At 45.0% G+C, this 140870-nt stretch overlaps 13 protein-coding genes across 20 annotated transcripts in view; 8 read left to right on the forward strand and 5 right to left on the reverse strand.

Moving 5' to 3' along the window:
• The window catches only part of LOC311010985 (PDZ and LIM domain protein 3-like), a 7469-nt gene extending 1203 nt beyond the window's left edge, over positions 1–6266 (forward strand). The window contains exons 2-7 of the mRNA XM_084005664.1: positions 2235–2386; positions 3283–3367; positions 3452–3639; positions 4747–4874; positions 5641–5752; positions 5930–6266. Of these exons, the coding sequence (XP_083861790.1) occupies positions 2235–2386; positions 3283–3367; positions 3452–3639; positions 4747–4874; positions 5641–5752; positions 5930–6119 (855 nt within the window). The 3' untranslated portion in view covers positions 6120–6266. The remainder of the gene's footprint in view (positions 1–2234; positions 2387–3282; positions 3368–3451; positions 3640–4746; positions 4875–5640; positions 5753–5929) is intronic.
• Positions 6267–11616: 5350 nt separating this feature from the next.
• On the reverse strand, positions 11617–14230 carry npy2r (neuropeptide Y receptor Y2; the record flags this gene model as incomplete). Its single annotated transcript, XM_084006592.1, has 2 exons — positions 14118–14230; positions 11617–12740 (listed from the first exon to the last, which is right to left on the reverse strand). The coding sequence occupies exon 2, from the start codon at positions 12724–12726 to the stop codon at positions 11617–11619; it is 1110 nt and encodes a 369-aa protein (XP_083862718.1). The 5' UTR covers positions 12727–12740; positions 14118–14230.
• A 6268-nt stretch (positions 14231–20498) lies between these two features.
• LOC311010409 (lecithin retinol acyltransferase) lies at positions 20499–21904 on the reverse strand (the record flags this gene model as incomplete). The annotated part of the gene is made up of 2 exons (XM_084004891.1): positions 20499–20654; positions 21419–21904. 2 exons carry the CDS (start codon positions 21902–21904, stop codon positions 20499–20501), a joined length of 642 nt encoding a protein of 213 aa, XP_083861017.1.
• A 658-nt stretch (positions 21905–22562) lies between these two features.
• lrata (lecithin retinol acyltransferase a) lies at positions 22563–25317 on the reverse strand (the record flags this gene model as incomplete). Its single annotated transcript, XM_084005148.1, has 2 exons — positions 22563–22845; positions 24775–25317. The coding sequence occupies 2 exons, from the start codon at positions 25315–25317 to the stop codon at positions 22693–22695; spliced, it is 696 nt and encodes a 231-aa protein (XP_083861274.1). The 3' UTR covers positions 22563–22692.
• Positions 25318–31451: 6134 nt separating this feature from the next.
• fgg (fibrinogen gamma chain) lies at positions 31452–35173 on the forward strand. The gene is made up of 9 exons (XM_084005292.1): positions 31452–31566; positions 31652–31699; positions 31787–31973; positions 32145–32229; positions 32885–33015; positions 33268–33401; positions 33630–33814; positions 33952–34229; positions 34658–35173. The coding sequence occupies exons 1-9, from the start codon at positions 31504–31506 to the stop codon at positions 34840–34842; spliced, it is 1296 nt and encodes a 431-aa protein (XP_083861418.1). The 5' UTR covers positions 31452–31503; the 3' UTR covers positions 34843–35173.
• Positions 35174–36475: 1302 nt separating this feature from the next.
• Positions 36476–41387, forward strand: plrg1 (pleiotropic regulator 1). The gene is made up of 15 exons (XM_084005907.1): positions 36476–36619; positions 36809–36915; positions 37465–37595; positions 37682–37735; positions 37845–37938; positions 38047–38137; positions 38236–38334; positions 38427–38519; positions 38895–39044; positions 39146–39247; positions 39857–39959; positions 40316–40424; positions 40651–40790; positions 40913–41106; positions 41192–41387. The coding sequence occupies exons 1-15, from the start codon at positions 36611–36613 to the stop codon at positions 41249–41251; spliced, it is 1536 nt and encodes a 511-aa protein (XP_083862033.1). The 5' UTR covers positions 36476–36610; the 3' UTR covers positions 41252–41387.
• On the reverse strand, positions 41251–43058 carry LOC311011144 (uncharacterized protein). 2 transcript variants are annotated; one of them, XM_084005909.1, is made up of 5 exons: positions 42734–43058; positions 42466–42666; positions 42191–42396; positions 41805–41903; positions 41251–41603 (listed from the first exon to the last, which is right to left on the reverse strand). In XM_084005909.1, exons 1-5 carry the CDS (start codon positions 42868–42870, stop codon positions 41395–41397), a joined length of 852 nt encoding a protein of 283 aa, XP_083862035.1. In that variant the 5' UTR covers positions 42871–43058; the 3' UTR covers positions 41251–41394. The 2 variants fall into 2 exon arrangements, with proteins under 2 accessions (XP_083862035.1, XP_083862034.1); XM_084005908.1 differs by having other exon boundaries at positions 41766–41903; positions 42734–43057.
• Positions 43059–43891: 833 nt separating this feature from the next.
• On the forward strand, positions 43892–72462 carry dchs2 (dachsous cadherin-related 2). The gene is made up of 20 exons (XM_084003317.1): positions 43892–46055; positions 50840–51031; positions 51117–51348; positions 52242–52478; positions 53823–54851; positions 55094–55281; positions 55944–56043; positions 56131–56300; positions 56985–57831; positions 57949–58188; positions 60334–60468; positions 61931–62140; positions 62606–63466; positions 63536–63649; positions 64145–64356; positions 65255–65406; positions 66203–66333; positions 66445–66731; positions 67419–67560; positions 68799–72462. The coding sequence occupies exons 1-20, from the start codon at positions 44328–44330 to the stop codon at positions 71399–71401; spliced, it is 9810 nt and encodes a 3269-aa protein (XP_083859443.1). The 5' UTR covers positions 43892–44327; the 3' UTR covers positions 71402–72462.
• A 14499-nt stretch (positions 72463–86961) lies between these two features.
• On the forward strand, positions 86962–89658 carry sfrp2 (secreted frizzled-related protein 2). The gene is made up of 3 exons (XM_084006479.1): positions 86962–87521; positions 87630–87710; positions 87900–89658. Exons 1-3 carry the CDS (start codon positions 87017–87019, stop codon positions 88202–88204), a joined length of 891 nt encoding a protein of 296 aa, XP_083862605.1. The 5' UTR covers positions 86962–87016; the 3' UTR covers positions 88205–89658.
• A 2971-nt stretch (positions 89659–92629) lies between these two features.
• On the forward strand, positions 92630–96382 carry tnip2 (TNFAIP3 interacting protein 2). The gene is made up of 6 exons (XM_084005239.1): positions 92630–93486; positions 94124–94426; positions 94535–94621; positions 94769–95032; positions 95120–95236; positions 95313–96382. The coding sequence occupies exons 1-6, from the start codon at positions 93166–93168 to the stop codon at positions 95598–95600; spliced, it is 1380 nt and encodes a 459-aa protein (XP_083861365.1). The 5' UTR covers positions 92630–93165; the 3' UTR covers positions 95601–96382.
• Positions 96383–100986: 4604 nt separating this feature from the next.
• Positions 100987–116582, reverse strand: fam193a (family with sequence similarity 193 member A). Of its 3 annotated transcripts, none has more exons than XM_084006692.1 (23): positions 116187–116582; positions 114615–114683; positions 112966–113208; positions 110512–110687; positions 110245–110412; positions 109550–109790; positions 109302–109426; positions 109073–109220; positions 108915–108989; positions 108723–108797; positions 108530–108642; positions 107281–107523; positions 106998–107115; positions 106668–106814; positions 106130–106408; positions 105565–105787; positions 105125–105481; positions 104340–104622; positions 104014–104200; positions 103564–103803; positions 102497–103412; positions 102058–102139; positions 100987–101790 (listed from the first exon to the last, which is right to left on the reverse strand). In XM_084006692.1, the coding sequence occupies exons 1-23, from the start codon at positions 116406–116408 to the stop codon at positions 101697–101699; spliced, it is 4824 nt and encodes a 1607-aa protein (XP_083862818.1). In that variant the 5' UTR covers positions 116409–116582; the 3' UTR covers positions 100987–101696. The 3 variants fall into 3 exon arrangements, with proteins under 3 accessions (XP_083862818.1, XP_083862819.1, XP_083862817.1); XM_084006693.1 differs by having other exon boundaries at positions 105173–105481; positions 106998–107151; XM_084006691.1 differs by having other exon boundaries at positions 106998–107151.
• A 364-nt stretch (positions 116583–116946) lies between these two features.
• On the forward strand, positions 116947–129564 carry arfip1 (ADP-ribosylation factor interacting protein 1 (arfaptin 1)). 5 transcript variants are annotated; one of them, XM_084005053.1, is made up of 10 exons: positions 116947–117188; positions 118325–118698; positions 122316–122417; positions 123143–123248; positions 123775–123876; positions 125102–125214; positions 125450–125671; positions 126499–126656; positions 127148–127322; positions 127423–129564. In XM_084005053.1, the coding sequence occupies exons 2-10, from the start codon at positions 118327–118329 to the stop codon at positions 127576–127578; spliced, it is 1506 nt and encodes a 501-aa protein (XP_083861179.1). In that variant the 5' UTR covers positions 116947–117188; positions 118325–118326; the 3' UTR covers positions 127579–129564. The 5 variants fall into 5 exon arrangements, with proteins under 5 accessions (XP_083861179.1, XP_083861181.1, XP_083861183.1 ...); XM_084005054.1 differs by having other exon boundaries at positions 116963–117034; XM_084005055.1 differs by lacking the exon at positions 123775–123876 and having other exon boundaries at positions 116948–117188.
• A 1241-nt stretch (positions 129565–130805) lies between these two features.
• fhdc1 (FH2 domain containing 1) overlaps positions 130806–140870 on the forward strand; it is a 14910-nt gene continuing 4845 nt past the window's right edge. The window contains 5 exon segments of the mRNA XM_084006593.1: positions 130806–130934; positions 139298–139711; positions 139714–139766; positions 139768–139802; positions 139804–140077. Of these exon segments, the coding sequence (XP_083862719.1) occupies positions 139588–139711; positions 139714–139766; positions 139768–139802; positions 139804–140077 (486 nt within the window). The 5' untranslated portion in view covers positions 130806–130934; positions 139298–139587.

The raw sequence follows: 140870 nt of genomic DNA on the forward strand, positions 1-140870 counted from the left end.
AAGCTCTGATATAAAACGTCCCGTCTCTGAACTCTCCGGCTTCGCTTCACTGCCATGTTTGGTCAGGAACATCCTCCTGTGAGCGCCGGTGTTCCCAGCTGGTGGAGGAAAGTAAACACAGCGATAATCATCTCTTTTCTTCAGCAGACAGCGGCCTTAAAGGGCCACGCCGCACAGTTTACACCTCAAGGTCAGTTTACGTGATCTGAATGGCATGAGAAGCCTGTGGAAACAGTTGTATGGCGTCTCCTGTTGCTCTGAGGGAATAACCCCGGTGATGTCATCGGGGTTATTTCAGCTGACTGTGATTTTATTTATTTATTTATTCATTTATTTATTTTTATGAGTGCAAAATAACATTGTGAATCGATAAAGGACAATGTTTCAAGACATACAAACATAGGATACAAAGACAAGTATACTATTACTCTCAAGCTAAGCTAACAAAACGTTATTACAACAATAACAAAATAATAATAATCATGATAATAAATGTAACAATGGTAATAAGGGATAATTAGGTGTGTGTGCATATATGATCGATGTCAACAAAAATATAAATGCAGGCCGAAAAGAGAGATAAATAAATAAAGGATTGTTCGTTACAACGTGATTGGTTGATGCCTTTATTTACAGGACAAAAGGTCAGAAAGATTGACCTCCGGGTCAAGGCAGGCATTTACCAGGCTGGTAGGGACTTTGCAACTGAGTTGCATTATGGGAAAAGTAGTCTGACTGGATGTAGACTGTAAATATGAAGCCAGTGTTGTGTTTTGTGTCAGTCCCATCTCCTTTTTGCTCCGTTTTAGTCTCCTCCCACTCCCTCCAGTCAGGTGATCATTCACTCAGAGTGATCCCTGCTTACTTTATTGTCTCATGATCCGCTGCTGACATATTGACGAGTGCAGCTTTGAGTAAAAACAGTGAAAGGGAGAGAAACGGCGAAGACAAAGAGCAAAAGGAAAGTTGGCAAACAGACGGACGGGATGAAGGAGAAAAGATGTGTGCACTTTAAACAAAGACAAACGTCTGACATGAAGGCGGAGCTGCGTTACAGAAGCCAATAAAGCAGCAGCGTCGTGCAGGTTAACAGACATCAGGCAGTAAAACCGTCGGGCGACAGCACTCCAACAAAACGCTGGCTGTAAATCACCGCTCCCCTCTTTGGCCACGTTCATCCACCGTTATTTATAGGCAGATGACCTCATTCACGTTGCAATGCAGCATCCTGGTGTCGGCGGCGTCCCGTAATGCAATAGGGCTCATCATAGGTCACGGTTAGTGGAAGTGCAGTTGGGGGTTTGAGGTATTTCCTCGGTGACCCTCTCTGGGAGTTCGTGCTCGTCTTGGTGGCTCGCCGGCCGACGGAATATTCCATCTGGATGCTGTCGCTCGGTGTTTACTGGATCTCCATGACAAGGGCCGGTTTACATGCAGGCATACCGAGCGGGGCGCCGACCCAGGGAGCAGATTCTAAATCTTCTTAGTGGAGTCTGTGTTTTGTATCGAAGGTCAGGTGAGACTCGTGAACAAGGGGGCCGAGCGGTGGAGTCGTGTGTGAGGAGATGAGGTGCCGGTGATGGAGAGCAGACGGAAGCTTTTTCACGAGGCCGCTGCCTCACCTGTGAACCTTCACCTTTATGTAGAGACAGAACACAGGGAGTCACAATCACTATAAGAGCACAATAATCATTCACTGTAGAATGTCTTGAATTCCTTTCACCTGGGTAATTGGGACACATAATGCAATCAATGCACCTCAAAGGTGATTATGATGCATTTAAATAGGAATAAACAGAGGATTGTGTCTGAAAACTAAATATTCCACCTCTCCGGGCGACAGTGTGTTTTGTTCTTCCAGATTATGCACTGAGATGGCACTTACATTCAGTTTACGTGCAATTTAAGAGCAAAGACTAGTGAAGATGGATGTGATGGACACCGACACATATATCCTGCGTTGTTCCCTCGGCAACCACTAAATAATACGGTACAGAGGTTCTTTAAAAAGCTGCACAGTCACAGTTGTGTTTGGAGTAACCCGGCAACATGTCTGCCCGATGGAAACACCAGAACGTTTGTTGCTAGAAGGCTCCAACCACTTAGATGTGAGGATAGAAACATGGAGGGATGTCATGACTCGTGAATGTTCATGTTTTTAGGTCACAGCCTCATGCACGTTTTGATCAAACTAATATTATCCTGTCAAAAGAGCTGTGATGTAATCCCTCCAGATCACGCCGGGCAGCAAGGCGGCCGTGGCCAACCTGTGTGCCGGTGATGTCATCCTGGCCATCGAGGGCGTCCCGGCCGGAGACATGCTGCACTGCGAGGCCCAGAACAAGATCAAAGAGTCCATCCATCAGCTGAGTCTCACTGTGGAAAGGTCATACAGCGACACACACACACACACACACACACACACACACAGACACAGTAGAGGCAGCACCTGCACACTGTCATGGAAACGTCAGCTCTGCAGTTATTACTCATATCCCTCCGTTTGTGTATCGGACAGCTGTTGGTTGATTCTAAAATTAAGTTCTTGTCGTGTTGGGTTACATGTTGTACTCCACCGTGTCCAGCAGGCTCATGTGGCCATGATTACATACTGATGTCATACAGCAGTGGTTCCCGGTCAAAAGACCAGACCCACAATGCATCAGGCTTTATGATAAAATGTGGAACATGCAAACCGTTTTGCACCTAAACTAGCTTCTATATACTGAACTGTCGTCTCGTCGTGTGATCAATTAGAGACTTGATATTGGACAACATCCAACATACATATTACCCAGCAAGCATCATTGTATATCCACATATGACAAACATGCCAAAGAATTATAATTATTCATTTAAGTAAAAAATGTATTTCTTTTTTGCAGTTAAGGTCATATTTTGTTATAAATGTTTAGAGCTTCTGACTATTTCAACCAAAAATGAAACCACAATGGAGATGGGTTTGCTCTTTTTGAGAGAATATATATATCATTGGTAATTCCCTTAATTTAACGCCCCTGGTGGTTTCTATGGGCTATCATTGTAATGATGTTAACAAAAAATCAGGCTATTCAGTGATCCCGGCAGATGTGGTCTTCACCAGGCTCAAAATGAAAGCTTCTTTGTCTGAGACCTTCAAAAAGACCAATCTGGAGTCCTGCAGCATGAGAGCAGAAGTTCAAACCTCAGTTAGGATGTTTTATAGGTTGGGATTACGTCCAGTCAGTTCATCAGCATCACCATCCTGTGGCGGTGACCTCGTGACCTGGTTTCACCTTCCAGGAATGAAGCCAGGCTGTGGTCGCCCCGTGTGGTGGAGGGAGGGAACGCCCACCCGTACAAGATGAACCTGGAAGCCGAGCAGCAGGTTTGGACTTCACGTTTATTAAACGTGGCGGTTTGCTTCACGACGGTCTCCATAACAACGTTTCTTCCTTCTTCTCCCCTGCAGGAATACAAGCCCATCGGTTCTGCTCACAACCGGAAAGCCCAGCCCTTCATTGCAGCGGCGAACCTCGACGACACGCATCAGGTGGTCAGCGCCGCCTACAACACGCCCATCGGCCTCTACTCCTCGGGCAACATCCAGGACGCCATGGAGGGCCAGATCCGGGGCCTGGTCGTTCCCAAGCCCGAGAGGTGATGGGTCTTACTGGCTGCAGCTTGAGCTTGGCAAAACCGAGTCCTAACACCTTGTTTCCAGCTTTTAGGACTCCTGCGCCGCTCCATAGAAGTACTACTTCTTTCAGCTTCGCTGTTACATCAGCAGCAACATGTGGATTTCATTACCTGATCTACGGCACCCTGAGAGTATATATCACTACGAGCCACAGCAACTAATCTGCACACCATCAAATACGCCATGGAGGAGATTTCAGTGTCTTCATAAGCAGCCGACTAACAGAATTATTATAGGATAGAACACGGTTATTACAATATGTAAAAGAGCATGCTGTAAACCTTTCATTGATCACCCTCCTCTTCCCCGTTGGTCCTCTCCGTGGTCCAGCTCATGAATGTTCCTCCTCATCCATCATTCAGCATCCAACCCTCGTCGTCTCCTTTTAAGGTCGCCCCCATGTTGCTGCTTTCTAATCTGCAGCTGCTTCTTCTCACCTGATTGTTTTCCCACAACTATAAAAAAAAAAAAAGAATGCAGTTCACAATGCAAGGCATCGTTTTTGCCACGAGCACGAATCCCTGCTAGTCAAGTTGACTGGTGCTCCGGGGGGAGAAGTTTCAGTTGTTACTGTCATAAAACCTATAGAGTGAAATACTTTACCCAAGTACTTGAGTATTCCCCTTTTATGCAACTTCACACAGCCTTTTTATTCCTCTGTTTGTCTGACGGCTGAACAGTTAACCTAAAGAAACGATGAATTTAAAAACAGCTGCTAAATGCATCGTCAGCTGAAAACAGCTGTTTGTCAGAGCTTATGAAAAGTGGACTTTTTAAAGATACGTGGTTCTCAGAGGAGCTACAAATATGATATTACAGACTTTGATACATTGCTTGTTGATTAACCTGCCCAACAGTATATATATACATTAATGCTGCAGTAATATTTATTAAAACATCACACAGGCACCATTTATCTGTTAATACTTTGACTCAAGGTGATTACACCTGGTCCTATCAGTACTTTTACTTGAGTAAAGCCTCTGAATACTTCTTCCTGACGATCCTGACCAGGTCTTGTCCTCGTATATATGTGTATATGTATATATGTGTGTATCTGGACTCAGCCCCAGGACTCTGACCAGCATCGAGGACTCGGACGTGTACCAGATGTTGCAGCGGGACCAGGAGGAGCCCCAGCAGCCTCGGCAGTCCGGATCCTTCAAAGCCCTGCAGGACTTCATCGACAGTGATGGTGAGCTCCTCGTCTTCCTCTAGAAAGCTTCTCAGGTTCAGATGTTTGCAGCGGGACAAGAGAATATATATACACGACGTTTTTGGATCTGTCATATGAGAGATGTTTGATTTTCTTCTTTTTTTCTCTGATCTCTTCTTGCTGGCTGGAAGTGGGCGGGGCTTAGTTGGAAAAGGTGATGTCACAGACTAAACGATGCTAAAGAAATACTTAAAATATGAAGCAGAAGTTTTCAAAGTTAGTTGAAAACGATTTTGCAGTTTTCTCTTCATGAGATGCTGTTTTTGTATTTTTTGTTGTTTCACAATCTGATTGTTGTTGTTTTAAAGGATTAATTTTAATGATACATTACATTCTGGAGGGATAATATTGTAGTTCTCCATCACTTTTCTCCTTATATTTTACACTCTCACTTGCACATGTGGACAAGCGGAGGGATTGAACCAACAACCCTAAAAGCCACCGTGCTGTAACTCCTGCAGATAACATCAGTGTTTAAATCCTGCATGCAACACGTATGACGAACCGGTTTCCTAACGCACACAACATGCTAGACAATAGCGGCTCCACGATGTCGTGACAAAGCACTCCTCCATGTGTTTCCTCATGGTTGTAAAGATGCATCCTGATGGAGCTGAAATGTGCATCACTGCACGCATTCATTAGCCTTCAAGAGTCTACAAGTGTCTCGTTCCTCACGAGTGGTTTGTTTTCACTGATGTGTTTACGTAGAGGGTCTTATGTTGAGTGTCCCTCCCCCCCCCAGGCACTCGTCCCATCGTGACCCGGACAGTAAAAGCCCCCACCACCAAGCCCACTACGCCCACAGGAAACCTGCAGAAGCTGCCCGTCTGTGACAAGTGTGGGAATGGGATTGTGTGAGTAAAAATAGAAAATCATCTGTGATTCACATTCAAGTAGCAAATCTGATCGTTTTTAAAGTAAATGTATCAGATTATGTCTTTTTCTTTTGTCTTGTTGGTGCAGTGTTTGTGTTGTGTATGTGATAACTTCTTCACCACACACTCTGTTGTTCACTCTGTTCCACGCTGCAGCGGGACGGTGGTGAAGGCGCGGGACAAGTACCGCCACCCCGGCTGCTTCGTGTGCTCCGACTGCGACGTCAACCTCAAACAGAAGGGCTACTTCTTCGTGGAGGGCCAGCTGTACTGCGAGACTCACGCCCGGGCCCGGATGAGACCGCCGGAGGGTCACGACCTCATCACGACGTTCCCTTCTGCATAGATTCACACCTCAGACACTCACGCACGCATGCAGCACCTGTTTCATGTGTTTAATCTGCGTGTATCAGACGATGACATAGGGAACACACTGAGACTCATACATCTCACTTCTCACTATTTCATGTCTTTCCAATAAAGGCCTCTGCTCCACTCATAGTGTGTGTGAAGTCTGTGAAAAGAACCTCCAAACAGCATGCAGGAGACAGTAAACTAATATCTCTGCTTCTATGGATTACAATGAACATTAGTGCAGACATTCATGGTCCCCAGAGGACGTTTCCTGCTGAGGTTGAATTTCCCTCTTTAGTTACACGTGAAATGGAAGTTGGAGCGTTTCAGCTTCTCTACTAAAGAAACTGAATATAAGGAGGGTGAAAAATCAAACGGTCACATTTCATTGGAAGGCTAACAGGTGGCTGGCGAGAACGTGTGTTGTTGATTGATATCCGTTGGTAATAGCTTATATAAGCACACCAATTTTTTTTTTTATATAAGAGCATAAAAATATAAAGATATTGTTTTGCATACATGATGGAGATCTTAAAGGGTTAAAAAGACATTTTTCCAATTTCATCTCAACTTGTGTTTGAAATGAGCAGATGTTAGCATGTTAGCGCGCTAACTAAAGCGGTGAACACGGTATTGTATGTTGTAAATATCAGCATGTTGGAGAACACTGAAGCAGCACCTTGTTCTGATTCATTTCAGCTGAACATCACAACCAATCAGAGAGTCATTCAGATCACCTGGTGCACAGGATTCTGGCTCCGCCTCCTCATCAGGAATGGAAGGCAGCTTGGTGCATTTAGCCTCTTGGCCAATCAGAGTGTGGCGACTCCTTTCCTGTCGGGCTTAAGAGAGTTGGGGAACCGTTCACCCAGGACTTCCTGCTTCTCTTTGTTGGCTGGTTCAGACGTGAACAGCTTGTGTTCTGATTCAGCCAGGTTTGGCGTGTTCTGCTTGTCTTTGTTGGCTGGTTCAGACCTGAGCTCTAGTCTGCAGGTTGTTTTTTTTTAGTTCAGCCTGGTTCGGAGGTTTCTGAAGCCTAATTTGAGTAAAGTCCTCTCCACTCGGTTACTCACTTCAAGACAGATCTCTTTCATTCGCTGAAGAGTTGATGCCTCATGATAACCTCATCCTGCAGGTTTATTTAGCTATTTCCATTGAAACCCTATATAGACATGTACCTATCATAGAAGAGGTGTTTTATGAAGACAGGTTTTCATCATGAGACTTCCCAATCAGCCCAAATCTGGGGAATCACACATCACAACATGGTCCACCAGAAAATTCATAAGCAATACATTTCTCTTCTGCGTTTAACACGATGCACATTCCTTCAAGCTGCGTCTGAAATGCAACATGCCTGCCGTGAGAGACATCTGGGTACATCTGGTGTTCGTGGTTAGTCTGGTCTTCATCGTCCATCATGGCTGGCCAGCAGCCACAGTGATGGAGTTGACCAGTGCTGCTAGCAGACTGGTGTACTGGGACCTCTGGGAGTCCTGATGTAGTGAAATAAAGTCAGGGAACTCACTAGAAACAAGGAAACCACAAAAAAAGGAATACAATTCAAAACTCTCCGGTCACTGTTCTTTGGCATTGGCATCAATAGGCTCATATTAAAAATACAGTGTACTGAATATTGAGAGAAGTGTGGTGAGATCCTGTTTGGACAGCAGGGGGAGCTAAAGTATAAGTTTCTAGCTCTTTGAGCCTCGTAGACAGATGTAGTCAAACCAAGGCACCAGGCAGACTGTGTGTTTTATATTTGCACTCATATTATTTGGATTATTGAGTTATTGTTAAGTTACCAGAACCCAAACCGGAGTGAGGTCTTAAAGGGATAGTTAGGGATAAAAAACAGAAGACAGACTCAAGACACTGTCCATGTAGGAACTATTTTCTTTCTATAGACCGCTACATCACCGTGCATCTCGAGATGTTGATATCTAACCGATATGTTCTGCTTGTTTCACGATCGATACTCAAACACACTCAAGTTCAACAGAACACAGACTGGACCAACGGGACCAACGGGTGTCACAGTTTAGCTAGTGACCGTGTTAAGTGGTGACTTTAGGGCCGAATGCATCTGTGGCTGCTCGTAGGAACTCAAATGGTTGGTGCAGATAATGAACACACTGAGTATTTCACAAGGACACCTACATGTTGATGTTTTAACAGCTGCAGCGTTGGGCTGAGAGGTTTAAACCAAAGTGTGTGTGACGTCTGTGGCTGCAGCCGATTCAGTGTGGAACCTCGAAACGGGGAGTATTTCATGTTCTCACCACAGATAAGTGACTTATACGCTCATAATTACTCGATGGTATAATGTTACACTTTCAAATGCAATGACGTGTGTATCCAGCCACTTATCACACACACACACACACACCTGGAGAGTCGAGTTGTTTTGGTTGCAGATGTAATCCGTGGTGGTTTATGCTCCTGCAGCATTAACACACTGTTGCACTCCAACTTACTCCCACACTTACTTACGTCATCATCGTCAGCAAAGTGCAAAAAGCTCTTCAAAGAGAAGAATGTTGGGCATTTTTCCTTCATACGTGATGACATCACTGGTAATTGATAAATACTACCTTGAACAAAAGCAATGTTCATTAAGTAACTCCACTCCACTTTTAAGTATTTCATAATTAAAGATACACTTAATTGACTAAATCCAGGGCCTACACTGGCCACGGACAGAAAGCCATTCATCAAATATTAATACGTATGAACTGAAAGTCAAGAGACATGGGGCGAGTGACGTAAGTGCTTTCTCTTAAGAGAGCCAAAAAACGAGACCATCAGCAAACGAAGGGTTTTTATTGAATTAGCTCCGAAGCTATTGTTCATTTTACTTGATTAGCAATTAAGCTCCTCCTGTGGGCACACTTTGTGACAGCAGCTCAATAACATCGGTTAAGGGGAAAAGAAATATTGATTCCAGTGTATACATCATGAATGGCTTTCTAAAAATGGACAGGCGGCGCTAATACGTCAGCCCCCTCGGCTCCTCACGTATGCACAAAGTAAATCAGCGAGGACCTGGTCAACAGGAAGGCTCTTCAGAACCTGAGCACCGGTGTAATCACTGGAGAGGCAAGCAGTGCTAATTAGGATGCTGGCTGCAAACAAAGGGGGGAGGGAGGAACTCCTCGTTTTCTAATAAGAGAAACCATCCCAGTTTCCTGCTGAACCCTTAATGCAAACATGTGAGTCCCTCTGCGACTGTAGACCTCATACCAGAGACCCCAATAGACCCCCACAGGCCCCAATAGACGCCAACAGACCCCTAGAGACCCATATCGACCCCCAGAGACCCCAACAGACCCCCAGGCTGACTAAAGTCTAAAGCAATTCACGTGTTACTTTCTTTATTTTACGTATGCCACACGTTGCTTGACTGCTGAAAATATATTATAACGATGTTCGGAGGCTAATAAAATGGGACGTTATGGCCATGTCAATTAAGTGAGCATTTAACATAGTTATTATAATAAAAATATTAATATTATTTTGTAAATCTATACATGACTCAGACCTCTCAGTTCTTTTGATGAGGTAATACAGTGTGTAGAACCTGCTGCACCTCGGTTTGATCTGAGGGTCGTTGATTTCTCCTCAGATAAATGCAGTAAATGCTTCCTACATTCAGCCTTTGATATAGCAGCAAACACCTATTTGCTATGTCTGAGTAATGTGTCCCTATCAGAGAATGAAGTGACGTTCCCTGTGTGGGTTTACTCCGACGTGATAGAGTGCCTCCATATGGACCATGCTGTTATAGAAGTAGGGTGAAAATAACGTAAGCTGTTGTGGAAATGTAGCGTCCAACCTCCTGTTCCCCCTCAGGTAAACTCCGTTAGCTCTGGCAGCACTTTTGCCGCTGTAAGCATTGTTAGCTGCTAACTGCCGGATCAGCTGTCGCTATGTTGAGAACTGTTGACTGCTGATTGAAATGCTATAAAGTTTCTTCAGCATTGTTTACATGAATAACCTATAGTTATTTTTTAATTCCCCATGTATGAATTGTTTTAAAAAAAAGCAACAACAACACAAGTATGAAAAACATAAGACAGCCTTCTTATTGTTATGTGTACATTTCAGAAAATCAACCACAGATGATTCTCATCTAATGAAAAGGTCTTTAAATGATGCCTCTGGTGGCAACAATATCACATTTATATAATCAGGTCGGCTGAGCTATGAAGCCAAAAGCACAGCATGACTAGAGATGCACACTACACTCCATGATTGTGAAACTTGATATGGTTCCTTTAACAAACTGACTGTGGAGAGACTGATGCACCTGCAAGGAAGCAGGAAAGTTTTTCTTTTTGGAAAGTTCACCAGACTTAAGATGCTTCAAGGTTCCAATCAACCTGGAAAAACTTTGACTGAATGATGTTTCGAGGACTAACTCAGTAATTATTATGACGGAAATGTTGTTAACGTGTCAGACAATGCTACCGTATGTGACGTGTATGTGGATGACTTGTGCAGACGCAGGTTTCCTTTCCTTGTCTTTTTGTTCCAGTGTTTGTGTCTGGCAGCTTAGTGGCCCTCTTCCAGGTGATTTTTGGTTGCTAGAGATGCACTTCATGAAATGCCCCGGGTAACAGATGTGTTGTGAGTGTCTCATGTTCTGATCAAGGACTGACTGCATTCCTGCCTCCTATGTATGGAAACAGCACTATATGCTGACGATGGTGCGATAACGCTGGTTGCTGATGGTGTGTGAGTCTATAGGGGCGTTCAAACCTTAATTAGCTGTATGTCGGGCAGTGAATAGGGATCTTCATGAATACACAGAATGGGGAAGAACATATGGATGTGTAATTACTTGGTAGGAGTTGTAGTTAATTTGTTTTTTTTGTATGTAGCACATTTATTTAATCTGTGACGTTGTTGGTCTTATCTTCACTGCTGTGGTTCATAATTAAACTAAGACTAATTGCAGCTTGAAATAAGCAAAGCAAAATAATGTAGTTGCAAACACAACATGTGTAATGTTGGATGTCAGTTACATCAAAAATCTCAAAACACCTGTTTCGTTTAATTGCACAGCACAGATATCTGTGTTTTAGTATTCAAATGAAATCAAAATGCTTGCATGGGGGTTATGTATTCATTATGATTCTGATCATTATGTTGAGTGCAACAAAAAGTCCGTAAAAGCACTTAATGGTGCTCGCTAAGCTCGTTGCTGTGAGCGCTGGGTAATAACGGAAGGCGACTCAGAGTTCATCAACACTTTTATTATCGGCACCAAAGAAATCACCTGGTCCCGAAGTTGAAGATTCAGATCATTGAAAACACCAGAAGGAACAATGTGAAGAATAATCATCATAAAGACAAATTGCGTAATCAAAGAGGAATCGTAGCGGCGAGGATGGATTTGGGATGGGCACTTTCTTTGGAGTTTTATCGTTATCATCCCTCAAATTTCCACAAATGATTATCGGGGGGATTTTCTTTGAATGACAAACTTAGACATTTGTTGAATCCATACAAACCCTGACGCCGTTGTTCTTCGACGTCCCTTTGCCTTCGGAGCGCCGCGACGTCGACCCGCGGCCCTGGCCACACTTGAACACGGACAGGAAGGCCGCCCGGTAGTTGCTGTTCATCCACCCGTACAGGATGGGGTTGGTGAACGTCGAGCACATCGCCACGATGTGGAACGCCGTGAACAGCAGCTTGAAGTCCTTCATGTCCAGCACGCTGCTGTCGATGTCCACCGCCAGCTGGAAGGCGTGGATGGGCAACCAGCTGACGGCGAACACCACCACCACGGTCAGCAGCATCTTGGTGGTCTTCCTCTTGCGGCGATGGTGGGCGCTGCCACCCCCGCGGGCCATGCGGTTCTTCAGCTTGCTCCAGATGCGGATGTAGGCCACGCAGTTGATGGCCAGAGGGAAGCCGTACTGGATGAGCATCTCCGAGACGCTGTAGATGCTCCCGTTCATGCTGCTCTCCGGCCACTTCTCCATGCACACCTGGATGGACTCCTCCGGTGAGAGGTCGAAGGTCGCGTACTCCCGGAAGATGGCGAGCGGGCTGGCCAGCAGGGCGCTGACGGCCCACGTGACCACGATGACGGCGGCGCACACCTCCTTGGACATCTTGGTCTCCATGTGGTGGACGATGCTCCGGTGGCGGTCCAGCGCGATGACGCTCAGCGTGATGGTGGACACGTGCACCGCCATGCTCTGGGCGCAGGGCAGCGTGAAGCACAGCACCTGGCCGAACTTCCACTCGCCGTACAGCGTGTAGATGAGCGTGAAGGGCAGGCACAGCGTGTTCACCAGCAGGTCGGCCACCGCCAGGTTCACGATGAAGAAGTTGGTGACGGTGCGGAGGGTTTTGAACTTGAACACCACGAAGATGACCAGGGAGTTCCCGGCCACGCCCAACAGGATGATGGTGCTGTACGCCAGGATGAGCGTCACCTGGACGCCGAACAGCCTCGTGCTGTCGGCCAGATCCATGAAGTTGTCGTGATTGGTCGAGTCGTGCGTCGAGCAGCAGTTGGAGGACTGAAGCTCACGTTGGGAGTGTTCCACTCGAGTCATGTTGAGTTGAGCTGCTGTATCCATGGCGACCAGTCACTCTGTGGGAAAATACCAACGGTACTTTTAGCAATGACCAAGACAAAATACATTATTATATAGAATAATATTATTTTTTTTATTAATTTACAGGTAACAAGTGTTTTCATTGTATCTCCAAAAACAATAAAAAAATATACAACAATGCTAATTTTCTTTTGAAACACCTGAAAAGCATTTAAAAAGGTATTAGGATTAGGAATGAATGTCCTTCGGGATCAATAAAGTATCTATCTATCTATCATTATAGGAACAGCTCGGGTTAGATGTGGACATAGGAGATACCCGGTATTTACCAGGGATTTGCCTGAATTCTGTACTTTATTTCTCCTGAAAATTACAATAAAAATGCTTAATGACATGTGAAACATCATGTCTGTAACCTGAATGTTGGGTTCTGTGCACGGTGCTATACTAAATTAACATATTATTATTATTATCAGGGCAGTTTATATACAGTAAATTGGTAGACAAATACACATAGCCCTGAGAAACACTTAATAAAAGTACAATTATTGGACACGCCCACCGTGGCCACGTGACCACGCCCACCCTCTGAACTCCACTGTCCTGGATTTCTCATCTGATCACCCTGATGCTGAAGATGGAGCAGCCAGACCGGAGGACCGGAGGACCAGAAGACCAGAGGACCAAAGGACCAGAGGACGGGAAGACCAGAGGACTGGAGGACCAGAGGACCGGAGGACCAGAGGACCAGAGGACCTCTAACAGGAGCCCAAACAAGCACATTTCAACATAATCTAAGAAGACTATTCTCAGTTTAAGATTAAGAATCATCTGCTCCTATAAAAATGAGTTTAACACCTTCAGGTGACTGATCCTGGACCAGATTCACAGACGGAACCAGACCCACTGGAGGCAACCATGGTGGTTTGAGTACATCTCAAACTAAAAAGCCATGACATAATACTCCGTCAATCACTCTAAACACCTCTGTCACTGTCAAAAAGCACAATTCCTGTTTTGTTTTTATGTGGATCTCCCCTTTTGCAACGATCACATACAGTATGTTACTTTAATGGTAAATGCTGCAGCGGTATTTGTTAATATAATAGTGTCACTTAATCTGTGACTATAAAGAGAGAAAATTAAATGAGTACCTGAGCCAATTAACCACACAAGCTGTAGGACTGCAGTCTGGTATCCATTCCACTGAAGAAAAAGTTAAAACCTGGTATGAGTACCAAACATCAGTGTTCCTCACCTCCACCTGATCCGGATCAGAAGCAGTGTTCCTCACCTCCATCTGACCCGGGTCAGAAGGAGATGAGTCCGGATCAGAAGCAGCGTGTTGCTCACCTCCATCTGATCCGGATCAGAAGGAGGTGAGTCCGGATCAGAAGCAGCGTGTTGCTCACCTCCATCTGCAGTGTGAGCGTCTCAGATTCCTCTCGTTGGCTCCGTCCGCGCTGAAGTTCAGCAGCAGCGTTGCCCTCCTGCTCCTTCTCCTTCCCCCGGTGCGTCCGGACAATCCAGAGACATCCAAAGCAGTCAAACGCCGGCGGATCAATCTTCCCTGGAAGGACAAAGTGCGCTCGAGCCCAGCAGAGCGCGCGACGTTGGCTGCCAGTGCGCGCTGCAGCCGGTTTGGCGTCGAGGGCGCATGCCTGTACTGTACCTGCGAGGCTGGAGGGAGCGGCGGCGAGGCGGGCTGAGCAGCACAGAGGAAACGCGTCGCTCCTCACCGACGACCTCCAGCAACAGAGGCGACGTCTCTGAGGTGCGCGTCGGTGCTGGAACGGCACGGAACGGCACGTTTCCGCCTGTCGGTGACAGACACACACGGTGTGAATATCATTAACCCAAGACATGCAAATCTAACAAGGGTTAGTAATCTAAATTACTAAAGGAAAATATATAAACAGACGGATGTTTCTGGTGTGTGCAGGGAATTTGTTTTCATGCATTAATATTCTACTAACAATAGGTTAAAACATAAATGAATATGGCTGCTGCTATTTCTTCTATTTTGCAGAAACTTTATAGACAATCAGAAAATGAAACAAACTGTAAATAAATTGGACCTTTTTCTGAGCTCATTTACAAAACCCTCGGTTCTATCTTCCCCTAATTATTTAATGTGTAACATACATTACAGGTGATGTAATAAACATAAGTATGTTGGATGTTTTGGATAAAGAAGAAGAATCAGAGCAGAACTCTGCAGGTGTTGATTAACCCCATCATAAACATAACACCCACGCAAGTATCAATCAATAGAAACATGATCATTACAGAGTGTGGGGTGACTTTAGGAAAAAAAATCAACACTTTGTTTGATGATCAGGTTCCTGATTATTATAATTAAAGCTCTGACCTGATGGATCCACTAACGAGCCACTCAAAGAGCTGAAGAGGCCTTATACCAAAAGTTAGGCTATATTGAAATATTAAAATAACAATAATAAGCTTGTTGTTTGTCTTAACAAACAAACTAGGACTGAGCGATACATCACTTGAATCATATATGTTTGTTTGTTTAACTCTACATGGGCCGAGTGGATGGAGAAGTTGCTCTGAGCGACCACGTCGCCGTCTCACAGGAGCTAAACCTTTGTTACCGACATGTTTCAGCGATGATGACAACAGCTGAGCTTTCTTTGCATGGTCGTCGGAGACCTCTCCTCCTGGTCCAAACATTTCAGCGTGGCCTTCCACGGAGCTTACCCCTTTTCAAACTGTTAGCCGCTGCCTGGGAATAGGGTAATAATTTGATTTCCACTGTTACAAACCAAGACACCATGTGGCCTTTGGAAATTGAGTTACTGTCAAGCAGCCTCCTTGGCGAAAGCCTCCTTAGCCGTAGAGCCACTTCACAGATGGTGGAGTGATGAGAAGCAGGAAACGCTGCAGGGCGTTACGAGGCGGAGCAGACAGGAAACCAGCTCCGTACCTTCATGTGGACGTCAGGAAAACGTTTTACTGACTGTTTTCAACACAATATAGGAAAAAAAATGTTGTTTTCCTTCAATTCCAGGCAGTTATTGTTCATCATGATGGACTTTCAGGCTTAACTGTGATGGAACCCCAAAGAAAGTGTAGTCTGCTTATAGATGATCATTAAGAAATTAATGGAGGTCCGGAAAAACTTACTACACTGACACATTATCACATTTGAACACGTTGAACATGTGAGGCTAACTCACAAATCCACTTATTTGGTGTGGAGTCGTGTTTCTGGCCATCTGATGAACTTTAATATTCACTTTCCTCCAGATCAGTTTGGGTCGATTCCTCTGATAAATATCTAAATGCTCCACTCCACCTCTCCAGCTAACCTGGCTGTTTGTTTGCTGCTGATTCATTGTTAAATGGAAATGAGGTTAATAAGCATGTTAAAGGGCCAGTATGTAGGATTCCAGGGGAGGAACACAGTATTCATAACTATATTGTGTGTAATCAGCTGAAACTAAGAATCTGACTTCCATTGCAGTGTTGTGATTGGTTGACTCTGTCCCTTTAAGAGCCAATCAAAACAGTAAAAGTAAAGCAATGAGCTGAAAGATGTTAAAAAGTTCATCAGTTCATCGCAACAAGCGACACTTTTCATATATAGTCATTTTGAGGTCACATACTAAGATCTCTCTTATCTTTTCTGCATTTTTATTGAATTATTTAGCATTTCATTATTAAAACTCTTTGATTGATGACAATTTCATGGCATTAATTAACTGCTATCCATGTGCGAAGCAAATTAAAATAATGTAATGCTTGTACAATGTGTGCATCACACAAGGACACGAATGTAAATGACTTTATGTTTCCTCATTGTTTTATGTTTTATGTATTTTTTGTTGCCTTGCTAGAACATGAGGAGGCAGTTGTCCCAATTCAAACCCGTTAAATGATTAGTTTTGGACTATGAGGGAGGGAGAGGAGGGACGGCATGCAACACACAATATATGCATATATACGCGTGGTCATTAAACGTGCTTTCCATTTCAGGTGCAAGGAAAGATTAAAGCTTTGTTCTTAATGCTGTGCAGGTTTCACTTCAGCCTCTTTAGGTGTGTGTGTGTGTGTGTGTGTGTGTGTGTGTGTGTGTGTGTGTGTGTGTGTGTGTGTGTGTGTGTGTGTGTGTGTGTGTGTGTGTGTGTGTGTGTGTTACTTCAATCTAGATCTGTATCTCCAGACACACCGCCGAGCCGTTTATGAATCTAAATGAGATGATCATGATGCAACCTTGGGCGCCGCTGCAGGGAATGTGTATTCAAATAACAATAAAGCTTTGGCCTTCCTGTGCACACAAGCTCCTAGTGTGTGTGTGTGTGTGTGTGTGTGTGTGTGTGTGTGTGTGTGTGTGTGTGTGTGTGTGTGTGTGTGTGTGTGTGTGTGTGTGTGAGAGATCAATTTAGACTAATACACTGTTTCCTCACAGTGTTTCTGTCTGTTGGCTGACGACAGTATTCATACTTACATTTACATGTCGGTGTTAGATTCGCAGTGAGGCATCAGACCAGTTCAACCTGGAACAATGGGCGCGTGTCACATGTTCTTTTAATAGATTACAATTACGAACAGAAATCAGAGAATGATTTTCCATTTTTCTGTTCATCTCTGCTGCAAAGTGTTGCTGGTCTTGTGTGAGACTCCACTTTGAGTCTCAGAGCTCTGAGCTGGAGAGGAACGGGAGCCCCGTCTTCAGTCTAATTATAATGAATGCAGCTAAACTGCAGTTCCCTATAGTTACCACAATATGCTAAGGGACAGTTATACACACACACACACACACACACACACACATGCATGCAATTGTCTTACGTTTTCATGCAAATCAAGAGAGGAACAATCATCATAAGTAGCGGAAGCCTTCAGGAATCGTAGCCTTTTATACCATAAAAGTCCAAAGCAACAGATGTCAGTGTTTTAGATAGTATTTTAGATTAGCATACTAGTTTAGAGACGGTATTATGTGATCAACTGTAATCAAATCATATTTAAAGCTGCATCTGATCTGTGATAACTGCCGGGAAGGTTGTGATTATGTCGACGCAGGCTTTCGGTGACGTAGGAACCCTTTCACTGTTGGAATGTCTGGACTGTGATCTCTCTCTAGGGATATCACAAACTAGTTCTCTGGGGGTTCAAAACAGTCTGAAAATAAATAAACAGAGACATACTGTGTCCCACGACACAAAAACACAAAGAATAGTAAATATCAAGCAATATGAACACCGGAGGACGATTAAACAATATAAAAGTGATGCTCGGATATTTTGCACCAAAATGATTCATACGTCGAGGTAAATTTACAACAGTTGCAAAACGTTTTTAATAAATATAAAAGGTGTAAAAGGTTTGAATAGATTAGTCAGACTGAGGACTAACGACTGGGATCCATGAGATCAGCGTTTGAGCCACTGAAAGCTGCTTTATTGAGTTTCTCTTTTAATGTGAAATTTGTACTCCCTCAGTTACGCAGTTTATATATCAAGGGCTTTTATTGTGAAAGGAAAAGTCTGACTGCATCCTAGAGACAGATTGTTGATGCTTCGCCTCACTCTATCCATCCAGAAACAGAAAACCTGATTCCTAAAGCAGGTATCTGTACAAAGAGCACTCCTGTGGGATTAAAGATATGAAAATCAGATTTACTTCATGAATCCCTGCTGAAAGCCGAGAGGCATCAATCTTTGAGGTGATGACACTGAGTTACCCTCCACTCTCCGCGGGGGGCCGTGCACCTGCAGTCGTCTAATAGAACAAGGAGGCTTAAGCTCATTACACCGGCCTCACCGATCAATACATCGTGCTTCTCTGCAGGATTAGCGGCCGAGTGGAACAGCGAGGCAATTATCCTTCATTGGCACCGGTCTCGACCTGTAACGCTCTCAGGTTTAAGGCAAGGAACGGACTTTATTGTCACTATACGAGTACATACAGCGAAGGCAACCTTATTTGTAATAGCACGTTTCATACACAAGGCAGTCTCAAAGTGCTTCACATCATTAAATGTCATACAATAAAGTGAAAAAATATAGAAGAATTAAAAGAAAATAAAGGCAAAATTAAAGAAGAGAAGCATTTAGACAGTTTGACCCTCGTGACCTTTTACATGTTAATGTCCTGGACAACCAACAGGCTTATATGTATGGATGTGTATATATATTATATTGATCAGTGGAATATCGTGGGATTATGAGCAGATTTCTTAAATAGCTCAATAGCACGTCTTGTGGTCAAAAAGCCCTCGGGTGAACCTTTAATTTGACTGATTAACACTCAGTTCTATTTATTCTAACAGCCTATTAGAGGCTCATGGATCCAGGGGTTATAGTTACCTCTGGGTATGATGTACTGCGTAAAGGGTTAACCAAACTATTGGCTGTGTTTTTAAGTGTTGGCCCCATATCCATTAGTCCAGAATCCATTAGTCCACACTAACAGTAAAGGTGAGATCCGCCGTGGAGACAGGTAGTCTGACGGTTTCTAAAAGCTGCCGTTCCTCCCCCGTGGAGCAATAGTTCCCAAACGTCCACCTGAATGGACCTCCACTCCCTCCTCCATCAGCTCCATCACCGTCGTTGGGATTCCAGTCATGTGCTGCCCGGGCTGATGCACATGGCCTCCTGGTTTCCCTCCGACGTCCTGCTTTTCCTCTTTGGTCGCTCACATCACTTAAACATTCAGAAACATGGTTACCTTTTCAGTTCAGCTGTGTTTTCTTGAGATAATGAATAGTTCCTATATCGTTCTTTGCTCATCACAAAGTGTCCTCTGGGTCTTTTAACCTGTTTTTGCTTCAGACAGAAGCAGGATTCATAAATAACAGCACGTATGATAAAATAATGAATCACCACAGAAACCCGTTTTTCCTGCTTGCTTTGAATTCTTATGGGAAATGCTAAAAGAAGGATGCAGACTGGTTCCCAGTGGAACCGTGCTATTCTCGTTGTCATCACACGTCGACCATCTGCAGTCTGAGCAAAGCATTTAACTCTAATATGAACATTTATGGCTATTTAGTTCCCCATCAGCCTGCATTCAGCAGTACGTTCCCATGGACGTGTGTGTGTCGCACGCTTGTTTAAATCTGGGGAATTCTAATAACAATAAACTTCATTTATAGAGCAAAACAGTCACAAAGTGGCTTTAGGGTGAAACGAGGATAAAACATTTCAGGGCATCGAGGCAAATCTGATAATGAATATAATACAAAATAAAATGGAATCAAATGAACTTTGATGGCAGCGGCGGAGATGATGAAATGGAATTATGATTGGTCCAATAGAGGCAACAGCAAAGCAGGTAGAAAGGCCGGTTTGATGGACTGGCAAATATATATCATATATATTATATAGAACATATCAAAGTTATACCGTATTCCATTAAGAAGGAAGTTATTGCACTTTGTCCAAAGCAACCTTTTAGGTCCATACAGCCTAATATAACACGGGAAAACAAAATGATTCATCCTGTTTCCAGGTCTCTCTGTTGAGCTTCATCTCAGTCTGTGTTCAATCAAAGTCCATTTATAACGTATGAGTTTCTACTGTTAACTGAGATTAATGTTGCACACCAGAGCCAGGGGAACACTGATGAAGAGTAACTTCCCACATTATACATCCAACAAAAACATGATTGCAACAGCAAGCCAACCATGAAGGCAAAGCCAAATAAAACATCTGTCAATAAAGGAAACACGGTTGTTTCCCAACGCCTTGTTAGTCGCGCAGCTAAAACTTAATGTCAGCTTCCACCGGTGTGTTGAATGAGTCTTTCTCTCCGTGGCGAGGCCTTCAGGCTGCCATCCAGATAGTGAAGGAGATGAGCAGGGTGGCTAAGCCCGCCATGGGGGTCAAACAGCCGGCGGCCAACATGGCTGCCGCCCCACACACTGCCGTCAAACAGGCGCTCGTCCTGCTGCACACGATCTTCCGGACTGTTGTGCAGAACTGCAAGAAAAGAGGGAATCAGACCAGGAAATCACGGGGAGAAAGGTCTTCATCACTTCAAGCAACACTAGATGGCGCTACTCTGCTGATTTCCCCTCCACTTGGACTGAAGCAGCTCTGCTGTGGACAAATATCCACCATGTGACCAAATGTCAGTCTGGATATCAGCTTTAAGATATGTGGATTAGCATCACTTCACACACTAGTGTTGCACTAAACCCATGGAAATGCAAGACGTGCAATGGACCTGAACCCTTTTGGCTTTTGCATGTGACATTTTCATTGTTTGCTGTTCAACCATGACATAGATTATAATACATCGACACTATAAATATAAACTAATTCAATAGATGAAAAGTAATTGAATTGATCTTTTATTTAAGTATAATTTTGGTATTTAAGTCTGTTCTTACTAACTCATCTTTATGTCAATTAAAATAATGATTGATTGCTGTATTCCACACTGACTCTTTTCTAATGCGATCATGATGTAAGTCATCGGGAAATAATGTTTATTTTAATGTTCAGCAGAAGCTAATATAAGATACAGGCAAATAAAATGTCATCAATATTCCAAATGTACTGTATTTCATGTGTAATATTCCCTTTTTATATCCTTCCGGTGTTTAGCTCAGCAAGGAAAGTTTGTCAAGGGAAAGAAAAAAGGGGATTTGTAAAAATGAATTGTACCAACTTAGTTAATGAAAGCATTTAACGTTGTAATGCATCTTTACACAGGATGAGGAATGTTTTCTACCTCCTACCTGGTACGTCTGGTAGCTGATGGCCATGCCGTATCTGCAGTACATCACATAGTGTTCACAGTTGTACCACAGTAAGCTGTAGCTGACCGAGCCCAGGAGCTTCTCGGCCCTCCTGGCCACCTCGTCCCCCTCCAGCGGGGGCTGGCTGCACACCCGGTCCATGGGGTTGATCAGGATCTCCGAGCCGTACGCAAAGTCCACCACGGAGTCCACTCTGACGCTGGCGACCTTGGCGATGACCCCCAGCAGGAGGCGGTTGTTGGTCACCATCGTGGCGATGGCGGATTTATTCCTCGAGAGCACGGGGAGGATGTCCGGGATGAGGTGAGCCACGCGGTTGTCGCCCAGGTAGATGCCGAAATGTGTGAAGAGCGTCCTGGGGACCTCCAGCAGGTCGCCGCGCTTGTACAGGGAAAGGTCGTGCTCCGAGTCCTCCTCCTTCTGGGAGGCCACGTAGAAAAAGTTCAGCAGCTGGTACAGAAACATGATGGCAGTGTGACGCTGGTCGCTGCACACCCATTTTTATTTGAGTCGAGGCTGGGAGGAGCCGGGAGAATTAGATATTAGCCAACGCTTCGGGAAGATTTTGACAGAAATAAAGGAGCTTTCTCTAATCACTCGGCTGGATTCTGAAACGCCGGCCTCGTTGTATTAAGGTCGTTAAGAAGGTCGCCTTGGCAACAAGTTAAATCCTCATTCTCCAAAAGGTCACTCCTTCTTGAGCCATCGTAGCCAAATAAACAGCCTTTGTTTTCTGCAGACTGACATTGTTCTGCTGCACTTTCCATCTGTTTCATCGTTATTCAGCACTTTTCTTGGGCTTTAAATCCATGATAAAATGTAACGGTTACAGCTGCAGCCGATTTGACACTGCTGTAATGTGATTGATTGACATGTTGCCATTATTACTCTGTTTCAGAATCAATAAGACAATATTTCATGAAATATCACATATATTAGGGCTAATTTATGGCTCTGCCTTCACCTGCATGTGGTTGGAGAGTAAAGAGTCACATGAAGTAAAAAATAAATTGTTTATTAAACATTTCATATTTACAACATTATATTAGGTACACTACTATAAAATACACACTTTTATCAGAGAACAAATATAAGTCACATAGATGTATCAAAACATAAACATTAAACATGGCCTGCAGGATCGCATGAAAGCATGTAAAGCATGACATCACATGACACCATCCTGAGGAGGTTCAGGGGTCAGCCCTCGCCAAAGTAAAAGTACGGGTGCAGGTTCCTGGTGCTGAACTCTTTTAACCAGCCATCCACAGAGTAAAGGGGATGAGGATTGTGGGTAACGTAGTTGACGGCGCCATGCCGAAACAGACGATGGAGATCATTCCGAGGAGACTCGTGACGACGACGCTGCGTTGGTCTCTGATGATGGATTTCAAGCACTCGCAGAACTACGAAGCAAATACACACAGTACGATTAGAATCATGGACCATATATTTTCAAAATAAAAGTCAGTTTGCAACGGTTAACCTGGAGGAAGAGGTCGCCTCCCATTTATCTGTGATTGTTAAACTCTTGGCAAACCAACTTGGCAAAGTAGGAATACCACTTGGTGCAAGGGGCCTTAAAATCTGGGGCCCGGCACTGGATTGGTTGGTTTCCAGTAATCTGATTTGCAGATTTGTTTAGGAATGTGCACCACTTAAAGTCAACGTATGAACTCAGTCGTGCCCTTCATTATCAGCGTGCAGGGCTTCATGGCAAGAGGTGTAAATGAAGACATCTTGCTCTTGTACCAGGAAAAAAAACGACATTAATGGAGGAAGAGATCAGATGACTCTGTTGCACTCCGATCAAGTGACAAAGTCTAAAAGGTGAGAAATGGGACTTTCAACCAGGAGACCGGTGTCCTTGTCCCAAGGTGTTGTCCAGTTATTTTGGTATTACGTTTTTTTTATATTACGCGATTAATTTATCACTTTTATTACTTTGATCATAGCACTGTTGTTCTTAAGGTATGTTTGCTGAACAGCTACTACTTTACTCAGATGAGGACCTAACACTTGTTTCTATTTTTTAGCTCTTACTTTATCGGCAATGATATGTTGTGGTTTCTTTTGACAAATGTACTTATTGTAAGTCGCTTTGGACAAAAGCGTCTGATAAATGACCTAAATGTAAATGTAAATCTCATAAGTAAATTGATCGAGGGCATTGATTGATTGAGACTAGATGTGTCAGGATCTGGGGGGGCTCACCTCAGCGGGAAACCCCGACCTACGCTTGTGGACTCGAGGGGTCCTCAGTTAAAATCTCCTTTTAAAACCTTGTTTTCTTAAGTTTACGCGGTGCATGTTCCTCAATGAAGCTGCTCTAACGAAGTACTGGTTGATTTCAGGTCTTTGTGAGCACCGAATGGGAACCTGGAGATGATGGGGTACATGCAGTGGCGGTTCTACACGGGGGCCTACAGGGGCCAGTGCCCCTGTAAAAATGTCCCAGGCCCCCCCTGTGGCCCCCCCAGAGCTGACTGAATAAGCTGACTGAATGATAAAATGAAAATGAAATAAATTGATCAAGTTATTACGATTTTATGCGCTAGCGCCAAAAGCGGAACTAATGTGACTCAGCGCTCTACACGGAATAATTAGAGCGACGCACCCAAACACTGCCTTGCCGGATGCGAGATGAGAGTGAGAACGGCAGCCACAAGTTTTGAAGAGAGGAGCTAATGTCTTGTTGCAAGAGGCGAAGGTAAGCAAAACGATTTCATCTCGTAAAGTGATTTATTGCACGTAACCGTGTTACTGTTGTTCCTCACTACGATAAGAAAATCAAGTTTGTAAATGTCTGATCTCGCTATGTTTAAATATCTAAGCAAACTCATCGAAGCAGAAGCAAATATCCGAATGTCAGTATCCTAGCTAGTTCTACGCAATGTTGTGACGTTAACCACGTAACTTTATCAGTCTTGGCTGTTGCATTTCGATAAATAATACATTTATTGAGTAAAGTAATCAACAGTATCTGCCCGTGTTAAGTAGGGCGGGATGGTTACTTGTGAAATGATATGTATGCCTCTACGTTGTTTTTCTTCTAGTAGTCATCATATCATTTGTTTCCATTTTTTAATGTGCCCCTCTGATCAAACATTGGCCCCACCTTGGCCCCCCCAGTAAAATTTGTCTAGAACCGCCACTGGGTACATGAAGGCTGCATGGGGGGGCTTTAGGGAGGTCAATGTGACCCGTGGACCTCCTATCAACCCACAACAAATCAAACACTCCACGTTGCCAATATGGGATAGTATGAATGCACTAATGTGTATCCTTAAATAGACATCCCGTTCCCATGCCCAACAACAGGACGTCCCGTTTACCTGCTCCGTCTGGCTGCTGACCGCAGATCCGTATCTGCAGAGCGTCACGAAGTGTTCGCAGTTGTACCACAGCAGACTGTACGGGACCGCGCCGACCAGCCGCTCGGCTCTCTGCGCGACCTCCTCGTTGGGGAGCGCCTGTCTCCTCATCCTCTTGTCCGCGCGGTTGATCAGGACGCTGCAGCCGTACGCGAAGTCCTCCAGCGTGTCCACGCGCACCGTCGCGCGCCTGTACACGCAGCCGAGCACGAGCCTCTTGTTGGTGATGACGGAGCCGATGAGCTCCCTGTCGCTCGTGAGCGCCGGCAGGATGTCGGGGATGAGGTGCGCGACCTTGTTGTCGCCTAAGTAGATGCCGTAGTGGGTGAAGATGGTTCTGGGGACCTCCAGCAGGTCCCCGCGGCGGGGGGGAGGCGGCGGCGGCGGCCCGCGGGGCTGCGCGTGCGGCTCCCGGTCCTCGCCGTCCGACCAGCCGGACTCCAGACGTTTGAAGATGGAGAGAAGAGAGAGTTTGGCCACCAGGAACGTCAGCAGCTGCAGCATCGTGGGAGTTGGAGTCTGGAAATGTCGTCTCGTGTTCGAGTGGAAATGAGCTTTTATCCTCCAGGCACGAGAAGGAGGGGAAGCCCACGAGGACACCATTGGCCACGAGCGACCTTGTGCACGTGCGACCTCCTCAGAAACTTGTTTTTCTTCCCTGCTGCATTTTCCTCCTGAGCCACATTCATTAGCCGGAGGGAATGAACAGGAGATTATTTAGTGGAATTAAATAAGCATGTAAGGAATTAGATTATTATAGTATAACAAGATACACTCCTTCATGTAGTTAAACACAGAGAGTTAGAGTTTGAACAGAGATACAACATTCAAATACTGATGTGGTTTTTAAAAGACAATGAAGTGAAAGAAAAGGGACCTGAGTCATGAATGGTCCGGGTGTGAAAGTGAGGTAAGTGAGGGTTTTGTAGAATATATCATTAAAATAAGCAAGCTTAATGCTGCTTGGCTGCTCCGTTTTGTTTAAAGAAACCTCAAGATGCTGCAACAATAACCCCAATATCACCGTCAATCCACTTTAAAGCTGCACTACTCAATATTTTTATATTAAAAAAACAACAAATACCCATGCAGCATGCACATATACATCAAAGATTTTATGTTTTTATCGTTTTGGCTTTCTGGCCCGGCAACTTTACTGATCTGGTTCACTCTCACGGCTCTCATCAGCACCGTTTCTAGACGCAGAAGCTGCTGTTTTTTAGACAACAGATCCAAGTCATCGACCACAGAATGACAAACAGAGAGAGTTAGCAGCTGTAGATGGACATTCTGGAGCATTTAGCAGCTAAAGAGTCACATTTAGCTCAGAGGTTGTGGTGGAGACCAAAACTAGAGCAACAAAATAGAGTGAATACTGGTTTTTACATGTAAAGTACTCCATTACATGTAAAAGTCCCACACTGTATGTTACTAGTATGTAGTTTCTCTGCGGATGAGAACAAAGTCAAATACCGTAAAGTTCAACACATAACCGTATTTAAACACTAATTTAAATACTGTTATGTGCTCGTTGCCATTTGAATCTATATTTTTTGTGTTTTCCCAGCTTTTACCTTTTTTGGTGATATTGGTTTGACTTTCGCTATGTGGATAACTAATTAGACTAAGCCGATTACCATCCAGACAATGACCCGGAGGACTTTGTTGACTCACAGTGGCTGGTCTGTTCGGTCCCATCATCAACCCAGGATCAGTGTTGGGAAATCAGGCCGTGCTGATGTTCTGCACCTTCTCAGAAGAACCATACGATGAGAACAGTCCTTTGACAAGCTTACGCTAATCTCCCTCATCACTTGACCCAGAAAATACCATGAGAAACATTTTTTTATCTTGTGTCCTTGAATCTGACTTAAAAACAACAGGGAAACCAGTTTGACCCACAAAGTTGAGGAAGTGTGTGTGTTTATTGCTATTTCTATGTTTTATTCACTGTACATTTTAATCTCTTGTCTGTAAAGCACTTTGTAACCTCGTTAAAAAAGGTGCTATACAAATAAAAGTTAATATTATTATTATTAGTTAACTATTAGCAAATTTACTACTCAAAGAAAAGTTCTTTCCTGGAAAAATGACATAAATTCTAAGATAAATACTCAGCTAAAAGTAGAAGTCATGCATTTATAATGTGACTAAAGTAAAGTGTTACCAGCTAATTATACTAAACTATCAAGATATAACTAGTATAAGATAACTAGTCAATAAATAGAAAAGCCCATATGAGATTGGTATATTATAAATGCAGTAACTACAGCTGTCATGCAAATAGTTGAGTATAAAGTATTCAAGTAAAGTACCTTCAAATTTTACTCAAGTACAGTACTGTTTCACTCCCGTCTGAAAATCAATGTGATCATTCGGTGCAGTGGCTGAATTCAGACAGTCAAAAAGTGAACTTCTGCTTTAGAATAATGACATTAACGATGGAAATCAAACATGCAGTTCAAATCTTTCTTTAGCCTAATATAGCTTATCAGGCTAATTTGGAAATGTTCACTATTTCTCACTCTGTAGATTATAAACCAAACCTGGTGATGAATGGCACAGTGAGCCAACAGAGACTAATATACCGCTCACTTGACAGATGTGTCCCTCTTTTATTGCAGCACAGCTGCAGGACCAGTTGAACCCGCTGCAAACCCGAGCAGAGGACAATAAATCTATATAAATCTATACGGCATCGCAAACATTAAGACTAACGTGTCCAGGTCCACTGAGTCGCACAATCATCGAAAAAAAAGACTAATTCACGATGCTAGTGTATGTTTGCATGTTTTTCCATCGGATCTGCGTTCAGCTGAGGCGACTTAACCGTCTGTGACCAGAGGCTGAACCCGGAGGTGGCGTTACAACCAACCTTTGCCCTCCTGTCCGGGGGGAGATTTACACAAATGGCTCCGGACTTATAGTTGTGACCAATGGGGGGGCCGTAACAAGGCTCTTTAAATTTTAATTCCTGGTCAGACCACCTGTGAACTATGCTGACTTTGTTTTGTTTTGGCCTCAAAACTGAAGTTGATTACTGACGGACATATTCGCCACGTTTTTCTGTTAAGAAATGGGACGATTCATTACCGTAATTACCATAATAGACAAATCACCTTGCTTTTCTGCCGTTTCCCATCCTGATACGAGGCACGCCTGGTGTCAGGGTCCCGATGCATCAACAACAGCAACAACTTAGCATCCTGGACACAGTGTTCAGAGAGAGAGAGAGAGAGAGAGAGTGCCCGTGTCTTCATGGCACTCGGAGAAAGAAAGAAACACTTTCCATCTGGTGTTTTCTTCTCAAAGAGGCCAGTTCAGCAAAAGTTCAGCACTGTTTAGGTTCATGGTCCTGGCAGTTCATTCTCGGGTCAGCGAGGCTTTTATATTCGTCTTGGGTCTGTTTTTCCTCCTCCTCATAAAAAAACCAGGTCACGTAGAGGTAGTCAAGGTACAATTTATCATCTAATGTCAACATGGGGCCCTAGATGAGGCCTTAATCAGCTTTATCTTTGCCACATGTGTCCCCACTTCTTGTTTGGATTTGAATGCACCCTGAAGAATCTCCCCAGGCTGACTACCTACTATCAACAACTACATGCATGTGTGGTTGTAGTTGAACCGTTTAGCCTACTGTACAACATACTGGAGAGATAAGAACGTCCTTGAACAGTATAGAACTGCAATCATTCCCCAAAAAGGTAAACATTGCACTTGATATCACCCTCACTTTCACCCAGCAGCGCTGAAGAATGGATTATGAAGTGATTGATCCATATGTCACTAGGGACAAGGTGTATTTCCACTAAATTTGACTCAAAGAAGCACAGCAGCTTGAAAACCATGAGCTCTGTGGGCATTGATGGATATCTGAACGGGCCTATTGGGGGGTTTTCAGAGTAGAGGATGATGCTCAGGGAAATGCTGTGACCTTCTGCTTTGAACTCCATGTTCTTGGAATGCAGAAGTCAGAGTGTGTAGACCGTCAGCTGGGGGTGAAGAAGGTGGCGTGGTGGTAAGAAAGTCATCTAAGAGATGGGTGACGTACGGGAGTTGACTTATTTAAGGTTGCTTTGGATAAAGCTACTCTTGCACCCAAAGGTCAGACACCCAGTGAAGTCGCCTTCCAGAGGATGCCGATCACAACATCTTAAATCAATTCATGCCTGATTATGTCAAACAATGATGTGGAAATCAAATGCAAATTGCTCACCTAAGAAAAATTTGATGTGCAATGTGTTTGTGTGTTTTAAGATCAGACCTCCCTCGATTTCTGCAGGGAGAATTTGGACAGTAAATGTCAAGTTAACTATTTGGCTGTAAACTGTATTTCCCAACATTAAAGTCTAAGTCGTGTTTCAAAGGCCTGTCAATACGTATTGATCTAAAAGAAGAAAAAAAACTGACTTGGAGACTGTAAGACTGTAGACTGTAAACCATGAAAAATCGGTCTCGTGTAAGAAGTGTTTAGCTCCAGTTCAGTCAACAAAAGCTCAGCTGCACATTCTTAAAAACTAAGCCTGTGGAAAACGTGCTTCAGTGTTACTGAAAGCATGTCCTGCAAACTGCACAAAGCAAATACATCCTCCTCTGTATCTGAAGTCTGTAAAGAACAGTTCCATCAAGGTGTCATAGCGTTTGAACCACAAGCAAAAGGTGACACATCTACACGCAACTATCCAGTGAGGTTACATCTTGTCTTAAATACTGTGTACCAGTTATTACTTTGAAATCGTATCTCATTGCTAACAGTGACGTATTTTGCATGAACTGTCTGTTTTAACCGCATGTATACCTCCACGTGTTCTTCATCATAATAAAGTCTTCAGTCTGAAGGTGTGATTGTAAGGTTTGCATGTCTTTTTGGTTTACTGTGGTTCCCACTAGTGGATTCACCCAACAGTGCAGCCGAGTTTCCAAAACAACTGCATGTTAAAGTGTAGAAGTCAGAATGGTTTTCTCTTAACTTAACGACCATAACGTGTCAAAGCCAGAGTCACATAATATTTTTTTTGCAATTAGCAATTATTATGATGAATACTACGTATATACTTTATGGTGGTGGTGGGTTTTTTGGTTTGTTTGCTTTATATCAAGTAGGCTACTGTTGCTATGGTTATTCTGTGCCTTCTATATGACTTGGAATTGTGTATTTGTATAAAAGCCAATTTCCACCAGGAAAAGGGGAAACAAATTAAAATGAATCAAATTTATGAGCTATAAGTCAGAATTATTTATAATAGGTATACGGCCCTCAGCTCAACACTGCCGTTTAACGCATGCGCAGACATCGACACCGTTGGGTTGGCGATGGGGTTATTGTTGGGGTAAGGGTTGGGGCTGGGTTAGGGTTGGGGTTGGCATTAGGGTTGGGGTTGGCTTTGGGGTTAGCGATGGGGTTGGGGTTGGCGTTGGGGTTATTGTTGGCGTTGGGGTTAGGATTGGTGATGGGGTTAGGGTTGGGTTTTGGGTTCATTCCTTGTTTTATTTTGGCTGTATCTCCAGAACGGTAAGTCGCAGACACTCGGTTCAAAGACTGCCGTGTCCAGAAGGGTCGAATTAGGTCAGACGCCACCCACTCCCGAGTCTCTATGACCCTCCGTTCCCGATATGAGATGTGAAAATTGGGGTTAGGTTTTTTGTTTTGTTTTGGCTGTATATCTGCCAAAAGTCTCAAACCCCCCCCCCACATATCAAATGCTGCTGACGCCCCTGCCTTAAAATAACTACTTTGTTACGGTAAGGAAACCTTCGTCATTGTGGATAAAATAATAATTACTTGTTTGAGGGATCGATCATCGCACGATTAAAAGAAATCAGTGTTGACTGTTGGAAGCAGGATGCTTACAGAAGTCAAAGTCCAACATTTTGTACGTGGGAGGGCAGTTAAAAAAATTCAACGTTTTAAAAGTTAAACTTACACTTACAAGTTTTCCTAATTTTTGTTTATTTATTTTGGCAGCAAACTTGAATGGTGGTTTGTCTCTACATGTCGGCCCTGCGATAGACTGGCGTCCTGTCCAGGGTGTACCCTGCCTTCGCCCAATGACAGCTGGGATTGGCTCCAGCCCCCCCGCGACCCTGAATACAGGATAAGCGGTAGAAAATGGATGGATGGATGGATTTTGGCAGCAGTGGGCCTCCGTATTTAGTTCAGATGTCCTATGTGATATTTTGACATCTCCTACCTCATTCAAAAAAATCTTGTTTCACAAATGATGTGTCCACCCAGCATTTATTGGTACGTCTGACAAACACACTGATGTTAATGTTGTTGTTATAATTACGTTTTTGTCTTTTAGGAAGGACTCATACTCTGATTTGTCTTTTGGGTTTTTTGTATCATATGATAAACACAAATTGTAAATAATCAACTCAATTTGACTGACTGTCCAAGCCCAATCATCCCATCAAGAATTTGAGGGTAATCCTTGTCAACATGCTTTGTCATGATTTCACCACATATGTTCTCCTACAGATGTCGATCACCGAGCTTCGTCAAATCTGGGAAATGACCTTTGTTGGACGTTTGAGTCACAGTGTTGTCGACACACAGTGAGTGGGATGTTTGCATGTGAGCCCTTTATCAAACACTGACCTAAGGACCTTGTTCGGATAAATATCCCAGCAGAGTCGAGCAGCTCGTCATTCCCTGAAGAAGACCACGACTGGTGGCCCCAAAGCAACATGGCGACATCGTTTCTAGCAACAGCGGGAGGACTTCTGTTACTTTTCTCCGTCTCGTTGGCAGTAAGTCACCGCATTGTGATGTTTTTCACTGGCGGAGGTTTTCAAACATCTAAATCTTTACTGACCCGTGTGTGTGTGTGTGTAGCAAACCAGAGGGGACAACCTTGCATCATGCACCCAAAATGACGGCTTTGTAAGTAGTTACAACATCTTGAAGGTTTGACGCTGTGTGGATGCTGTATGTAGTATAACTACTACTATGAATGCTTCTGTACTTCAGGGAAAGTACTGTCCTACGACATGTGGAGTGGCTGACTACATGCTGAGGTATATGCCATTGGTGGACAACGATTTGGACACGATGGAAGTGGAACTTGAAACCATTGCCAATTTGACCAAAGAGTCTGAAGACAAGACCACCTTCATGAAGGATTCTGCTCTTTCCGCTCAGAAGAGCGCCCAGCCAGGTAAATCACTCACGCATCCAGTAACACAGAGTCTCCTTATCAATGTGACTAAATATTGTTTCTGTTGCAGTTATTTACCTATAGGTCCAAATTCCTCTCTGCAAACTGTCGTTAGCATATGTGAAGTATTATATATGTATAATGTTGACAATGACTTTTTTTAAATTTCAGACGCACAGTTCAAAAAAGCGTCAAGCATGATGGATGATATCGTTCGATTTGAAAAGACCATCGTCGCACAGGAACAGCAAATATTGTAAGTATATACTATATATTACAGGTTACCATTAGCACTGGAATTATACTGTTACACTTTTACTCAAGTATTGTACTACAGTATGAGTATTTCTATACTTAGTTTCTAGGTTTGTTCCAACCTATTTCATTTATTTTACATGTACTTCACAGCTGTAGTTAAAGGTTGATTTGTTTTCACCACAGCCAGTTTGTAAATCATGTTGCATTGTTGTGTAATGAACATGAAGTCCTACTGGGCCCGTTCATGGGGCCCCTGACATTCATCAAGAAAAAATGTCACTCAAAAAGACAAAATAAGAATAAAATTGTATGAATGTGCCCAGTGGACATCATTAATAATAGTCTAATATAATGTTTAATCTAGTTTTTATTAAAAACACTGTGTACTTTTACATGTGATACTTTACTTTGTCCCTGCCACCCACACATTTAGGTAAATACTCGCCCACAGAGTCACTGAACCCAGATCAGCCACCCACTCCTCTTTCCACACAGATATTCATTAAAAGAAACACTTATTATTAACACTCTTTTGTTCCTTTTTGGTTTCTACGTCATTTCCATATCTTCGTATTCTTTCCTTATCTATTTTATCTTCTCTGTTTTGTACTTCTTGCTGTTGAACTCTTACATTTACTTCCCCTCTTTTCCAGCGATCTCCAGAATTTAATTTCGTCCAACGAGAGGAGGATGTCAGACTTGAAACAACTCTCCATTCAGCTGCAGCAGAAATGCAGCGAGCCCTGCCAAGACTCTGTTCAGATCCAGCCGCTCACAGGAACAGGTACAACAAAAATCACCATTCATTGACCTCAGGCCGTTTCACAAGAGGTTTCTCAATCATGCCTCATCTGAACCACAGTTGTCCTTGTTCAGTATTTAGTTAGGGGCTAAAGTCTATACAATGCAAAGTCAACAGATTTCGTCTAGATGGAATTTGCTGAAGGGACATTTCTTTGTTCTTATTGTTTCTTTTATAATAACTTTAAGGTATGGTTGTGACATATATTTAGTAATAATTCCTTTTATTCATCAGACTGCCAGGATATTGCAAACAAAGGTGCCAGAACCAACGGCCTGTATTATGTGAAGCCAGCAACGGCCCCCCAGCAGTTCCTGGTCTACTGTGAGATCGACAGCTTCGGACGCGGCTTCACAGTCTTACAGAGGGTAGGCCTCACTTGATTAATATTCATATTAATATTAATATTATTGTATTGCCTCTTTCCTGACTGATGATTCCTATATCGATTATTTTCTCCAAGTTTTGAAGTGAATGCATCCAATCCTGAAAGCAGCTGATAAGGGAGTGTATGACAATGTTAGGGTGGGTTGTGTTGGATGGATGGATGAGTATGACGTCACGTGTCGTCGCCCCCCCCCCCCCCCCCCCCACAGAGACGCGACGGCAGCGTGGACTTCGGCAAGGACTGGATCCAGTACAAGGAGGGCTTCGGGTACCTGTCTCCGGACGACACCACGGAGTTCTGGCTCGGGAACGAGAAGATCCACCACCTGACGGCCACGGCCACCATGCCCATCGTGCTGCGGGTGGAGCTGGTTGACTGGGAGGGGAACACAAAGTACGCGCACGCACACGCACACAATAACACGGTTATGTAAGACTAGAGCAAAAGAACTCGCTGACAAGGCAAACATGACCCGGTGATGAGGATGAGAAAAAGGATGACTCAGCAGAAATGTAACCCTCCCTCTGCAGGCACGCGGACTACAACATGTTCAGGGTCGGACCGGAGGCCGACCAGTACCGGCTGACGTACGGCTACTACTACGGCGGCGACGCCGGTGATGCGTTCAATGGCTTCGACTTTGGCGACGATCCCAGCGACAAGTTCTACACGTCTCACAACGGCATGCAGTTCAGCACCTTAGACCGCGACAACGACAAGTACGACGGCAACTGTGCTCGGCAGGACGGCTCCGGCTGGTGGATGAACCGGTGCCACGCTGCGCACCTGAACGGCAAATACTACCAGGGTGAGACCACGTGGCCAAGACCAGCACCCGTTACCTGGAATGATCCTGTTATTGTTATTATTATTATTATTATTATTATTATTATTATTATTATTATTATTAATAATAATATTATTGCTGTTTTTATTATTATTTATTAAAATATTTTTATGTATTATTATTGTTATAATTATTGTTGTTATTGTTATTATTATTATCATTATTAATATTAGTAGTAGTAGTATTGTATTATTATTTATTATTTAAATATTTATTCTTGTTTTATTGTTTATTATCATTTATTATTATTGTTTTGTTATTTTATTATTTGTTATTGTTTTTTTATTATTATTATTAACAACTGACCCCCAAACAGAAAGTAAATTATCCAATGGGTCAAATTTGAAAGAATCCTTCTCCACTCTAACTGTGTTGTCTCCGTCATGCAGGTGGCCGGTACACAGAGAAGGACGCGGGTGAATCCGGCTTCGATAATGGCATTATTTGGGTCACATGGCACAACCGCTGGTACTCTCTGAAGGAGACCACCATGAAGATCATTCCCCTCAATCGCATCACAGCAAACACTGGACAGCAGGCTGGCGTGAAAGACTTTGCCGGACTTGGCGTTTAAAAAAAGTAGACTAACATGTGATCTGTCCCGGCAGCAGTTGAAGGGATTCAACGCCAAAAACGCCTTTAAATCAAATAACATTTTGTTTTGCATGCTTTGTTGATCTGACCCAGCGGGTCAATATGGCGAGCAGCTGTTTTGTAAAACAATGTCGAGGTGATACAAAAGCACCTGCTAAAAAAACACACACAAAAAAGACCAGGAACACTGAAATACAATATGAATCTACAAGCTGTTTCATTGTGTTGTCAGAGTGCAGAGTTACCAGAGATGTTCACCTGTATGAACAATACAACAGCCCTGAAATAAATACCATCTGACACCTAAAGAATGCATCCATTTCATTTGCATGAATGCTGTGTATACTCAATCATCACACCACTGAGACACAGTGTCAATAACATAGTATATAATATTAAATATCAGTTTTTACCTGAGATTCAGAGAACATGAGACACTTCACTGACTCTCTCAGCTCATATTTTTATAGATAACACACACATACACACTCACACGTATGAGAAAATATGCTTTATATCAACAATAACTGCTTATTAATGAATGGGTGATCTGGCTACACAGAGGACACGAAGCATGGCGGAAACTAAAACTCTCCATCTGTAGCCTTTTGTCTGTTGGGGAAGTAGAGGTCCCGACATCTCCATAAAATTAATAACTTAAATATATTGATCAAGGCAGTGATCATCAAAGTGCTCCTCATGGACATTCCAGTATACATTTAAAGTAGAAGTATGTAATTGAATTTAAACCGAAGTGCTCTGCAGAGACTCTGCATTAAACCCTCTTCCTGAAAGAAAGACTAAACTTATGCTGCTCCGCCTTAAGCATATTCATTCTTTAAGCACTGACAACAAATCCCCCATGCATTGAGGATGCATTAATATTGTCCTCACTATAACATCGAGGTCACTCTTAGCTCAGCCTGGTTATACACATTAAATAATTGCAGGGATCATAGTAAATATCATTTTGAGTATCACAGCAGGACACCAAAAACCACCTGGTGACCGAGTTATTGAGTTCTTATGAGGACATCACAGTCCCGGTGTATTTTAATCCACATTTGGGTAGTTTATCTACTACGCTTATCTACACGTTGTGTACAAGTAGAACTTGTTCCCATGCATCATCCCACTCACATTAATAAATAATGACATGTGGAGTTCAAATTCCATCTTGTTGGTGGTAGATTGTTGTGCCAAATAACAAATGCCTTTGTATGGCCTAATATAGGGGATAATTGTGCAAAAAGGCCAATATGCCCCCCCCAATTGAAAGATTGGATAACCATTAATCAGTGTACTCTTTTAGACAAACAAGGCTTGGCACACGTGTTTGAAAACCAAACTTTGGCCTGTGCTCACTGCTACGTTAAGTTACACTCACTGTACCACTGCCAAGCCTGGATTAATTGGTATTATAAGTGTGTGAAAATTCAAATTTTATTTTATTTAATAATGTCATTACATTTTCTTGTGCAAAAAAAGAGGGTGGGGGGGTATTTATTTGTTTTCTGTTGTTTTGCAGAATTGTTCTGCAATACACCCTCCGGCGGCTAGGGGGCGATGACGCCCTTCTAGCTGTAATGGTATTGTTTACTTCCGGGGCAGGCGCGGTCACCGGCTTTGTGGAGGTCTGGTCATGTTTTCAGGATTGTGATCCGTTTCTGAGTGCGACCAGAAGTATAACCGTTGAAGAAAAGTAGTTTGTTCGGCTGTGGTGTTGTTTCCGTGTTCACGTCGCAACAATGGCGGAGGTAAGCCGAGCCCTGACGTCTCTTCCTGGCCGTTTTATTTTGTCCCGCTTAGAAGTAATCGGGCCCGGCTAATTGCTGGATGGCGCTACGTTTAAGACACGATGCCTTGCCCGTGTGACTTGTATTCAAGGATAGAGAAAGGTTGCTGGTCTGTCCTGCTGTATTAAACGTGAGTATTTCCTTTTGCAGGACGTCCAGAAGCACTCGGTCCACACGCTGGTCTTCAGATCCCTCAAACGGACCCATGATATGTTCGTATCCGACCACGCCAAGTCCGTCGCGCTGGACGACGAAAGGTAATTTACGTGTTTCATAGCTTCATTTCCAAGTGACTCGTTCATGTAAATTATCTCCAGTAGTAATGCTATGTAAGTTCAACGTTGGTTTACGCTGTGAAATAGACTATGAGGTCAGTAATGCAAAAAAAAACGAATTAAATTGCGCAATTACAATGATATACGTCACCAATTTAGTCTTGACAATATTATTTGTATGTGGGATGTGTAATATTTTAAAAAGGAGTGTAACAGACCTTAAACAATTCCCTTCCCTGCTTCTATAATGTTTGTTTACGTGTCATTTAAGACCAAGTAATGTTGAGTTTGTATAGTGTGATGCTGTGTGGTAATATTGATGGATATTTTCGGATTTGTTTTCTATTTTATTCACTGGTTGAAACAAAACGGACGCATTTATTATAATATTTATCAGTAATGTGATATTAAAGGTTGTTGCTATACCAATATAGATAACTGTATCCGTATTATTCACTTAAATAACCCTTTAAAGCATATGTATTGTGATGCTGAAGTTGTGCATCATTTTTGGATCTCCTGTATTTGCAGCCACAAGATGAAGATGAGTGTGAAGCTGAAGGCCGATTACAGTGCAGTGTCACACATGCCTGTGCTGAAGGAGGAGAAAGGCCGAGTGCTTCCTGGCAGCATGCTCGGCCACCAGAGCTACGCACAGCCCAGTGAGGATGAACCGCACACCATCGGACCAGTGTTTAGAAACATTTCTCATTTATTAGGAGTCCTTATTGTTGTTGATGTGTTTCAGCGGACGACCCAGAATACCTGATCACCGGGACACACGCTTATCCCTCTGGACCCGGTGAGTACGGCGATTAACCAAACATACGTGTACATTAGCTGAGCCCACCCAATAAACTGCATCTCCATTATCCTCGTGTTTTATGCCAGTATGTTTTGTATTTTAATAGGAGTGACCTTGACTGCTGACACAAAGATGCACAGGAATCCAAGTGATGGAGGAGTCCACTCCTTGGCGCTGGCTCTGCCGCCATCACAAGCCAGGCAAGCCTGCTTCCCTCCACAGAATGTAACGTGTATTGGTTTAATTTGGTGTAAACACTGGAGGTGAAGTATATTTAACACAATATTCGCCGCGTTGTTGCATTTTAGGCAGGACGTGAGCCGTACTGCCGCCAGTGTCGGAGACATCCATCGACATGCAGGAGGAGCAGAGCGATCTCACCCTCCGTCGACGGCTGTGGTAGGTTGCAGTATGTTTTCACTTGATGTGGTATCTCATTGACACTTGCTGTAACACCCGGAGAGAAGTCCAAAGCTCATAATTAATTTCCTTTTTAGTCGCTCTTGGAAGGAGGTGGCACCAGAAACTCTACGCTGGCGAGGAAAGCACCAACCATGCCCAAACCCAAGTGGCATCCACCCTGGAAGCTGTTTCGGGTAACTAGAAAACCATTTGAGGCCAAAGCGAGTCCTGCCTCTCGGATGATCCCTCTGTGTTGTTTTTAACGGTAGTACGTTTCATCTGATAGGTCATCAGTGGTCACCTGGGCTGGGTGAGATCCATCGCCGTGGAGCCGGGGAATCAGTGGTTTGTCACGGGGTCTGCTGATCGAACCATAAAGGTGAGCAAAACTGGAAATTATAGTCATTTAAACGGTTTGCTTAATTATTTTGTGTATAAAATGTCCAAAACAACAACAAATGTTATCGGCAAGGTTCATTCTCTAATTGTCTAGACGTATTTTTGTTTTTTTTTAACCGTGGGAACGGCAGCTCTTTAAACTACATCGCATGGTCTTAATCAAGAATTTAATTTGCCCCAGTTTCATGAACACATCTCAGTTTGGTCACATGACGACAACTAAGTTCACTTAAACACATTGTCCAAGACTGACCAGATCATCTCTGTATTGATGTTAACAGCTACATGTAAGACATTTCTTCTCTGGCTACGTGACGTCTAGAAGTCTTTGAGCTCATGGTGTTTGTCCTGACAGATCTGGGACCTGGCCAGTGGGAAGCTGAAGCTCTCCTTAACCGGACACATCAGCACAGTGCGCGGCGTGGCGGTCAGCAATCGTAGCCCATACCTGTTCTCCTGTGGAGAAGACAAGCAGGTCAAGTGTTGGGATCTGGAGTACAACAAGGTATTTGCCTTTTGTAATGAGCAGGAAGGTTAATGTGCTGGAGGAGCCATAAAAAGACATTTGTGTTGTTATTGTCATGACATCATGGATCTGTGCATTAGGTCATCAGACACTACCACGGACACCTGAGCGCCGTGTATGACATCGACCTCCATCCAACCATCGACGTGCTGGTGACGTGCAGCAGAGACGCCACAGCGAGGGTAAGCTCTACTCCGTGTGCCCTCGTACCTTTATTCTTCCACTTTTACATTTAAAACTTTAGAGGAACTTTCCTCTAGAGCGTATGTACTATACACATTTTTTATAGAATAAATACGTTTTAATAAGTAATTCTGTTGTTTATTTTTTCACCTTTTAAGAAGAATACAGATAGTCTCACTCGCATTATTGCATGTTTATTTCGTGGATATAGAATTTTGGTATATATATATATATATATATATATATATATAAAATCTGACAATGATTGTTGACGTGTTTATGTTAAGCGGTCTAATTCTGAAGTGACGTAAAACATTTAACGTTGCGATGTTCAGTTTGTGTTTCATGATTAATTTGCTCTGTTACAATGAATCAAATGTGTCTGTCATGTCATACCTTACAGGACGTATTGAATATCGGAACAACAGTTAGAGAATGAACAACGTACTCATCGTAGTTCATTGTAGTTTTCTGTGGTGTGCATTCACGTTCAGATATCGTTAATCTTTCCCACGAAAAAAAAAAAAAAGAAAGTTGTTTAGAGATTATTATTGCCTCTGCATAATTAGTTCTTTGAACTAATTGGATTTCTTCTTCTGTCCGTGCAGGTGTGGGACATCAGGACAAAAGCTAACGTGCACACACTCACCGGCCACACCAACACTGTGGCCACGGTGAGATGTCAGGCTGCAGAGCCACAGATCATCACCGGTAAATATGTTTTCTGCTACGCAAGGCGGTCTGAAGTTTAATTTTATGTCTACGTATTGACCATTTGAGGTTGAGAGCAAGACAGCGATAAACTCAGTCAGTGGAGCGCCGGAGTGAAAGGAAGCTGTCTCTTGTACGTCGCATCAATTCGTTTTTTTCCCCGCTCAAAAGTAACATTCACAGCAACTGACATTAAACTATAGGCTTTCATTAAAAAGACCTGTTACAATAGAGACGACCTCTGGTGGCGCATGCTGGTCACTACAACACATCCACACCATCATAGAAAGCGGAGCGTCTGTATTCAGGCTGGATTGAAAATCATTCATTCCTGACGGCTGATGAACTTGTTGCAGGCAGCCACGATTCAACCATCAGACTGTGGGATTTGATCGCCGGAAAAACCAGAGCAACGCTGACGAACCACAAGAAGTCTGTCCGAACGCTGGCGCTGCACCCCAGACAGTAAGTCGCACACCTCGGACCCACGTCGCTTCATTAGTTGTAGTGGATTCTTCTAAACCCACCAAGCGACTCGAAAACTGTCTAGAACTGTGAAAACTTCCCCAACTAGCTGCAAGTAAAAAAGTTGAAACCCCTTTTAAGGGAACAGTAACATGTTTGAGCCTCTGGGTTCTGCCATTCCAAACCAAACAAAGGTTTACAGTAACGTACCTTTGTCTTTTCACAGATACACCTTTGCCTCTGGTTCTGCTGATAACCTCAAGCAGTGGATGTTCCCAGATGGCAACTTCATCCAGAACCTGTCGGGCCACAACGCCATCATCAACACTCTGGCTGTGAACTCTGATGGCGTGTTGGTGTCTGGAGGTATTCACAACTATCTCCGTGTTTCACTTCATAATCGTATTTATAGATCATCGTTTTGCGTGAACTCGGTGCTGACAGCGTCTCAGAATGTTAGTTTGACTACATGGTGCTTCTTTCTGTAGCCGACAACGGCACCATCCACATGTGGGACTGGAGGACGGGCTACAACTTCCAGCGGATCCACGCCGCCGTGCAGCCCGGGTCTCTGGACAGCGAGTCGGGCATCTTCGCCTGCATGTTCGACAACTCCGAGAGCAGGCTGATCACCGCCGAGGCCGACAAGACCATCAAAGTGTACAAAGAGGACGACACCGCTGTAAGTTGGAACATTATATTTAAAACTTTAGGTCGTAGTGTTCAATCAGCAGATGAGTTTGACGACTGTGTTTTCCCTCCTGCAGACGGAAGAAAGCCACCCCGTCAACTGGAAACCAGAAATCCTCAAGAGAAAAAGATTCTAATCGCCTTTTTTTTTTGTTCCTTGTCACAGTAACAATGTTTTTATTTTTGATTTCTACCAAACCTCCTGTTGTAGATACATCAAGTTATGCTTGCTACAGCCTTTTTTCTTCATAGCTTATAAAAGCGACCACATTGTCCCGTTTTATTCTAAAAACCACCTGCAGTCTTGGTTGTACGACGTTAGTCCGATAAAGTGTCCGTTCTGGACGGCAAGGAACCTCCCCGAGCGTTTGTTCCTGACCACGACGGCTCTCTGGTGGCTCTGGTCCGTCTGATCCACCAACATCAGCCATTCTTCAGACTCCCACGGCCCGGCCTCAGAGTGGATCTGGTTCCTGTCGGGGTCAAACCCTGCAGACGGACAGTACGGTGCGTTAAAATGCTGTTTGGATTAAAGAAACAAAACGGTGCCCTTTTTTTCTGTTTTGCAATGTGAAGTTTCTTTTTGCTCCGTTTAATAAAGCCTTTTTTAACAGACTTGCAGTTTGTTTTCTTCAGGTTAGTTGTACTGACCCAGGTATCGGTTGGTGACGGCGTTCCTGTAGTACTTACAGCCGTCGCCCTTGACCTCCACCCAGTAACGGCGATCTCCGGGTGCCTCGCTGAGTTCCACCGTGTTTCTGGTGTCGATCTGCTCGTCGGTGAAAAGGTCTCGAGGCACAGGAGAAGGAATCGTGAGTTTTAATAGAAGTCCGTGCAGTTTAATTTCAATGAGCAAGACTCGGGTTGCTTATTCAGATTGAAATGTTTCACCCGAGTACAAGAAATAGACTTTCATCAGACCCCAAGTCGCATCTAGTCACACAGTTAGGAAATGGAAGCAACATATTTAATGGACCAGTTAACCCACGTTATTGGATACATTATGAAATGACATTTTGGGCTGGCATGGATGTAAACTGCAGCGTGGCTGGTCGGTGGAGTTGTTTTATATCTACCCGAGTCGTAGATGTAGAGCTTTGACAGCGCGTGGCGAAACGCTCGGCCCGGTTTCTTCTTCAGGCGGGGTGTTGATGCTTCGGGCTGATCCACCACCTCCGTTGGAGGTTCTTCATCTGCCAGCAGGTGTCCAGCGTTGAGCATGATCTCCTCCTCCAGAGACCGGAGACACATCTCAAAGTGCTCCTCGTCCTTCTGGGCATTTCTGAAGAGAAAACCTTTTCATGTAAGATCAGTGTAGCCGCGTCATCCCATCTCTAACGGACCTTCTCACCTGAAGTCCACCCACAGCAGGCCTGCGGTGATCAGGCCCAGCCACTCGCTGGCCTCCCAGTTGTTGGCCAGCATGACCGGGACGATGGCCACCTCCCTGGTGTCGGCGTAGTTGAGCTCTTTCTTACAGCTGCGGGACGCCTGGTAGGCTGGAGTCATGAACGGGCAGATGACCACCGCCTCCTCCACGCCGGCCGCCATCCTGGAAACACACAGCTCTGTGCTTCAAGAGGAACCTTTAATTTCATGATGATTCCTCTGGTACTCACGAGTCGTTGATGTTGCCCGTCACCCCTCCTTCGATGTCCATCCACACTGGCATGCCGGCGTCCCTGAGGCGGCTGTATATGGTTTTCACCAGCGCCTGGTCGTCCCACTGGTAGGACAGCATGACGTGAGACGGCATCGTCCCTCTTGTTCCACCAGAATCTGTGAGAAAACCTGTGTGAAGCTCTGCGGTGGAGTTTGTGGAGTCGCTGAGCAAACAAACAAAGGGAGACTCGTCGCTATGCTGCCTGTTTACGCAGGTGTGCGTCTAAGGTTACCGCTGTTGCCTGGTTACAGTGCTCCCAAACACGGAGGGTGGGCTGCAGGACCAGGGAGGGCTGCACCCTCATTATCAGGGTGTTATATATATATTATAATTATATAAAATAATTATTAAATGTTGATTAATGATTAAGGAACCCTTTAAACAAAATAATATTATAGAATTTAACTTTTTTAAATTTGGTGTTTTGGGATTAACATACATTCATATTTGTAATTTTTGTATTTGAAAATATAGAAATGCACATTTTCAAAGTATCTAGTGATAGATCATCAATCATATACATATCAACAACATACATAAATCTATCAATCTCAATGGATAGAAATTCTCTTTATTCATGTATTTTATTTGTTTACATTTTATTTAGAATGCTTTACATAAAGAAAACCATGTCTATATTCTTTATCACATATTTCTTATACATTCATCTTATTTTAATGTTTTGTCTCTTATATGATTAGGATCTACAATGACTGCTTTTTAACAATCCTGTCTCTTGTTTTGTGTCTTTTTGAGCTTGCCTGTCACTTCTCCCACTACTAGCTGTCGGTTTTACTACTACTTTACTCAGACGAGCACCTAACACTTGTTCTATTTTTATGATACGTTGTGGTTTCTTTGTTTCCTTCTTTTGACAAATGTACTTATTGTAAGTCGCTTTGGACAAAAGCGTCTGCTAAATGACCTAAATGTAAATGTAAATGTTTCACCACTAGAGGGCAGCACCCTAATACGTCATGGTCTTTTTCCATAATCAAACTCATCAAACAGTTTATTTGTTTGAGTTTATTCCAACTCCTTCGCCAACAGCGTGGCGGGCTGCTCCATCCGGGTCCCTCCACTTCCCCGCAGCACCTTGTGACCTCCCAACAGGTCAAACCTTTCTGCACGCGGCACTGGAGGCATAATCTCTCGGCCTAATTTAAATCTTTAAGCAATCAGGGCCACAGATGGGGGCCGATCAGCGTGTGGGACGCGCCGCCCCGGGAGGCGTGTCAGCGCGCACAGCCGGTGCTCTGCGGACACTCGGCGCCACGACGCGCCACGACGCGGCCCCGGGGGATTTACGCACACGGGAATAAGGGACGTGTGGATGAAAACCACCAGAATAACCTGCTGGAATACCGGGATGGAGAATGACTGCTGGCTTGTCTTCCCGCGCTCGAATACGCACGGCGCGTTCACGTGTTTTTGTTTGGAGAAGTGCGTCGGAATGCGATTGAGGTGCGTGTGATTTGAAACGGGAATAATGTGAGTTAGAACTTCGACACACACGCACACACACACTAACACGGGACAGTTGAAACGCCATGTGTCGCAGAAACACCGCGTCGCTCTTTGGGGCGCTCGTGCTGTCGCTGCTTCACGCGCACGCGCTCGGACAGGTGTTCAACCTGACGCTCTCCGTCAAAGAGGGTCTGCCCGCCAGAACCATAGTCGGGGATCTGGGCGCCGGGCTGAGCAGGCCGAGCACCGGGTTCTTCATCTCGGAGAGCAGGGACTCGTACGTGTTCAGGGACCTGGAAATCGACGCGGACACGGGGATCATCTCCACGGCCGTGATCCTGGACCGGGAGAGCCGAGACCGGTACGAGTTCGTGGCGGCCACGCTGACGGGCGAGGTGATCAAGGTGAGACTGGAGGTGCAAGACGTGAACGACCACTCGCCAGTGTTTCCTTCCGAGGAGGTCCACCTGGAGATATCGGAGCTGAGCCCCCCTGGGACCCGGTTCCAGCTGGAGGGTGCTAAGGATGAGGATGTGGGCGAGTTTGGTACCCAGGGATACCGGATCACGGACAGCGAGATGGGCGAGCTGTTCCACCTGGAGTATCGAAGTGGATCCGAGGCCCACCCGAGCCTGGGTCTGATCCTCACCAACAGACTGGACAGAGAAACTCTGGACTCCTACTCCCTCGCCATCGAGGCCTTCGACGGTGGCGTCCCGGCCCGGACGGGGACCCTCCGGGTGAAGGTCCAGGTCCTGGATGAGAACGACAACCCGCCCGTGTTCGACCAGACCGAGTATCACTCCTCGCTGCCCGAGGACGCCCCGCCGATGTCCGCCGTGTGTCAGGTGCACGCCGCCGACCTGGACCTGGGTGCCAACGGCCGGGTCACCTATGAGATCAACCGGCGGCAGAGTGACCCCAATGAGGTTTTCTCCATCAACCAGACCAGCGGGGTGATCTACCTCAACAAGCCGCTGGACTACGAGACCCAGGCCTTCCACGAGCTGATCATCAGTGCCCGGGACGACGGTGCTCAGCCCGAACACAGCAGCACGTTTGTGGGCGTGAAGGTGCTGAACGTCAACGACAACAGCCCCGCCATCAGCGTGCTGTTCCTCAGCGAGACGGGGGACGCCGTGGTGTCGGAGGACGCCGCCGTCGGGGACTACGTTGCCCGGATCTCAGTGTCCGACCCGGACTTCAGAGAGGAGAGGCTTGCTGTCACGCTGGAGGAGGAGGACGGGAAGTTCACCCTGAAGCAGACGGATGACTTCCTGTACGCCCTGTGTGTCGACGCGGAGCTGGACCGGGAGGAGAAGGATCTGTACGAGCTGAAGGTGCGGGCGTCGGATTTTGGGAGCCCGCCTCTGAGCAGCGAGACTGTCCTCCTCCTCAGGGTGGCCGACACCAATGATTGCCGCCCGGTCTTCGAGAAGGAGGCGTACATAATCAGCATCTCCGAGGATGCCCCTCAGGGGAGTTCCCTCATCCAGGTGAGCGCCCGAGACGAAGACGAGGGCGTCAACTCAGAGGTCAGGTACTCCATCCTGGAGTCCAATGGGGGCGGCCTGCTCAGCGTGGACCCGGAGTCCGGCCTGGTCACCACGACCGCCGCCCTGGACAGAGAGACCCAGATGCAGCTCTGGTTCCTGGTGGTGGCGGCGGACAAAGGGGAGCCGCCCCTGTCGTCCACGGCAACGGTCACCGTGCTGGTGGAGGACGTCAACGACAACGAGCCGGTGTTCCTGCAGCAGCTGTACAACGTGACCATACCGGAGCACGCCGATGTCGGGAGCTGCTTCTTACAAGTATGTATGAATATATGCCACTTAAAGTGCAACAAAATCCTTTTTCTCCTCCTGTAACATTACGTTACATTACATTATGTTACATTAAGTTACGTTACATTAAGTTACGTTACATTACATTATGTTACATTACATTATGTTACGTTACATTATGTTACATTACATTATGTTACATTACGTTATGTTACGTTACATTACGTTATGTTACGTTACATTACGTTACATTATGTTACATTATGTTACATTACATTATGTTACATTACGTTACATTAAGTTACGTTACATTAAGTTACGTTACATTAAGTTATGTTACATTAAGTTACGTTACATTACATTATGTTATGTTACATTACGTTACATTATGTTACATTACGTTATGTTACGTTACATTACGTTATGTTATGTTACGTTACATTACATTATGTTATATTATGTTACATTATGTTAAGTTACATTACGTTACGTTACATTACATTATGTTACATGACGTTACATTACGTTTCATTACATTAGATTATGTTACGTTACATTACATTATGTTACGTTACATTATGTTACGTTACATTAAGTTACGTTACATTACATTATGTTACATTATGTTATGTTACGTTACGTTACATTACATTACATTATGTTACATTACATTATGTTACATAACGTTATGTTACATGACGTTACATTACGTTACATTACATTACATTACATTGTTATATTATGTTACATTATGTTAAGTTACATTACATTACGTTACATTACATTCATAAAGCAGCTGGTTTGGTTTGACAGAAAGATGAAGATTTGCAAACGAGGGCCGTTTAAGCGATCCAGTGTGATCATCATCCAACATCTTACGTCTCATAAGACAAAAGTGGCTTCAGTCTGTAAACACAAAGATATTAGTGTTCCTCCTCCTCCGACACAAACACACACACACACACACACACACACACACGGTTCAGCACTGTGACTTTAATGGCAGATGTGATGCCTGGTACCAAACTCCTGCCGCCTGGCACAAGCTGAAGCGTTACAAAAGAAGCCTTATGAAGTGATGTGTTGTCGTGATCGTTGGCATTTAATTTGATTAAAAATAAAACGGGGAAACACTTTTTTTTTTTTAAACATAGAGCCCTTTTTGTTGAAACTAAAAAAACAAAAACGTATAAAGGAAATACAAAGTCTCTCTCGCTAAAGACGCTTCATTCAAAACTCACAACTTTAACCCCAAATCTATATAATCATTCCACATGCCGAGTTCAAACGGAGCATAAAACACTTTTATCTGGAGTCTGATGTCTTCATTTGTAGCATGCTATAAATCTAAACTATGAACTCCAATGTAATGATTAAACACACACTCATAACAGTATCAGACACAATGAATTCACCTGGAGATGTCCTGAACATAGTTACTGTGTTTGACTGCTTTCTAAGTGACGTACCTGGTTACAGGTGTTTTCACAGGTGCATTCTGGGTGCAGGTGAGTGATAATTGAGTGTATTTCAATGGACATAAAGCAGAGAAGTGAAGGTGAAAATTAAAGCCACTGGGGCTGCTTTCATAATGAGGAGGTTGATTTTCTTTAATTCTTTAAACAAAGTGACACGTGATTCATTTCCAACGATGTGAACGAGGGCAAAGCTGCACATCCTCACATCTGAGGAGTTAAAACCAGAGAACGTCTGGATTTCCACCTCCTCTGGAACATTCCAACCTTTAAACAACATTGGTTGTAAAGACGGTTCATGTTCAGATCAGACCTTGACCCACGTCGGGAAAAGCTCCTGTGATCGGAGTTCATAAACGCCGCGACGACATCATCTTTATGGCCGGAGAGTCTCGGGCGCGGTGAGACATGAAAGGATCTCATCCTCTTGTTTTCCACCGACGCCCTTCGCCCTTTTGATTGTGGGGGATTTTTTTGTGTTTATGCTTTTATTATGTTTGACCTTCTCTGGCAGAACAAGACGAGTATCACGGTTCAGCCCTACATGATGCCGTTTATAACCGATATTTCACGCCGTGGCGACTGAACACGTCTCTTCCAGTTTAACGATGTTCGTGGAAAACTACAAACTGCATAGTCAACCACCAAATTCTCCTCTCCACTCTGGCTGAACTTGGCATAACCGACTCTGCTCTCACCTGGTTTACATCATACCTGACAAACCGCACCTTTCAGGTCACATGGAATGGCTCTATGTCCAAACCCTGCTCTCTGGACACGGGTGTCCCTCAAGGCTCAGTATTAGGACCGCTTCTGTTCTCACTATACACCAGATCACTAGGTTCTGTTATCACATCGCATGGATTCTCCTACCATTGCTACGCTGATGACACCCAGCTGTTCCTCTCTTTTCCCCCGTCCTCTGACGCTCACATTGCAACTCGCATCTCGGACTGTCTGGCTGACATCTCTGTCTGGACAACTGCACATCACCTCAAGCTTAACCTGAATAAAACCGAACTCCTATTCATCCCAGGGAAAGACTGCCCTCGCATGGACCTGTCGGTCACTGTTGAGGGCATCACAGTATTTCCTTCCTCAACTGCGAGGAACCTGGGTGTAATCCTCGATGACCAACTATCCTGCACCCCCAACATCACTGCTGTGGCCCGATCCTGCAGATTTGCCCTCTACAATATCCGCAGGATTCGGACCTTCCTCACAAAGGATGCAACGCAGCTCTTGGTCCAAGCACTGGTCATCTCCCGCCTTGACTACCGCAACTCTCTCCTGGCCGGACTCCCGGCCTATGCGATTAAACCATTGCAGCGTATCCAGAACGCTGCAGCACGCCTTATCTTCAATCTACCCAAATTCTCCCACGTGACCCCCCTCCTCCGTGACCTCCACTGGCTCCCTGTTGCAGCACGCATCCAATTCAAGACGATGACACTGGCCTTCAGGGCCATCAATGGAACGGCACCTGCCTACCTTCAAACACTGGTCAAACCTCATGCCCCGAAGCGAGCACTCCGCTCCTCTACTTCAGCTGGCCGGCTGGTACCACCATAGCTGAAATCAAACAAATGTCGCTCAGCAAAGTCCAGACTCTTCTCTGTTCTGGCGCCTCAGTGGTGGAACGAACTCCCGACCAATGTCAGGACAGCAGAGTCATTTGCCATCTTCCGAAAAGGCTCAAGACTCACCTGTTCAGACTTCACCTCGACTCTACATAGCATGACCCACTAACACAGCTCGAAAGTGGATCTTGAGTTAAGAATATTATCACAGAAATAATCACGGTCTTCACAAGGAATGGGAGGATAGAATCTCTCATCTGAAATACATCATGCACAGACGAAGCATATCCTCCATTATAATCTGAAATTAAGAGAATTAACTATGATCTCTGGCTCCATTTGAATCCTGTAATCTTAGTCACCTCCTTTATTCTGCTTCTTGTCAACCGCAGCTGGTTGCTAGGCGACGAGAGAGCGCAGGAAACTGTCTCGTTTCCGTCCCCCTGTCCACCAAAGGATGCAGCCACTGAATTGGGACACGTCTAGTAACTTGATCGTGATGAATTTCCATCATCGGGATAATCATAAATAAAATAAAAAGCTGTTTGGCTCGCTATCGGGGTAGACGAGTGAAAACATGGATTCATGGTCAAATGCGGTGGAAGATGTCTGTACTGCAGCTCTGATGTGTCTGTGTCCGTTGTTTGTGCGTAACTGTACGTTTCTTGGTTTTAGGTCGTTGTAACTGTACGTTTCTTGGTTTTAGGTCGTTGTAACTGTACGTTTTTTGGTTTTAGGTCGTTGTAACTGTACGTTTCTTGGTTTTAGGTCGTTGTAACTGTACGTTTCTTGGTTTTAGGTCGTTGTAACTGTACGTTTCTTGGTTTTAGGTCGTTGTAACTGTACATTTCTTGGTTGGTTTTAGGTCGTTGTAACTGTACGTTTCTTGGTTTTAGGTCGTTGTAACTGTACGTTTTTTGGTTTTAGGTCGTTGTAACTGTACGTTTCTTGGTTTTAGGTTGTAACTGTACGTTTCTTGGTTTTAGGTCGTTGTAACTGAACGTTTCTTGGTTTTAGGTCGTTGTAACTGTACGTTTCTTGGTTTTAGGTCGTTGTAACTGTACGTTTCTTGGTTTTAGGTCGTTGTAACTGTACGTTTCTTGGTTTTAGGTTGTAACTGTACGTTTCCTGGTTTTAGGTCGTTGTAACTGTACGTTTCTTGGTTTTAGGTCGTTGTAACTGTACGTTTCTTGGTTTTAGGTTATTGAAACTGTACGTTTCTTGGTTTTAGGTCATTGTAACTGTACGTTTCCTGGTTTTAGGTCGTTGTAACTGTGCGTTTCTTGTTTTTAGGTCGTTGTAACTGTACTCTTTCTTGGTTTTAGGTCATTGTAACTGTACGTTTCTTGGTTTTAGGTCGTTGAAGCTGTACGTTTCTTGGTTTTAGGTCATTGTAACTGTACGTTTCTTGGTTTTAGGTCATTGTAACTGTACGTTTCTTGGTTTTAGGTCGTTGAAGCTGTACGTTTCTTGGTTTTAGGTCGTTGTAACTGTACGTTTCCTGGTTTTAGGTCGCTGTAACTGTACGTTTCTTGGTTTTAGGTCGTTGTAACTGTACGTTTCTTGGTTTTAGGTTGTAACTGTACGTTTCCTGGTTTTAGGTTGTTGTAACTGTACGTTTCTTGGTTTTAGGTCGTTGTAACTGTACGTTTCCTGGTTTTAGGTCGTTGTAACTGTGCGTTTCTTGGTTTTAGGTCGTTGTAACTGTACGTTTCTTGGTTTTAGGTCATTGTAACTGTGCGTTTCTTGGTTTCAGGTCGTTGCCACGGATGCCGACGGCCCCGAGTTCGGCACCCTGCTCTACTCTCTCTCCGACGGCTTCGACGTGCAGGACGAACACCCTCTCTTCAGGATCCAGCCTCAGACCGGAGAGCTCTGCGTCTCTCAGGACATCGACCGAGACTCGGGCCCGACGGTCCACGACATCCTGATCAGAGCCGAGGATCCGGTGAGTCGCCGTCATTTGCTTTGACGTGCTGTTGTTTTACCTTGGATTACATTCTCTCCTTTCCACACCTTTCCCCGATTGTCAGGGAGGTCTGAGCGCTCAAACCTACGTGCACATCGAGGTGGAGGACCTGAACGACAACGCTCCGGTGTTTAACCCCGACCAGTACGCCACGAGCATCAGCAGCCACGCGCAGCCCGGCACCGAGATCCTCAGCGTCGTCGCCAGCGACCGGGACGCCGGCAGCTTCGGACAGGTCACCTACCACATCGTGCCCGGGGACACGGCCGGACTGTTCGCTCTGGACAAGCAGACAGGTAGGAAGCAGACAGCTGGGAAGCAGACAGGTGGGAAGCAGACGGGTGGGAAGCACGGCGCCTCGAGTGGCTGCATTGGTTTCTAGAAGAAGGTGGAATGTTGGGAAAACTCAACATTGCATGAAAGAAAAAACAAATCGCCTGCCTGGACATTACTTTGGGTTTTTTTTTTAATCTGATTTTGTTGATATATTTTTCCTAAAATATTTTTCTTAATTACATTTTTGTGAAATGTTGACATTTCACCAGCTGACAGTCCTCTCATAATAAAATCATATCAATACGATCACACAAAACTGTGTTTCTGGTGGAGAGTTTGGATGTTGGAGGTGGATAGTTTTTATATATTTGCATTTTTGTTTCTGAAATGTGTTTTTCGAGGGTATATAAATTGTATTTGATTATGACTTCTGGAGCCTCGGCGACTTGTCACGTAGACCAACTGGCTCACTCTTTAAGTAACTTGTGTGAGTGGCGTTCAGGGATCAGCAGCTGCTGACTTAATGTAAGTCTCCATGATACGATTGTTAGTGTCACCGCTCAGCGGGGGTGAAGCAGGAGGCCCAAAGCTGAATATCCCCATCTGGCCGAGTGTCAGGTGAGATTCTCACTCGGCCTCCATCTAACACTGAATACCACATTTTAAATAAGTCTAATGAGCAGACCATTTTAAATGAGTGTATTTAGTAGCACGTGGATGCGGTTCTCAAATGAAATGATTAAAGTCGTTTTTATTTATTTGTCTTAATGAAACTTGTATCAAGTTAAATAAAAGAAAGGAGAAAAATTACCATTCTGGTTATTTAAATGCATCTAAAACAAAGTGGAATGATTGCAAGGCCTGAGTGTTCATATAATATAATAAAATCTTAACTGTATCCGTGTCCCTGCAGGGTTGCTGCTCCTGACCTCCACTCTGACCCACCTGGGTGCCGCCAGTGTGAAGCTCTCCATCGCGGCGCAGGACGGGGAGGGTTTGACCTCGGCCCGGCCTGCAGAGGTCACCATCAGCGTTTTACGCAGCGCCCAGGCTCCAGCTGTGTTCCAGAGGTCACGCTACACCTTCACGGTGCCCGAGGACGCGCCGCCGGGGACGGCGGTGGGGACGGTGGAGGCCACGAACCCAGCAGGTGAGAGCACCTCCGGCCATGTTTCTGCTGGAGGTTGATATTTACACGGACTAAAGGGAAACATTAAATGATGAATCTGCTGCTGGTAAGGACAATTACTAAATAGTGTCGTATCTGCATGAATATTTACTTTTTTTATAAAATTAAAAAAAACATGATTTGTAATCAATTAAGAAACGCAGGTTTAATAAATGTGCGTTAATGTTTACACTGTAATTATTCTTTCTGATCCCTCTCACTTTGAATCAACTCATTAAACAAACGTATATCCATGGAGGTAACTGGTTTAGAGAGCTGCAGGTTCAGGGATGTGGTCTTGGAGCAGGATTTGTCTTCGTGACAAACACAATCCAGCGATTTATTGTCATTGCTCAAATCTCCTTCCAGACGTTGAAGTGGCGAGTTGAAGAGGAAGTTTTAATCTTTAATCCTCCTCGGCCACATGCACAGGTCACAGATGAGGAAAGGGTCAAAGACTTTATCGTATCATTTCTCTTCTGGGTTAAAGTTAGCCATAAATATGCACCTGGAGGGGGGGCGGAGGATTTATTGTTATTATAATAAATCAGAATAGTGTGAGAGTTCATGTGATGTGTTTGAAGGGGAAGGTCAGGTTTATACATTAGAGAGTGTTTGATTAGAGGTGATAACTCGTATTCTGCATGATATTTGATGTGACATAAAGTAGAGCCTCCTCTCTTCAGTAGCCGGTCTCTCCGAGTCCCCAGGATTATCCTCCTAGTCCGCTTTAGTCCCTTCAGCTGCTAAACCACTCCACTGGACCAGACAGGCATTTAAGGTTGTCTCATCAATTAACGGATTAACACCTCAATTTAAGGCGGAAACAACAGAATTGGGCCTGTTTGACGGGGGAGGGGCGCCTTAAACTCCCCAAGTTTGTTATTTACTGTTGAGGAGATTAACGAGATCCACTGTAATTACTGTGAGTGGGTGTGGGTGTGGGTGTGGGTGTCCCCATGCACTTAAAATGTTTCTCCACCATCTGCATGTAAAATATAGGTTATTATTATTCATATTGTGCACCTAGTTAACAATATATGCAAAATTAAATAAGTAAATATATATCTTTATATGAAAATCTCCCTGTAAAACACTAAAAACCACTAAAGGTAATTGAGAAAATTAAACATTTTACTTTACTGAACTATTTCACCTTTGCTCTGTATTGCTTTTACGAGTTTATTTTAATAATATTACATTATGTATGTATGGTATTTTTGCTGTTCTTGAAAATGTTTTTGTTCTCTTTTCTCCTCCCAGCTTATAAATGTTAATTATTATTGCTGTTGTTGTTATTATAATATAATTGTGTTGTCTTGACAGGCTTTGAGTCCGTGTCGTACCGGATCTCGTCCGGAGACCCTCTGGGTTTGTTCTCCGTTCACCCGAAGTCCGGACTCATCAGCAGCATCAAGCCTCTGGACCACGAGTCCCAGCCGTACACCCTGCTGGTCCTGCAGTCCTTCAGCGACGCCTCTCCGGTCTACAGCACCACGCAGGTCAACGTCACCGTCGCCGACATCAACGACAACGCCCCCGTCTTCCCCAAACTCCGGGATGCCATCACCGTGTCCCAGAACACGCTGGCGGGCACCGTGCTCTACATCGCCCACGCACACGACCGCGACAGCGGCGCCAACGGGAGGGTGCGCTACCACCTGAAGAGCACCAGAGACGGCACGTTCTCCGTGGACCGCAGCCTCGGGACGCTGGCGTTGAATCGGAGTCTGCAGGCGGACGGCCAGCAGAGATACAGCCTGGAGATCGTGGCTAAAGACGAAGGGGAGGTTGCCCTGAGCTCCACGCTGACCCTCGCCATCAACGTGGACCGCACCGCCGCCGAGGACGGCCTGGCCTTCGAGACGCTCGTCTACCAGGTGGAGATCGGCGAGGGCTACAGGAAGGACTCCAGGGTCATCCAGGTGAGGGCGCACCGGAGCCGGGGAGCTCACGCCAACTCCAACAAGGGCCTCGCCTACTCCTTGGAGGCGGAGGCCGGGTTCCCTCCCGCGCCGTTCCGGGTTCACCCGAAGACCGGATGGTTGTACCTGTCCCACAATCTGGACTACGAGACGGAGTCCGCGTTCCGGTTCCGGGTGCTGGCCACGGCCGGGGAGGCCCGGCTGGCCAACAGGACCGCCACGGCCACGGTGATGGTGCTGGTGCTGGACGTCAACGACAACGCCCCGGCGTTCGGCGCCGACGTCTACTACTTCACGGTGCCGGAGGGCGCGTCGCCCCGCGGCCTGGTGGGAGCGGTCGAGGCCGTGGATAAGGACTCTGGGAAAAACGCCCAGCTGTCCTACATCCTGCTCACAGATGGGAAGTTCTTCCGCATTAACTCAAAAACAGGTGAAAGGACTCGGTAACCATGACAACCACATCTGAAATGAGCTATCTGCTTATAGCGCTGTATAATTAGTTATAAGCACTCATTTACCATAACAGACAGAAGACAGTGTATTATAATTCCCACCATTATAACACCTTATAATCACTGTTATAATGCATCATATTGTGATTATAAGTTACTCTAACCGAGAGACCATATATGGTCACGCTCACCTTTGTGTCCCTCCTCGGCTCCCGTCCAGGTGAGATCATCAACTGGGTGGCGTTGGACCGGGAGCAGCACAGCCAGCACGGTCTGAAGGTGATGGTGACGGACCAGGGCCACCCTCGCCTCAACGCCACCGCCACGGTTCACATCCTGGTCACCGACGTCAACGACAACACGCCGCAGTTCACACACCTGCCTGCCAGCAAGGAGCTTAACGTGCAGGTGAACCGTCTGTCGCTCGGCAACAACAGGTGCCACCTGGGAGATGGCAGACTGTAGATTATAGCACCATGAAGAAATGGAAAACGAGGGAGGAAACACTAATAACACATAAATGACGACATTTGTAGAATAGTTTTACTCTACTGAATATTCTTCACCTTTTCTAAACATATTTGACACTTTTATTTCCTTTTTCTCACACAAACTTAACGCTAACTTCATGCTAATGTGTGAATCCTTGCATCAAAATAAGATTTAAAATAAGGTTGGTCTTCTTTATTTGTCCAGTTTGCTCAGTGTTGTGTGATGCAGACGGACAACATGAGTAACATAGTACAGGCTTCATGACTCTTGTGACTGCAGCCACAACATTCAGGAAAGTGTTGCTGCTGTCGGGTTTGTCCACAGCGGCATGATGGCGCCCCAAAAGTGAAGCCGAGACATCTCACTCCGTAATATGGGCTATCATATCAGAGAAGTGAAAAGTAGAGCCTGATTTTAAAAAAATACAGGATACGAAAAGACATTTTAAAAATGTATTTGTTCTCATTATGCAGTGTATTATTATTATTTAATTATTACAGTTAATATTGGCTGAATTGTGCTGCCCTACAGTGATCAAAGGTGGTTGATATGCTGTTGAGTTTCTTATCTAACTGCAGATTTGGGCCGGGCTGCCGGCGGGATCCTTGGTGACAAACATGTTCGCCAAAGATTTAGATGCGGGCGAGAACGGGACGGTCAGCTTCTCTCTGGTCACGGGTGAGTTCATGTGTTCATGTGTTCATGAGTTCACCACCACGACGGCGGTATCGATGACTTCCTCACAGTCTCGTCTTCTCCCATCAGCTGATCTGCAGGACGATTATTTCGGACACTTTGAGGTCGACGGCGAGAGCGGCGACGTCCGAACGACGGAGCTGTTCACGGAGAAGCAGGAGCCGTTCTACACGCTGAAGATACGGGCCCGGGACAGCGGCGCCCCCTCTCTGGAGGACACGGCACTGCTTCATGTCCAGGTCCACTCAGCCTCCAGTGCCTGACCGCTGCACACAATATGCAATAACACTGATTCATATTGTTGAATCCATCGTATTACAATAACCTATTCAAACCGAAGCCCTCAGTCTCTAGTTTGTGGTTGCAAAGGTTCATGAGGCTGTGGTTGTGTTAGAGGTCACTACAGGTCATTTTATGCAGTGATCACCATCACATCACGCATCAATACATTTACACAGGAGTCCTGGCTTCCCAGTCAGACCCCATTCATGTAATCCCATTGTTTAGTGTAGTTACATTCAATTAAAGACAAGTTTACTACTAGTTTTACATGATACCAGTACCTTCACTCCAAGCTGGTAACGTTACTATGATAACAGTGTAATAGATTGCACGGGGACTTTAACCCTGAGATCTGATGCGACTCCTCAAGAGAAAGAAGAGAGTTAGAGCACTCAATGAATCCTGCAAGAAACACAATCAGTCCATGAAGCTGAAATGAGAACATTTTATCCCAGATTATCCACCATGCGAACAGTTTAAATAGTCTCACGCCTCTGCATGAAATCTATAATATACGTGTTTAAATCATTCTTCTACTCTTCTAGAATGTGCATTTCTAAGTCACCTACCTTCAGCATCAGGGGAGACATTTCTATTTGTTTCTGATTCATTCATGTTTTGTTTTTTTTTAACCCATGCAGGTTCATGGACTCGAGGCTCTGCACGGCCGCTCCGACCACCAGGTCATGAGGCGTTTCACGGTGAAGGAGGACGCGGAGCCGGCGACGGTCATCGGCTCTGCCGGCGTTTCACACGGCGGCGAGCGGTTGCACTACTCCATCTCCGAGGGCGACGGCAGCGTCCACTTCGGCATCGACGGCTCCTCCGGCGACATCTACGTCAGCCAGCCACTGGACTACGAGTCCGCCACGCAGTACCTGCTCATGGTCCGGGTGGAGGCCGCGGGCCCCGCCCCCGGCGCCAACACGTCGCTGCTGGTCAGCGTGCTGGTGGAGGACGTCAACGACCACACGCCCTGGTTCCCCGACAAGCTGGTGACCTTCGGCCTGCGCGAGGACGCCGCCGTGGGGTCGCTGGCGTTCGCTTTCCACGCCAGGGACGCCGACGGGACCTTCCCCAACAGCGCCCTCCGCTACTCCCTGACCTCCGACCCCGAGCCCGGCCGGTCGCCGTCGCGCTTCCCCTTTCAAATCAACCCTCACACGGGGAGCCTGATCGTCACGGCGCCGTTGGACCGCGAGACCACAGCCAGCTTCGCCTTCACGGTGACGGCGGTGGACCAGGCGAGGCGGCGGGAGGAGCGCAGGACGGCGGCGGTGACGGCTCAGGTGTTCCTGCTGGACGTCAACGACAACCGGCCGGTGTTCGTGTCGGCGGACGCCGTCCAGGTGATGGAGGACGCGGAGGAGGGGAGTCTGCTGCATCACTTTGTGGCCATCGACGGGGACGCGGGCGAGAACGGGGTCGTCTCCTACGTCATCACGGCGGGGAACAAGAAGGGCTTCTTCACGCTGGAGGAGACGACGGGTACGAGTGTCACATGATATATATATATATATATTCTGCACCTTAAATATTTGTGACGCCCCCCAGACAGACTTAGAGACCGTCGTATTCAGCGTTCCCTCCTTGTCTCCGCTGCAGGCCTCCTGTTCCTCGCCGCCCCGCTGGACTACGAGACGCACCGCTTCCACCGGCTGACGGTCCGGGCGGCGGACCGCGGCCGGCCCTCGCTCTCCTCCACCCAGATCCTGGCGGTGGACGTCGGGGACGTGAACGACCAGACGCCCGTCTTCAGTCAGAGCGTCTACAACGCCAGCGTGGCGGAGAACAGAGACCCTGGAGAACCCGTGATCAGGGTCTCCGCCACCGATGGAGACTCAGGTGAGACTCAGCAGCACGTTCTGGTTTTAATGAAGTGAGATGACGTCATATAAAAGGGAGAATCTTCACTAGTCGCAGGCCTCGATTAAAGGATATGTTAAAAACTAGAAATTAAGTTGAGATTCTCTTCTCAAAAGATTGTTTTTGGGGGTTTTTTTGGATTGTTGTGGAAGCAATTTTTATTATTCATATGCTTCAAAAGGGCACCCACATCTTTAGGTCTGCTATCATAGTGATTTTACAAATATGAATACAGTATGTGTAGAGAACAAACTCTGGGTTCTCCTCCTCTTTGTTTTTTCTTGATGGTCATTGTTGTAACTGAGCATCTATAGAGGATGTTGCATGTTGTTGGTTTTGGGCCACAAGGATCCAGATTTTACAGAAAGTGTAGCCTTGAATGGATCGGTCCTTCTGCCAAGTGGAGCCTAGATGGCAGCACTCGCACGTCTCCTCGAGGCCGACGGCCTCAAACCACACACTCAGTATGCATGAAACCAAATGGTTTTTTTTGCATTTCTGTGGCATTCTGGTGGTTATGTTTAATATACTTAATTATCAAATGACAAAAAAGGGGAATTTCCCTCTCATAAGCAGCGGTATAACGGTTTGATTGTCTTTAAAGCGTCGGTAACGAGCTGGCAGAACGGCAGCGCTGCAGTGAACGGAGGTTGTCGTCTGCTTTGTTTCACTCCATTAGCAGTTTAATTGAAACCAACCGGCGCGTTCACCGTCCATCAGGTCTGCTTCATCCAGCCTCCAATCATCCTCACAAATAAACACACGGGTTAGCTTCTCATCTCCTCACGTTGACAGCAGACTCCTTTTTAAATACTGGAGTTTGGGTGGTGGGGGGGGGGGGATCTGGACAGGAGGGGTCTCCATGAGAATTGTCCAAGAACAGCAAGCACACAGCTCCTCTGGGAGATTTGAAAGGTCCTCTCATGATGATTTCCATAATCCAAGCCATCTGTGCCAATAGGCGCCGTGTTTTCATGTTTGTCTCCTCAAATCGCCTCGTCTGGCAGCTCAGTCTGCTCTCCCGGCAGTCTTATTTGATTATCATTTCTGCTGCAACACACACACACACACACACACGAGTGTGAGTGTGACAGTTAACCTTTGTTCTACTTTGTCGGGGTTCAGATGTTCGGAGGGTCTTTTTACTGGAATAGCCGTGCTGTCGTCTGAGTCAGACTCGTATCGAAGAACCCAAATCTGAGGAAATCAGCAAATATCATTCAGACGTTTCTGTTTGTGTGCACGAAGCAGCTGTTTGGCATCCAAATGAACACGCAACGCACATTTGGGACTGCTAAAAACACACGTTCTTATTAAACAGCATAATTATCAGTGGACTTTTTTTTTATCCTTCAGCATCACCTGCCATCCTGATTTTTTTTCTCTAAGCGCTGTCACTTTGGTGTTTTATCTCCAAACGCTGCTCCACTTATCGTTCCGGTGACTGTGATTTACTAAAGCCAGCGGTTGAGTTTCCAACATGGCCTCCGGTCTGAAGAAGAATCAGCCACGAACACGAGCTCGACTGATGAGGTTCCACCTCAGGACGACACCAACGCTTAGACTTAAAGAAAACGTCGCCATCACACGAAGCGCGATGAAGTCAGCACCTAGAAGTTAATGATAGAATTCTAATTTGTTTTGGTTGTTTTTAGAGTTGCTTTTTTTCATTTTAGAGAGATTTATCTATATTATATACACCGTTATGTTTTGTTTTTAGACACAATCCTCTGTTTATTCCTATTTAAATGCATCATCATAATCACCTTTTTGAGGTGCAATGATACATTATGTGTCCCGATCACCCAGGTGAGATTAATTCATTTGTTTGGAGCTATAAAAGACAAGACATTTAAATCATTCCAGCTTCATTAAATTACCCTATAAATATATATAAAAAGGCAGCTCAGACAGAACCTGGTATCCTCCATAAAAGGACATTTCCTTCTTAATGTTTTATAAATCTGTGCATCCATGGGAAGTACGATCAACATGCTGAGCACCGTGTGGTGCAGAACATTTCACTAACTAACCGTTATGGTAATACTGTGTGTCTCTATGTGTGTGTCTTTGTGTGTGTGTGTCTCTCTATGTGTGTCCGTCTGTCCGTCCGTCCGTCCACAGAGGAGAACTCCGTGGTGTGGTACAGCCTGCTGCCCGGCCCCGGCTACGAGCTCTTCAGCATTAACCCGTACACCGGTCTGATCACCACCACCTCCTACCTGGACCGGGAGCAGCAGCAGCACTTCACTCTGCGAGGTGAGACAGCGCCGGAGACACGTTCAGTTCCAGTAGTTCACCTTTGACCTTTCATGTCAAACACATGTGAGAGAACACCTGGCCTCACCTGGGTCAGAGGAAATGTCATGGGTTTGATTTTAAGCTCATTAAACTTCAGTTTGGTCTCTTTTTGGCGTTTTTACAAGTCGGGAAAGGGAGCGACAACCAATCACAATCAGGTGTTATTAAAATAAATAACCTCACAGCTGCACTGCAGGTCGGATGGATGGATGGAGATAGATAGATAGATAGATAGATAGATAGATAGATAGATAGATACTTTTAAAATGTGTATTTATATATTTTCAAACTGAATTATATCTACGACATAGCAAATAACAGAGAGTTCTATAGTTCTATAATATTCTGGGTTCCTAAATCAATACGTGGCTCCGTTCTCGCTACGAACGGGTTATAAAAACCATCTTACATCTAAAAAAGCTGCTGGAACGTCATAAAAGCTGGTTCTCTGGTTCTCATTGCCGACTTCTCTCGTGACGCGCTTCGCAGCCAGAGTCATAAAGAACCCGGTGTTTGCATGAAGGCGACGGGATTCAGCAGATGGATTTATGTTAAGGTGGACTTTTAAAGGGGCCGAGGTACAGTAGATCTAACTTCTGCCGACTCTGCCCTTTTTTTTTTTTGTGTGTTTTTTTGTGTTTGCTTTTCCGCTCTCTCGTGCACAAACGCGGCAATTACATTCAAGCGATTCGCCGTGTTTAGTGATAAACTGCTTTCAGATGTTTTATCATAACATTTGTACGGCCCCGGCAGTACGATGAACAATTAAATATAATAACAACAAAATATAATAACGGGAAGGCATGAGCGTCTTGAAGTCGTGCCAGAACCACGCTGGGGCTTATGGGGAAATCTGAAATATGTGCGGACAATTTTCTCTGGCGGCAGATGGATTTGGAAAAAAAGACATAAAAGCATGTTTTTCAGCGTGTACTTAAATACGCTGTATTTATGGATTTCTCTTCTCTTCTTAGGGTACTGCTATTAAGAAACATGCGTTTATACTTATGCTACTAGTAAAGTACTTTTCAGTGAGTATGTGGCCTCTTTGAGCTGTTTACCAATGTCTTCATGCCAGTGATGATTTGGTAACGTTATCCATGTTCCCCAGAGGATGAACCCTAATGACTTCGTTGTTTGCCTTATAATATTGCATGCTAGAATAATCGCTTAAAATACATATATATTTCATTTAATATATTTAATTCTGTTACCATAGCAACATATCATCATGCATGTTTAATTTTGCCGTATTCCGTTGGATAGTTTGTTCTCCCCGTGCCGTCTGGAAGGTTTTTCCCGTCTACCGTTTCCATCATTCCATATGAATGCAGCATCAGTCATCTTCCCTGATAGTTTTGAAGTCCAGGAATAATAATAATGATAATAATAATGACCTTGTTGTGGTTGGTGTGTGCAGTCCAGGCCCGCGACAGCAGCACGCGACCTCTCTCGGGGTCGGCCACGGTGCTGTGCTCCGTGCGGGACGACAACGACAACCCTCCGGAGTTCATGCAGTCGTCCTTCCAGATCAGCCTGCCGGAGAACCTTCCTCCTGGGCTCGTCCACACCGCTCAGGCCTCCGACCCGGACCACGGGGAGAACGGGACCATCCACTACTCCATCCTCGGTGAGGAGCTGTGTGTGTGTGTGTGTGTGTGTGTGTGTGTGTGTGTGTGTGTGTGTGTGTGTGTGTGTGTGTGTGTGTGTGTGTGTGTGTGTGTGTGTGTGTGTGTTTGTGTGTGAAGCTGCTCGGATCATGATTTAACAGTACAACGCTCACTAAGCTGAGAGCTGAGATCATCGATGTGACGAAGAAGTTTAGAAAGAAAACAATGTAGAGACCAAACAGGCTTTTAACAACCTGCAGGCAAATTATTAAATGATGACCACTCTGTCCGAGAACAACTTACTGGTTCAACGAGGGATTCTACAGTTCAGGTTTTATGTAGTTTCAACTGTTATCTGGTTTAAAACCTGCTGAAATGTTATGTAATGCATGGAAATGCCTGTTATTAATATGATCTTATATATCTTATTGTAAGTTGCTTTTAAATGTGAATGGAAATGTAATAAATGGGAGTTGTGTCTGTAGGTGAGGACTACAGAGGCCGCTTCACCATCAACAGCCACACGGGCGCCGTCAGCACCACGCAGGTGCTGGACCGCGAGGAGCGGCAGAACTACACGCTCACCATTCAGGCCCGGGACTACGGCCCCGCCCCCCTCAGCTCCTCCACCCAACTCCAGCTGGTGCTGCTGGACCAAAACGACAACGTGCCCTCCTTCACCCGCCAGAGCTACCACGCCTCCGTCAGCGAGGGCCTCCCCGCGGGCGCCGAGGTCCTGCGCGTCGCCGCCTTCGATCCCGACGAGGGCTCCAACGGGGACCTGACCTACTCCCTGACGGAGGACAGCAGCCAGGGCGCCTTCTCGGTGGACGCCTTCACGGGGGTCGTCCGCACCACGAGGCCCCTGGACCGCGAGAGCCGGGCCCAGTACACCCTCAGGGCCGTGGTCGCCGACGGCTGCAGCCAGGGCCCGCTGACCTCCGTGGCGTCGCTCACCGTGCAGGTGGAGGACGTGAACGACAACGCGCCGGTCTGCCAGCAGAATCCCGTCAACGCGTGGGTCTCCATGAGGACGCTGCCCAACCAGATAGTCGCCACGGTGACGGCGACGGACGGCGACCAGGGCGACAACGGGACGGTGCAGTTCACGCTGTCCGACGAGGAGAACCTGTTCGACATCAACGGCGAGTCGGGAGAGATTTCTCTGAGGAGACGCGTGAGAGCCGGGTTCTCCGGGAGGAAGCTGCAGGTGGTGGTTTCGGATAAGGGACGGCCGGCGTTGACCTCCACCTGCCTGGTGTTCATCCACCTGAAGGGAGAACATGACGGACTGCAGTTCTCAAACAAAGTGTACAACGCCACCGTCAAGGAGAACAGTAGAGCCGGTACGTTTAACACCTCTATTCCTTTTTTTTAAACCATTCAAACCCTCATCAACCTTTCTCTTCATCAAGGCACCTGGATTGCAAAGGTGGAGGCCAGCGATCCAACCAACAGCAGGCAAAGGATCACCTACACCATCTTCAGTGGCAACGAGAATCAGATCTTCTCCATCAACCGGCACACGGGTAAGAAAAGGAACAGTCCGCCAGTTATGATTTAGCAGATGGTGTTCTTGTTCTGTATTTGCAGCAACACAATGCACGCTTTCATCATTCCAGTTATGCTAATAGTGCAAATTCTCATTCACTCATCTATATTATTTTCCACAAAGGCATCCAGAACACTGACTTTTGGATTTTGTAATTGTTCACGTTTGACCCCTTTGAGGCTCTTGTTTTTCTCTCTTCAGAACGCCTCTCAGCTTATCTCCTTCATCTGGTTGTTTATATCCAAGTATTTCCTAAAGAATTATGATTGTTGCCTGCCTGATGTTTATCACATGTCAGCATGAAGTAGACACAGTTAGACTCAAATACACATTATTATGCTGACGTAGACACAAATATAAAAAAGTCCTTCTTTTAATTGATGAAAACGTATGTTTATTACTTAAATGTTTGGCCTGATCTGATGAAAAGAACACATTGAGCTTCACATCTAACTGTAACGTTGTCCACCAGGGGAGATCCGTGTGCAGAAGGATAACTCTCTGGACTTTGAGCTGAGCCCTCGGATCCAGCTGGTGGTTCTGGCTGACAGCGGGCTGCAGACGGCCCACTGCCGGGTCTCCATCAGCCTGCTGGACGTGAACGACAACGCGCCGCGGTTTGAACACGGCAGCTACAGAACAGCCGTGTGGGAGGGGCAAGTGCACAACACCTACATCATGCAGGTAGAGCCCGTAAACATTCCTCTTTCACCATGCAGGTGCATCTACTCATTGTCTCCACCAGGAGGACATGCGATCGGTCGGTGTGTGTGTGTGAGTGTGCAGCTCTGTGTCTGTCCGCGGATAATCTCACATTCGGCTTCAGCAAACTGCGTTGGATTTCGGGTGGCCAGTTATGGCTGCGTGCTGGAGGACTTCTCGTGGTTACAATGACGCACGCTTTCTCCAAACACCTTTTTATTGCCTGATTTATACAGCTGTTGACTGACAGCTGGATGCTTCTCCAGCCCCCCACAGTTGGGGGGGATGACATGTTGTGGTATGTTTGGCTAACAGCTAACCAAACTAGCAGTACACACACACACCGCTGCGTACCTCTTGGCCGCTACCCCGCGGCTGACTTTGATTGTTTTGGATGGAGTGTTTGGCAACGTGCTAACCGCTAACAGCTAACGGAACCAGCAGTAGACACACTGTTGTATGTCGGCGCGGCGCTGCAGGGAGACAGCTTGGTGAGTTTCATTCTGGTTTTGGCAAGACTGTGAAGAGTATGATACGACAAGTTCGAGCCCGTTTCCTGCATGCATTGCCGTTTCCTTACAGTCCGTTGATGCATATTCACCGGTTGATAGTTCACTGTTACTGTTTTGAATGGTGTGTTTGGTTAACGGCTAATGGGAAATACGATGACACAACTCAGCTTGGTGAGTTTTTTGTTTGGCTGATTGCCTGCATTAATAACCCTTTTTAAGTCAGAATAAGTGTTTTACGTTGCCTTACAGCCGGTGTCTAAACGGGGGTGGAGCCAATGGCGGGTCATTCACCTGGCGGAGAGATCGGCACTCTTTCTAGTTGCTGACGAGATCTTATTAATCACAATCACTTCACGTATTTCCTGCAGGTGTTTGCGTCCGATGCCGACAGCGGACTCAACGGGCAGATCGAGTACTCCATTGTGTCTGGGAACCCCAACGACGCCTTCGTCTTAGACTCCGTTCGTGGGATTCTTGCCACCAATGTCTTGCTGGACCGTGAGATCACCCCTTCATACAAGTACGCTGACCTCGTTAAGAAGTATTATGTCACGTTTCTAGAATGAATGGTAGTCGAGACAAACGTAGATCCGGTTCTACTCATGAAGTAGAGAGTTCTGTATCACCAGCCTCCGAGGTCTCTCATGAAGAGATTTATCTTTTATATGTTAACTATTTAAATGTCTCATCATTAAACTATTTAACATTTGTTTGCATTCTACTAACACACATCCCATCAGTCTTTGCACTCTCGTGGAAGCTGTAGTTATTTGTTTTTACAGTTAACACTTTAAGGGTGAAATCACTCAAATGTCATACATTGGCATTTTATTTTTAAGCAGATCACAAATGGAGTCAAGTCAACAAGTCAATCATTTGTGCTCCCAATTTGCAGAAACATAAGTTGTACAGGGCTCCTGCGAGCTCATGCATGGGTGAAACATGTCTGCTATAAATGACTGAGAGGAAATGATCTTGTGCTGCAAATTGCATCTTGTAAATTTCGGTGAACTCGGATCCTGATCCAGCAGTTTCCTTATGACAGTGCACCGCCTCTGTTTTTCTTCATAAGAAAGCCGTCTGACAGATTTACTGACAAAGCCAAAGTATTACTCTGTAATTGTTGCCTTTCAAATTAAAGTACTTCAAAGCGTGTTCAGTCAAACATCTGCCCGAGTGGAAGTTAATGATTTTTAGAATGTAGTATCTAGAAGTATATCTGCTCGATTCTATTATTGAGAGAACTATATTGCATGCGTTTACAGGCCAGCCAATACATCGATAAGCTATATGTAAATACTGCCTTTCCATTGCAGGCTGGTTCTGCAGGCAGCAGACAGGGGGAACCCTCCACTCAGCAGCTCCGCCACCATCAGGGTCCAAGTGGTGGACGTCAATGACAACAGTCCTGCCATCCCCCCCATGGAGCCTGTGGTTATAGCAGAGAGTAAGACCCCCCCCCCCCCCCCCCCCTGCTCTTAACGTTTCAGATAGAAACACTGTCTGTGTTCTTTGTCCTATTTGTGGGCTTATCTTGGCGTTTTCCGTTTCACTGTAGATCTGCCGTCGGGTTACATGGTCACCCAGGTGACGGCGAACGACGTGGACCTGAGCTCCACCATCACCTACAGCTTTTCTGACAACAGCAGCACCAACTTCCCCTTCGCCATTGACCGATACACCGGTGTGGTCACGCTGACGCGAGCCCTGGACTACGAGGAGGAGACGGCCTACACGTTGATGGTCTGGGCGTCTGATTCCCTCCACCAGACCACCGGGGAGGTCAAAGTTCAAGTGCTTGACGTCAATGACAACGCCCCGGTCTTCACTGAAGTCTCCTACCAGGTACGGATGATATATTTATCGTTACTGTAAAATGACAAAAGCAGCATCCGTAGACCAAGGCATGCATGATTCAGGATGCGGTGTTTATTAATGCTTGCTGCGTTGCCAGATTGTAAAAGTCCATGGCCTGATGTACGTAATCCTGCAGTATAACTTTATTGATGCCTGACTAACATGAACTGCAGACTCGAGGGCTTATTAGAACGTGGTTTAGTGTTTAACGAGGTAGAACAGTGATTTGTTTTTGACTCTCTAAGGTTGAAGAATGAACAGATTTTTCAAAGAACAGCCAACATTGTGGCAGAGCAGTTTGAGATATCCTGACTTTTCCTCTTTTAATGGGTCATTTGTCAGCCAGAAACGCTGGCAAACCGAACGTCATGTCTACCATCGGTGAAGTACCCCTTTAGAGCCATTAGGAGTGAAGTTGCACCTGTTAAAAAAAATCATCGATAAAGGGTCAGAGGTTTGAAAAGTTTTTAATCGTTCATTTATGTATTTTGTTCTAGGTAGTGTCCATTCAAAGGGTCTTGAGATGAAGAATTACCTAAAATATATACCAGCCAAACCTGGCAACCCAAAAGTTGTTCTTAAAAACGGTTCTTCCCCTTATTAGAAAGTCGTATACAGAGTTTTCATCATAATCCTGCTGCCGATGTGACTCATTCTTTGCTCTCTCTCTTCCAGGTGGAGTTGTCCGAGTTGTTTTCTGCAGACACGTTGGTGTTGTCGGTGTCCGCTACCGACAGAGACTCTGGACTCAACGGGAAGATCACCTACAGGCTGTTTTCATCTCCTTTACAAGGCTTCTACATCGAGCCAGACAACGGTAAGAATGGCTTCACAGACTAAATGTCTCCTTGACGGTAGAAAGAAGGAGAGAGAGAGAAGTCACCAGAGGGAGAAAACAATGATCCAAGATAAAACACATTACCTCGAGCTTTACAAGTTTCACCACTTATAACTGTCTGGTGGTCTGATTTTCATATCCATCCCTTTTATTCCTTCCGTTTGAATCCCTTTTCTGGCGCAGTTAAAGGGGCACATGCCAATGAAAAACCAAAAAGTCTTTGCCTTCTGAGCAGCATACGGCATCGGAGGTTACTGGGGGTTGACATTCGGCCAGCAGCACTATATTTCTCCAGTGTTTATATTTTCGTAGTCTTGTATGTCTAAGTGAGTTTCTTGGACAGGAGGGAGAGAGAGAAGGCAATTAGAAGGCATTTAGATGCCGAAGTGCTTCGGAAGAGCCATGCCTATCCTATTATCTCCCTTTTAAAAATGTCTAAACCAAAGAGAGAAGATAAATCCTGCAGAAGTGAAATGGAACCGCCCCTCGTCAGCGCTGGGCCTGTATTTTCCACTCAAAGTATGAATTATGGGCCTCGATCATGTTTGAACTGCAAAGTTTAATATCAAAGAAATGTATTTGCCCCGTGTTTTGTGGCAAAGAGCGCCGATGGAAAGTGAGAACTGCATCAATGTTGACTAAAGCTCTCTAAAAGTGGCAATGAAGTGGAACAATAAATTGGATGGACAAACACTTTTATTGTCATCCAGGAGGGAACATTTGCTCGTGGAGTCGGCATGTGGAACTCATTAAGGAATAATCGCACAGGAAATGATGGCGCATAATGACGAGAACCATTTCGATCTAACAGTCAGTATATTGTCATACAAGTTAACATGTTTTATAGTTGCTTATTCTGAGGAGAAACTGATCTGGAAACAGAAGGTGTAATTGTTAAACCATCTGTTAAATCAATCGAAAAGATTTAAGAGTTTTTATAATGGTGAGACCTGATGTCGGGTCTTTATAAGCAGTTTCATTGTAATCAATATAAGTCTGAATGTGCTTAATGTCTGTCTGACTGACTGCAGTATGTTGTTTTGGTAAAAGTGTAGCAGATTTAAAATCCAGTATTTTATTTTCTGATAAAGCTCCATGACTTTGGTGGTTTGGTGAATGTGGGTTTGTTGCTATGAGCAACTTGAGAATTCAAATAAATATTGATCAGTACAGCTTTTCGATAAACTGATGCACTCACAACCAGTCTTGTCTTGTAGGGTCTGTTTTCACCAATAAGCCTCTGAAGGCCATCACAAACAGCAACCTGATCCATCTTTTGGTTGAGGCCAGGGACGAAGGCGATCCCGTTCAGTCCACTGTCACCTCCATAGACATGCTGATCCTGGACACCAACGACCACGCGCCCACGTTCCACCAGGACATCTACACCCTCACCGTCCCAGAGGACACGCCCCCGGACACCACCCTTCTGACCATGTCTGCAGAGGACCAAGACTGGAGCCCCGAAAACACCCATTTGGACTACGACATCGTTGGAGGCAACGACGAGAAGCGATTTTGTCTGGAAGTGAAAATGGTTCCGGTTGAGAACCAGATGAGAAATGTAGGAAAGCTTGTCCTGTGTAACCCTTTGGACCGCGAGACCACGGAGAGTTACGCTCTGACCGTGAGCGTGTCCGATCGAGGAGCGCCTCCACTGAACAGCTCCGCTGTCGTTATGGTGACCGTGACGGACTGCAATGACAACGCCCCTGTCTTTTCGAGCACGGGCTACCATTCACAGGTGAGTGAAAACAGCTATGTGGGTACCAGGCTTGTCCAAGTCAGCGCTCAGGATCCTGACCTGGGTACTAACGGCCTGCTGCGGTACGAAATCATCTCGGGGAACAGCAAAGGTCACCTGAAGCTCAACCCTCACTCTGGCATTCTGGTGGTCAACCACTCGCTCGACTACGAGGAAGACTCCAAATACACCCTCACCATCAGAGCATCTGACGGTGGTGAATCGCCTGAAGAACGTAAAGTGGCCTTCACAGTGGTCTTCATCACGGTGTTGGATGAAAACGACAACACTCCGTACTTCATGTTCCCCACCGTTAACTGTTCCGTGCTGGAGAACCTCCCGGTGTTCACCCACGCCTGTTCCGTCCACGCCGTCGACAATGACCTGGGCGCCTACGGTAAGCTCACCTACTCAATCATGTCCTCCTGCTTCACGGACTATGGCAGCGGCAGCCCCGAGAAGAAGGAGGCCTTCGCCATCGACCCCCTAACAGGCGACATTCACACCAGACAGTCCTTTGATTACGAACGCGAGAACGAGTACTGCTTTGTTGTGGAGGCCAGGGACAAAGGCGACAAAGCCGCCACAGTGAGAGTGCAGGTGACCGTCAAGGGCGTGGACGAGTTCAGTCCCGTCTTCACCCAAAAGCAGTACCATTTCCTCCTGCCGCAAAACGCCAAGCCTGGAGAGACGGTTGGGTACGTGATGGCGATGGACCACGACGGAGGTCTGGACGGACTGGTGGAGTATTCCCTTGTGAAGTCTTCGCCGTTTTTCTCGATAAACAAAACGATTGGCGCCATTTTTGTGTCGGGTCCCGTGTATCGCAGAAGAGGCGTCCATGCCAGCGAGGACACGGTGGAGCTGGTGGTGTCTGCAGGGAGTCCCAAATTGGCCTCCAGGACCACCGCCTGCCTCGTTGTCGTCAACATCTCCAGCTCGGCAGAAGCACTTACCGGGGCGCCTCTCGACGCGCACATGCTCAGTTTGAGTGTCTCGCTCATCATGTTCCTCCTGGTCCTCCTCTTTTTTGTGGGCTTGGTCCTCAGGTACAAGATCAAGGAAGCGGCAATCAAAAAGGCCACTGCCATTGCCGTAAACTTGAACCATTGCGCGGGCTCGTTGAGTAGATCCAATAGCCAGAGTGCATTCTCTCTGCAGAACATGAAACGGCCTAGTGCCTTAGTGACCAAGAGGGACATATCCAACCCGTACAATCAGTCGGACTCAAGTGGCCGTGGATCGGCGGAAGGCGAGACAGCTGAGGACCAGGAGATCAAGTGGATCAATCAGTACCCCTGCCGTAAAAGAGACGAATCTGTGCAAGGCTACCAGACCACGGGGATCCCAGACTCTGCTTTACCCGGGGACGGTATCTCCTGCCACTCCATCGACGTAGGGCCAGAGCACATCTTACCCGTCGGTAAATATTTAGTCTCGGGGATGGCCAGCACAGAAAGCCTCCACCACTTCAAGGAGGAAGGAGGAGGTGAGGGACTACTTCCTGAAATAACAAGAATGAGGGATTTGGAGGAGAGCATGAGGACAAACGGGTACGCTCCCCTGTCAGAGGACCACGCCTCAGATTCACTCTCTTCGCTGATGTGTTCGGAGGAGCAGCTGCAGGGCAGCTACAGCTGGGACTACGTTCTGGACTGGGAGCCACGCTTCCAGCCCCTGGCCTCCGTCTTCACAGATATCGGGATGCTCCCGGACGAGGAGCTTCAAGGCGGCCGTGAGGACTTGGCATCAGAGGCGAGCTGTCTCATGTACCCGCCGCCTCTCATAACAGGAGTGGCTCAGTCCGGCATTAGGACAGTACCTCCTCGAAAGCCAGGGCGTATGCCGAGCCTAAGACGGAAGCCCTCTTATCCCAAATATGCGTATTCCCCCTTAGCCAGGAACACCGGACTGACCCCTTCAGCCATGACGCCCACTTTCTCCCCATCGCTGTCTTCGCTCACCATCAGGACCCCCAGTGCCTCACCAGTTGTCTCTGAGACCGGGGTGGGGGGTATCAGACTCGACTCGGGGCCCCTCACTGCAAGCCTTCTGGAGGCAGAAATCCAGGTGTAGACCCAAACTTCGATCAGATTTATACGTGACATTCAATTCCATGTTTCATTCGCCATCTGGAGGTATTTTAAGGGACGCAGTTTAGTTTTTTAATTTTGGTTTATTGACCGCATTCATCCCTTTTGTTATGGTTTTCTAGACTCATTAATGTCGTGAGTTTAGCCTTTAAATGGTCTTTACTAGGCAAGGTTGTCATTTTAACGTAATAACATAAGAGGTTTGATTCCGTAACTCTTCTGTAATAATCACAAATATCTGGAAAAGGCTGAACTCAGTCTTGCATTATATTCCCATGATGCAGCACTTTCAGTGAGGGCAAATGTTCGAGTAGGCAATTAATTATTGGCTGTTTTATTGTAAACATGTTGATGTGCAGAAAATGAAACACTTTCTTATTGCGGTTGCTTGCAGCTTCCTAATGGAAACTAAGGTTGCTTTAACTTTAATAAGCGAAGAAAGGCAACATTGTTCTGTGGTGAAGAATATCTTCCTGGAATTTAAATACAGAACCATTTTGCCTCCCTCTTCTTTACTATATCCTGCCAATAAAATGCCAGTGAAATCCCATGACAAACAGAACTTATTTTATAACCATTCTTCCATTTTATATTTTGTCTTTCAAAGCTAGAAAAAGGCTAGATATGAGGATTCTTCACTTAAACTAATTCAGTACCGATTCTAAAATGTGATTACATTGTCTTGCTGTCGCTGGTCAGATTTCCATGAACCAGTTCAAGGTTCTGGCTGTTTTTACTTTTTCCAGGATCAGAAAGTCCCTTTATGATTCTTTTTGTATGTGCTGTCTTTAGACTAAAGACACCATATTAAGATCAGCACTTTATGTATAATTTAAAAAATTAATACAATTGCATTAAAGACATTTGATGATGTATCTCCTTGCATTTAAAATGTGTTGTGGTACGATTGTCTTTCAAAATGATTGATTAGCTTGTACATGTATGTGTATAATGTTGGATTTCTTACTGTAAATGAGAATCGGTCAAATGTAGCAATAATAAAGTTTTCTTAACTTTGGGAAAGTAATAAAACAAGGAACATTTAACCACACAGAGACAAGACTTTACTGTTGGTGCCTCTCTTTAAAATGATCGTAGAATCGTATTTTGCTTAAAATTTCCCTTTGAATCCATTGGCCCATTAATAGCCCATATTTAACCTCATGAACTTTGATGTTTTCCTTAAAAATTGTGGTTCGAAAACACATTTTTATTTGGTCGAGAACTCTATCGTCATAGCGTCATGATTTGACACATTTATATATATTCTCCTACGTCTACATATCATTGCAGCTCATTGTTAAACATACATACAGTATTTGTTTTCATCGCTTTCATCAGTGTGATTTTAATTTATGATTTAAAAGTCTGGCTGCTTGTCACAGTGAATATCGACGAATTTTGCTTCTCTGAGAGAAGTAAAGAAATGAAAAATGACTCGACATGGCTCCACTTGGTCTGCTGTTAATCCAAATGTGCTGCCCTCTGGGAACACATGAGCTGAGGAAGCTGAGGAGCTAAAGTCTTTATCAGATAGTTCTGTGAAAGATAATAAACAGCCGGGCCCCGAACCACGCTCGCCGACTGTGTCCTGCATGTAGTCGCTGATAGGTGCGTAATGATTTATTGACCCACGTCCCCCCCTGCACCTCGTGGGTTTCTGAGAGCTCTGCTCCTCTGTATTTGTGATTTCAGTGGGTCCTTGGCCTCGGCGATGGAAGAGATCCCTCGCCATATCAGTTGATCTGGCCAAACAAGCTTCTGTGTCTCGGCAGCTCAGCAGTCCTACGACCGTTGGGTGGATCTTTATCAAATACTGCCGTCAGTCAGTCGTCTACGTTTGCTGAGTCAGGAAGTCTCATTGAGATTCCTCTCTATCGTTCTTTAACCATCGAACAGTTTCAGGGTTGGCTGAAACACTTTAACAGCTCCTTTTAAACGTTTAGTCTCCTCAACGTGTGTTACCACTGCTCATTAGGTTGTGTTGCATTATTGATCTCTAATAATAATGTGTCATCATCACTCAGGAGGCCGTTTTTTCCTCCTGCACAAGAACAGATATCGTCTGATTATCTGATAATCAAGTCGAAGCCTTTTGAGAAATAAAACACAGCTGTCTTCTGGCACGGACAGCAGATTTATCTCCGTTTGCATCGTCTCTTAGATCTGTCCTGGGCCCCCAAGCAGGTTCTGCATTGTGGTTTCTGGGGGTTCCTCGGGGACTCGAGGATTTCGGTTCACTGTTGTTGGAGCAGGATGTGGAGTCTGAGTGACGGCTGATTTTATGATGACATGTTCTCAAACTTTTCATATCCAGGGTTTGAAGGTATAATAGGTTACATTCGTTGGTTGCTGTTTGGAAATGCACGCCGTTTGGTGTTGGCCACGCCTCTTTTCAGCGAGGGAGAGAGGGAGCGGCGATGGTCGAGTGAGCTATAGAGTGAGCGAAGAGAGAGAGTGGCGTTGGTACAATATTGGACTTTTACCTAACTGTGTTTGTGATGCAGGACGTTTTCCTGACTAATTCCACCTGTTGTAAGGAACGCTGTAACGAGAGCATGTGGGAACTCGTCTGATGTTCGCCGGACGATGGTAGAGATTATAGACTCAACTTATAGACGGGAAATGAAAACAGCTTTCTGTCTTCAAAAGCCATTTTAATTGGCCATATTTTCTGATATCCTTTTTCAAGGTTAAAAAAAGCACGTATGCTTTATGCAACTCCCACGTTCCTCCATGATTTTATTGATTTGTCTCCTGAACTTTGATAATGTAACGTTATGTAAGGAAGGCTGGGTTGAACCTCAATATGAACCATGTATTATCAAAAATACCAGAACCAACATCATCTTTGATCAGTTCCTGATATCAATATGTTTTTATTACACAAAGTCCTTATATCTCTGTTCTCAGACAACATTACATTTACATTTAGGGCATTTAGCAGACGCTTTTGTCCAAAGCGACTTTGAAACATTTGAAACTTTTCCATCTTTTGTTAAAGTTGCCTTGTACGAGATTGGGGAGCATTTCAGTTGCTTCTCTATGGCTCTCAACATGGCGATGCCTGAGCCGGCAGCTCGTAGCAAATAATGCTAACGGTGCTAACAGTGCTTACAGTACAAACGTTGGCAAATGTGCTAACGGAGCTAACGTGTTTACCCAGAGAGTGGGTTGTAAGCTTGGTGTGCTTCGTCGGTAAATTCCCCTCTCGTGAACAATCATAACTCCACAGCCAGAGATTGTCTTCAAGTAATTTCCTATTTGTGATTATAATATAAATTCCATGTTTGAGTGTGGAATTGAACTACATTTGACACAACCAATGAGTTGTTGGAGCTGCAGTAAAACGTTTCCTGATTAAATCCCATTCAAACTTTAACGAGACACATCCACTTTTTATTTATGATAGATTAACTGTTCCAGTTCTGTTTATTATAGTGTAGAGTGTAGCTGAATTGCATGAGAGTTATATCTGCACTGAATTCAGAGGCTTTTTTTTGTTTTGTTGAGATGAGAGCCAGAATCTGTTTACAGTCTGTCAGCAGGTTTGTGGCAAAAACATAAATCATCATCTTCGGTATCATAAATCACCACCGGGCCCTTTGACTCAACACTCAACATGTGTGTGAGTGTTGATATATTTTTTTGTTCATGAATCTGGAAGTTCATCTACGTCGTGTTGCTGAAAGAGTGTAAACATTGTCACACTGCGAGCACGCTTTATGCTTCATTTGCAAGCTGGAAACAATCCAGTGTTTTCTGGTTTTTTTTCTCTCCCCCGAAAGCAAAAACAAGTTCACGTTTGACAGCGCAAGAAATAAATGTTATGACGTATTAATAACGAGGCATTTATTTATAATACAGCCACAATCTTCCACGTATGAATGACAACATACGTTACATTCAGGATTCCTCCCAGAGAGGGAACGGGTAAAGCTTACCTCGCTTTTATCGGAACCATGTGGAGCGATCCGTCTCCTCGTTCCGATGTTTGACGTTGTGGGAGTGTGTGTGGCATGATGGACGCCAGAGTGTGTGTTGCTGTGGTCCTGATGGGATTTAACACGGACATGATGTGGGATCGCTGAGCCAAGCTGGGAACAAGGATTGAAGAGCGTAGAAACTCTTATCGGGGGATCTTTCCGTCCAAAACAACAAGCGCTACATCAGTTTCAGGAAAACAAATCCTCCATACCTCTTAAATATGTCAAACCCAATGTATGGAAGCTACAGTGAGACAAAGCAAGTAGTGTTTAAAGGTGCTAAATTCAATATTCAGAGATAATATAGCAGCTAACCGCTATTTATTATCTTAAAGTCTATCATAAACAGTCTAAGTATAAAGTGAAGCAATAGAGCTAGCATATTAGCATTTTCTCTTAGCCCCGCCTCCCTCAATCCAGCCTTGTTCTCTGGCTCATTCACATGAACGGAGGAGGGACAAGAAATCGTCTATTTTAGGTCCTAATGATGGGAAAAAGGTCTGTTTGAGTGTTTGAAACTCAGCGGATACATTTTTTACGTAAATAAACGTCTCTTTGTTAATGTAGGTCTATGAGAAAACGTCTTTTGACGTGACCGGCCTTTGGACAGAAGGCATCATTGCAGAAGCGTAGCACTGTTAGCTCTAATAGTCACGTTCGTTGTTTACGTTCATAGTGATCATTTTGGGGGCGTGGCTTTGGAGGGAAGTGGGCTGTCATCGCACTAGATTTAGCACCTTTGGAGCTAGTGATGCTAACTGCGTCATTAGGAAAGAGTTGGGTTTTCAGGTTGGAACATTTTTTTTAAATCTAGCGTAGGCTTTAAGTACACACACTCAAGTATTGTGCTGAGGTACTTTTTTAAGGTACTTTTTTAAAGCCATTTTTTTACAATACAGTGCTGCATTCCGTATGTAAATATTGTAGTTCTTCTTCCACTAGTTACTTATGGCAATGTTGCATTAACTTAAATAAAATACCCTTCTCCTCCACTTCATAATATTCCTTTAAAAAGTGGAAGATGTGCAATTTTCAGTCTATTATTATTTAAATTAGATTATTCTTTGATCCACCCAAATGTAACAGCAGACAGGCAGACCCTTTTTAAAATATAATATAATAAATTAATTGGCTCAGAATTATTCACATTTTTTTTTTATCTGGAGCCAACAATCACAACTATCAAAGTGTAGAAAATGTCCATAAACAAGAAACCACTCAAGAAAAAACTTTCCCAGCATGATTTCTATGGATGGTAACGTCGGTCGGCCCGTCACTTTGGTCCGTATGAAATATGTACATCTAACAGAGACGGGATGGATTGCCAGGACATTTGGTACAGATATCTCTGGTGGCCACCATGTGTTGCCATGAGGTTGTCATTTGTGGTTTTTGAGTGGAAAACCCATCAGAAGTTTTTTATTTTCTCCAATACTTTGGTTTATAACCAAATACCTACATAAATAAAACATGCCAGAACACGCAGCTTCGATCTGACGCCGGCGGTCGGTTGGTTTACGTCCATCGCTGCAGCGCTGGCATGCGACACGCAAACTCTAGTCCTGTACAGAGTCACCTCTTCAGCCTACAGGTGGTTTTATACTTGGCAACTCAATAACCTGGAACACGACACACACAGAGAGTCAGGCCTGGGGAGAGGGAGGCTTTGTTAGTGGAGGGCAGCAGAAGGGAGAGTCAAACAGGCTCTGGATGTATGAAGGAGCCTCAAGCATCACATTTGGGTCCAATCAAATCACTGAGGTTTTTTTGGCCACACTATATAAAACAGATGGACCAAAAAATGGGAGGAGTACAATGCTTTTGTATTAAATCCATTCAGAGAGAAGACGTTTTTTCTTCTTTTTAAGGTCTTTGCTTTGCAGTTTTCCTTTGTGTTTTCTGACATTTGGTCTATTTTTTTCCTGCTTCATACCGCGGCGGTGGTTTTCACTCAGTAATAGTTTGGAGGATTGAGTCGTGTTTGGTCTGTAGCTTGTGTGGCCTTCTGTTAGCATATCTCAACCTTTTGACCTGCTTGTAATGTGAGGCCTAATAGATTTTAGAGTGTGAATGTCACCTTAAAAGAGTGTTTCTGGACATGCAAAGTCGTTTCACACCCTCAAGTGACCTCTGACCCCTCGGGAAAGAAGCGGAGGGGGGGTTGTTTTAGCCACAACGGTGAAACATGGCAGGTGCTCCTGACTGGGGCCTCTGCTCCCACTATGAGGGGCCTGGTCCCCGGTGATGGATGGGTCTGGCTGGGATGCCAGGCCCCTTTTGGGGCAGAGTGCACAGCAGGGGAGGCACCATCTGGGACCAGAATGTCAAGGCTGGCCCGAGGTGGAGATTCATGCCCCAACCTTCAGGTTCAAACGGCTGCTTGTCCTAAAGGAGTCCATTCCATTTGTGCCTGCGGGGACATCGAGGACGACGGAGGGTCAAGTCTTTCCAACGAGCCGGCTTCCCTCTGCGTTGGCGTGCGTCATGCAGATTTAAGAGTGCCAGCTTCGGGTCTTTGTCTTCGCCCCCCAACGAAAGGAGAGCCGATGTTATGTAGAGTGCCAAAAAAACAAAACAGATGTTTGTGTTATGTCCAACTTAAACAGCATGTAGACATTAAGGACAGACAGACTGAAACAAACAGACCAGAAACCTTTTTTTCTTCTTCTTAGTTTTCCTCATTTTTCCCTCTGAAGAAGCAACCATCCTCCACACACACAATCCAACCACCGTGTGGAGTAAACACAGGTGGTGAGTAGCATGACTTCATACACTGACCAGTGAAATCCCCGTCGCTCGGCTCAGGCTAACACGAATCAGAGGCCCCGGCAGGTTTCTGATGGGCCTATTAGTGTCTGGGCTGCTCAGGGAGGTTGGAAGGGGAAAGGTATTAAACAATTAGGGCCATAGACACAGATGTGTGTGTGTGTGTGTGTGTGTGTGTGTGTGTGTGTGTGTGTGTGTGTGTGTGTGTGTGTGTGTGTGTGTGTGTGTGTGTGTGTGTGTGTGTGTGTGTGTGTGTGTGTGTGTGTGTGTGTGTGTGTGTGTGTGTGTGTGTGTGTGTGTCCCATGTGGAGCTCATTTTATCCCTTCACTTTGAGGATAATCTGCAGAGTGTAGAAGCACAAAGCATGTGTGCTTTCAGCTCTTTGGTTTGCTGGCCGTACACAAGGATCGGCAGTCGCTCTGTGTGTCTTAATGTATTTATATACAAAAAGCAAAGAGACAAATGTACTGTAGCAGCACGGAAAGTACAGACATGGCTAGCGTGTTATAGTACGGGCTCCATGTACAGCAAACATGTCGTGTGTCTTTGAACTACTTTTAACATTTAACTTAGTTTTTATACGTGGTATTTGTACATCAGTTTAGTTTTCTTAGTCTTTAAACTACCTGAAAGTCAGCTGCAGTGGATCCTATCTCGCCTCTTTGAGAGCAGTTTCATACATTATGGTTTCATAATGCATACTCTCATGTCTGCGTTTCTTCATCAAGCTATAGTTTTACCAGCTTTACAGCTCCAGATGCATACTTACCATACTTACATACATACTGCCTCCTGACGTTGGGTCCATACTTAAGTATGTAGGGCCAATCAGGGCCCGGTGACTGTGCATATTCATAGAAACTCATATGTTCTTATTCGGCTGCCACTAACAGAGCAGGAGGCTCTGGAGGTCATAGAGGTCACATCTGAGTTTGTGTGTAATATTAAAGCCTTATTGTGTCCGTTGTCTGAATTTTGGAGCCAACTAAGTAGTTGGTCTTCAAGGAATAATGTTTTTATTATAATTCATGATGCACTAACCCTGAAATCGTTTTAATCTGGACTAACGTTCAACGCCAGCTCCACTTTAGTACAATTTAGCTTTTGGTTTGAATATTCATTTATATAAATGGTAGGATATATGCTGCTCCTTTTGGCAGAGCTGACAAATGTTTTCTCCCCAAAGAAAGGCAAACAAATCATCTGGTCATCTTGACGCTGAGCAGGTTTGTCACTTCGTGCTTCCCATTCCAGTCGCAACAGCAGCCTTAAAGCCAGACGTCATGCATGGAGTGGATTAGAATGAATGTAATATATGCGCTTGTATACTGGATGTGTCATCTGATAGGCCGTACGTCACTCCTGGCACGTGAAGGCTCGGTGGGATGTTTGGCGTGGAACACTATAGCTCAATAATTCACCATAATTTAACCGGGGCTGTCGAGCAAAGACTTGCAGAATATTTAATGAAGCGGTGAAAGAAGAAGCACGGCCGTGTTCTGGTCGTGTGCCGTGGTTTGTGGCGATGATGATGATGATGATGATGCTCTAAAACAGTTTCACAGAGCTTCTGTTTCATCCTCTATGTGACAAACAGACAGATTACAGCAGGAGCTCATCGGAGGAGGAGGTGGTTTGAGGTTGGAAAAGCCCTCCGTGTTAAAGGGGAGCCGTCAATTAGGGAACGGGAGGCGTTTTTTTCTTTTGTTTTTTTTTTGTGACGTGTCTCCCCCAAAGAGTTAACTGGGGGTCTTTTCCTAATTTTCCTCCTGCTCTCAGCGGGACTCCGCCGGTTTAATGTGCAACCGCCTTTGGGCTTGTTCCATCTGCAACACACACACAGGGACGCTACTGTAAAGTCAACACACACACACACACACACACACACACACACACACAGGGACGCTACTGTAAAGTCAACACACACACACACTCTTCTGGGAGTCTGAGGGATATTAACGGGCCGGTGATTCCCTCCGACTGCTTTTAGGGTTTCCACAGTGGGAGAGTTCAGCACTTCTTCACTGAAAACAACGGGGAAGCAGCGCTGACATTCTTGTGGCTCCAGCAGACTATTTAACCCTCGTACGAAAGCATTTATCTCCACAGAGAAGGAAACGTCTAGTTTTGGGGAAATAAGCTGTAAAATAAAGTTTTCAGTGCAGTGAAATGCCACACATCGTATGATGGAAAATATGAAGCGGGAAAAGTGAAAATAAATAGAAATGAAGCTTGTTTGAGTTCAGTTGTCACTGAGTTGGCTTTTTAAAGGAAAACCCACTGAAAACATGTTTGGCTCAGACTCTTTAGTAAAGCTTGCCTTCCACTTGTCGCTTCCACTGTTACGGGTTACGTGTGCTTCACACGTCTACATTTATCACCGTGAATAACAAACAGCTGCCTGTGCTAGTGATAAATGGCTAACAGAAAGATGGCAGAAAAGTGGATTATGTTGGAGAATGAATTTGTTTCTCAACATCAAACTGTGCTCCCATCGGAGTCCATTCAAACTGCCATTAAACCAAGCAGCTGTTATGAGTATTTGATAAACTATAGACTCTCTTTGCATACTGGCCCAGATACGATCCCAATCTGATGAAACTATAATCATTTATCAGATTACATTGGTTATTCTGTGAGGGTCATCATGGCATGTGACTCTATAAATATTATCAATCTATAAAATATGATCTCAGGCTCCATTTAAGACATCTCCCGTGCGTTTTCATGTCTACTGCAGCTGGTTGCTAGGTGACGGGAGCAGCAAAGGGGACCCGGACAGGAAGACCAGAGCGTCTCCTTCGGAGGCCTCTCAGCTCGGCCTTCGTAGTGTACGTGTCGGCCCTCTGATTGGCCGGCGACCTCTCCGGGGTCAAACGAAGGGTCGCTGTGTTTCGGGTCCTACTTCACGGAGGCCGCCGTGTTCTGTGTTCCTGCAGTAAAACACTCTTTTTTTTTTTACGTAACTACCGTAGTACTCGCACGGTAACGTGAGCCGCAGAATACAAGAAAGCGGATCTCGTTGTTCCTGAAGGAGGTTATTATGGAACGGCGACCTCAGGGCGAGGATCGGAGGGGTTTGCACTCGTTGAGGTGGAAAGGGAGGAGAGAGAGCTGAAGGGTTTTCAGTTGGTTTCAATCTCCAACCAAACCACAAGATGCCACTTCACACTGTCCCTTTAATTATGGTTGCCCTGACGACCATGTAATAACTCTTTACCACATGCATGAATGTTGTGGATAGCTTGATTTTGTTGGAGATGTGTTGGTTTTATTGTGAAACAGTGAGCGGTTGTGCTTTCCGTGATCACCCAGTAAAACAGTTAAAATCATATTCGGATACAAGAAATATGATTTTCTGTGCTGTTTTGCTTCCGATCTTATCGAGATGACTGGAATTCCTGGTAAATGATAAAGTGTTGTGTTTACTCATACATGGGTGTAGTTTGGGATTTCTGGATAAACTGACTCTTAATTATACATTTAATTAAGTCACACTGGGAGAAACTCAAACATGTTACAGTGTCGGGGAAGAAATGATATCACATACATCTGGAAAATGAAAAACAATGATGTTGGAGGTCTGGTTTCTGTTCTGTGAAGGTTTCTGGATTGGGATTGATATTTATAATGACCTGGACAAGTTCTTGAAACTGTGAAGCAATTCTAAGTGAAATCAGAGCGGCTGTTTGGAAGTTGAGGAAGCACACACACACACACACACACACATACAAAATGTGTCCTTGTTGTGGTGTCACAACTGTGAATGAATACCAAACCTTTATTTACACTTCGGCCTGCGTCTGGTATTCAGGGGTCACTGGGGGTCACTTGCTAACCCGCCGCCTCCGTCGCTAAAATTAAGAGGGTTTTTCTTTTGAGTTTTTTTTTTTCTAACCCCTGAATTCCTGCGACGACGGTATGTGAGATTATATTTCACAACATAAACTGTCAAAAGGGCAAACGATCCGTGGCTTCAGCCAGAGTGCTCATTTGTTTTCTGTCAGACGACTTTGATTTCATGGAAAACGTGTTTCCAGATCAAATCATTCGTCTTATTCATCCTTTTCACATCACATTAATATGCCATTTGTTACTTAAAAGGTTGTATATTTAATCAAATATAGGACAAATGAAAAAATAAATCATTGTTTTTAAGCAGCATTAGTAAACCAATTCAAACTCCACCAGCCTGCTACTGAAAGAAACGTAGCCATGAAAAGGCAAAATGAGCTTTTAAAACATGATTTGCTGAAGAAAAAATGTGCAAATAATGTATATTTCCATCAGCAAGTCATTTGTTCAAAAAACAACATTCTGTTTTTTTTTTAAGGAAACGAAAAAGAAGAACTAAGCACACTGCCAAACCTAATCTGTGTTGGCAGTTATGTTGTTACGGTCTATTCAAAAAGTATAATATTTACTTTTATCTTTATAATATCTCACTTTTATGAATAAAGAATCCCTCTTATAAGAGCAGAATGTTCCCTCAGTCAAATAAATCTTTCTTTTAGTTTATATCAAGGTTTTCATTCAGTTAAAATGCATCTCCTCATTGAGTGGAGAACAGCATCTCTTTGTGAGGAATGTGTGGCGTGGCGAGGGGGCGGGGCTACGGGGTGCCCTGCTCCGTATGGGGCGATCAGGTACGGGTCGTTCACAAAACACTTCTGTGACGGCAGAGCTGCTTGTACTTCTGTCCTAGTTGTAAAAAATATCCCCCGAGCCCCTCACAGCGTCGGGGGTCAGGGGTCAGACACCAGAAGGATCTGCTCGTCACACTGATCCACATCCTGCGAGCGTAAACCCGACGCCCTGTTTTATCGTCCAAAGACACGTTTCGGCGACGCCGAGCTTGTTTCGCTGCATGGTGGTCATCTCAAGCCATTGCAGCCATTCATTCCACCTCCGGTGATGAGAAATGAAGCCGGCGCTTGAAGTGCCAAAAACTGCAGTTCCTTAAATTGCCTCTTGAGGCTCTAAAAGCCACAGAGCCCCGAATTAAAATGCCCAACTTTACAGCAGAATAACAAGTTTACACCATGGTACGAAAAATGCTAGAGCTCATTTCTCAGTACTTTGAAATTTTGAAGTATTTGTACTTAACTGGAGTATTTTCATTTGATGCTCCTTCCACTCCACATTGACCTTTAAGTACATTTCAGTAAGATTTTGAATTCAGGACTTGTAACACTGTGGTATTGCTACTCATTCTTACATAAAATCCTTCTTCCACCACCGCGATTGTCTCGTCTAACTCTCCGTGAAAATGCAAACATATGTCAAGTTATTGCTCTCCGTGCCTCCTGAAGAGCTGATCACATAACAATATGTATTTCTGCCATTTCCCTGCTTTAATGCCGTCGGTCCACGGGCGTGTTCGGAGCTCTCTAACATGCATGCGGTTGTCCCGGGGTCTGTTGGAGTCCCACAGCTGCTCTGAAGCCCCATACTGAGTCAATTAGACCTGTACAATGGGAACATCAATTACGCCAAGCTGCACGATCTATATGACTCCGGAGCCCTAATGACATTAATTCCTCTTGGATGGGAGAAATTCTTTCACGAATGTCAAATGTAGAAGGAGTGATTGAAGTTAACAAGCTCATTAGTCCACTTCAGGACAATGTTCAGAGCTGGACGCTTGATTCTCAGTCTGCAGGCGAGGAGCCGAGGACGACGGAGACGAGTGGTCCCAACAGGCTTAGGACGTATTTATATAATATATAATAATCCTTATTTTTATCATCAGGCAGATAACTCCATTTTATTTAAAAGGTGCACTCATTTCAGCACAATCACGTACAAGAGATTTTAGACCAATTACTTTTTCTTTTGAAGGATCAGGTTTTATTCTATATTTTCCTTATATCAACAAATCCATTAGAAAATCAACAACTTTCTATTATTATAGCCTTTGGCTTCCCCAGCACATCTACGGCTATCAGCCTGCATTCTAGTTTTATGTGCTGAAGACGTTATTGTTCAAGATATGTAGTTTCAAGAGCCGTAGTCATTTCCTAAAGCAGCTGATGTCAACATGACTCAAACAGGATTAAATAGTGCGTTTAGGGACTAGTTTCATCTGTGGATTAATACATATTTGGTGCACTAGTTTTATATTTATAGCAGAAGATGTTGTACCTGGGATTTATTCAAAACCACCCAATGCAAATGTGCTTTTTAATCGTTTTTGGTCGGCAGTGGGGTCGATAATATAACGTAGAGGATTAAGCTTCATTGTTGGTTTTTGTCATTTTGTGGGATTTGTTGAAGTAAAGAACAGACTATCACCAGATCGATGAGGCAAATCTAAGAAATAAACAGGGGAGGTTTGGTTTGATGCTCCTCACACTGAGCCACGAATCGTCATAAACATCCAATGAATTGATCCTCAAACATTCCCACTGATGGAAGCTGACCGTCCAGCCTGATTGTTCCTGACAGCAGCAGCAGTGCAGCCCTGGGTTCCTGAAGCGGGGTAAAAGGGTGGATGTTAGTGGAGTGGAAAGAGAGAGCGAGGGGCTGCAGATGGACCGGTCCGACAGGCTGCGTCTGGTTTTCACACACACTTGTAATGAAAACCCGCTGTGGTGACTTGAAGCACAGTCCTGGGATCAGCTTACCTTCTGTGCCGAGACCTGAACTGTGAAAGCGTATTTGTCATGGAGACGGCATGTTGTCTGTGTTTGGAGATGTGAAGCTCCTGCTTGGTGAGGCTTTATCCAACAGTTCATCCCTTTATCACTGGTTTGCATGTTCTCTATGCCTCAACGCACGTCCCATACGTTTGCATATACATGAGTGTGTTCACAGCTGATCACATTTAGAGGTGAGCATGTGACCTGCCGCCTCACGGTGTAGCCAGCTGACCCGCCGCTTGGCTGGAGGGAGTCCGGTTGCAGGTTAATAGGGGGCTCGAGCCCTTAGAGTGTTTCTACAGAGACGTGAATAGAGTTAAGACACTTTGAAGGGAAGGGCATAAAGGAGGTAAAGTTGCCCCATAAAAAAAAACGACGAAAAGCCAGTTAGGTTCCTGCTCGGGTGCTTTTCGGGGGCCAATCACATGCCGTGGTTTTTCCAAAATCCATTGTTGTCGACGTCGACGCGCTCAGAAGTGAGCTATTCTAACGTGTGGTTGAAAGGTCAGCCGAACTGACAGACGCGTTGCAGTAAAGCGACTGTGAGAATTTACAGTGCTGGAGATCCATTTAATCTTTGGCTTGGTCTTGCTGCTAAATCACCAGCCGCGACCAGCGCAGGTTTCTTGTTTGCTTAGTAACAGCAGGAGCGACAGGAGGGCGACCTCCGAGCACCTTGAATATAAGGACCAACGTTTGCTAGGCCCAACATGTGGACGTTCCCTGAGGCCACATTCACAAGAGTAACACAAACCCTCCCAGCCTCCAGGCTGCTGTTTGGGAGAAATGTGCCGTAACGTTTCAGAATGATATCATTCTGTGTCTGAGTGCCATGCTGTGTTTTGGCGTCTGATAATCCTTCAAAACCAGTTTGTCAAACTGTACTTCCTGGATAGTAATACTACTACTACCACGATGGAGACGTTTATATCTCATAACAAAAAACATATTCTCTGTACACTACGTTAAAACAGTAAGCAATCAGTGTCACTATCCATATCACTAGACAATAAGGTGGATACATGAGGCACGGTGATTTATCTCATTTAATTCAGAGAAAATTAAGTGGAAATTGATCCACTTTGTTCAGTCCTGCTAAAAGACTTTTGAGCTCTAAACTTAAATAAACTACGACTGTGTTTTCAGTTCAAACACTTTTCCCCCACTTCAAATCAGTGACTCACAACCCTTTTGAGTGATTGGATCAGCTGCCGAGGAGGTTCTGAGAGAATACAGGATCCAGCATCAACGTCAATCCATTGCTGCTGGAGAACAACACGTTGCAGCTGATATTCATATCCAACGCACCTCCGTGGTATCAGGGGCAGCAGAAGTCTCAGCGACACAAGACCTGTCTAAAAGAAGACATCTAAATGTCCTAAGTGGGAGAATGTGTTTCTGTCATTTGGGTGGAACCGACCCTTTAAGCTGAGAAAGTCTGCAAACATCCATGTGTGAGCCTCATTCCGGGGCCACGAGGTCAGGCCTGAGAAGAACCACACGGCTGTCTGCAGACCAGACTGCAGCTCAAGGGGGTCTGAGTCGGATCGGAGCCAGAGCCGCGGCGCAAAGAGAGGAGGCAGATTTGGTTTCACCCCCATGGGTGTGCTGCTGAGCGGAGGTCTGCTTCTCACACCGGGGCAAACAATATATCACCATGTGGTATGAACCTGCAGACCTGCCCAGAAGGATTTCACCGCTGAACTCCTAATGATGGAAAATGAACGCTCCAGTGAGCTGAGCTAAATGCCCCGACTGACAACATCTCCAAACTATTTACAGCACTGGTTGAACAAAAAAGAAAAAGAAAAAAGAGGAAGTTCAGGGATCACTCCAGATATATTTCTGTTGATTTGGGCCCTAATGAGGAAAAGCTGTCAGGCTGTTTGTTATGATTTCCATGAAATAGACGGGCTAATAGTTCAGCAAACGACTGGTGATAAAATAACATGAGCTATGATTAGAAATCAGAAATGTCTCTCAGACCCAGAGGAGCAACAAGTGGGGAACTTTTCTTGGGGGGGGGGGGGCATTTGTCTCCAGGTTGAATGGAGAAAGGCTCTTTACGCACGCATGCAGACTCCTCCCAGACATGCTGGAAGAAAACCTCCTGTTACAGTAGCATCTGGCCACTGACAGAGAAGCTGCCTGATGCCCAGCAGCGAGCCCTGCTCACGCATTTAGAGCTGTTTTTACGCACAACCATGAAGGCCTTCCCGTCCGCGGTGCCGGCGCTGCTGTGGCTGATGACGATGCCCTGCGCGGACGCGATCCACGGACTGTACAACTTCGGCCAGCACGAGCTGTTCTTCAAGAAGAACCACTGCAAGCCGATCCCCGCCAACCTGCTGCTGTGCCACGACATCGAGTACACGGAGATGCGCCTGCCGAACCTGCTGGGACACGAGACCATGAACGAGGTCCTGCAGCAAGCCTCGTCCTGGATCCCGCTGGTGCAGAAGCAGTGTCACCCCGACACCAGGAAGTTCCTGTGCTCCCTGTTCGCCCCCGTGTGTCTGGACGACCTGGACGAGCCCATCCAGCCGTGCAGGTCTCTGTGCGAGAGCGTGAAGAACGGCTGCGCGCCCGTCATGTCCGCCTTCGGCTTCCCCTGGCCGAAGATGCTGGACTGCGACCGGTTCCCCCTCGACAACGACCTGTGCATCCCGCCCGCGGGCACCGACACCTTTACGCCGGTCACCAAAGAAGGTAATGCGTTCTCCGGATGTCATTTTAGAAGCATTATGTGCATAAATACTATATAATCTGCTCATTTGTCCATTTGGTGTCCACCTATATTCACCACGTGTCTCCTAGTGCCCAGGGTGTGTGATGCTTGCAAGGAAACCGATGAAAATGACAACGAAATTGTGGACAACCTGTGCAAGAATGACTTTGGTAAGTGCACCAACCTATTTAATTAGAGTTTCCAAGGTGGGGCTCGGGGCCCCGAAGGGGTCGTCAAGGAAACTTCCAGGGAGTTGAAATGTCTTTAATGTGTTTTATTTGCTAGAAAGTGCAAAAATAATGTGGATTGTGACCATAGATGCTCTCTCTAACAGCCTGTGTTCTCTCTCCTCCTCCAAGCTCTGAAGATCAAAGTGAAGGAGATCTCCTACATCAACGGGGACACCAAGATCGTGCCGGAGAACAAGAGCAAGACCATCTACAAGCTGAACGGCGTGACGGAGCGCGACCTGAGGAAGACGGTGCTGTGGCTGAAGGACGGCCTGCAGTGCATCTGCGAGGAGATGAACGACATCCACGCCGCCTACCTGGTCATGGGCCAGAAGATGGACGGCCACCTGGTCATCACCTCGCTGAAGCGCTGGCAGAAGGGACAGAGGGAGTTTAAGAGGATTTCCCGCAGCATCCGCAAGCTGCAGTGCTAGGAAGGAAGGGAGGGAGGGAGGAAGGAAGGGAGGGAGGAAGGATGGGAGGGAGGGAGGGAACTGCATGTGTCACCGTTGAAAGAAAACGTTTTGTTGAGCTCTTTTCCAATTACCCCTTTCCAGTTGTCACACAAGTTGCAATAATGGTTCATAGATTCCTCTCTAGGGTTCTTTAGAAAACACACCACCCTCTGTGTCCTTCAGAAAGACAAATAGGCAATATAACAACAACAAAAAACCTCTACAACTCTAATTATTCCATGTCCTGAAAACTGATAAAACACAATATTCTTAAAAGCACATGTTGAAGTAAATCCCAGTTATGGGCCATGTCTTCTGGGCAGAGCAAGTCAAATTAAAAACCTTACATCGTTGTAATGTGAGATTTCTGTTTTCATCCATTCATTCTGTACTGAGCAGTGAATGATGCCCCTAGTGGCCAGTGTTAGAGTGGGTGGTTTTCCCCCCTGGGGAGCTGCCCCCTGCTGTCACCTAATTAATTGCCCTCAGCTGGTGTCCAAGGTGTAAAGGAATCTCTAATTACATAGTCAGAGTGAAAACTAGCAGAGCTTTGAATCCCAGGATTAAAATGACTTGACTTTTAAAAAAAAAACGAAAGAAGAAGAAATCATTGGCAGATGTGTGTTCGAGCCTACGCCGGGTGAGTTCAAGTCTTTACCCGTCTGCTATTCCCTGGGATGGCTTTCTGCAGGCAGCTGCGTTACAACCTGGAAATCAAACTTTCTTTATCACAAGCCGTTCTTCAAACACGGTTAAATCAGCAGCAGTTGTTTATTTGGGATTAAAAGCTCCTAAATGGAACAAATTACATTGAGGTCAAAGGGCTGAGCTCCATTAAAGTAAAACCGGTCTGGTAGCAGTTTGAGTCCTCCTCAATGAGGCATCTCATAAAACTCTTTCTCTATAGAAACAATTCTTCATGTTGTGTGCTAAGTGAAGCTGTGAGCTGTGTGGTGTGATGTTCAAGGACAAAACATAATGTTGGTGTTTTTGTGTTCCCACCGTTTTCTCAAGCTAAAAACGAGAAATAGCTGGCTATATTCTCTTTCCTGTTCAACATTTTAATACTCTTGGTAATGTTTTTGTACTTGAGCCACCGCAGACTTTTCTACCGCAGTATGATTAAAAAAAACAAATATTTTTCTACTCCAGACTTTCATATTTCATTTTAAACGTTTGTTGAGTTTTGCATCTTCAGCCTGCTGTTTCTGATGAGTGACACAAGTTGTTTTTTTTAGGTTTATTAGAGGATGAATATCTGAGTTTTTGGTTGGTAGTGTTGATTTTTTTTGATGAGCAGTAACTTGTTAGGCGCATATAATCAAGTGGTGCGTGTGCAATGTAAAGTATTTGAAAGTATTACTGTGTAAATATCAAATACTGCCTTTTTATTCTTGTGTAAAGTTTTCAGCTATTAAAAGCTGCCGACGACATGTTTTGAAGTGGCTCATTTCATTGTGCGTGTGGCAGGAAATCAATATACTATATAAATAAAAGAGGAATTAAAAAAAAAATCTCAGTTTTATGATGGGAAAATAAAACCCACAGTGCATTATTAATGAAACACCGCCATCTAGTGGAATCTCTGGTCATGATAATTGGATGCATATGAGGCATTTGGTGGTGATGCTTTTCCAACACACTGTATTTATATCTTTTTTTTTTCCAATGACGCATGAAAATGCCATTTATAAAATGTATGGAGTTATAATGCTGAACAAAGCTTGGCCCAGGGGCGTAAATATAGATGGTGCGGTTGTGCTGGGGCCTGTGGGTGGGGGGTGAATTCCACAGACTGGCTTGTGAGTGGTTCAGAATGCCACCATGGAAAAACGCCCACGCTCATAAATGTTCGATTGAAATTACAGATATTGAACGATCGCTGGGTAATGTGTTGATATTGTGCAATGTCAAGTTGATCGTGTGACTAGATACACGGGTGTGTGCTTCATAAATGGTAACAGGTGGCAACCTCTTCTGAAAAAGTGAAGCTGAAGTGCCATCAGTTTGCGTTCTCTCTGTTGACCACTAGGGGGCGATGCCTCCGGTTGCAAAAAGAGTCTGAGAAAATGACTTCACTTGATTTATTATCTCGGTAAACTTTGTAAAAACGAGTTTACAAAATGTCGATAATTATAATACTTTGTATTTACTAGTACTCTAGTTTCAAGTCTTCTTCAATCCAGCATGATGTTCATTTAATACATTATCGCCCCATTTGGAGTAAAATGGAAGATAAAGGTGGGTATGCATCCGAGTGTGGCTACCTTGTGATTGAAAGTTGACTACCACGGCGTTGCTACCACGCTACCAATGCATTTAGCTACTAAGGCCCCGTTTACATGAAGGGAAAATGCAGATATTTCCATGCGGTTTGGCCTCTCATTTACACGAAAACCCCATTTTTATCACAGAAATTGCTTATTTCTAAAAACTCCGGCCAAAGTGGAGATTTCTGATAACGCCGGTTATGTGTTGTCGTGTCAACTGGGAGAAGCGGGGTTTTAGGTTCTCAAGCGTCACAGGAAGTCCCTTGTGTTCTTCGTTGTTGTTGATTCTGAGGATTCTGATTGGCTTGCATGACTTCATCCTTCTCCCTACACTGCAGCCCATAGGTTTGGTATAGTTATAACGGCGCTCGACGGCGGATTTATGCGGGTTGATGGAAATGAGAACTTTTGAGAACAATGTTGTTTTTGAAAACGGAGGGGGGGTATTTGTTTCTCTAAATACCCTGTATAAATGTATAAACGTGGCCTAAGATGAGCTACTGAGCTGCAGAGTTGACCTTGAACTATGGAAGCTAACTTTGTGAGCAGCTTCCCACCAGAGTCCACATGGATCCAGATCCAGTTAGGGTGCCGCTTGTGTTCCTCAGATCCACCCGTCGCTACTCCGCAATCCAAAAAAGGTCTCTTCTGTTTACTGGTGGCAAAAACGATCCAACATGGCGGCGGGCAAAATACTGAACAGTCCACAAATGTTTTATTTTATTTATTTTTTGTATTCAAGTGAGACAAACATCCAAAATTCCCTCTGTAAAAAACCTTTGACTCTGATGTCAACAAAATGAAACATGAATTTTTTAAAAACCTGTTCCTGTTCTGGAAATATATGCAAATTAGATAATTTGACCAGATAAAGCATCATTTGTTTACTTAACTCATAACATTTTCTGGAAACAGAAATCTGTCTTCCTGTAACTGTGGATGTTTGATAGTGATATCAGCCTTTTAATGGATTAATTGTGTCTTACAGCTTTACCCATTAGGCTGTCATGTGTCCAGGTTTAATTTTAGTCATCCAGGTAGGACACAAAGAAATGACCCTCTGGACTGTCCATTGCGTTCTTGGTCGTCCAAAAGGCCAAATCAGTGGTGGGGGAGTTCCAGGCATTTCCACCTGTCTGGGTCATCATCACACCAACGTCACACCTGCAGGGTTAGTAGCGTGACGTGACGGTGCGAAATCACGTGATGCCAAACGAGGTGAGTCACGTTGGCATCTAAAACATTCAGGCTACCTTCATTCAGAGCACAAGCCGCCGTAGGCAAAAAAAGATTCATATAAAACCCCACAGAGGTTGTTTTTACCACCTCACACCTCCATTCATGTGGCTCTGTCACAGGACTACCATGTGACCTGAATGACTCACCTTTGGAGTCCTCTTGTGACATGGGTTTGATTGACCCAGAACTCCCAGGGACTCCCCAGCCCGTCACTGATGAATTAAGATGAGGGTCTAAAAGTCTTTAACTCTCCACCTACAGTCTAGACAGCACTTTAATTTGACATTATAATAGGACGGTGCTTTGTGTAGTTCAGGTACAAGCCTGAAGGGACTGGCTCGCGTGGGTTCCCTAATATTAATATTGTAGTTAATTTATTATGCGAACTGATGAAGTGCTTTTTCCCAAACATTTCACAAATGCCCCCAATGGAAATATCCTGTATATGAATCAGCCTATTGGTCTGGACGGAATGCCAACACACACCGGCGTCGCCGTAACTGCGCAACCGCTGAGCAGACGAACGAGAAGCGACAGCAATTATGATGCCTTCACATGCTACGGGAAAAATCAACACCAGTGGAGTGTATGGGGAATTTGTTGTGACACCCCGAATGCACTGATGTTGACGTTTTAGGGAAACCCTGTAAACTACAGTTGGGAAAATTTGTAATTCTGTTCAATTAGTGGTTGACTATTGACTATACTGATTGTTTCAAATGTGTTTATTGTGAAACATTTCTTTGAAACTGGCACTTTGTGTAGCATTACATGTTTCTGTTAGGAGACTGTTACAGACAAGAAGCAAAGACAAAAAACTACAACAGAAAAACTACAAACCCAAACGAACCGACTATACTGTTTGACGCTAACTTATTTGGCTTTTTATGAAGCTACTTTCTGTTTTATTTAGTGGTGGGATGAACACATGTTTTCAGATTGGTGGTGGATTCACACCCAGGCTATGTGGCTCAATTTGCAGATAAAGAAAACATTTGTTTACTCGCTTATATTCCGAAACTCATGCGCGCTTCGAGAGTGCCGCGTTTTACGACCGTCATGAAGGCAACACGTCACTTTCCGCCGTTGGCGCTCCTTTAGCTTAAAACTTCTTTTTTAGCTTCAACCTTTCGCTGTCTTTGCGTGTTTTTTGGGTAAGCGGCTATAAACCCTGTTTCTGGAGGTTTTGCCGCCCTGAATGACGGTGAATGAATCCTCCAGCAGGCAGGGCGCAGTTTGACGAAGCTCAGAAAACTCCGAGGGGAAGTTCCCCAGGAAATCCCCGAACATCGCACGGGGAAATTATTCTGCCGAGGCTTTCGACACAACTGACCTCCGGTCCGTTTGTAAAAGAGACGCCAGAAGCGGGTAGACAGGCGTCCGGTGCGGGATTATTTCACACGACCAGCAACGCGAACCCACGAAGAAACGATGGACGGCGTGACCCCGGGCTCCGACGTGACCCCGGCCTCCGACGTCACCGTGCGGAGCTGCAGCACGCTGAACACGCTGTACCACGAGACGCGGCAGGAGATGGAGCTGCTCCACAAGCAGGTCCGCGTCAAAGACGACATCATCGCCGACCTGAAGGCGAGGCTGGGCCGCTACGAGCGGACCTGCGTGGCCGTGGGGGACCACGAGTCCGTGGTGATCGGGCCGTCCAAGTCTCTGCTGGAGAGTCTGTGTAAAGAGATCTGCAAGCTGAAGCAGAGGAGGAAGGACATGGAGGTCAAGGCGACCCGACACACGGAGGTACACAACTTTTATATTTAATATGCTTATGATGGTGTTTATCTGCAGATGGCAGGTTTTATCCACAGTACAAAAAAACACAATATGTATTTATATCCATCCTAGATACAGTTCTCTACACTTAACTTATTTTTATACTGTGTATTCTTATCTCTACTTTATTTATATATATATATATATATATATATATATATATATATATATATATATATATATATATATATATATATATATATATTTACTTTGTATATTTATTTAGCAAAGTTTTGTAAGCTGCTGGAAATGTAATGTCCTTGTGGGAGTCATGCCAAAGGGATCAATAAAGATAATTAAGTCTAAATGTGACAGAGTAGCACAGGTGTGAAAGTATCTTTGCAAGAGCCTTGCAAAAAAAAAACCAACTCAAGTCCATATTTCAATGTCTAACTATTTTATTTAATATCATCCAGGTGTGTTATTGATTTGAAGTGTTTTCATAAATATGTTAATGGAGAAACATTGGTTGCAATACTTTTATATGTACATTTAATGCAATACATTACATTACATACAAAATTATTTGAGCTTTTATATTTTTATAGTTTTTTTATATATATATATGGTCATGCAACTAATCTGCCCATCTTCCCCTCCACAGGAGATCCAGAGACTGAATGCTGAGCTCCGAGAGAAGGAGAAGGAGCTGGAGGGCGTCCGGTGTCAGCCGGCCCACGAGAAGGACCAGGAGATCCACAGGCTGCGCTCGGCCCTGGAGGAGAGGCAGCGGGCCGAGGCCACCAGAGCCGTGCTCTGCACCTCCCTGGAGGAGGAGGCCGACCAGCTCCGCGGCCAGCTCGGCGCCACGGTGAAGGTGTGCCGGGAGCTGCTGGCCCGGCTGGAGAAGGATGATAAGGGAGGAGGAGGAGTGGAAGATATGGCTCGTCAGCACACGTCTAAGGAGGTGTGTTCACGCTTTAAGCCGTGTTGGATATGTTTTTTTTTATTTTATTGTGCATTATTAAATGCAGCATGACCTTCTGTTCTAACCTCACTTATATTTTCTTTGCAGACTGAGCACTCTGACATGAGTGGCTTTAATGCCCAGATCAGTCAACTTCAGGAGGAGAATCAACAGCTAAAGCAGCGGGTGGCATATGTAAGTTTTCACCTGGAATTACATGAACATTTAGGGCGTTTACTAGACGCTTTTATCCAAAGCAACTTACAATAAACACGGCTAGAATAAAGACTTCAACGCCGGAGTGAAATGAGCACATGATCGAACCGTTATTCCTTCTTCAAGGTGCAAAGCCTGAACTCTCAGTGGCAGAAGTACGACTCCAGCAGGGAGGACTACATCCGGGGTTTGTGTCAGAGGCTGAAGGAGACGTCTGGGCAGGGCTTGATGCCCGGCCTCGGCTCCATCAGCACCGGCTTGCTTCAGCAGGAGATCTCCAGGCTCAACGGCCTTCTGGAGGAGAAGATGAGCGAGTGCACGCGGCTGAGTCGAGAGGTGGAGGAGTTCACGAGGCAAGACCAGGAGCGCATCCAGACTCTGGAGCAGCAGGTGGGTACCTCACCGTGACCTCGGTGCATCTCCTGTGTTTTCTGAAGAAACTAGAATTGTAAATGTTCTTTTTTTCCCCCCCATCAGGTCCTCATCTATGCGGATGACTTTAAGTCTGAGCGAGCTGACAGGGAGCGAGCACAGGGCCAGATCCAGGACCTGAAGGAGCAGATGTACCAGTTAAAACAGCAGCTACACAAACAGGTGAGACGGCGGCCCTTCACACTCACGTGCACTTATTCCACGTGTGGCGTTTTCCTGACGGCGTGATTGTGTTCAGCAGGGAGCGAGCAGCAGAGAGAGCCGAGACGTGGTTCCCGTGTGTCGTGTGCACATCGGACACAGGATCTCCTCCAGGCGACACAAGGACTCCACGGAGCCTCTGTTGAGGACCGCCGCCGAGCTGCAGCAGCAGCCTGCGGCGGCCGCCACGTCGGCGGCGGCGAGCCCCGCGTGGCGGGAACGGCCCGGCCTGTCGGAGCTGCAGTGCCCGCGGTGCCTCGCCACGTTCAGCGACACGGACGCTGCAGAGTACCTGAACCATTGTGAAGAGTGTGCCAAACTATAAACGGGAATTCAAAAAGACTCACAGACAGTAACGAACACTGAAGAGCAGCACTACGGCCAGAAAAACAACCGGAGGTGGAGTTTCCGATCCGGAGAGACTGAAACGACTGAGATGTTTGTACGTGGTGAAGCAAGGAACGTACGAGCCAGAAGTTCCCCTGTTTGAGAGAAATGAGTTCATCAGGCTGTTCGAGTCTGCGTCGTTGCCGTGTCAGGTTCTCGTGTTGTGGCAATGCGGGAGATTATTGTGGTGGGAAAGTGGATGTCAATGCAATATATCAAATATCATATACCTCATTGTGTCAAATTACAAACCTGTTGCACTTTTCTTGACATTTAGCCACATAACTGAACCGTAGGATCACATGATTTAGGAGGTTCGTGACGCATAAGCTTCTATTTTGGATAATGTGGTGCTATTAGTTTTATTTTTTGATTGACCTTTAACATAGTTCTGTTCTGTAAATTATATATTCTTAATAACAGATTTAAAATATATAACTATTATATTAATATTTATTCTTGTTTCATAAATAATTGGAAAACGTATTTTAGTGCAATGCTTAGTTGCCTTGTTTGAAATACTTTATTTTTTTTTTCTTGGTACACATTTGGGATCAAAAATGTGTTCAATACATTACAACTGGGAGGTAGCGATTCACTTTAATAGTGTGAAAGATTGCATCCCAACTGACAATAATATACTTACTTTTGGAGATCTTGTGCTGTTGTTGTTGAGCTGGCACATTATTTTATAATAAAAAAAACAACTGTTTACCGACACTTCATCCTCAGGTGATTTGTATGAGGCTTTCAGTACGTTCAGTATTTTCATTCCTGAGACAGACTGCAGCCTCGAGCTGTTGGCACACATCATAGCCTAACCACGGAAATGTTGGCGCTATTTAATCTGTGTGCATGTCTGTTGGTGTGCGTGTGCATCTGTGTCACGTGTGTGTGTGCTTGTGTGCGGTGGAAAACCCCTTCCCAGCGCTGCCTGAACGGGCACGCTGTACTGTCAGCCATATTCCCAGCTGTTGAGCAAACACTACGGGGTTGCCGAGACCAGAGAGAAAAGGTGGCTCAGGTTACAAGCACGAAACCCAGCAGACCAGAACCTTCTGCAGGGTCGCCGTGAACTTCTGGGTCAACGGTGCCGTTTGGTGAATCGGTTGTCATGGGTTTGGTGAAGTCAGCACAGGAAGCTGGACATCCCCTGGTTTTAAAAAGGAAGTAGGCCGTTGCACAGAAAGAGAAGGAAAAACAGCCAAACAACTGTTCTGTGAGCTAACGCAAGATTATTATTTATTTATTTATTATCGGATGGCTAATTTTAAAAAAAAAGAAGAAACTTTTTAAAGGGGGCGCAAAATAGTATTCTTTAAAATGTGCTCAATGAGCTAACGCAAGATTATTTATTTATTATCAGATGGTTATTTAAAAAAAAAAAATAGTATTCTTTAAAATGTGCTCAATCTATGAGCAATAAAACATACTCAATTCAATGAATCTAACCTCGTCTGGTCTGGTACGACCGATGGATTACACTAGCTAATGCTAGCAAATTGTAGCTACATATTGCTGTAAGATTATCAGTAATTGCTCGTCATATATGCGATAACTAAAAAGCAAAAGTTACATAGTGTCACTTTAAATCCTATATTATTGAATATAATATTGACGCCACTCTCCGTACAGTAAATGTGAAGCCAATGTTGTAGGTTAGCTTAAAAAAAGACGGGACAGGAAGGGGGATAGCCTGGCTAAAGGTTACATGCTAAACAAGTTAGCCTGGCTAACGGTTACACACTTAACGAATTAGCCATGGCTAACTGTTACACGCTAAACGAGTTAGCCTGGCTAACGGTTACACGCTAAAAGAGTTAGCCTGGCTAACAGTTACACGCTAAAAGAGTTAGCCTGGCTAACGGTCACACGGTAAATTAATTAGTCTGGCTAACGGTTACACGGTAAACGAGTTAGTCTGGCTAACGGTTACACACTTAACGAATTAGCCATGGCTAACTGTTACACGCTAAACGAGTTAGCCTGGCTAACGGTTACACGCTAAAAGAGTTAGCCTGGCTAACAGTTACACGCTAAAAGAGTTAGCCTGGCTAACGGTCACACGGTAAATTAATTAGTCTGGCTAACGGTTACACGGTAAACGAGTTAGTCTGGCACATGTTGCGCAGATTAAAAACGCCAGATATTACTTATTAATAAGTGAGCTTTAGAGGTGATGGTAGGAGGGTTTTGTAACCGTGGGCAGAACCAGGTTAGCTGTCTAGCTAGCTTAGTTTACTAACTACAAATTTACTATCAAGAAGCAAATAACGCAAAATGTAGAATTCTTCACAATTTAAGGAAAAATCTTTCAGTGAATTTCTTTTCAGCAAAACTAGAATTGCGGTTGGAAAAAAAAAAAAATTTAGCATTAAATGCTACAAAATAAACTATGTTTGATAACGAGCGTTAAAATCAAACCAGGCAGCATCACGTACCAACGTTAGCTAACTGGGGAAGATATTTGTGGCTGAATTAGTTTCCAATGTGAATTTAATTTACATATTTGTCCGATTCATGTGCCCACAGTGTGGCTGGTTGGATGTTGGCTTTAAAGGCCTTGCTGTCTGCAGACTGGCAGAAGTCGACATCGGCCCTGAAAAAGGCCACAAGCTGCCTGCTGGGGATTCTCCCCCCTCCCCCTGCCACACCCACCCACGCATTTACAACCGGGTCTAAAAGTGACTGAGCTTCCACTACCCACCGATCTGAGAGTGGAAAGAAATAGGTCACAAGTCCCCCCCACCACCTGAGCGTCTGGGAACTTTTTCTACGAAACAAAAGAATTCATAAAAGTCAGGTGACAGCAGCAGATCACTTCCTGTTGGAAACTAGACTCAAAGCATCATGAACCGATGTTTTTAACAACGCAAACTTCAAGCCTGACACTTATCCAGACAAACGATATACGGCCTTTAATCTTATGTGTATCCTAAAAGAACGGGAAATTCCCGCCATCGTGAGGGAATTCCCAAAAAACACAGCAGACGAGTTTATTATTTGAAAATTGAGCACTGTGGATTTGGGCAGACCGTTTTTGATTTAATGTATATTGTTTGAGGTAGTTGGTATAAATGCTGGCTGTTTAAAGGGGTTTTCTTGGGAGGGGTAACAAAGTTCAGGGTCTCTGCCTTCAAAAGAGCATTGTGGCAGTTTGGAGTCAAGAATTGGGGATTCCCTGTTTGGAAGTGTTTGTGATCCTGAAGCCTCCAGGCAGTGGACATGAAAAGATCAGCGTTGTGATTACAAGCTACAAGGCGCCTGTGATCCCTTCTAATAATCCTATCGGTGCTCACCCTGTCATCGTCGGACTGCTCTGTTGTTTACCTTTTTTTTTTTATAACAAAGGTCAAAACAAGGAAACGATGATGGAAATGTGATTTCTCTAGACTCATAAGTCTATTCATTGAGGGTTTGGCCTAAGTGGCTCTTATCTCACTTCAGACACAAATCTGTGTTTTATTTAGATCACGCCCACGTGTGCCTCAGAGACATTATTTTCGGTGTTTTTTCGGCCCATCTACGTTAGCGTAGTTTTGCGGGGCTTTTGCTCAAATGTGGTAGATCCCATCTTACATCACCGGTGACTGAGAGCGAGCGCGCTCTAGAAACAGCCAGACAGTCATTCATACCTGACACAAACTGAGTCAGATCGGCTCCGGTGGCTCCCACAAACCTTTTGTCTCCCCCATTTGAATCGAGTACATTTACCACAATCGTCAAATTGGGTGGGAGTGAAAGATTGTGAAATCTGTTTCAAGAGATAGTTCTCTTCAAAAACAGTTAAGAGGAAGCAGCCTGTGAGGAACATAGCTGTAAGTCACTTCCTCTCTGAATGTCAGTTTACAGCACATTTAATGAATGATAATGTGATTATTTTGCATCCTGACATTGTTGTACATCTCTCGTTACCGTTATGCCTTTGTGCAAATGGATGTGAAATTAGGTTTTAGCAACTAAAATGAATTGAAGCTGGAGATTAGTTCCTAGCTTTCTCTTTTACCAATCAGTTGAGCATATTTAAGCACCATATATGGCCAAAAAGGATGAAAAAAATGTAATTATGCCTCCTATTTAAAGGCTTGTTTTTGTTATCTGGACATCAAGCCTGCAATAAAAAGTTAATAATAATAATAACCAGGTGGAAAACAACCAAAGTGAAAGCGTTTCCTGCCACTGATCTCCAGTCAGTGCTGTTCAGTGAAAGGTATGTATTAACTCTTCTACATCTAGATAAGCCAAAGCATGACCTCATTTCACGCTCATGTCACCCAGAGGGAATGTACTTGATTTCAAAACAGCCTCGAATCACTTTTCCCTCGAGCTTCATGCGCATATATGAACCGGTGCTACGTATGCAAAGGCCCCTGAAGAAAGCCGATTGGCTGCCTCCCGTTTGGTTGAACGTACTTCGCAATCGAAACTGAACCTCTGGATCTACATGACTCAAGTTACAGTTGCCTTCTGATTGTCAATTAGTCCATTTCCCAAAAGGAACACGTAATTATTTGAGGGTGTGACTCAGCCTGCAACCTCGTGTAGCTGCCGATGTGCAGAGCAGCAACACCAGACACCACATGGACGTCGACCGACTTTGAAGGATTTTCAGACTTTAGTTAAAAAAAGGACTTCAACTCAAAGCATTAATTCCACATTTTGGGAAATGAGCTTTTTTTTGCGCTCGTGTTTATCCATCAAATATGAAGTTGCAGCCAGTTAACTGTGGACAGAGAGACTATTGGGCAACTCTGTTCAAGGGTAACAAATCAAAATGCTACATATCGTTTGTTTAATCAGTATAAAGGGGGTGCAATATGCTGCTCTACAGGAGGTAGATTATTACTATTTAAAGGCGGTAATCTAGTGTAGACTCGAAGGAGCTACTGGTCCGGGCCAGCTAGCATACCACATTCTTTATGCTAAGCTAACCAAACCGGCTGCTGGTTCATATTTAAAAAGGGGCTTTTATGTGAAAGTAAAGCAAATACGCTCATTTCCCCCCCAAGATGTTGAGCTGTTTCTTAACGTGTAGTTTTAGGTGTCCATGTTCTTTAAATTGTAAATTTCTACTGCATGTGAGGAAATAAGATTTGACACAAGACGCATAATCCTGCCATACTACTGTATTCCATCTTTCAAAAAAGAAAGACAAGATTTAATATTACTTAACAATATGTTAAAAGTAGCCAGTTTGGCTTCAGTGTTAATACAATATACACTCTATAACAGATTGATAGTGTGAGTATTGTTCTTTTTCAATTTCATTCTGAAAGTATTCTGATACAAGCTGGCTACAGGTCAAAAATAAAGAAAACAAAAACTGGAACTGGAACACTTTTACTCAACAGTTTGTTAAACAGAACTTAAAAACCAAAAAAAGAACATTGTCAAGTATTATGTTTTCCTCCTTTCTGTGAGATAGGGTGGAGGTGGTGGAGGTGGGGGGAGGGGAGGGGGGAGACCAGCTGACCAAGCCCATTCCCTTGTCAATAACGTGGATGAGATGCCGTGCTAGGAACGGGGAAACGATGGGATATTAAGCCACAATATCTCAAATACAGCTTTTAATTCATTACATTTCTCTTCTTTTTCTTTTTTTTTTGTAGTTTCCATTGTCTCTTTTAGGAAGGAAACGATCCAGACATAGTAAGCAAGTTTTGACTACAGGTAAGCCAGTGTAAGAAAATAATTTCAGACCATGGCTTTGTAAGTCAAGAGAAATGCCCAAAGTCAGACTAAAAGCACACAAGCACGCAAGGAAAATTAATCGGATGTAAAGTAGCATTTCATGATTCTTTGTGACATTTCATTTTAAATGTTGTTTTTAAATTCTGCAGGTGGATCAGTCCAGACGGGTCCGTGGTGGAACCACAGCGACGAGAACAAAGCAAGGCAGCGTGGGTGTGATTCTGGGCACAGCAGGAGAGAAGTGGGAGGACAACAGCTGGGTGGAGGTAAAGGGATGAGCGTGGGGGGGTGGGTATAGCTGTTAAGGTACTGATTGTGTCCTGACAGTCACTCACTAACAGACTCAATGTGCAGCAAACGTTGCTTTCTTCAAACTAAAGTTCGACCAGTTGATGGAAAGCCGTTGGCGGGTCTGCCGGGCAGAATCCAAGCAGAACCTGAAGGAAAAACAAAAAACGTCATCCCTCTGAAGAGCCAAGCTTAAAGAAGCTTTACCGTGGACGTTTAATGTGAGCTTCATCTGAGGCTTTATGCATGTGTTCAATGCACTTTTAGATTAACTTCAACCCTCATTTGTTTACATCTACGCCCGCTTGCTAGAAGCAGTATTTGTTGTTGCCTTTGCTGGCACGCCGATGTCAGCAGAACAGCGTAGAACTATATCTCATCAGTAATTGGTTTACGTTGCTCTTTATTGCACATACCTTTTGAAATATTCCACCTCCCTCTCCGTTTCGTCCATTTCAGTGCTATCCAGGTCGATGTCTTTGGGCAAGAACACATCATCTACAACGGATCAACATAGAAGCATGTTAACTGCAGCTGTTTAAAATAGATTTATTTATAAAGAAAAAAATAAAGGGCGATTTCAGCCCTCGATGTAAGCTACTTTAAGCATCTCCCCATCCTGCCTGCAGCCATCTGCACAGTAGACACATTCACCAACCATGCTGTGTGCAGTATATACCACAAAATACCCAGGGGACGAATGAGGAACTGGATCTGTTCTGTTAAGGACACGGTTCATATTCCCTAACCTCGCCAGTGTGATGTCTGTGGAGCCAAACCAGTTATTTTAGGAGGGAGAGGAGACTACTGAACCCCGCACCTGAACCCCTTTTATAAAATCAGGAGAATACCAACCTATTGAGGTGTTCATCTTGTCTACCTTCTTCTTCTTGTTCTTCTTGGTCTTGCCTTTGGGCTGTGGGGATTCTGCACTGGGCGGTTTGCCGTTCTGCTGCGTCTGCTCTGGCTGGAAGGCTGGAGGGGGGGATGGGGAAGGGTTGGACACGGGTGGACTTCTCCTGTCTTCTTTGATGTGGCTCAGCGGTTGTTGTAGCTGCTGCTGCTGCTGCCTTTTCCCACTGGCGCTTCTGATATTACACCGGTCCTCCCTCCTTGGCTCCGTGGTTGGGAGGGGAGCCAGGGCCGCCTCGGCAGGCCTGATCCGCGTTGCTTTGGTGTCTGGTGTAGAGGTGGGGGCGCTGCCATTGGCTAGCTTTGCTGCCACATCTGAGCTCTTGGGGAGCTCCGGAGCTTTCTTTACAGCAGCCACACACGTGGCCACTTTAGCAGACTGCTTGGCCTTGACTTTACTGTTGACCTCCAGCTGAGATGTAGGAGTGCCATTGTGGAGGATGGCTTGATAGCTGGGGATGTTGGTCTCAGTAGAAAACCCCCTCTCACTAGAGTGTTTTGGGCTGTGCTGTGTGTTGGGGCGGGGTAGAGGGTCAAATCTGGGTTCCTTCTGTTCGGGGAGGCGGATGAGGGTTTGAAGCAGTGACTGTGACTTTCCATTCTGTAGGTTATCTAGGACGTTCTGAGCTGTCTGTTTGAGGGGCTGTGGGTTGTTTTGTGTGGGAGCGGTGTTTTCCTTCGCTTTCTCTTTCTTTTTCTTCTTCACGGCGCGATGTTGCTGCAGCTCTTGCAGCCGGAGAAGCTCCTTTTGAAGCGCTGCCTCTTCCTCTTCCTGCCGCTGTCGTCGTTGCTGCTCTTCCAACATCTGCTGCTCCTCCCTTTCACGGGCCTCTGCCTCCAGACGGGCCTTCTCCTCCATCTGAAGCACATAGACATATACTCTTAGCATTATCACTACTTTGATCCCCACTAATCCTAGCGGTTAACAAAAAGAGGCGTGTATTAAGTACTACTAGTCACTGTGGTGATTTAGACTGGATGTACACACACTGGTTTTTGCGACTAGTTACCTTCTTTAGTTTATGCCTGGCCCGTTTGGCTGCCTTAGAACTGGAGGCAGGTTTATTGTCAGCACTATTGATGAACTGCAGTAGGTCCTCCACCCGCCTGTGGTCCTCCACCCCTCCATCTCGTTCTATCACTGGTTGCTGCTCCTCACGCTTAGGCTGCTCCTCCTTGCGTTTTGTCAGACGCAAGCGCAGCTTCTCCCGCATCTCTGCATAGTTTCGACTGGTAGGAGCAGCTGGAGGCTAGGAAGTAAAACGGAAAGCACATTAGGACACGATAAATTCTTACATCCAGCTAATAAACTAGAATTCCCTAGACTGTAAATGCCATGTTTCCATTTTTCTTATGTACAGGGGATCAAAACCAAAATGCCTATTTGCATCCTCCAGAAAGACATGTTAATTTGAGGTGAACATGCAGATTTCAGTGAGTAATAAATGTGTGCTTCTTACTCCACCGTGCCCAAAGAACTCGCAGTAGCAGCAGTCACAGTACTTTCCTTCCTTCTGGTTTGTGGAGGTGGAGGTGGAGGAGCTGTGCTCGGAGCAGCTGTCCTCGTCCTGACTCTCCTCCCCATCGTACGGCTGGTGCTCGTACGCCCCGTTACCCTCACAGCGATGACCTTCACAGTCAGGATCGCTGAAAAAAAAAAGGATGCTTAACATTGGTCCTGAAAGGTACTTCCCCCCCCCCATCACAGTCCACAAAATCACCTTTCCAGTCAGTCTGACATAACGTTTCATTAATGTCTTTACAAGCCTGCAGGTGGCGGTCTTACCTGCAGACACTGGGTGGGGCACTGACAGGACCATCTGCTGAGGAGGCTGGAGGCTCGGTGGGTGGGAGGCACAAACCCTGGTGGGCTTCCATGAAGTCTGGCGCTGGAGCAGCCATCTTTGGGAAAGGTTGGGATCCCATTGTGGGAAGGTGCGTCGTGGGTGCTAGGGGTAGGGTGGTGCCCGAGAGCGGAGGGAGGGAGGTCAGACCTGTAGGGCAGTTTCTAGGCGGGGCTGGGGCGGGTTGCCTATGGTCCTCTTTACCTAGATTATGAAATACATCATCTAGAGCAGACAGAGACATGTTGGTTGAGAGCATTATCTGGTTATTCCTTAAAATGTGCAGTTATTCACAAAGCTTTGACACAATGGAGCAAGAAATATCACAATCAGCATCATTGATTTTCTGCAGTAATAGCACCCCCTACATAAGTGTTACAGTGCATAAGTGATCATTCATTACCCAGCTGGCAAGCGACTTAGCATAGCATTGCAATCACAAACATTACCAAACAGATAGCATATTTTGAAAGATGGAGAATGACGTACAAAATATCCTTAATTATTGTTTCTTTTCACAAAAACTAAAAACTGTAAAGCACCGTGAAAGCATTATTAGAGACACTCTGGCTTAGTATTGTCTGTTACAACTGGATTTTGATTGGAAAGTTCCATTTCCCTTGATGGGTTTTACATAAGTACTGATTATTTTCAGAGTGGCCCATAATTGAATCATCATCATCATCATCATTTCAAACCTAAGCACTGCTCCTAGCGCCTGTATTACCTAAAGAGTTGGATCTTTTAGATGCTAGGTGGATGGGTGGGTTATTACTTGACTGGACAGTGGTGGCAGTGCAGGACACAGAGGATGTGGAGGCGGAGGTGGCCATCACTACGCGGTTGGTCTCCATGAAGGCATCCTGGAAATTGTAGAGACACTTCTTCTTGGCGCCACTCTTCTTCTGCTGTTTGGCTTCTGAAGAGGAGCATGACGACGACGACGAGGATGATGAAGACGATGACAACGATGAGGAAGCGGAGCACGAAGGGGGTAGCGGGGTGGGCAGCGAGGGGTGTTCCCCGCCGATGGATGATGTGGGGGGGAGGGGCACGTCAGCGAGGGGTGGTCCAAGCATGTCACCTGTTGATCAATAACGCAGGTCGTGAGTCGCCTTTGACTTGCTGTCATTTTCTTTCATTGCCTGTTTCTGCAGAGCAGCTCACCTGGAAGGGACTCCGGCAGCAGCACAGACGGATTCCAGCTCTTCATCACAGCAGCATCCCACAGGTTCTCAAACTTGAGCGAGAGGCACTGCAGCGAGCTGTTCCAGTCACCTGCTCCACCTGCACCGCCGAAGCAGTTCTGGTAGACGTGCTCTGGGAGTGATGGGCTGAAGGCCGGCTGCTTGGCTGCCGAGTGGTTCGATGTCGGGTTTGGGGGCAGAGGCTGAAGGGAGAAAAGAAAACAGGTTACAGAACAAGTCGTGTTACTAGTTATGAGAAATTGATTTGAGCAGGTGTAAAACAGTATAATATTGGATGGCTTTTGACTTCTCTGAGATTGGGGCAGCCTGACCCCTAGTGGTGGACAATTAGAATTACAGTGAAACTAGAATATAACTAAGCTCAGTATTGTTCCTGGAAACTGAAGAAAAAAAATCCCCAGCGATTACGAAATGAATCAACTTTCCCTTAAAATGAGTCTTGTACCTGTAATTTGACTAGATAGGGAAGAAAGTACTTTATATGTAGACTTCTGGGTGTTAAGGGGCTCCAGAATGATCCTCACCTTGTTGTGTGTGAGAGGAGGACTGGGAGGGTAGAGTGTAGGGTGCAGGAGGGGCCGGGAGAAGTTGTGTAGGGGCAGGTGGCCGTGAATGTGGGGGTAGAGGTGGAGGGCAGGGTGGGCAGGGGGTGTCTTGCTGTCTGTGAAGAACTGGTGTCCGACGGTGGGAGGAGGTGCAGCGTGGAGCCGGTTGGGGGGCAGGCAAGTGGCGGAGCTCAGGGTGGGGGAGCTGGTGTCCTGGTTGCACACGTGGCACTCGCAGGCATGCTGGACCTGTTCTACCTGAGAGTGCACAAATTCAAAACATGTTACTCTTATTCTTCTGCACTTAGAATAATTGTATTTATGCTGAAACAATTGGTTTATAGACAGAATATTTTAATCACTGGTGTTTTCAAAGTTAGGATTTGCTGACTGTCAGTCAGGCAATCAATATTTCCTGCAATTTCTCTAACATATTATTGGTAAAACATTAATAAAAAATGAATTCTATCATCAGGTGCAGCCCTAAGGTCAAAGCGTATTAAAGGTGATACTCCACCTGTTGGTGGCTGTAAGAAGGTGGAGGGCTGTTGGTCTTCCCTGATGAAAGCTCCTCCCGCTGCCCTCGGGCCTCCCCACCGACCTCCCCATCACCATCCTCTTCATCGCCCTCTGATGAGCTGCTGCTGCTGGTCATGTGAGGAGACTGAGACAGAAATGTGTCGAACAAAGACGACTCAGTTTCGGAAACAGGTGAGGAACAGCGTACAATCGCTCACTCATAATGATCGCGAGTTTCATCATCCAGAAACTTGGCAGGGAAATTCACAACTAATCTTGGGCAATTTAAGTAATAAAACCAGAACCAGTAATAAAGTACATAACTCACCCCTGCCTTTAGTTCCACATTTTCACATTCCCCATTGATGTCATTATGGAGGCCGTTCACAGCAGCGGTCACACCGTTATCCTCGTAACCAGTCATCGGGTAGATGTCCCCGAATTTACTGGACAACGGAGGAACTTCGTCATCATCACTTATACTAAAATTAGAGCGAAATGAGTCGTTGTGTTAGCGGGAAGTGACCGAGGGGGGGATTATTGTTCATAGGAAGCACTGAGGATGTAATACCAACACTGTGTTACGGAGCATAAACAAGCATGTAACTTACAAAGTGCTGGTATCCCCATCCGGCAGAATGAGCCTGGGATGCTGCTGGATGGTGATGGGAGAACTGGAGTTGGAGCCAGATGCTGAACTGCCGGAGGAGAGGCTGGGGGGGTGCACCTCTGCCAGGTAGTCGCGGGGAGGCTCCCCTTGCAGGGGCAGCTTGATGTGGAGGTCCTCGGCGATGGGAGAGTCCATGATGCCACAGGTCAGGATGTGAGAGAGACTGCAGTCATCACACGTGCACCTGTTGGTCGTCGTGGGCAACGGGCAAAATATTCATATTGCACTATTGATATGTTTATTATCCAAAACATAAGGCGTTAAACTCATGTTCAGCCCGTACTGTCAACTTTCTTCTTCATGTTTAGTTACATGTAAAGTGAGATGTGTCATAATACAATTATAAGGCTCGTCTTCACCTATTAGGGATAAAGGGGGCAGAGATAATAGTGGAGCTCATAGTGGCCTTACTTTGGATAATCATTTTAGTAAGAATTACAAATATAACCACCAAATTCAAAATGTTCCAATGCTTGAGTTCACTAATCAGGTGGGAGGAGCAAAATATTTGAGGTCGGATCAATTCCCTGAAGACTCAAGAGTTGGGAAATTAAATCTTTCATAAACTGAAACACATTTGAGATGAGAAGATCGTGACAAAAACGTGAATAGCTTTAAGGGGTAAATAAAAAAAAATTTAAAAAAATATTTTATCAATAAAAGGCAGTCGGTCTTTGATCGGTTTCCCTCTAACAATAGGCAACATCTGAAGACTTAATCTGCCATGTCAGTCATTTAAAATGTAAATTAACTGAACAGGCATTTCACAATTCACTCAGCTCTTCAGATATCATCACGATCACTCTGATTTAATAATACAGGTTGTCGTACGTTATGATTTGGGACCGCTTATCCAGTATTCAGGGACGCCGGGGGGGGCTGGAGCCGATCCCAGCTGTCATTGGGCGAAGGCAGTGGAACCCAAATTAAGTTGTTCAATGTTAAATTGGGCAAAATGTTAATGGAGTCAGTAAGGGTACTTGAACAGATGTTAGCCTTCTGGTGTTATGGATTGCTCAATGGTGCTAACTGTAATTCCAGTATGGCTATTTTAAGTAACAGGAGTCTGACAATACTGCAGTGTGTGGGAGGGTGATGAGTACTCTGAGGCGGCATGTTACAGGCTTTAACAGTGCGAGGGGTATCGGTGTCATAGTATGCTAATATGTTTTGTTGTTGCTCAGGCTCACCTTCTTCGATAATTGCAGTTTGGGCAGTCTGGAATACTCAGACGAGATGAGAGCATTCTCATAGTGTCTGTGAAGTTGTTTTCTCCGGTGGGGGGCTTCTTACTGTTGGGTAACTACATAGAGAATAACATTGTAAATAACCGTTCTCCAGCGCAGAATTGCACGTTTAAATGGGCTCCATATTCTCGTGTACCTGTTCTTCTATAAACCTCCTCTGCTTGAAGAACTCCCAGTCCTCCTTCAGCATTCGCTGCTTGGTCTTCAAAGTCTGTAAACGAGCAGGTTTAATTATAAGACCATGAACTGCCATGAATGGAAGAAGTTCAAATTTGAAGATTTAAAAGAAAACGTTGACATGGTCAGAAATGATTTTCAAGTATCTTACGCTTTTGCTTATCAAGGACTTGTGAGGCTCCGTTCTTTGGTTGGTGAGACTCTGACCCTCCACCTTAAAAAGCAGCTGCATAAGAGTAAACATTCCTTTCATTTTGTATTGTTTCCTCTACCAGATGTGTTCATGTTTTGTCTTTGGTGTGCGTGTACCTGTTCATCTACATAGTCATCAATCCTCTTCTCACACTCCTGCCATTCAGTCGCCACCGAGGCCATCTCCTGCTGCAGCTGATGGTAGCTTTCTAACAAGGTCCTGTACATATCTTCATTGTATGAATCATGGGAGGCTGTGCCATGTCTTAAAAAAAGAAAAGTCATTTAAGACACTTTTAATGGACAAGAGATTTGTAGAATATGATGGATGAGTAACTATATTTACTTCAGCTGAGCAACCAGTGCAGGTAAACTGCTGTGCAAGATCGGTTCAGAGAACACCAGATTCTCAAAAAGGTGCTTGTTGTGCAGCTCCCACGTCACCTGGAATTTCTGGAGGTGCTCATTTTCCTGAGAAAAGGGGGGGTGGAACGGTAGTTTAATGAAATGCAGTAGAACCAGGCTATGAATTACCTTCGCTGCCACCTGCAGGAGCGCTAACACCGTCTCTGGCTACACACTCGGTGAACTGACCAGGGTGAGCAGGAAGCTGCTGATGGTGCGTGCAGCTTGACAGAGGGCGTTGTACTCCTCCAGCAGCAGGGATATTAACTGGTAGGCCTGAGGTGGACCCAGGGCTGCAGTCCCCGCTGGTCCTGTAGTCTTGGGTCCTGTAGATAGGTGCTTCAGAAGCCGCACCTTCATTTCCAAGACGTATTCACGCGCCTGCTGCTCCAACCGCTGATACAGCTGGTACGGGTCCTTCTCACAGAGTCTAAAAAGGAGGACAATTAAGCAATTCATTTTTAAAAAATGGTAAAACATTGAGACAGCTACTCTGACTCCCTGGATGTATGTGACTTTGTGTATTCTTCCCCATCTGTTTTGTCAGGGCATCATCACTGCATCCTGTGCTGCTATGTGAGTAAATCAAAACTCTTTCAAATCTTTGCAAATAAAACTGGTTCTCTATCCTTTAATCTCCATTTGGTCTACAGTGTAAAATGTTCCCTGAGTGAGTCACGGCACAGACAATGGTCGGGTTTCAACAGGAAACGCATCACTACAAGGAAGTAACGATTTTAAGGGGCTTTTAACCTGACTGATTACAGTTCGACGTCATTCCATTCAAAAGCTATCGTGTGGCTGGTTTTCAAGCATCCACAGTCCAATAGAGCCCCCTAGTGGACAAACACCCTACAAAGAGAGAAACAGGATGGTCGTTTTACCTATCGACCAGCTCCTTCATGCCCTCCTTGTCCCTCTCTAAGGGCTGGTCATGGTCATCTGCTAATGGTGTTCCTGCCTGACGGTAGATGCAGCGCACCAGGTAGCGAACCTCTGACCAGTGGTTCTGTAGCTGCTGTGTCTCCCGATCCGATTCAGCAGAGATCTCCCTGTTATTCAGGACATTAATTCATTAGGAACTTTAAAAACAAATAATAATAATGAACACAAATGTAATTTACTTGCGATGGTAATCACTCTAAACTGACCGTCGCTCATTGCAGGCTTCACAGCTGCACACTGTATCAGCAGGCATTGGTGTGCTGAGGTCCGGGGCAGGCAGCATGGGTAGTGTAGGCACAGCAGTGGTCAGACGGTCCCCTGTGGCTGCCTCCTGGCCCAGGTTTCCGTTACCCACAGGCATGTGCAAAAGGAAGTCCTGGCTCTGTGGGAAATATAACAGCACACTAAGATACAGAACCATTTTATTTTCATCAATGTTTTAAAGGAAGTTTGAAATTGCTGAATTTTGTTGAATCAATTATTGTTGATTGTTTTGATGTCTAGAGTCCAAAATGTGATGCAATGATGCATCAAGATGTCAACAGCAGACATAAACTAATGTGTTGTTTTCCCAAGAAGGAATAATATATTTACAAAGCTGGAACTGTGGGCTTCAGAGGTCTGGACATCGATATACCACAGCAATCATTTTCTCCTTGTTCAATGTGACAGCTACGAAAAAGAAAAACGTGCTTTGCGCTGACAGCAAAAGAAGTCCAGGCACAGTAGCTGGGATCAGCCGATCCAAGGAGCATGCATGCAGGAACGCCACGGGGTAAGTGTTTCTTAATTTAATTGCAAGTTAAGTCACAAACCTCGTTGGGGTCTGATCTTATCATTGCCAAGTTATGACTCACTGTTAAATTCTGTTCAGGCAAATTGTCTGCAGCCACTTGACTGTCAAAGCTCTGCAGTGGTTTGGTTCTGTTTACAACAGGCCCTGATATCGTGACTCAGCATCGTGCCCCACTGCTGTGGATGCAGAGGAACAATACATTAATGTGGAGTGAATCGAACCCCCAGCCAACAAAACAATGCCAGGGCACCCGCGTCCACAACAAGGAAAACCATTCCCACCCCCCAGCATACCTGGCGAGCCTTAATAGGAAGCCTGATCGATAGCATATGAACCAGCGAGTTATAGTGCTTTGACTGGTGTAACGTATTTCTTCTTCTCTTCTAGTAAAGAGATGTTGCACCTAACGCCAGGTTCCCCCTGGATGTGCAAGCGCCAACGATTTTTGTAGAAACGCCGCCAGCTCCCTTTGGGCGCTCCATGTAAATCAATCTAGCTGCTATTTTCTCTGCATGCTGTGAATCTGGCAATAAAACACACCGATTATCTTCTATAAACGACACAAATGAGCGTCAACTGCCGTTTGTGATCGTGGTTTTTGAATTAAGTACTTCCACATATTTGTCAGCTGTGTCCAAACAGAGTGAGCGTGTTGAGCAGACGCACACAAGATTAGCCCGACAGAAGAGGGCGAAGGAGCAGGATGGCTGAGACATTGGCGCCTGATGTGAACAGCTGGGTGTTGCCCGTGCAACAGCTGACACAGCACAACACTTCTGCATCAAGTGTGAACCTGGTGTGACATGCTGTACACGTGTTGGTTTAGAAAGTCTACTACAATATGAAAATACCCCATTTGATGTTGTTAATTTCTAATGATGTCTTTCCTTATCCGAGTGTATGCTTGAGTATTGATTCAGGAAATGTCCCATAATTGAGAGACATGTAATCAATGTGCAAACGGAGCCAGAAATGACCTTTAGTGTGGTTGCAAGAGATGACGACATATTATTTCTGATTAACATGAGTTTACTAGAGGCTCACGTCACACAACAAACATGAAGCTAAAACACAGCACAGTAAATTGGCAGCAGAAATACGCGAGCAGTAACGACAATCGGCTTTTGGCTCTGCTTTATCCAGGAATGATGGAAAAGGAAGTTATTGCTTCGTCTATACAACACATTTCCTGCTCATTAGGCTGCACTTAGTCCAAAGAGGCATGGAAACAAAAAAGTGGAATCCAGTCGTGACTTTGTATTCCAGTACAAACAGAAAATGCTATATTTCCACTTCTCCATTGATGTTGTCCTTACAACGATGCAAGCTGAACACATAGCAAGGTTGTCGGAAATAAAGAAGCTATTTATACGAAGACGCATTCGCCTCGGGGATCATCAGGCCTGAGAGGATATTTACTGTGCAACATCTACAATGTAGGAATACACATACAGAAAAGAACAATTGTCATTAATGTATGAATGAATAGAACATACTATTGTCAATAGGTGATTCCCTGTTTTGCCCTTTGTTATAAGAATTTGACCAAATTTTCATAAGTTTAACGATAGGCTGTTTGTAACATTGTTTTTCCAGCAACAGCTGTTTATTCTGGTTGCTCCACTTTTCTGGCAATGAAACGGATGGGAGCAAAAGAACTACACCATCCGCTGAAAGACTGGCCGCAGCTGTGAGAGTTAATCTGCAGATGTATGGCGTGGGTGCTAAAACAGATGATGTTTGGAAACTGTGGAATTATTCAAAGAACCAGAGTACACGCAGGCCTTCCACTAGAGCTCCAAACTCTCGCCTGTCATCTTAACTTCAAACCACCTTCCAACCTCTGTATACCCAGGTGACTTACCCCCAACGACTGCTCCAGGGCGGTGTGCCGGTCCTCCTTCTCCACTGTGCGCCTGCAGTCAGAGCACACCCACAGGGGCAGCTGGAGGGCGCTGGGTGTCTTGTTGGGCTGAGCCGTACCGTTCTGGCCCAAGATTCCCGCCTCTGAAGGCACGGCGCTGTCTTTGCGTTCACATCTGCATAAGAGGCAGCGATCGCCAGCTGTGTAGGGGGCCCGCTGGTTCAAGCCGAACGTGAATGGAGTCTGCGGTGAGTATGTAGCAGTAGGCGGAGTAGGAGGAGGAAGTAGTGAGAGAAACACAATAAGGTATGTGGCCACTTGAGCATTTGCATTAAACATTTGTTCTATCAATAGATTTTCCAAAAAGAATTGTTTATATAATGAAATGCAGTGAGATGTTTTCATTTACACGTTGAGGATACACGATCTACATCAAAAGTCTACTCCTCTGTAAGCCATTGCACACAGGGTACACCAGCTTTCTGAACTTTCCCTCCGCAGTCCATTAAAACACTTTCTTAATGTGCAGCCCTGTCACAAACACATAATTAGCAGCCAGAAGTTTCAATTAATCGTCTCCACATTGGCGTGGGTTTGTCGGAGTGCAAAATGGCTTTACGGATTTTAAAAAGGAGGTTGCCTTTCATTTATTCCAGCACCATTTCATAGGTTTACCAGTTTTCTGTGGGTGTTACTCAGTTTCATTCACTCCTCCAGTTGAGGTATTTTATGACTACACTGAAAAGTAGAGCAGTAAGGCAACATTTCCATATGTCGCCTGTATATTACAACGGTCAGATGGGGCAGAACTAAAATAGTTCATAGATTCAATAAAAGATTGTGTCACAATCAATTACAAGTTTGATACAACATAAAATCAGTACCCAACAATGTTCTTAACATTTGTACCTATTTGATGTTTTTGTGTGAAAAAAAAATAGTAATTTCTTGTCAGTAAAACATAAAAAAACAGGTGTGGTGACCTAAATAAAAAACAGCCATGTGCTGAAGAAATGTTTTTGTTCTGAACAACACACTCACACACACACAAAAAAACATTGTTACAGCCCAATTGATTACCTACGACATTGACGCGTGTAAGCAGGACATTTATGAAGATGTTCAGTAATGCACTTATTAATACCTTTGTAAGAGCTGTCAATCATACTGATTTGAATTGGTTTTGGAGATGTTTACATGCAGGAAAGCATATATTATGATTGAAGATATACATTTCATTTCCGCTGGGAGAATATTAAGTTTGGTTGAGGACAAATTTCCTGTTTTTATGCTAAAGCACCTGAATTTGAGTTATCAACACTATTACGCTGATAGATAAAAGTACTGCAGAAGCTGAAATGATTGTAATTGATCACAGGGTGGGCAGATTGGCTTGATGAGACTGGCGGTAATCAAATTCCAGATGTGTATTCTGAATACAGATGTTAGACCATCTGGGTATCATGCGGTTTGTGCCCATCAGAATTTAATATGCTTGATATTTGGTATAGCACTCCAGACACTTTACATGTTATTAGTAAAGGCATCGAGGTGTAAATGTTGTGCGTGTTAAAAGGGGGCATGGCTTTGGATGAAAATATCTGACAGAGGCCTCAGACGAACTTCTCACACATCTGATGTGAAATTACCTGAAGGACCCCGGAGAAGTCCGCATTCACTGGTCCTTCCGTAAACTGTGGTGTAACACTGTTGCTTACCTGAGGGATACAAAAAACCCAATGTTTACATCGAACTGACCACTCACACATTTGTTTACTTGGGCGTGTAGTTGGTGTTCTTCGTGACTTTTATTACAACTGTCTAAGTCATCTCTTAAAATTGATACTTTTGTTTCAGACTAAGGCCGTTTGAATGGGCGAGCGGGTCAATCACAAATCCTTACGTGGAGACGTCGAGATATTTGAGCGTGTGGTACACATTCGAGGTAGAAGATTGTCAAGCGATACAGTCAGGCCTGACAGATAGACTATTGTATAAACATAATGTGGCCATAACTGGTGTTTTTATTTTGTTGCACCTTGAAAAACTTTTGATTTTCTTCTCTCTTGTGGCTGTTTGTGGGGGGGGGGGGAAACCTGATTAACATTCATAACATATTATTTGGGCCCAAGAACTTAATACAGGTGGACAGCTGTGTTTAAATCACAGCAAATGAATGCCGTATAAGAAACAAACCTACTGTTACTTATAGAAGTATACAAAAAACTCTGACCATAACATATCTGACTTTTAAACATAGCACTGTGCAGCAGTCTGATGGAGGAGGTGGTTAGATACTTGATAGGAGCCTGGCTGTTTGTAGCATAAACGCAAAATGAAATGTTTATTTGATATTATGTGTATAAACACACACACGTCCGTTTGACTGCCGCACAGCTACATGCGTGATTGTTGTGACCCCAAAATCTAACTCAGATATCGGCTCAGAAGTAAAATAGGACTTAGTTTCAAAGAAACGACCTAACAGCTTATGACACCAATGTGAGTTATTGTCTTAGTGCTAACTGTTGTGCTAACGGTGTATAACTATGCCGCTTTTGGATAACTGACGTTGTTTGTTTATGATTAATTCTCAGTCATAAACAACCAGTTTAAAGTATTTATAAGCCATAAAAGTGGAAGGTCAGCTTGTGAAAACACACCGAGGCCCGACGGGGCTGAACTTGTGGGTCCTCACTGATGTTAGCATTAGCTAGCATTCATGTTTATCTGTGCAACAGCAAGCCTATGGCCCCGACTATGTGGAAGCTAAGCGATACTTGATCATAGTCTTAGTTTGTGCCAATGTAATCGCCCACCTACCTTGGACCGCAGTAGCACAAAAGCAATGCTTCGTGGGGTCTTAAGTAGTTGTGGATTCAGCTACGATCCCCCAACTTGAGCTAACGACAACGTTAGTACCAGCGGCCATGGCACAAGTAGCCTACGTTGGTGTTTACGGCAGGTTATTACACTATTACAAGGCCGGTTTGACTACACAACCACACGTCTTAGCTAGCTGACACGTTATCGCACCAGGTTTAACAAACAACATTCGCGATAATTAAACCAAGCCATTTCCAGCCCCGCATAGGTCGGTAAGCTAGCTGCCCTCCTCGCATCAGTGTCGGGCCCGGATCAGATTTGTGTCGTTGATAACGCTGTTAGCTCGTCGCCCCCGTTTTGACATCCACCGGTTAACAATGCGTGACACCTCTTACCTCCCCGGGTATGCCCGCGATGGACCCGATAGTCCCGTTGCCAGCACTGCCGGTTGTTAAAAAGCTGACGACAGAGGCAGGTGTTGCTGTTCCCGCACAGCCCAGGGCCGAGGCGACCCCGGCCTTGCCGCCGCTGGTGTTGCAGACAGCACTGCAACTACTGCCACCGCCCCGCTTGTTCTTCCTGCGTTTAGCCCCTCGTTTAGCATCGGTTGGACTCATTTTTTTCCACAAAAAAGCGAGACAACGTGCCGTCCACACTTGGCAGGGTCTCAAGTGGAATGTCTGGCGCAATCCCTCGGGTATAAATCCGGGATAGCGATTTTAGAGACTCCCAAAGCGACAGACACTCTGTTCCATCAAAGTGCAAACCGACTTCATAGATTCCAATATGGCCTCTAGCTGGCTGCCTCAACCAGGCTCCAGTTTGCGTCGAGACGCAGCTGTGCGTGCGCCACCGCGGGGCGTTGTGGGAAATGGAGTTTGTTGTGTGTGTACCGACACGGAGCGAGCTGCAGTGAAAAGAGGTGTAGTTGTAGCTGGGATAAACTAACAACTAAGGTTTGACCACCGTATACGTGTTTTTTTTTTTTTTTTACACAAAATGTATCAAAATATTTACTCCGGTTATAATAAAATAAAATAAACATATTTTAGACCTCGGACACAAACTGCAGAGAGCAAGTTTAGCAGCAGGGGGAGAGCGTATGCAGCATTTGATGTGATCTCCCCCCCCTCCTCTGCTTCTGATGACAGCCGAGGGCCCGGACAGTGGATCGGTCTTTCCGGGGTTCAAACGGCGAGCTGTGCTTAAGGAGAGTCCAGGACCAGACAGAAGGCCATCGATGGTAAATTAGCAGTAAATCTATGTAACGTTCGCGTTAACACGCATGCGCGCCGCCTTTTAAGGAAAAAAAAAAGGCACCGAGGATTTTTGCAGTTCACCACCACCAACGGCTAACAGTTCCGCAGCTAACGCTGAGTAGTTAGCCACGACCGCAGGTACGTTCACGTTAGCTAAAGTTTTCACGCTCATGGCGTCGAAAAGGCGAGGCAGCGAACAATTAAAAAGTGTTTCTTTTGCTTTTAATGGAAGTTGTTCACAGTTATCGTTTAGCTAGGTTAACGCTAGCAAGACAACACGTCAACGTTCACGAATATTAGTGGACACTTTTAAGCTAACGGACATGTCTGGGGAAGTGCTTGTCCGACGAATAGCGTCACCCCCTCTCCGTGCAGCACAACAGTACCATTTCATTCAGTCCCATGTTATCTCGTTACGAACACGTTAATACGGGTTTTATCACGTTTGAACACCCTGGCTAGGTCACGTGACCGTGCTGCAACAGGTAATTTGTCCCAACGTTGAGCGCTAGTTCCGGCGTGTGATGTTCTAGAGTCACTGAGCAAACATCGTGACAACAGTGTGGCGTTTGGTTGTCGGTTGTACAAGTAATGACATCCACGTCGTTTGGTGTAAAATAAAAAAAAAAAATGCATTCTTGTGTTGTACAAAACGAGCAAGCACACCATGTTATTTACGGTTAGCTGAAATCATCATCCGGATGCTTAGAATAACCTAATCTGGACATACCTTCCGGGTTTTTTTTCACAGATTGTCAGATTTATCTTTCAGGAAATGCACTGCTTGGCTCTGACTTCAATGTAATGACACGACATTCACATGTAGGCACAAGCTGGGGGAAGGCTTGTAACTGGCTAGCAGCCAGTTATCCAACACAACAGTAACTGTACAGTGAATATGCATCACACACTATAAACATCTATAAAATACACAACATAAAAAATGAGCACACACTATAGGTATGCCAGACTACAACAACTCCAGTGTAAAATATAAAACGATCATAGACATACTATATACACTATGCAGAGTGCAATTTCCTGCAGTTTTTTGTTGTTGTTGTTTTTAAAGTTGGATTAAAATAAATGTGCCATTTCGCCATGTGCATGCCAAAGGAAGTCAAAACAAGAACTATACAGCTGGGACTTCTCTGTTGGACAGAGGTGAGGTATTATATAGAGTTATTGCTCTGGGCAAGTTGTATCGCTGCACGAAAAAGCTGTCAGCTGGCTTGTTGGGACCAATTTATACCCTTCTATCTGTCTGTTTTCAGGTATGTCTGAAGTTAGTCTTGAGGCCGAATCGGGGAGGACCTCAGCCGAGGACTCTCAGATGGATTGTGAGGGGGCTGGCGAGGCAGAAGAGGGTTTGAGTGAGGATGAAAAACAGGAGAGCGTAGACAACGATAGTGGGAGAGATGACACGCTGTACGATATTGATATCGACGGCACTGAAGAAAATGCAAAAAACGTTGACGCGGCTATTTTGGAGGATGATGAGGGCATTCAGAGAGAGAGTGTCGTGACAGGCGGCGGCAGAGATGCTGCACACTTGTCTGATGGTGTAGAAAACTGGGGATACGAGACAAATCATCACGGTGAAACGGCTGAACCAGAGGAAAGTGGAGATTCTCACCCTGAAAAAAAGGTGATATTTACCTTCGTTTGGACATTCAACCTCTTTTAGCGCTTGCATACTGTGCTCGTGTTCACATTGCTGTTTTGATCTTTACTTGCTTACTTGATGGTGGCGGTCTCTTTCCTACGTAGTCAATTTAATATTAGAGTGAATTTAGCTGTGAAACTGTGTCGTGATCTACAACTTGAACCTGAGTGGATGTTTTTCAGACTTCATTCTGCTTTGCTGCTGGTTTAGAAATATATATCTGGTGTAGAAACTGCTCTATGTTGATGGTGCAATCGGTGGCTTTCTGTCTTAAACTTGCTGTGTGTTAGTCTGTGAGAAGCTTTGTGTTTGGGGATGATCAAAGCTTCATACACTTGCTCTGCTTTGTATTAATGCTGGCTTGTGGTGAGAAGGATTTATCTGTATTACCATGCAATGAAAAGTGTACATCAGTAAGTATACACTTACGCTACATGTTTACCTTTTTATTTTGTTTTTGTTGGGCACTGACATACATGTGCATACAAATCAATGTGTACATGATGTGTTAATGATACAATTTCCTCACAATGCTTCCAAGTTGAGTACTAAAAGCTCCTGAATTGTACTTGCTGTCAGTCACGTGACTGGGTAAGTGAAACAGATTTGGAGTCCTGACAGCACATTCTTAGACAGTCCCACATTTGTTGCGTTGCTGGAATGTGTGACTCCTCAAGCTTTGCACTCAGTGCCCGCACATCTGATCACATGAAGTTAAAGTTAAAAAATCCCCTCTTTTCTTGACTTAGTGTCCCTCAATGCAGCACAGTTGTAACGCAGCATGTTAAACCTGGCATTGTGCAACACACGGTTGTGTCACGTTCTTCTGCATTTTGAGGGACAAGCTGTGATTCTGTCTCGTGAGCTGATGCAGCTAATTGTGATGATTAGTTTATTGTTGTTATCCCTTCCTCCCACGTACATTTAGCTGGTATCCAGGTTACTGAACTGTAGGGAACGACACAAGGGGATTTGCCATAACATGCCTGATTCATTTGCAGCCACTTTGCTTCTGTAGGCTGACACTTGTAGAAAGCGTTATTGCAGCATGTTTGCAGATGTTGGCTTGGCTCATTTTGGCTCTGAGACCCCTTAGGCATTGCAAAATAGGAAGAATCTTAAATTGAGCTACATTGATGGTTCTGCAACATCTGCAGCAAAGTTAAATGAAATCAAACGGCGCTAGTCAGCCAATGTTGTTATAATCAGTCTTGATTTTTGAAATTCATGTAATCATGGACGTGCCTCCACCAAACGACCTGTTTAAACTTGAAGTCAGAGGATTATCAGGCAGGAGTCTGTCTTAACCGCAGCCGTTTGCTGGACAAGCCTACCAGTGTTTGTCTGCAGGTCTGCCTGCGTAGGCGTCATATGGCCTTTAAGTATTTATGTGTCTGTCACATGACACAGCACTTTAAGTCTTTGTCACACATCTCAACATGAAATCTTCATGTTGGTTCTTTTTTAATGTTATATTCTGGTTGAGCATATCAGACATCTTTGGTCCTGGCGTTATGTTGCTAACTATATAAACACAATCAGGAAAAAACATACCGGTAAGCAACCTTTTAAATATCAGAATTTAAATTTAAACTAGTTTAGAAAATGCTGTTGGGTTACTTATAGCCTCTTTTTCACACTGCCTGCCATTTTAAAGTCATATACTACTTCATTTTGGAAGGAGCAAACCTCACATTTAAATCTTTCTCGTCTGTGTGTGTCTCTTTAAATTCAGCATTTTTTCATTCATAATCATAGAATTAATCCATTATATTTACCCAGTCGTTAAAGCCATAATATACAAATAAAAATGCTCATGTGTCATTGATTTAAAGTCACTTAACTGCTCACACAGTGAAACCTGCCGGTCAGTTTAGATGCGACCCAGATCCCGTTACCTGGTGATCTGGCAGCTACTTGCATTATTTAAGACATGGTCCATGGGCCACCTATAGTATGAAGGATGTTGTTAGAAGATGCACGTTTTGACTTGTGGATTTTTAATACATTGTTAATGTGTTGGATCCTTTGCCAGGCGTTTCAACAGTTCACATTAACCAGCTTTACACTGTTGGACCTCACAGAGTGTCCTCGTTCCTAAGTCCACACTCAAACTAACAGCTGAATCTTCATCCTGCAGCTACAGACAGTTAGTTTGTTAGCGGCTAAAACAAGTGTTGTCTCCACCCTGCGACTCGCTACGAGCCAACATGGGAACGTGCAGTTTAGCAAACCAGCGTGTCATTTGAATCCACAAGCTCAATTAAGAGGGAAGACGTTTGATGTTTTCATGAAGATTATAACCGTCCTTTCCTTGTGATTGTTAATTATACTCAAGGTAAAAGGAGACATTTGGTTCCCTGCGTGTTCCTGTATTTCAGGATTTAGAGTTGGACCACGAAATGACCAGTTATAAAAACACGACGCTGACGAGGATTTAATGTGGTCTCAAGTGATTGATGTCGCTGTATAAAAAAGTGAAGCCTTGTATTTGCCTGGAAACACTGACGTGAACGTGGCAACGAGAAACCTGATATCGTCTGTCCGAAGCGTCGCTGTAGAGAACAGCAGATGTTACAGATAACTGCCTGATTCCCCTTTTTGCTTGGGTGGAGTCATTATGCACTAAAATCTTTATGACATATTATATAACATACTGTGTTTACAATACTCCACTAAACAAAGAGCTGATGTATGCGGGTAAAGATGGTGTAATGCTCTCGGTTACATATTAAATCCTGCGGTGTTAAGTAATTAAGCAGAAACAGTGTTGTAAAATAGAGGAGTGTTACATTAATGTCCGTTGTTGCACACAAACTGTAAATACCGTATTGATGCAACATAAAGGAGTTATAGCTCACTAAGCTCATCCTGTCTTGGAAATGAATGATAGAAATCAGTGAAAGTGGGTTGAATGACAGGAATACAGCCATATTTATTGCAAAGTTTTTCCGGGTTGCGACCGTTTGGCTGAAGTCGGTGTCTTTTTTTTTCCTTTTTTTTCCGGCTGTTCAAACGAGAATCGACTTAACAGAAATAAAAAGAGCATCATTTTGACCAAATGTGTTGTTAACATTTGAAAGAGTTTCAAAGTAATTGATTAAAACTTGTGCCTACAGTGTTACATATCAGGGGAGAATACTGTTGTGAGCGTTTACCTCCAAAATCCACATTTTGAATTTGCTTTCCAGCCAAGAAAAGCTCCCGAGATCATGATTGAACCACAACAGTGCTGTTATGAATTGTGGGTCGGATTTTCTTTGGGTCATCTGCAGTCTACTCTGTTTAGATTGAAGAGGTTTACACTACACTAACCTTCTGTTTTTATTGTGACGTTTCAAGAATAGCTTTGCTTAATATTCCACTGTGTTAAAGGCATAATTCTGCTCTCGACACTGAAACAATAACCCTTTATCTAAAATAAAAAGAGGACTTTCTACAACAAAAAAGCATGACAGACATTTCATAAACATAGCGTAGTCCTCGCAGCCATCTGACCGCAACAATTTCTCATGTTTAAACTTTGAAATCATTATTGCCAATGTATTTCCTCTCACTTTTTAAAGAGTAACCTGCTTCATTTCACCGCCTGATTACAGGAAAGCACAATGGCCGAGGAGTCCCATAGAAGCTCAGCCGCTGAGATCCCAGTCACCAGCAATGGAGAGCTGGACCAGAGCCCTGACGCTGTATTCCAGAGGGTAAGAGCTTTTTTTTTTTCTTCTCAAGACTGTATAATTGTCTCAGACAATGTGAGTCGGTGCTGCTCGTCCTTGGGTGCTGAGCAATACAAACCCTGCATGACGGCGACGGGATGAACGTAAATCAAGGGACAGGCAGACAGCTTCCTTCCATTTCAGTGAGATTACATTCATTGATATAAATTATGTGTATGAAGTACTTGAGCCTCCAGAATCCAAAGTTATTCAGCTTACTATCATCTCTGGAGAAGAAATGCATAAAATCTGGTCAAGCAGCAAATGTTTGGAATGTTTGCTTGCAAATAAACTCAACCGATGATGAAAATAGTTTAAGGAAAATTCAACAAATCATTGCCGTTCAACAACACAAGCTTTGTTCTGTGTAGCAGGATGACTCAGACAGTCAAGGTCAGATCCTTCTGCAGTGAAGTCATTCCGTTGGAGACCTCAGACTGCTCTCATTCTCCTCCATCTGACGGAGTCGGCCTCCAGGTGGCCTGCTCTTTACCCCGAATAACTCCCACTCACCGACAGTCAGACATGCATGCAGGGATTTATCCACCGTGCACCATATGTGCAGTTTAACTCATTAGTGACATAAATGCGATGTCATGTTTGCTTCTACACAAACGCACCAAACGTCAGGAAGTTCCCCGTGTTTGCTGCATGTCCGCTAGGAACCACTAAACTTGTTAATAATACTCCCTGTTTCTTTGTCTCTACAGGACTCTTACCCTGGTGGCCCCGGGGCCCTAAACCTGGAGTCCTGTGTCACCTCCAGCAGCTTCGCCTCAACAACAGAAGGCATCATTGAATCAGGACCATACAAAGGTGAAACATGTCGCTCCCCGTCCCTGTGTTTGCATGCAGCCTACCGTTTTCCTCACTCATCACAGACGTACGAGTACCTTGTTACATCATTCGTTTGCTTTCGCAGCATTCTGGGTTTTCTTTCTCTCTATTCACAGAGCTCCACTTTTGGGTTTTTAATGTGAGGTAAATTTGAAAGCCAGTCATTTGAATTTGTAAAGGCGGTCGTCCAATTTAATGTAATGAGTTTCCTCTGATCTTCATGCTGTGAGCCTCCTTTTCATCATCGTGCCCCTTGTTACAAATGCAAATGAAACTCTCCCCGTAGAGCGGTGATCTGCTGTAGCCCGTTCACCGCCGGTTGCCATGGCTATTTTCCATGTTACCCACACTGGTGCAGATAGACTTTTGATCCTGCAACATGGAAACAGCCGGCATGATAAGAAACACACACAAACAGGAAGTGACGTCAATGAGAGTTCTCCCTTACGCTTGTGCAGGTTGGATGGTGACAAACTAATGACCCCTGACTCTGAATATCTCCCAGGGTCAGCGAGCCTGCCCACGTCTCCCGTGGCGTCGGTAGCTCCCAGCTCGGCTGTCGCTAGCCGCCTGGCGCGCTCTTCCAGCGATAGTCAGGCCCAGAAAGGTACCAGCAGCGCCGGAGTACGACTCGGACGATGCCGACTCTAAATGAACTGCAGTCCCGGTGTACCTCTCTTGGTTTCACTCTTACCTCCTCCTTGCTCCCACAGGCTGCATACAGAATCAAACCCTTCTTCTTCTTCTCCTCCTGTCTGTTTATGGGCTCTCCAGAGTCTTTGCACAAGTCTGGGCTAACTGAACTAGTGCTCTGCTTTGCAGTAGCTAATTATATGCCTCAGAGGATCTAGATCTAGAGATCTAGATCTAGTTCCCCACATTTCCAGATCTAATGCCACCTCTTGATGCCTAAAGAATCCGCTTCGCTTGAAAAGAACTGCTTTCACATTTAGTCTCAGGTTTTCCTGCTCGTCACCTTTGCCCTCACAAATGTTGGCACCCATAGTCCCTCTCTCTCTCTCTCTCTCTCTATCTATCTATCTATCTATCTATCTATCTATCTATCTATCTATCTATCTATCTATCTATCTATCTATCTCCCTCACTCTCCATCTATCTATCTCTATATCTCTCTATCTCTATCTCTCTCCCTCTCTCTCTCTCTATCTCTATCTCTCTCTCTCTCCCTCCCTCTCTCTTTGGAGTCCCAAATCTGAAAGTAAAAGTTTGTCAGACAAGTAAAAAATATAACAGAACTCATCAATAGATCATTTTTAGTTAAATATATTTTAAATTGTATTAACAGAGGTATACATGTTTTACTTCACCTCTGACCTCCATTCAGTTCAAGTCGGTTGATAAAATACAGATTTAAAAACACCGGCAGCGTCACACACTGATGTAATTATAGCTGCCTCACTGAAGCCAACTTTCTTCACATGAAGGAAATATGAAGCTCATGAAAAGGCAATGATGGGATCCACTGAAAGGCTGCACACCGCCCCTTTAACTAATATTATTATTGATATTCAGCTATATTTTTGACTTGTCTGATCATCAGTTTCGGGGCTCGCCATCTTTCAGCATTTCCCCTCTATGCCCAAACCACAATAAAGCACTCTTTCATCTCTTTAACTGTGGTAAGTCATGACTAACTGTATTTTAATGTCACTTTGGATTTGAATAATCGTAGATGTCATTCACATCCTGTCTGTTTGTTTCAGTGTTCCCATTACACTGTTGGATGATTGCACCTCCCCTAACTCTCTCTCACAGCTCTGCAAACCCCATAACTCGATCTCCCACTAAGTGAATGAATTTTAATTGTCCAGGCGAGATGAATGCACAGCCAAAGAGTGGAGCGGTGGTCCTTTCTGATGACTTAAAGAGCCCCGCCATGGAAAAGCTGGACCTAGTGAGAAAGTGGAGCGTCAACACGTATAAAGTAATCCTCCCTCCATCCTCACCCTGCTGCTTCTCTCAGCTCTAGTCTCCGTCTGTATCTTCTCTCACTTTATTAGGATGTTGGCACAAAAGTCAACTGAACTCAAATTATTGATATTCTCTCTTGTGTTAGACTTATTTTGGCTCTCTGTCCCTCTGATTTTCATAGCCTCTGCTCTTTTCCTCCTGGCTAAGAGCAGCAGTCGTAACGTTTTATGAATGTTGCTGTCCTGCAGTGTACCAGGCAGATCCTGTCGGAGAAGCTGGGCCGGGGCTCGAGGACCGTGGACCTGGAGCTGGAGGCTCAAATCGAAGTCCTGCGGGACAACAAGAGGAAGTACCAGAATGTAATCAAGCTGGCTCAGACGCTGGCCAGTCAGCTGTCCCAGATCATGCAGACGCAGAGGCAGCTGGGCGACGCCTTCGCCGACCTCAGCCTCAAGTCACCAGAACTGCATGTGAGTCCATATAAATATGCATCCATCTACGATCTGTTACAGCTTAACCTGTTCAGGGTGGCGGGGGGGGGGGGGGGCTGGAGCTGATCCCAGGTGACATACGGGGGGGGGCAGGGTTCACCTGGAAAGGTCGCTAGACTATCACACTTAGACACAAGTTAATGGCTATAAAGGCAGGAAAGAGTCATTCATAATTCAAATGTAGGTCCACTTCCTGTAAGGCCTCTAATTGGGTTACATCTTTATTGATTAATTTGGATGAGTGCATTGTATACATCGTAGAAATATAATCTCAGACATGTATGTTATTTTAGGAAAATTGTGTTATACAGTTATTCTGGGCATAGCTGTTCTATTAGGTCTTACCTAGTCTCTGCATTTATTATATTTTTATTTATTAATTTTTCTTATATTTCTGAGGAATTTATCTCCCCACAGTTTGTTTAAAGCTACGGTCTACGATATTTGGAATTAAAAAAAAATCCATTCAGTCTATCAGCTGTAGGCCTGCATAGAAATTGACCAATGGGAGCCATTGCTCCGGAAGGCTCCAATTGGCTCGTACCCTCCATCCAATCCCCTTGTCTCCCCTGCTCCTTGTCAACACTGAGGGGAGGGGAGGGGTTTGGTTGGGGGGGTCTCAGAGGCTCAACTGGTTTTCAGAATGCAGACCATAGCTTTAAAGGTGCAGATGCCAAGAAATTGCATTGTTTTACGCACAGAATTTAAATGATCACAAATGCATTGCTGCCACCTGGAGGAGCCACTGTGGACAGCGGTGGCCAAATCCAGGGAGATGAACTGAAATGAGTTTGACTGTTCTTTAGGAGGAGTTTGGTTTCAACGCTGACACCCAAAAGCTTTTGTCCAAAAATGGAGATACACTGCTGGGCGCCATCAACTTCTTCATCTCCAGTGTGAACACCCTCGTGGACAAAACCATCGAAGACACCCTGCTTAATATCAAACAGTATGAATTTGCCAGGTGAGTGACGCATGCTCATGTGTGTTTATTGTGTCTGTGCATCATTTACAAAACACAAATGATTGTTTAGCTGTTTGGAGATAATGTTCCAGTGGTGGTGGATCTCTGGTGAGACCTTCGTCAGGTCAAAAGGCCTCCACAGAAACTGTCCCGACCTTTTTAATCATTCAATCAGTACTCTTTTTAAGTACTGTTCATCAGGAAAGGTCAAATGTTTGGGTTGTGTTGTCTTCAACGAGAATTTGCTAGACGCTTCATGCAAAAAAAACCCAGAACTTCCTGTTTCTTCACAATAAGAGTGCCCATTTACTATAAGTATGCATATGAATGAATGTATATTAAAGGAGTAATGTGGAGTAACGTTCTTTCTTAAAGGCATTGAATGCATTCTCTTTCATAAAACCTTTCAGGCACTACTTTTGTCTGATTTCCCACTTGATGATTGTATTTGTTTTTTTTCTGCTAGTACTTAAATAATCCCACTCTTCCAGGGTTGAGTACGACGCGTACCGCACTGATCTGGAGGAGTTGAATCTGGGGCCACGCGACGCCACCACCATGCCCAAGATCGAGCACTCCCAGCAGCAGTTCCAGATCCACCGCGAGAAGTACGAGAGGATGCGGAACGACGTCTCCGTCAAGCTGAAGTTCCTGGAAGAGAACAAGGTCGGCTGCGGGCTCGTTCTGCTGCAGCACAGCAGCCAAAACACTGGCTTTACATACGAGTGCACTCAACCGTCTCTTTGTTTCCTTTTTACCCACACAGGTGAAGGTATTGCACAACCAGCTCATCCTGTTCCACAACGCCATCGCTGCGTACTACGCTGGAAACCAACAGCAGCTGGAACAGACACTCAAGCAGTTCCACATCAAGTTGAAAATGCCGGGTGGGGACAGTCCATCCTGGCTGGAAGAGCACTAATCACTCCACACCCCCCCCTTCTTCTTTCACCTCTACGGTCACTGCCTTTCAAACTGTTGTAAATCTTTTAAGTCTACACACAACACGGGAAAAGAGAAATACTACAATCCTTTTTACTCTTGTTAAATCACCCTTTTCATCTTGCGGTTATTTGAAATCATAGGAGAACGCACTTTGCATCTGTTTGACGAACGTGTCGAAGCAGGAGTCGCTGCACTAAACTCATCTGGAGACTGTAAATGGCCTTTTTGTATTCCAGCGAATGAATGTGTTGCATCCCAGCGCGTCAGTCAGGATTATTTACAGTCCTGGTATCAGCGCACCCAGATTCACATGAATAATTTATGAAAGTTTAGTCACCAAGCTTCAGGACACTCTGAACATGAATTTTCTCATGATTTGATTTTTTGTACACCTGTTGTGATAAACAGGGCAAAGTGGCATTCAGATTTATGGATCACTCAAACTGGCCGGCAAACTGATTAAAGTGGTAGTGTGACATTTTGGGAAATGCGATTATTGTTATTATCATCATTAAATAGAAGACTGGAGGTTGAGTACCATCGGACGGAGCCAGGCTAACGGTTTCCCACTGACTCCAGTCTTTATGCTAAGCTAAGCTAACCAGTTGCAGGCTGTAGTTTTATATTTAACGTACATGAAAATGCTATTGATTTCCCAGACTGTCAAACTATTCCTTTTAAATCAATATGCTAAAATCATATTGATGGCTTTCCACAACAAATGTTAAATGTTGTGATCTGATTATGCTGACAGGATGCTCCTTTTAATCAATATTACCCTGTTTGTTTGTTGTTGTTTTGTTGTTGTTTATTCATCTTCCTACTTTCATGGCATAGGACTGAATGAAAGTGTTGATTCTCTTAAATTCCAGAGACGATGAAGGACTCAGCCTTATGTGACAAAAATGTGCCTTGAAAACCTGAATTTCTTCTTCTCTTCACTTCTGCTCTTTGATATCTGGTGATGTTGGAAACCCGGCGCTTTCTTTTTTTTCCACTTCCAGTTTTTGGGACCAACTCTTGAAGGAAGAGACTGGACCACACACACACACACACACACACACACACACACACACACACACACACACACACTCTCTCGGAGGACAGTACAGTTAGAGCCTGTACACGTTAAAGCAGTCCACGTAAATATGAAGGCTGTTTTTAAAAGAATAACACTCCAGTAACCTTCAGAAAGTCTAAGTATATTTAAAGACTTGTTCTCAAAGATATTTATCCATATTGCACATATGCACATTTATGCATTTGAGACTAAATACAACAAAAACAAAAAAACACCAACTGTATGACGTGTAAGGTGAAAACCAAAATCCGATTAACTTGAGAAACCTTTTGTAAATTTGAAAGACCAGCATCGTTGTGAGTGAGCTGCTAGCCGTTTGTTCCATTTGGGCTGTAAAAAGTATATTTTTCAAAGAGGACATATTGTACGCTGGTATTGATAATCAGCTGCCGCGTCCTCACTTTGTTGATTTGTACTTTTCCTATGGCTCACCATAGTGGTGTGAGATTGTGAATCTTGTACAATGATCTATTGTTTCGCTGAAATAGATGGATATATATTTGTAATTTTCTCTATTTGACCTTGTAGTTGAAGATCAATGCTGCCATTCAGCGTTTGTGTTTTTTTTTTCCTGAACACCCAACAGAATGATGTGCTAGTACTAGCATGTGCTAGCGGGTCTCTACCTTTTTTTTTTTTGTAATAATGAAACATTAACAAATGTTGAGTTGAGAAAAAAAAAGGATTTCTTAATGTTGTGTCACTTCTTCTGGGGAAATTAAAGTTTCTGTATCATCTGGAGGTGTTTGTAGTAGCAGCTTTTATGAGAATCACCAAAGAAATGTGATGCAAGAAGCAACAAGAAGGTAGAGCCATTATCTCTGAGACGACTACAGCTTGATATGCCTGATGACGTTACAATTATATTTCACGTAAACCTTTTCAGCATCTTGTTTTTTGTTCCAGAGAGACGGCAGTGTTCGTCTGTTGACTGATGGATTTACACTGACTTGTGTTTACTTAAGTCCAGGTGCTTTTAGGTTTCCCTTTTTGGATTTTCATAATCACAGCCCCGCCACACCCACGGTTATACATCCGACGGTAATCCCCAGTGATGTGTTCAGGGACTTTGTGAATCAAGTGATCAAATGTTCCCTTTAACATATTTAAAGCGGCATTTTAATGTTTCCCAGAGGAAACGAATGGAGTAAGAATAAAGAAAAACTTCAATTTAAAAATGCAAAGGCTTAAATATGAAATGCCTTTCATTCAGTAACGATAACAAAAGCTGTTTCCACTTCATAATTGTTTTAATTAAAATACTAGATTTGTGCAAAAACTTGAGGGTTTCTATTACTAAGGAATTATATGTCGACATCTCATACAATTGAAGTGTCTCTTGGATCGCTGTCGACCTAATTGTGCAAATACATGAAAAGAAAAGTTCTTAAAAGTAAAGTAAAAGTATTTTTTAATCTAGTTTTTAGATTTTGTCACGTTTATTTTTAAGTGTTAAATTGTCTTATTTTCTGTAAATCTGTTTTATGACTGCATATCTGTTGATTTTCAGCTTTAATTGGATAAGAGTGATACTAAATGATTATTTATTAATTAATTTAGTTATTTTTTATACCATATCACCAAAAAAGATGACTAGAGGACTTCAATATAACACATGAACACCCTCTTTTACAGCCTACGACGTGCTGTCAACCTTTTCTGACTGTATGATGTCACTCATGTAAAATATATTTATTTATATATATATATATATATATATATATATATTCTTCAGAAATGTATGTACAGATACATGACTGTTTTAATTTGAACTCTTGACAGATAAATGCCGGAGTGAAAAGTATTTCAATGTAGTGGCGTAGAGGTGTACAATTACAATACTCATAGCAAAGTACAAGTACCTCAAATGTGTACTCGATGACGGTACTTGAGTGAAAGTGACTTCTCAAACTTGATCAAATGTACCTGTAGTTACATGAGCCCACCTGATGTCACCGGCTGCAGCCATGTGATTGCACCAGTGGTCACAAGCTGCGCGTGGCGCGCGCCGGGGCCACGTGAACGCGCCTACTCCACCTGGCCCAATCACGTACGAGGAAGCTCACAACAACGCCGCCGTCTGCTGCTGCTTGCCGGTGGTGCTGCGCGTCCTTCTGCACTGTTGGTGCTGCAGCTCGGCCTGGAGGACACCACCGGATAAACCACCGGGACACACGCGGGACCCTATCCAGCGGGAGCTCCAGCGGCGTCCGACCACGCTGCGCGTCCCCCGGCGGGTCCTCTCATCCCCGGTAAGTCGAGCAGGACGGTCCCGCCGCGTCACGCTGCGTGTGGGTGATGGGGATGTGTGGAACGACGTGCTGTACCGGAGGGTCTCCCGTCCTCCGGTCCCTGCGGGGACAACACGGTGTCCTGCAGTGCAGTTAGGCTTCATGACATCATGAAGGTTGCGTTGCCTGAATCTGTTGCTCGACTGGACCTGCAGTGTAAACACCAATGCAACACCCGCTGCTTGGAGTCAGTAACTTGATCCTATCCATACTGTGACGTTAAGATAGTTTGTACGTAAAGGTGAAAATCTCATTGAAGCAACCATCTTGTAATTTTAAAAAAGTAGTAGAAATACAGTATAAAAAGTATTAATGCCCAGCTTTTATGTTTTATTGGAAAGTTGAAGCTTGTTTGACTGGAATGCATCTTTACAGGCTGTGTTATTATGGAGTAGTTTTCACTGTTTTTGCAGATGGCTTTGAAGTGCATCCTTAAATATTGCATAAAATACTTTCATCATATAATACTTGCTTATAAGCATGTTTTCCCTTCTTTTTAACTGAACATCTTTCCAGTAGTTTTCTCTCTCCGGTGCTTCAGGTGGTTTAACACACCGATGAGATGTTTGATGGACGTCTGTATTCTTGGTTTAAAGTGTGAAGTTGTTGCTCTGGTTGTCGTGGATTCACTAACAGAACATTCATGGCTTTACCACTCCTGTTTGTTCGACACCTCGGACCCCGGCTCCCCTTTGTACACGACCATACACGCTGAGATGAATTAGAGGGCAAGCCATTCAAGTATTGGGAACAATAGCCGGCGTGGAGGAGACAAAAAGAAGGGTTTCTCCCCGGGTCAAGGGAGAGGGCGGTGTCCCCCCCCCCCTGGTTGCTGTGGAAGCAGAGAGTAACATGGAAAACTCAGTTCTCTGACGTCATCCCCGAGGAGGAAGATGTTGGGGACTTGATTTATTTCTGTGGGAGCAGGAGAGGAGCTGAATAGTAGTAGGGCAACTCCAGCGCTCTTTACTGCCTGAAAATCTGCTCTTTTAAATTAAATTTAAATGTAAAACGGTTACCCCCCCCCCACCCTGGTTTCCACTCAAATCTCTGCAATAAACTGATAAATAAAGCCCTGAATAAAAGTTAAGATAAGTGTCAACAGCAGCCTGAAACAACAGGATCAGGGGCTGAAATAGAAATAATACTGTATTCTAATGAAGCCTGCCGTGTCCTCTGGGCCCTTGAGCAAACACTTGTCCCCACTGCCATGCACACATGTTTGTGTTCCCTCCCGTCGTCTCTATGGCGACCCGATCACCTGCTTTATTTGTCACCTTTGGGCCTCATAATGTGCCGGTTTAAGAATCGGAGCATAAGTGTGTTATTCTGCTGTGATTAATGGTGTGAGCCTCCGTGGCAGACGCTGGCTTTAATGCTGCACACAAGACTGGGAAAGCCATGATGTACAGCCAGATTTGCCTAAAGCTGATCTTGGCGACCGGCTCAGATTGCTGAAGCAACAATGAGAGAGAGAGAGGAGGGGGGGGAGAGAGAGCCAGAGGTGATGCAGACTCATGGTCCGCTGTAGGCCAGACACCGATCACCTGTTGACAAAAGAACAAACGGGAGGAAGAAGAGTCTCTCCTGTCTTAGCCTTCGCAGATGTCGGACTGCTTCTTGTTACTTTATTCTCCGGTGAGTAATGCTTTTTTAATGAGGATTCATCCTCTGTTTTATGATCAGAAGTGTGATTCACTTTTCATTGTGTGGGATAGTGTTGTTCCTCACTTCACTCTCCTTTTTAGCTCCGTGTTTGGTCTCCACCAACTCCTGAGACACAATGTGTCGCTCATCGTGTCTGTAGTGCATGTTTGTTTTATTATTATTAAAAAAATCGTGTTGAATCAAACATCCACTCCAGCCGGCCGAGTGTTTGTCTGTTGAGACTGAATAAGTAAAAAGAAGTAAGCATTTCACTGTTAATTAGCATTTCTTGGCATCTTCGTGACGTTGCACTGAAACACCAGGAATAAAGAGAAAGTCGTCTCCTGGCGATGAGAAGGAGCCTCCTCCTATTTCCGCGTGTTGAAGATGTAAAGTTGCACTTATTCTGGTGTAAAAAGGGTGAAAGGTAGCCCAAACAAATGCAGTCTGAAGGTTTATAATGTTCAGCCTTTGTTGTTGAGTTGCTGGTTCGACTCCTGTTGTATTTAATGACACTGGCAGGTGTATTTAGTCAGGTTAATTGGTATAAATAGACTGTAGAATACGTTGAAACACATCTCAGTGTGAACCTTAAGACATTATGGTTTAGTAAAATGTCTGATAATTGACTAATTTGTGCTGACTCATGGTTGGTATCATGATGCTCGTTTCTATGCCTTCATTAGTACCTTCAATTTGCTTTTTTTTTTTATCTAATTAATGGCTTAATTGTTGAGTGTATAACATGTAAGAAGAATGTGCCGGAGCTCACAAACCCAGATATATTAAGTTTACAATGACGTGAAAACAGACAAAAGCAGCAAAATCCTCACATTAATTAATGGCTAAAACGATTAAACGGCTTTATCCAAATCTGCCAAATGATCGGTGCTGGTTCTGAAATCAGCTGTTTACCGAACCAAACGGTAATTAGCAGCCGTGTTTCTGCCTGGTCAGTGGTTAAGAGGATAAGCACAGATTAGTCTGAATCTGATGTAGAAAGCGTTACTGTATGATTAGATGGATTCCCTGCACGGCTGCAGGTGAACTATAACAGCTGTTACGGGTCACGTTCGTATCAGTCTCTTCAAACAGTCATTGGCAGCGCGGCATCAAACCACCGGCTCGGAGCTTCGAACCTGAAACCTGGTTCGAGACAGGCTGTCATTAGCAGGTTCCTGCTAAGCTGCGGGATCTGGAGTGTTGGGGATCGGGACTCCTCCTCTGACTCCTCAGCTGTTTGAGGAGCTAAACTGTTGAGGTTTCTGTACCTCCATGAGATCATCTTCAGCGTGATCATGTGACCTGTGACGGCGGCCATTCTTATTCTCAAGAAAGTAGTGCACGTGTACGAGCTCCGAATAAGAAATACATAGTAAGACTATATATCTCTGCGTGATTAATCTGTAAATAACTATAGAGGAAGTTCTTCCGTTCTTACCGTATAATTACCGCTATTAACTTCATCTGTTGAACTCTAATAGCTAAAAACTTAAATTAAGACTTTTAATAAAGACTTTTGAATACATTGTTGAAGGGGATCTGTTCATATTATTTCTTATTTATGAACAGGAGGAATAGTTACTGTTCCGATGCTCATATGGGACCCAGCTGTTGTTTTTAAGGTGCTGTACTGGATACAGTAAAATATACAATGATGGGGCTTTTTCCTGAAACTCAACTAAACACCATAAACACGGCTGTTAGAAACATATTTCCCTGTATATCTTTATCATCCATCCACCATTGAAAAGAAGCCGTCAGTCGATGAGTCATTAAAGACTCAAAGCAGTAAAAACACAACGCCGTAATAATTCAACGTGGTCATTAATTAGAGCTTTGCCCCAAATACAAAGTGTTTTGTCCTTTCCGGAGAGCACTACATAACCCAGAAACCCACATCGCTGCCATAAGAACTCATTGTTCAGTCATCCTGAACAATAACATAAAAACCTACAGAGTAACGTCTTTCAATCCTCCAGCATTCCTCTCTCCAGAAAAACCGATAATAATGAAGTTGTGAGTTAAAAAAGCCGTTCCGGTGACTTCCAGGCCTTCCTCCTTCCTCCCACACCGATGCAGCCGAGATGGGTTCTATTTATAGTCCCGTTTGTGAATCGAGTCCAGCAGGGAACATCAGTTTAAGGTGAATTTAATTGCCACTCTGAAGAACGAGCAGGACCTCAGTTGTTATGGAAACACTTTAAAAAAAAAAAGAAGAGTATTTATTACCATTTATTTTCAGTATTAACTCATCGGTCACGAGCAAGATGGAGATCCTCCTCCTCCTCTCACATTTAGCAGATAAACCTGGAGGAAGGATCCTGTTGAGTTTCACATGGCATGATAAGTACTGGACCTTGACCTCCTCACTCCAGCCACAATAACGCCACGGAATAATAATCCTCCTTAACACCCGATTTAGCATATTTGAGAGGGAGAACGTGTTTAGTTAATGCAGAGGCCGCGGCATCGTTCTTTTGGCCGTTTATTTATAATTATAACGTATTATATTTATAAAGTTCAGCTCATATTCTTTCTAACCTGTTGTGGACAGTTATGTTGGTTATAAATTCATATTCAATGAATGTATTTAATTGCTTATTCCGTCCTTCCATTGCTCATCCAGTTCCAGGTCAAACATGTGATATAAATATAGATATATAAAGGCTTATTTAAATCATTTAAACGCCTTGTCAAGAAAAGGCCCAGAAGTTCTTCTCCCGTTGAACCAGGTTATTAATGTTTCATCAGGCCGTGAACGTACAGGTGCTTCTGGGTCAGCACCAGCCTGGCTCTGGTTTGAAGGTGACTGTATTCATGGGGACGTGAATAATTCACAGGTAAGTCTGTTTCTGCCAGGGTTCAGTCTGAAAACAGACCCAGCTGTACCGAGAGCTCAATCTCTCAAAGATTTGGTAAATCCAGGATTTCCTCAATAAGAGGCTCTTTGTCTCAGTTAGGCTACTTTTTCTTTCTGCTGTGTTTTTGTTCTGGAGGAGTGTTACACAACCAGATTTATCATATTTACTCTGTTTACAGTTCAGATCAATGCAACTTATTTCACAAGAGAGCAACATTTATGTGAGGAAGTGCTTCTTGTTTCAGGATGAATGGGACCTAACAGACGGGCTTTACTGAAGTCTCCGTCCCCTCACCTGTCCCCTCACCTGTCCCCTCACCTGTCCCCTCGCCCGTCCCCTCACCTGTCCCCTCGCCCGGCCCCTCACCCGTCTCCTCACCTGTCCCCTCACCTGTCCCCTCCATCCCCCCACCCATCCCTTCACCCATCCCCTCACCTGTCCCTTCGCCCGTCCCCTCACCCGTCCCCTCGCCTGTCCCCTCATCCCCCCGCCTGTCCCCTCACCTGTCCCTTCGTCCGTCCCCTCAGCCGTCCCCTCGCCTGTCCCCTCATCCCCCCGCCTGTCCCCTCACCCATCCCCTCCCCTGTCCCCCCGCCTGTCCCCTCACCTGTCCCTTCGCCCGTCCCCTCACCCGTCCCCTCGCCTGTCCCCTCATCCCCCCGCCTGTCCCCTCACCTGTCCCTTCGTCCGTCCCCTCAGCCGTCCCCTCGCCTGTCCCCTCATCCCCCCGCCTGTCCCCTCACCTGTCCCCCCACCCATCCCTTCACCCGTCCCCTTGACTGTCCCCTCGTCCCCCCGCCTGTCCCCTCACCCGTCCCCTCACCTGTCCTCTCATCTGGCCCCTCGCCCTTCCCCTCACCCTTCCCCTCACCCGTCCCCTCACCTGTCCCCTCATCCGTCCCCTCCGTCCCCTTGCCCGTTGCTTGGAACCGTTCTACTGTAAACGTTGGCTCTGTTTACGCAGCACCTAATAGGTGTCATTTCATATCCATTTTTGGCAACACGGCCCTTTTGTCTGGTATCTGGGCTGTGTGTGTGTGTGTGTGTGTGTGTGTGTGTGTGTGTGTGTGTGTGTGTGTGTGTGTGTGTGTGTGTGTGTGTGTGTGTGTGTTTTGTAAATTGAGTGGAGATGACAGCGTACTGAGCTGCTGCTTGATACAGAAACATGAATATCCTGATAATTGTTCAACTGAAGCCTAATAATCTCCAGCTGCTCTGTGACGATGATAAATACATATTTAAAGAATGTGCCACTAAACCCCGTCTCCACCGTTTGGACGAGCAGAGATCAAGGTGGTCGGAGGTCCGACAGCGACGTCCCACTGAGCCCCTACGCCGCTAACGAGCGTTCCCATGGCGACGGCGATGGAGCAAGCGCCGCACACATTCCTGGCGGAACGCACCTCTTTGCCCCCACGGTGTCAGAGAAAGACCCCGGCTCCGCGGGGCGTTCAATGACCCTCAGGAAATTGAACTAGAAGTTAGCAGCAGGGGATTATTACAGCAGCCGGTGGCGCTTTGACCTTCAGCGTTACACAGTTGAGACTGAGAGTCTTTGGGATGTGTTTTGGACTCGGCGGCTCCCGGAAGCTTGTTGACAGTTAGCTCCGGGTCTCAGAGTTTTTTATAGAACGAGAAAAGGAAAAACAATCCGGCCGGCACTCGGTTTGTTTATTATGCAACTAAAGACACTTAATGTGTATTTGACAAGTATAGGAGAAGTCTCTGGAACTATTTAAAGTAATTTAATAAGCAGAAATGAATGAGTTTCAACGTCTCAAATGTGATTATTTTGTCTTTTTCTTTCTCCTTTATTATAGTGAACTCGATATCCTTCGGTGAAGGACTGTCGAAATGTTAATTTGTTGAGACTTTATAGACAAAACAGTGTTTAACATGATTCCTCCATTAAATAATCAGATTTCCAAGAATGAAAGGAATGTCTAAGTCATTACTGACACAAGACCCGGACCACCTGGCCCCGTCTCAGACCCTGGACCGGGTCTCAGTAGGACTCCCGTGAACCAGCCAGGATCTCTACCAGATGTGTCCTGTGGTTCCTTGGGACCGTAGCCGCTGCAGAAAGTTAATACGTCCAGGTGAACTCTGACCCGTGGGTCTGGGTCGTGTTACCTGTCGGAGGCTAATTACCGTGGGCGGGGCCTGTCACTAATGAAGACTGATGGAGGAGGGCCTCGGGGTGGACAACAGGTGGGCTCCTGGTCCCCCCACGCTCTGCTGTCATTCATGGCAGCAGGTGGATGTGAGGAATCCGTGTTCGCTCCCTCGGGCTCCTCGGTGTCGAGTTACCAGCGGCTGTGTTTGCTCTAAATCATTCCAGCCAAGCTGTCACTTACAGCCTGGTCGCCCGGTCGGTTTGATGGAAGGAAATGGATGTGAAACGCTGCAAAACCAGTCAACGGCAGCCAGGATGAATGTAGACCGGGAGGATGGGCACTTAGGAATGAGTCCTACAAATGAGTTAGCATTTAGATGGATGGATAGGTAGGTAGGTAGGTAGATAAGTGTAACTCTCAGCTCCTCTGGAGGAACCTTTAGCGTTTAGCCGGCAGCAGCAGGAAGCCTCGGCGTGGAGGTGTTCTCTCATGAATCACATGAGTGACGGCGGTCCGGCTCCGAGGAGGGAACAGCTGACTGCAGGATGAATCCGGCAACATGAGGCCGTCTGTGACGTCCGCTTCATTAATTAGTCATCACCCCTGCAGGTGTCCGCAGGGAAAAGGGCTGCTAACTAACGGGGGAGGTTACTACCGGGTTACCACGGAGACGCTGTTATGTTGTTTAAGAGGAGAGGTGGTTCGAGCATTTATTATCCCAACGCATCCTGTAGAAGCCCTTCCAGTGAAGGTGCTGACGGCGTTCATGGCCTGATTCATGTCCTGGTTTTTGTTCTTCGTCGAGGCCAGGAGAGTATCGGATCACTCAGCCGTGTCAGCCGGCAGAGTGATGAGCTGTCCTGAAACAGAACCGCTTCCCCTCCAAACCGAGAGCTGCTGCCCTTGTTTTCACTGTATGTGAGCCGTTTTCTACGTGTGTCATGGAAGATGTACAAGATACTGTTATATACCGTATGGCAAAGAAAGCAGCAAACCCTCAGGGAAGTTTTATATTTCTGCTTGAAAAGCAAATTATTTTCTGTCAATCCACTAATTGGCTCAGGATCCTCAACGAGGGCTCTTCTATAGCTGCTGAGTTCTCTGGGTGTCATGTTATTTATATGAGCTTTCCTCTTTAAAAGTCCTGTATTGATGAATCTCTGTTTGATATGATGACAGTATTGCTATTCAACAGGCTCTTCTTCATGGCAACATATGATGCTGATCTCAACCCCAGAGAGACTTCTGCTTGTTTTCCATAAAACAGTACAGTCAGTACCTTAAATCAGGAGATCTAGTTGGGTTTTAGTAATGGTTGAGCTACCATTCCTTATGTATTTATTACTTCATGGACAGTATTCAAACTTTAAGCAGCCTGTTATCTTTGTTCGAGCCCCCCCCCCCCCCCCCCCCCCTCCATGAGAACTGCTTCACCATGAAAATGACACCAAACTGTGTAACAGAAGCTAAGCTGGGTGTGATGTCTCCGACCATTACACACCCCAGAGCCTGACTTCAAAGCCCTAACAATCCAGAAAAAATGGGATTTGCCATTTCCCCTCATGGTGAGCCCCTTTGACTGGGACCCCCTTCTCGTTTGATCTGTCCCCCCCCCCCCTAATGTCAGACTGTCCATGACAAACACGCATGACTGCCTCGTCTAATCTGGTCCTGTGTTGTTTTGTTGCTCTCGCAGCTTCGTGGTCATCGCCGCCGCCGCCCTCTCCCCCGGGAGGAGACCTTCACAGGCGGCCATGATGGGAGACCAGCTGAGTGATGGCGATGGACCGGACCCGAGGACGCGTTCCCTTCCTTGTGACCCCATGAAGAGACGTCTGCCTTCCTGCAGCGGCGACGGGACGTACAGTCAAGCATGTGGATGTTCTTCCCAGCGGAGATCGTGATCTGGGAGTGATTCTATCAGATATATATTCATAAAGCTTCTGCAGCGTAGAGCTCATATGCCGCCTGCTCCTCGTCTCTGTGATGCTTGTTATGAGTCGTCCGTCTGCAACCAACCAACCGGAGAGCTGCAGCAGCGAGGGCAGCAGCTGCACCACGTCCTCCATCACCAGCTCTGACCCGTCCTCCATGTCTGGCCCCGCCCCTCCCCCGCCGCCGCACCTGCCCTCGGCGACACCCTCCCCCCGCCTCCTCCCCTGCCGCCCCCCGCCTCCAGGGGCTCCCCCCCCGCTTCCGCCGCCTCCGCCGCCCCGCCAACCACAACGCCCGGAAGAAGCGGCGCGTCCGCAGCTTCTTCTGGAAGCCGATCCCAGAGGAGAAGGTGCGCGGGCAGCCCAACATCTGGACGATGGCGGTGCGGCAGCAGCAGTACCAGATCGACGTCCGCTCCGTGGAGGAGCTGTTCGGCCAGCAGGAGGAGGCGCTCACGGGCGGACGGGGGGCGCTGCCGGCCGCCGGGGCCTCGGCTCGCGTGTCCAGGTCTCGCTCCTTCAAGGAGAGCAGCAAGGATGAGGTGAGGAGGACCGTTAACAGTGAAGAGTCCATCCTCTTAGAATACAAGTCTGGGAATAATTCCCTGTACGTTAGAACTAGGGGAGGCATCAGGCAGACCAATGAAATGATGAGGTTATTCTGATTCATTACAAATCTCCGTGGACTCAAACATGTGCAGGACGTGGCGATTAGTTGGGATCCTGCACATGCCACTTCCAGAAGGTCCCGGAGTCATAAACACACAATGCATACTGCACATAACCCGACCCTGGTCCCACGTAGTCCGATATCCCTGCAGGGACACGTTACGTAAGCGTGCTCGGTTACACGGCTTTTCTTCTGGGTGCAAGAACTTTGTTTGTTTGTTCACAAACGGGACAAAAACGGCATCTTCGCGGACTCCTGGAAGGTAGCATGAGACCTGTAAAGACTCAGTCACAGGAACTCAGACCTCAGAGTGAGCCGCTCCTAAACACTCCTCTGGGAGTAATAACGCTGCCGTGCACACAGGAGCTCCCGTATCTCTTTGTGTGTTAAACATGAAACATAAAACGGGACAAATACTCATCACACATTCTCAGAGCCTGAAGATATTGAACTTTTCACACCCAATGATTAATTAATTGATCTTTATGGATATTGTTGCTGATTAATTTCCTGTCAATAAGCACTATTATGCATGCAGTACATCACTGGATATGCTGAAGTTTCATTTAAATGGTTTCTTCCTCCTCCTGACCTGTACCAGAACCAGAAGTGTCTTATTGTTGTGATTATTCACAGGCTCTAATTATGGGCTTACCTCGGTACAT

Source organism: Eutrigla gurnardus, assembly GCF_963514095.1.
Source record: "Eutrigla gurnardus genome assembly, chromosome: 3".
NCBI classification, from domain to species: domain Eukaryota; kingdom Metazoa; phylum Chordata; class Actinopteri; order Perciformes; family Triglidae; genus Eutrigla; species Eutrigla gurnardus.

Excerpts from the sequence above, each read along its gene's own strand:
- fgg (XM_084005292.1), top strand. The coding sequence starts at position 31,504 with ATGGCGACATCGTTTCTAGCAACAGCGGGAGGACTTCTGTTACTTTTC. Across the intron at positions 31,567-31,651 it reads TTTTCTCCGTCTCGTTGGCA|CAAACCAGAGGGGACAACCT; the intron begins GTAAGTCACCGC and ends GTGTGTGTGTAG. Across the intron at positions 33,016-33,267 it reads CCAGCCGCTCACAGGAACAG|ACTGCCAGGATATTGCAAAC; the intron begins GTACAACAAAAA and ends TTTATTCATCAG.
- plrg1 (XM_084005907.1), top strand. Across the intron at positions 37,596-37,681 it reads CCAGAGCTACGCACAGCCCA|CGGACGACCCAGAATACCTG; the intron begins GTGAGGATGAAC and ends GATGTGTTTCAG. Across the intron at positions 40,425-40,650 it reads CTGGCGCTGCACCCCAGACA|ATACACCTTTGCCTCTGGTT; the intron begins GTAAGTCGCACA and ends GTCTTTTCACAG.
- LOC311011144 (XM_084005908.1), bottom strand. The coding sequence starts at position 42,870 with ATGCCGTCTCACGTCATGCTGTCCTACCAGTGGGACGACCAGGCGCTG. Across the intron at positions 42,397-42,465 it reads CTGCTGTGGGTGGACTTCAG|AAATGCCCAGAAGGACGAGG; the intron begins GTGAGAAGGTCC and ends TTTTCTCTTCAG. Across the intron at positions 41,604-41,765 it reads CGTCACCAACCGATACCTGG|GGTTTGACCCCGACAGGAAC; the intron begins GTCAGTACAACT and ends GTCCGTCTGCAG.
- dchs2 (XM_084003317.1), top strand. The coding sequence starts at position 44,328 with ATGTGTCGCAGAAACACCGCGTCGCTCTTTGGGGCGCTCGTGCTGTCG. Across the intron at positions 51,349-52,241 it reads CGCTCTGGACAAGCAGACAG|GGTTGCTGCTCCTGACCTCC; the intron begins GTAGGAAGCAGA and ends GTGTCCCTGCAG. Across the intron at positions 52,479-53,822 it reads GGAGGCCACGAACCCAGCAG|GCTTTGAGTCCGTGTCGTAC; the intron begins GTGAGAGCACCT and ends TTGTCTTGACAG.
- sfrp2 (XM_084006479.1), top strand. The coding sequence starts at position 87,017 with ATGAAGGCCTTCCCGTCCGCGGTGCCGGCGCTGCTGTGGCTGATGACG. Across the intron at positions 87,522-87,629 it reads TACGCCGGTCACCAAAGAAG|TGCCCAGGGTGTGTGATGCT; the intron begins GTAATGCGTTCT and ends CGTGTCTCCTAG. Across the intron at positions 87,711-87,899 it reads CCTGTGCAAGAATGACTTTG|CTCTGAAGATCAAAGTGAAG; the intron begins GTAAGTGCACCA and ends TCCTCCTCCAAG.
- tnip2 (XM_084005239.1), top strand. The coding sequence starts at position 93,166 with ATGGACGGCGTGACCCCGGGCTCCGACGTGACCCCGGCCTCCGACGTC. Across the intron at positions 93,487-94,123 it reads AGGCGACCCGACACACGGAG|GAGATCCAGAGACTGAATGC; the intron begins GTACACAACTTT and ends TCCCCTCCACAG. Across the intron at positions 95,237-95,312 it reads AACAGCAGCTACACAAACAG|CAGGGAGCGAGCAGCAGAGA; the intron begins GTGAGACGGCGG and ends GATTGTGTTCAG.
- fam193a (XM_084006691.1), bottom strand. The coding sequence starts at position 116,408 with ATGAGTCCAACCGATGCTAAACGAGGGGCTAAACGCAGGAAGAACAAG. Across the intron at positions 106,815-106,997 it reads ATGTGGAACTAAAGGCAGGG|TCTCCTCACATGACCAGCAG; the intron begins GTGAGTTATGTA and ends TTTCTGTCTCAG. Across the intron at positions 101,791-102,057 it reads GAGGTGGAATATTTCAAAAG|GTTCTGCTTGGATTCTGCCC; the intron begins GTATGTGCAATA and ends TTTTTCCTTCAG.
- arfip1 (XM_084005053.1), top strand. The coding sequence starts at position 118,327 with ATGTCTGAAGTTAGTCTTGAGGCCGAATCGGGGAGGACCTCAGCCGAG. Across the intron at positions 122,418-123,142 it reads CTGACGCTGTATTCCAGAGG|GACTCTTACCCTGGTGGCCC; the intron begins GTAAGAGCTTTT and ends TTGTCTCTACAG. Across the intron at positions 123,249-123,774 it reads TGAATCAGGACCATACAAAG|GGTCAGCGAGCCTGCCCACG; the intron begins GTGAAACATGTC and ends AATATCTCCCAG.